General features: G+C 34.3%; 9 protein-coding genes and 1 pseudogene across 9 annotated transcripts; 8 read left to right on the forward strand and 2 right to left on the reverse strand.

Annotated features, from left to right (window-relative positions):
* Positions 1-3,912: 3,912 nt before the first annotated feature.
* LOC132549459 (uncharacterized) lies at positions 3,913-5,073 on the reverse strand. Its single transcript, XM_060213405.1, has one exon. It carries the CDS (start codon positions 5,071-5,073, stop codon positions 3,913-3,915), a length of 1,161 nt encoding a protein of 386 aa, XP_060069388.1.
* Positions 5,074-15,275: 10,202 nt separating this feature from the next.
* Positions 15,276-17,566, reverse strand: LOC132549580 (kelch-like protein 35). Its single transcript, XM_060213525.1, has 2 exons — positions 17,451-17,566; positions 15,276-16,903 (listed from the first exon to the last, which is right to left on the reverse strand). The coding sequence occupies exon 2, from the start codon at positions 16,775-16,777 to the stop codon at positions 15,596-15,598; it is 1,182 nt and encodes a 393-aa protein (XP_060069508.1). The 5' UTR covers positions 16,778-16,903; positions 17,451-17,566; the 3' UTR covers positions 15,276-15,595.
* Positions 17,567-46,814: 29,248 nt separating this feature from the next.
* Positions 46,815-48,608, forward strand: LOC132549671 (kelch-like protein 24a). The gene is made up of 2 exons (XM_060213625.1): positions 46,815-46,832; positions 47,207-48,608. The coding sequence occupies exon 2, from the start codon at positions 47,240-47,242 to the stop codon at positions 48,485-48,487; it is 1,248 nt and encodes a 415-aa protein (XP_060069608.1). The 5' UTR covers positions 46,815-46,832; positions 47,207-47,239; the 3' UTR covers positions 48,488-48,608.
* A 7,219-nt stretch (positions 48,609-55,827) lies between these two features.
* Positions 55,828-60,715, forward strand: LOC132549571 (ADP-ribose glycohydrolase OARD1-like). Its single transcript, XM_060213514.1, has 4 exons — positions 55,828-55,910; positions 56,261-56,333; positions 56,970-57,123; positions 58,673-60,715. Exons 1-4 carry the CDS (start codon positions 55,894-55,896, stop codon positions 58,957-58,959), a joined length of 531 nt encoding a protein of 176 aa, XP_060069497.1. The 5' UTR covers positions 55,828-55,893; the 3' UTR covers positions 58,960-60,715.
* A 1,492-nt stretch (positions 60,716-62,207) lies between these two features.
* LOC132549640 (retinol dehydrogenase 11-like) lies at positions 62,208-71,013 on the forward strand. The gene is made up of 8 exons (XM_060213592.1): positions 62,208-62,283; positions 65,431-65,516; positions 65,808-66,015; positions 66,669-66,703; positions 67,282-67,479; positions 68,229-68,382; positions 69,684-69,801; positions 70,259-71,013. Exons 1-8 carry the CDS (start codon positions 62,208-62,210, stop codon positions 70,380-70,382), a joined length of 999 nt encoding a protein of 332 aa, XP_060069575.1. The 3' UTR covers positions 70,383-71,013.
* Positions 71,014-74,947: 3,934 nt separating this feature from the next.
* On the forward strand, positions 74,948-81,162 carry LOC132549693 (sulfotransferase 4A1-like). The gene is made up of 5 exons (XM_060213646.1): positions 74,948-75,119; positions 79,162-79,473; positions 79,650-79,759; positions 80,351-80,537; positions 81,047-81,162. The coding sequence occupies exons 1-5, from the start codon at positions 74,948-74,950 to the stop codon at positions 81,160-81,162; spliced, it is 897 nt and encodes a 298-aa protein (XP_060069629.1).
* A 1,219-nt stretch (positions 81,163-82,381) lies between these two features.
* Positions 82,382-83,722, forward strand: LOC132549519 (sulfotransferase 1C2A-like). Its single transcript, XM_060213461.1, has 3 exons — positions 82,382-82,432; positions 82,912-83,098; positions 83,607-83,722. Exons 1-3 carry the CDS (start codon positions 82,382-82,384, stop codon positions 83,720-83,722), a joined length of 354 nt encoding a protein of 117 aa, XP_060069444.1.
* Positions 83,723-86,499: 2,777 nt separating this feature from the next.
* LOC132549528 (uncharacterized) lies at positions 86,500-87,411 on the forward strand. The gene has a single exon (XM_060213472.1). The coding sequence runs from the start codon at positions 86,500-86,502 to the stop codon at positions 87,409-87,411; it is 912 nt and encodes a 303-aa protein (XP_060069455.1).
* Positions 87,412-96,338: 8,927 nt separating this feature from the next.
* On the forward strand, positions 96,339-101,595 carry LOC132549712 (sulfotransferase 1C3-like; annotated as a pseudogene).
* Positions 101,596-105,285: 3,690 nt separating this feature from the next.
* Positions 105,286-109,929, forward strand: LOC132549702 (sulfotransferase 1C3-like). The gene is made up of 5 exons (XM_060213659.1): positions 105,286-105,463; positions 106,446-106,757; positions 106,915-107,024; positions 107,375-107,561; positions 109,814-109,929. Exons 1-5 carry the CDS (start codon positions 105,292-105,294, stop codon positions 109,927-109,929), a joined length of 897 nt encoding a protein of 298 aa, XP_060069642.1. The 5' UTR covers positions 105,286-105,291.
* Positions 109,930-144,179: the final 34,250 nt, after the last annotated feature.

Here is a 144,179-nt window from a genome sequence, read left to right on the forward strand (position 1 = left end):
CAGAGCTTAGAAACGCGAAACGATGTTGGCGTAGTTCAAGAGGGGCTTTACACTGATAATGAGAATGAACGTGATGAAATAAACGACAAATTCCATCTCCGTGTTCAGCAAGAATTGAAGTTTCTGTTGAAGACAGACAAAAAGATAGACAAAGATCGTCTTAAAGTACTGTCAACACCTAAAGGAGGATTTAAGCGGGAATTAAGATTTTCAAAATCTTTAATAAAAAGGGAGGTGAAGAATATGACAATAAAGAATACAGCAGAAATGTTATCTACAACAGAGACAGAGAACCGCAGGAAGATAGACAGTCGGGTCAATATGTTTCTGGCTATGTTGAATTCACAGGAAAACCATATACCCAACACGATGGTCCATATCCCTCTCAGAGAGGACATCATGCATGTGGATATATCCCACATAGAGCGGGTAGATTTAGATGTATTCCAGCAACACAAAATCAATACCAGGAGAGTTTTTTCTGAGTAAATCATGGGTGATTTGAATTTTATTAGCGCTTACGGCGGTAATTGTCATGATCTAATGCTATTTGCTATCAGTGAATTCAAACATCTTCAAATTGTGCTTCCCTTAACTTGGAGGAAAGGTTGTACTAATTGAACTGAATATCAGTTACGTAATTTCCACGTTTTCAACTATATATGCAGCTTTTGATTTATGAAAACAACATATATAATTGTGCGGGAACAAACGTCTTAGTGTATGCATTTATGCATATACAAAGACATACGATGAACACTAACATGCAACAGGTCGATGAGTTCGTGACAGGATATAATTAGGGTATATTTATAGAAAAAAAAGGTTTAATATCAAAGGCAGTGGATTGTTGGCGACAAATGGTTAAGGTAGAGAGTTAGAATTTATGTGATAGGACTTAATGACATATTTTGTTTGTTATATTATAAACAGATTGTATGATGATTGTTAAGTGTTTAACTAGCAGAATACAGATTTATATCATAACCAGACATTATGATTGTTACGTTTTTAACTAGCAGAATACAGATTTATATCATAACCAGACAGTATGATTGTTACGTTTTTAACTAGCAGAATACAGGTTTATATCATAACCAGACAGTATGATTGTTACGTTTTTAACTAGCAGAATACAGGTTTATATCATAACCAGACAGTATGATTGTTACGTTTTTAACTAGCAGAATACAGATTTATATCATAACCAGACAGTATGATTGTTACGTGTTAACGGTATGATGACATATGAGATGTTTAACTTTTGACAGCAAAATACAAAGATTTTTTATAATAATATGGTGACATGTTTTGGGTTTAACAAGAAACTGCACAATACAGACTTATATCTAAATAAGAATAAGTGATGAAGTGTAACGTGTTTAACTCGCGATACCATTGTACAGATTGATATCAAAGGCAAGGCAATGTATATAGGGCCATTCAATCACGCACACTATATAAATTTACATAAAATATTGACGTAGTTTGTGTACTTATATTACAGATCGTGTTTGTATACTAACGGTCACATCTATCCTAATGAAGTTGTCACAGTTTCAAAGACAGCGGGACAAAGGTCATAGGTTATGAAAACATGTGTGGGCTGTGTTGCGAATTCATTTATATCAGGAGATTTAAATATGAATTTTAAGTCACGTTGCTATAATGGAGTATAGTGTAAAACAATATTATTTTAAGATATCGACGATCATTCCTAATCAATTAAATGGATACAGAGTCACGCTATAAAATTAAAATTGAACGATAAAGATAAATGATTTAATTTGTTATAACATTTATCTATCTGGCTATAAAACGCCCTGATCTGTATACACTAAAGTGGTGGATAAGTAAGTACAAAGTTTTGATGTAACAGTTTATTTCAGAACTTTTACGAAGACTAAAGTTTAACTATCTCCCTTATTTCAGCTAAAACATTAAACTCGATATAACTAATCGTAGACAAACGAAACATTTGCATGGACACCGCACAAAGAAAACACTATCTGCTTCGTTGACGATATCTGCCAATTATTAATGTGTTAATGAAAGCAATGTAATGTTCTCAAATTACAACCGTGTTTAAAATAATAAAACCACAAAGGGTATACTTGCATTTAAAATGGATTTATTTTCAGTTACAAATTTGCCGTCTCCTTATTGGCATATATTTTATTGTTATTTTTGTAAAGAATATTTTGTTTGAGCCTTTTTAAACATGTTCACTTTAATAAGATATAAAGAAGACGGCAATGTACTCACGCATTTCAATCATGTAACAACTCGCGCGATGACTTTCAGATTCCGCCAGTTTAACTTCAAACGCATTTAGAAAGTAATATAAAAAAGGACGTGACTCAATTCAATTGACCAACAAACCAGAAAATTTAATTGATTTCTTTTATTCAATCTTCAACTTTTCCTATTTTCGAATATAATGATTGTTTACTTTGGATATTTAAACTTCCACAATCAGTTACAGTACGAACAAATAGGAATGTCACAACTGGCTGTGTATATCATAATGACACATACTTAATCTATGGTCCTTTGGATAAGATGATCGACAAAGTATTTACTCAACTTTATATTCACAGTACAAACATCGTTATGCGTGTTACCCTATACATATGTTCAAACATAGGTTGAATAGATAACTAATGATATTGTGATATACAAAGTCGTTTCCCTTTCTGCTATATTTCCTTAGCTAAATTTAAAAGCAAATCTTCATTTTATATTGTACGGTTTTCCGTTTAATTTTCAAAATTTAGAATACGAATTTGGCAATATTTATGTCTAATTTAGATACATCAATTTTCAGAGCAAAATGAAAAACTGTAATACAAACGTCACTTTTTCAAGACAATTGTGACTCCCATTATCAAACGTCAAAAACTAAATTCACCTGTAACAGAATAGATAGATTACATAGATTGTGTTAAAAAAACACCTGTATGACCGTATTTAGAAGGACTGTGATTGACTTTGTGGTAATGATCAATGCGTTACCCGTACGACATGGTGTTATATCATTACAAACATGCATTTTGACTGTAAAATCATCGAAGAAAACAAACCTGAAACCAACATGCTGTTTTTTTTTTAAAAAAAAGTATATTATGTTTTGTGTTTTCATGTATGGAAGCAGCAATACGTTTGTACTTTATCAGTATTTCACAACTCTTTCTAAATGTTTGCTTCTGCAGATCAAAATTCAATTAAAAGGAAAATTATAAGGCTTCTATCGGAATTATCATACCGACTTCTGAAAACCGCATTAACTCTAGAAAATGTCTTAAAATAATTGAAAAAAAACTTTTTCCATTTAAGAACAAGTCTACTATTCAATCATTGATTTTGAATAAATTGTACGAGAAGCTACAATTACAATGCAAATTTGATGCATTTAATTGTGTTCGCATGTATGATTTCAACACTAGCAACATCATCGGAAGTATAACACAACGTTGTAAAAAATCCCAGTTAAGCGAGATTCTTTCAAACATGAAAGTAATAGAATTCCATATGTTACAATAGCGATGCACGGAAGTTTTAATGGTTGAATGCCTATTTGATGTTGACATCATTGTCAAGTAACCATCTGATAACACCCCTAGGACGTGAAAAGAAAGCTTCGACGCCAATACAATAAGCCACTATTGATCAGATTCCTACAAACGAAACCGCCAAAGGTTAAAGCACACCGTCATTGTTGGATGCAGTAATGTAAACTTGTAGATTGAAAAATCCAGAGTTTTAAAAAAACACCATTTCATTTTAGTTGTTAGCTATTGAACTTTAATCCTCTTATTCTGAGCACGCCTCTGAGATTTCGATGGGAAAATATGAAAGCATTGAGGGTGCAAGTCTGCATGTATTTCCATCAACGCGTGGAAACATGTCTATTTACACTCGGAGTATACCAAGCTTTCTCTTAGCCTCCAGTACTATCATTGCCCTTCTATTTTCTATGTGCTGTCGTTTCGCTAACATTGCTTGAGCTATTCTAACATTCTCCAAGCCCTTCTTTATGTATTCTGGTAAAGGGTGCTTTTTGTTGAATGATTCTTGCGAGCTACAAAAACGACGTATTCTGTTTTGTATACCGTTGTCATGCGCTTTACACAAATATCCATTGCCATCTGAAGCACATTTACTTACTCCGATTTCACCGTTATGTAAAAGCTCCTTCATTTGTGGAATTTCTGAACAGTACTCGGTCTCCAAAAGGTGTATGAACGTTTTTACTTGTCGATCTGAGAAGATATACCGACTGTGATCATCCCGATAGGAGACCCCATCCTCCGACTCTAATTCTCCAATGTGATCTTCATATATCTTAATTACTTTCTTCATGTACTCGCACGTGCTGCATGTTTTTTCCCTTCGACGACGTAATTCAGCCTCCTCGTCGTCTTTCATATCCTTTGGCCGCTGCTGGAGAAAGGAGACATAAGCCGGGGACGACTTGGGTCTCTGCTTTAACGGTTTGTCAGGTATTACATCCTTGACAAGGTTTGGCTTTGGTGCTGAATTGTCGAAAACTCTTGCAGATTTTGCTCTGAACGATTGTGTTGATTGCGTCCATTGTTTTTCGCGAATTCTTTGTTCTCTTTGTACTCTTGACTTGTAATTTTCTAACTTGCACTCTTCTGTTCTATTGAGCTTCTGAGCCTTAAACTCACTTTCGGTCTGACAGAGTTGTTTCTTGTATCCGATGCAGTTGTTGGCGGGATATCCGTCCAAAGATATACCGGTCTCTGTAGTCATAACAGATAACGGTTTAGGAGGGTAGTTACCTCCAATGGCACGTATTTCTTCTTTCTGTTGACCATCAGCGTCCTTCCTTCTATTTTCCGACCTTACACTTGCATATATGGTAGACGTAGTGCTGAGAACTCTAAAATTTTTTGAAGTCGCGTATGTACTTAAATTGGAAATACTCCCTACATCACTGGATCCAGACATATGATGATCATTGTTGACACCTGCTGTTCTTGGCCGAAGAATAATTTCTTTTCTCGATTTATATTGACTTCGAACAATTTTCGCTCGATTAACTTCCATGTTTTTAAAGTATAGTCTGACCTGGAATTAATCACATTGACAGTTGATATCCAATAAATAGCAACTTGTAATGTTAAGTCACACTTCTTTCCTAATGACTAAATGTCATGTATACTTCTTAATATAATGTCTAGTCACGTGAGGTTTGATAAATAAGTAAATAACACTGTCTTATCTAACACAACATGATTAACGTGGTGTCAACAACATATAACAATCTGTTTCATTATTTTCCAATAGAATGACGAATGCAATTGTGAAAATGATATTCTTGGACTTGTCAGCAACATACACTATGCCCTGTTCTGCCGACAGCGTGACACTGTCCTGTCACAATGATCCCGCTAACGTCTGGGTTATGTAGCCTATTCCATGTCCATCAGTCATAAAACTGATAAATGATGGAAATATTTGACTTACAGATTTAACACTGAACGACGTGTTGGACACTCCGTGTCGATTATTTAGACAAGTGGGATTATGTCGTGCAAACACCTACAGGGATTTGTTTGCTTGCGTGAGGCGACTGGGTCTTATAGCCCTCGGTATGACAGCAACAATAACAAACACAAAATTTAATAATGGGAAAATCGGGCAGCTTAAAGGTATCCCATGTCTTACACTATGTAGCTATAGCATTCACGCTCTTTATTGATAGATCAATTATAGCTGTGAGAATAACCTGGAATTTAACACCAATATAGAAACTGAGAAAATATAAGTGTTGTCCAAGTATTTATTCATCCAGACTAATCCCTCTTACTTAAATAAACAGATGTGATTTATCTGTTATTTGATAAAAGCGTTACTCTGTGTGTCCTTTAACAAGAACCAAATAAAACCATAAAGGTAAAACTAATGTGTTTCAAAAAGTCATTATAGTATCCAGACAATGATTTTTATTCATGCAAGTTTAAATAATTGAAATATAATTCTCCATCTCTTAAACAGTACAAAATCAAATGCAAGTTATATACACACTGATGTATTTTGGCGTTTGGTTGATGCCAGGCATGGATAGGGTGTACGGCTTTGTGACATGCAAATCTCGTTACAATGGCTTCTGTTATCGGCGTTAATTTAGTGCTAAATAATGAACGTCTCATATAGGTAATCTGGGCAACTGCGATTGTAATTAAAACGGACATGTTCAGTGTATGTCTATATAAAACAAGTGAAATGAAAGTAATAATAATAAGATAGAGAAAATGGGGAATGTCTGCTAAAGATCACTAGATAGAAACACTATTATTGTTGGAAGGTATTTGTTTTATTATTTAACCGAATTTATATATATATATATATTCTTGTAAGCTTCAAGCACTATATTTGTTTACTGTACTAACGTGCAAGAGTTGGTATATGTAAGCATGCTCGGAAACCATCATTTATGACGTCACACACTGATGGGATATTTACGGAAATTGTGACTGTGATACGGTGAATAAATATGAACATCTTGATTGTTTCCATGTTGGCCCCTTTAAGACGAATAACAGCCCATTCAGACAAGTTAAACTTCGATGCAACTAGCAATTAAAATATTGCTCAAAGATTGTACAGAAGACACACAAGTTAATAACATTTTCAACACAAATTTAGATAAGATACAGTGTAGATGAATAAACAAATTAGATTACACCATAAAGTTGTTTCGTCCTTCTAGGACTCATCAGTGATCGTTAAATACCTTAATTATTATCTGAGTAACACACATCCTTTGAAAACATCCTGTTTTCGTTTTGTACTAAAGACACCATGTCCTTTACTCTATAAGGAAACAGAATAATTACTCTTTTGACCATGAAAAACTGTTCATCGTGTTAGTCATACACGTGAAGGGACAGATATACTTTTGATATACTACAAATTTAGAGCCAAGAAAAAAATCCTTTTTATAATCATATGTATCTTCACATCTGGGAAAGTTTCTAAATTTAACAGAGATGTGACTTGTCTGTAAATGCGATATCAACATTCACTTTATGCACTAGATGGGCAAGTTGTCAAACCTGCACAGCATATGTAAACGCAGAGCAGAATCATCACTTAAACATTCTTTGTCAAATTGACCGTGTTGATTGTGCATAAATTATAAAAAAATCACATGCATTAAGTCTGAATATCCATAGTATCACATCGGTAAACGCAACACCTTTCAATGCTTACATCATGTTCTGTCCTCATACGTTTATTCATACAAGTGGGAACAGTCTCTTTCGCAATATACATGTACACCCATTGATCGGTTTTAAAGTGATAGTCCGTGGAATTTTTTCTGGTTACTATTAGCGCAAATACATATATTTGTTGCTGTCCGACTCTTAAGAAAAGGTATAAAATTAGTTCAGCTTTTACGATACTCAATATTACTGCCGAGTGTGGCAGTTCAACAACGGCAACAATAAGGTTAAAAATAAACGTGAAAATCTACCTAATCATTAAGACTATTACAAAGAACACTCACCAGTTTACATAATCCTACATCACCAATGCAGTTTCACTCCTCGGTTCGGTTGATAGTTTAAAAGGACCACGGATGAAACCGGCGACAAACTTCAAAAGTAGAGCTGACATATATGCTTAGGTCAAAACCCTTTTATGATTTGGAATTATATGTATAGATATGAATTAAGTTTTCTCAGAAATAGTTTTTATACCCGGTGCCTTCCTTATATTCTTTTTCGTTCTCATCCTTATTTATCCTGATTTCATTTGTGAAGATATAGTATATACTTCTATATATTTTATTTATCCATTTTCTTAGTTTTGTTGATGTATACTCGGTATTCATGTTGTCTTTTATAGCAGCTGAAGCCAACAACACATTCTAGTGTGATAGATGGAGCATGTCCTACACATCAGTCATAAATATAAATATAAACTTTATTTATTTTACAACAATTGCGAAACAAGTTATGTCATCTTATACTGATCACTCTTGTTGGATTTAAGCGCGTGAGGGGTCTTATTGTAGGAGGACACCGGAGTACCCGGGGAAAACCCACGTGGTCGGGAAGGTAACCCCTTACCCTTTCACGTCCGTTCCGGGAATCGAACCCAGAAAGGCGAGTACGTTATCACTGCGCCACCCGACCACATCACTCAAAATGTTTTGTTTTCGAAATATTTAACAGTTTGCTTTGAAAATGCAGGGGTCTCGTTGGCATAGTGGTTAAGACGTCCAACCGTTTTTATCATTAACTGTCCACATCTGGGACGCATATCCTTGACCTACGTGGTACAGTGGTACTAGCTGCATGTCGAAGGTTTTTCTCCTGCTTTCTCCCACCACCCAAACCTTGCACGTCCTTAAATGACCTTGACCGTTAATCGGACATAAAGCAACAATTAAATAGATTGTAAAAAAGGCTGTTAATCTGATTGTATAAATATTTTATGATGTATGACTAGACCGCGTTTATTTCCTGTTTTCTTATTCTCAGACATTTTTGTACCGGAAAGTGTAAGGAGACTTCGACCATGGACTAACAAAACACTCATAAATTGCTCCTTTAAGTTGAAATTTAAGCACTAGAATACTTAGTATAATTCAACACGTGTATTGCATTAACGTACGACATATTGTCAGTAGTTATAATTTGTCTTTAACTCGTCACGTGGTCCTAAGTCACGAGACGAACTCATGGAAACACAATGATACCATTTAAGAATGAACAATTAAATTGGGTCATCAACATAGATAAATAGATAAATACAAACAGAATAAATCAAACACTTTTCTAAGTAAAGTGTACTCAGAATATTTGTATCTAAATCAATAGAGATGACTATATCATAGAACTGAGTGATATGTAAAAAATATCTGTAACAATGAAGCTAGACATGTTTGTCTGAATGCATGTCTCCATCTTTTATGAAACCAGGTGATTTATGAAATTTTCAAGTTGTTAACCCTGTGCAGACAAAGTAAACTATCGCCTTTAAAACAGTCTTAATTACATACATCACAAGTCAATGTATACAAACATGGCTCTAATAATTTCAGGTTCATGTTAGTACAGAACCAACGAATTCACAAGTGAAGAAATCGAATTTAGAGTGGAAATCCACACTTTACCCTGGGGATAAATGTTTTCGTTTTTTTTGCTCACTTACATCCTGTTATGATCTCATCAAAGTTGTTCAACCTGTCTTTGCTAAGAGGTGTTTGATTCCAAATCCTTTAGAATTTTAAAAGGATAGTTCTAAACAAATCGTGGAGACTTTCATTACATCTATGAGACTGTTATAAAATAACATTAAAGAGTTCTTCTAGTCATACTTGACACGAACATAGAAAATAAAACTAAACACAAAACACGATAGACAGAAATTCGACTAAATAGGAAAGGAAACACTTCCACATAGAAAACAATTGATAAAAATCTGGAAGGAAACCATGGGTTTGGATATCATTGTTATACAGTAATACAAAACAGCGGTACATAACGAGCTTTTAAATACATTTTTAAAGTACAGTTTATGTGTTGTATGAAGTACTTTCTATTCAATCATAACAGCATTATTTTTTGTCTTTTCGTTTTAATGAGATACATCAGGTTTGCACCTGGAGAGATTGGCGTTACTTCAGCAGCTGACATATAAATATCAAATATACACTTTTTACAATTTCTCCTCAAATCACACTGACATCTCTCTTCGACATCCAACAGTAGTGGGTTTTTTTCCATTGTATTGCTGTTCCATATCGACTAATTCATAAAGACAAAAGAAAATTAAAAAAAAAAAAAAAAAATACAAGATGTAATAGGAGGCTTCAATACACATGACGTCATCACGTTTGCTGTTGTGTTTTAAAATCTAAGCCGAATATAAGAAAAGTCTCTTGGGGGGTATAAGGTAAACGCCCTTTCATTGTTTTATTGAAATTTGTTAGTTTTAGACATTTGATATAGTGAACCCACCACTGATAGTAAGACAATTAATTTCTACCATGCTCACTAACACTCCTTAATTTTTTGCAGATTATTGCAAACATCAAACGCTGGTCTTCTATTGTGGTTTGCTTTTTCTATGTCACAAATCACAAATTTATCAATGTGTGTAAGAGTTGTCTTTCTTCTCAGATCGAGGCAAATGAAAAAGTGAAAAAAAAATCAACTCATATTGGGCTTTACGCAGTATTATATACATATCATTATGACAGACAATGACTTAAGACTATTGTGCTTATAATTTCATTTGTTCACACCAGACTACTAAAAGCGATATATAAAAATATCAGTAACATTTTGAATGAAGCTAGACATGTTTGTCGTATAGCATGTCTCCAACTATTATGAAACCAGGTGATGTATGAAATTTTTAGGTTGTTATACCTGTGCTACCAAAGTAAACTATCATCATTAGAACAGTCTTAATTACATACATCACAAGTCAATGTATACAAACATGGCTCTAATAATTTCAGGTTCATGTTAGTACACAATCAGCAAATTCACAAGTGAAGAAATTGATTTTAGAGTTAAAATCCACAATTTACCCTGGGGATAAATGTTTTCGATTTTTTAAAACTCACTTACATCCTGTTATGTTTTCATCAAAGATATCAAACATGTTCATTTCGAAATTAGTGTAGTCATTGGATTAAAATTCCTTCTGAATTTAAAAAGATTATTTTCAATCAAATAATTTTATTGTGATTATGCGACTGTCCTATCTGTTTAGTTTCTTGACATGATTAATCAAACATTTCTTTTATTCAGTACGGTATATAAAAATGAAATAATCAAGCCACGAGGAAGGGTTATGGACGTTTAACAGAAAAATGGCAAGGAGGCATAGAAGGACAACCTGGATTTGTGATAAAGAAATGCTAAACGGCAGTATATAATGAGGTTTTAAATACATTTGTAAAGCACGGTTTACGTATGTGTAAATGATTTGTTACCTAATCATACCACTAGGATTAATTCGTATTGTAGTATTGTTGAGTATCACTTAGGGGATGACGTGTAAATATATGATACAAACAGATCACAATTCTCCCTCAAAATTATATTTACCTCTTTCTTTCACAACCAACAGTAATTGTGTTTACAATGCATTGCTACTCAATGTAGACAAATCAAAGACAAAAACGAAAAGAAGACATATGATTTGTAATAGATAGTAGTTTGACTATGTAATGTCGACATCACCTTTTCTGTTGTTTAAGTCTAAAAGCATGATGCGAGGAAATGTCTATTGGGAATAGACTAAAAATTTATTCGTTGTTTTCGAGTGAAATGTATATGATATTTGTACAAATTTGTTACCTAGAGAATACTGTTGAAAATTAAAGAAAATTTTTAAAAAAATCCTTTTTCCTTGCCAGCTGAAATCCCGCTTTCTTTGTAGATTAATTTGAACAGTACGTATTAATTTGCTATTTGAAAGTCACAAATGAAAAATATCATTATCAACAATTATGATTTTAAACCATGTGTGTAAGAGTTATCTTTCTTCTCGGGGAGCGAAAAAAAATATTGAAATAAATCAATTCAGAGTCGACTTCACGCACTGCTATATACCTATCATTATGACAGATGCCAGACAAAGTGACTTCAGTTTGTTTTGTTCAAATCTATTCATAATATATGTTTACACCAGACTGCTTAAATATAACATAATGTACCGACCATGTGTGACTTTTCATTTGTACAATAGACAGTTTTTAATATCTGATAGACCGTATCCAGTGGCGAAATTTCTCTCATGATGGAAAAGAACCAGCTACAACAGACTGACAAATATCGAGATTTCAAAAGGATATTTGGGGGATTCACTCAAATATATTGACCTCAAAATTTTAAGAATTTGTCAAATACCCACACTAACCAATTATTGGCAAGTTCGCACGCCCTCCATTTTTACAAAGTCATCGCATTCTTGTTTAGGACATTTGTTATCACTGCGTTTACGATATGTAAAGCTGTTATCATGATCACTCCATGTTCATTGATACCATGCATATCATTTAGTGTTACATAATCATATTCTTTCTTGCTTGTTGATATTGCTGTCATTGTTTAGATTTGAATTATTTAAAATCTGGGTATGCTGCTAAGCCGTATTGACTATAAAAACACAATACTACAATGCATATAACATTATGTAAGAACGAAAAGATGGGGGGGGGGGGAGGGGTTTTTTGGTGGTTGGATTCACATTTTTGATTTATGAGCGTCATAAATGTTATCTTTCTATGCTGACGAGAAAATGCACCATTTCCTATCCTGCATTATGAATTACAATTCAGCTGTAAGCGTCAGTTATTGTTAAAACGTTTAACAGATGTCACCAGTTGTTTACCTAATCAACAGCTGATACTTCGTATCTGAGCATTGTGTTGTGTGTAGACGGGTATGATTGGTTAAATCATAACGGCTGTAAATCTAACTAGCGGTCCCACTCAAGCTTGGCGTAAGATGTTTGTAAATGCCACCACTACATTGTCTTATTGCAGGGACACATTCAACAACGCAGATGTATGAAGACGAGTTTTACTTTCAAATTGATTAAATAGTGTCGTTGTGAAGTTATTAATAGACACATTTGATTTTGATATGTGTGTTAAGGGTACGATATCTCTATTTCTATATTTCCCATGGTGTGACGTATATGTTTACATTTGTATCGTGCTACAGTAGAAGAGAGAACTAGGGCTTGTTAATCAAAATAAGGATATCTTACTTGTTGGTATGTGAGTTTATTTTTTCTAAATATGTAAGCGCTGTTTATCACAATGTGTACAGCACTTATCGTGGTAGTTCATGTGACCGAGCAAAATACTTGTCAGCATCAATATTTAGAGCAGGCCTCGTTTTTAAAAATTGGAAATCCACATACTCTGATTAGGTTAAAAATAGGAACACCGCACAAAACACTTATTGTTGAGTGGAAATTTTTTACTGTGCGGAAAAATTTTCTGAGTCTGTCCCGAATATGTGATAACAAGTATGGAAGGTTAAGAACAAAAACATTTTTGTTATGATCTACAATTTTTAACCTGGTATAATCTTATTTTTCTTTCACACTCCTATAATACTAACACCCGGTTAACTTTATGCTAAATGTTGCTCGTTAATACCTGACAGTTATACAAAGTATTGATAAAACTTTGGTCCTCAGTTTGTCAATAGCTGTATTTTTTATATTAACTATTCAGTTTGCAGGTTTTTTTTTTATAAGTTATCGGCGTAAATGGGAATAGTTAAATTCCCTTTAACTGAAAACAACAACAGAAATATTAGATAATTTATCATTATATGAACGTTTGTACCGGAACGGGTTATGCCCGTGAATACAGCTTATATCACACGTGCGGCGGCATTGAAATGCAGTAAGTATACAACACATAAGTAACGAATCTAAAATTCCTTTCTAATCTCCATTCAACATCAGAAAGCAAACGAACGGCCTCTCTTTGATATTGATGGACAGTGTGCTAGCGCTATAAATAGTAAGTGTACTATTTGGTGTTTCCGTTGAGGAGTGATACTCGAGCTTTGAAATTTGTCGGTATCCAGGATGTGGATCGCACCTGGATATTAAATTTTCTGATAAGAACCAGTTTATTATTTAGCTATAGAACTACACCTTACTGTGATTGTGACACTATATCACCTGTGAGAGGTCCTTGGACATTCAAATTCTTAGGAGACACTAAGCTACACATTTGAAGTACATGAAAAGTTACACGACACATCCGATATTGATAAATTTATACATACGAAAGTGTTTTATTAACGATTGCCTTTTCAAATGACCTTGAATGATGAAACTTGGTTAAAAATAAACCTGTTGGTAGAGAAGAGATCTCCAAAGCGGATGTTGGAGCTTATACATATCAAACTTGACAAGGAAAATTGATGTAGATTAAAGATTATTTCCTGTTACACATGATTGTGAGATATCAGAGTGAACATGGATCTAGTGTTCAAATCTCTAAGGGATGTAGCCTTCAATGCAGGTGACAAATTTATAATTATTTACTATAGAACTTAGGTAAATATCCTACAATGGATACTTTACATTAAACATGATATATTGTTGAATAACTGAAACTACATATTCAACATTATATACCAAAAAACCAAAACTATATATCTAACACTACATACCTCACAGATAAAACTATATATCTAACACTACATACCTCACAGCTAAAACTATATATCTAACACTACATACCTCACAACTAAAACTATATATCTAACACTACATGCCTCACAACTAAAACTATATATCTAACACTACATACCTCACAGCTAAAATTATATATCTAACACTACATACCTCACAGCTAAAACTATATATCTAACACTACATACCTCACAGCTAAACTATATATCTAACACTACATACCTCACAGCTAAAACTATATATCTAACACTACATACCTCACAACTAAACTAGATATCTAACACTACATGCCTCACAGCTAAAGCTATATACCTAACACTACATACCTCACAGCTAAAACTATATATCTAACACTACATACCTCACAGCTAAAACTATATATCTAACACTACGTACTTCACAGCTAAACTTTATATCTAACACTACATACCTCACAACTAAAACTATATATCTAACACTACGTACTTCACAACTTAAACTATATATCTAACACTACATACCTCACAGCTAAAACTATATATCTAACACTACATACCTCACAACTAAAACTATATATCTAACACTACATAACTCACAGCTAAAACTATATATCTAACACTACATACCTCACAGCTAAAACTATATATCTAACACTACATACCTCACAGCTAAACTATATATCTAACACTACATACCTCACAGCTAAACTATATATCTAACACTACATACCTCACAGCTAAAACTATATATCTAACACTACATACCTCACAACTAAAACTATATATCTAACACTACATACCTCACAGCTAAAACTATATATCTAACACTACATAACTCACAGCTAAAACTATATATCTAACACTACATACCTCACAGCTAAACTATATATCTAACACTACATACCTCACAGCTAAAACTATATATCTAACACTACATAACTCACAGCTAAAACTATATATCTAACACTACATGCCTCCCAAAATTATTTTGCAACTGATTTATGAGTGTACATATTCAATTGAATCAGTATTAAGTAATCAGAGGAAATATTGCATAAAAGCAGAAAATATGTATTTTTCAATCTTTTATTTTGTCACATATATAAAATACAGTGTTATATGTACTCAAACATTTATATACTTAGATAACCATATATGTACACAAATTGATTACAGTTTGCTTGGACTTAGAGAGAAGACAATTAAGAAAAATATATTGCACATGCTTAAAAGAAAATAAATGAGCACCAAAATAGAAGTCATATCAGAATAACAAAATAAATATGCTTAAGTTATTTTACAAAAGAGAAGATTAAAATTTTATCACAAAAAGTAAATATATATTATCACTGGATATATGCTGATCTACAACGAAAAGTTTCTTGTGCAAGTACTTAGCTGAAAAATGGAACAAGACCATAATCAGCCGGGATTTCTACTGAACACGTACCAAATACCGACAGTGGCGCACACAATTCTTTGTCTGACACGTGCCACGTGCAGTTTTCGGGCGAATACACATACACCGTTTTTAGAGCGTTATTGTCATTCTGAGATTTGCCACCAGCAAAGAAAACACCTTCTTTTTCCACAAACATTGCAAAGTTTGTACAACATACTGGCATTTGTGTACAGATAACATGTCTGTTTGATTCTGGATCATACGAAACAAGGCGCCCACTGCCACAAGTGACGAAGATCTTTCCGTTTCGCACGACCGCCTGGCCACCTGTTGTAGGAAAGGGGAGGCTGGCCAAAAGTTTGCATGTTTTTCTTGTGGGATCATATAGTTGAACAAGATTGGTTTCTTTTCCATTGTCTAAAATCCCCCCAAACACGTAGATCTGGTTATTGTGCTTAATTGCTGTAGCACTGTGGATCGCTATTTCTAGATTTCCCGCCATCTTCCAGGAATGACGTCTTGGAATGAATTCTTCGACCGAACGAATCGCTTCTCCTTTGCTGCATTTCCCTCCCAGTACATATAGTTTGTTCTGAACACATGTCATACAGTGTTGAGATCTACCCTTCACTAGACGTTTTGAACACTTCTTCCTTTTGTTCATCACAATGTCACAATGATACACGTCTCCTGAACCTTTCCCACCCCCAGAAATGTACATATGAGGTGCGTCATTGCCATGCTCTTGCAAGCAGCAAACTGCACATCCAGATCTTACACCGGAAAGTTCTGGTATCCGACAGGTTTTCTGAAAGTTCTTTCTACAATCATACAGGTGGAGATCAAGAGGACCAGACGATCGGTCTTCTCTATGTCCAGTAAACATTAACTGGTATCGGGAGGCCTCCTTGTTTGATCTCGGTTCTATGCTGAGTCGTCGGCACATACTGTTACTTCTGAGAAAGTTTTCACATTCCTGCTGTAATTTTTCATGGTGAAGCTGCCGTGATATGGCGAGAAATTGTTCAACGTTTGACGAGTTGATACATTCATTATCTTTGAAGCAACCCTCACAGAAATACGCAGCAAGGTTCTTCTTGGACTCAGGGTCGAGACTTTCATGAATTAGGTTTGGGTATATGCTGTTAGCAGAGCAAGGATTCTGGCACTGCATGGTGTGTATTATCCCAGTTCAATGCTGAAGTCTTGCGTTTTGAAGATTGTAACATAAAGCAAAACAATGTCTTCCTTGTGTGGTCACACCATACTATCTCTTCTTGTTGTTCTTCCTGTTTGTTTTCTGTAATGATTACGAACAAAGACATGTATTTAGCACATGGTTTCGTATACATCTTACCGGAAGCAGATAGTTAAGAGTAGGGAAGTTGTGGATGACATTAAGTGGTTTGTAACACAAGGGATATAGTTGTGCCATGTAAAGCGTGTCTGTCCAAGTGTTTAGAAAGGGTTTTCTATACAATACCTCATGTTGTATATAAACCATGTCCCCGCCAGTCGTAGTTAGGACACAAGGAAAGGTCGATACAATTGAATCATAAAGAATCATTTAAAGTAATTGTCCTTATGTGATTTGGATAAAAATGTGGTTGAGGATTTTCACAACAGATAATTGTACATGTAAGTGTAGAATGTTTAAGAAATATTTTCATTTACATCAGCAATATGCCATTTACATTCAGGATGTTCTACAATATAGTGGTGCTGTGTTCATATTTCTACATGAAGCAAGTACCCACACATATAGGCGGAAATGCTTTGTCCTCATTCGACCACGCGGTATCAAATTGATCAATATATGATTTTTTAGAACAGACAATAAGACTTACCTTTTACTAGCCGCAATATCCAGTGTGTGTAATGTTTCAACTCTTCTGCTGGTGAAGTAAATGATGAATATTTGATGCATTTAACCCATTGAATATTTTCAACAGGTAGCTTCACGTTTAAAAATCTTCCCGTGTAGATCAGTTTTATAGGTGGCGTTCGTCTATTTTTACGGTACAGCGGGATTTCCCTCTTTGTTACTATCAATGCTATTATTAGAAAGCATTTTGTCATGGCACGAGACCTAGATACCACACCGCCATCGTTACAACAAACATACTAGCAAGTACCTTGCTTTTCTACAGGTTACCCGCAGAACTCATGCGTGTATAAACTCGATAAGGGTGTTTATATACTCTGAATACTTTCGAGCTAACCCTGACACTGATGACCATGTCCCGATTTCAATAGTTCGTTCATGCAATGATCATTCATCTTAATGTTTTTCAAAATGATTCCTGTTTACTATAACAAAATGATTATCCAAAACTATTTTTCCATAAGTAAATCATATGGGATTTAAAAGATACATTTGTATATCAGGTGTGTACGTAAAGGTTGAACATACGTATAACACCGGCAGGCTGAAACGTATTGAGATTTACAAGGTGTAAGCTGATCATGTGTTAGACAAGTGGGTACAGATTAGAACTATACACAGTATTGTTAGGCTCCTCTTATTGTACACAAAAATGTATGTATTGATAATGAAACAGATATATATATAAACTTCAATACATATCAATGATAAACCTACATATGTCTTCTCATGTGGTCATGATAAAATAACAGAAGTAAAAATGCACTTAAATTTGAACACATCATGATGACAGAGTTTGGGCAATCTGTTTTCGTTATCTGTTATCTTAAACTGAGAATGTCTCTACTATAGTTTACTGAAACATGTAAATCAAACATGATATTTTTGTTAGTTTACAGTGCTTAAAAGTTGTAGGTGATGAAATTTAAAATTAAACCTAATTCGAAATTAGACATAAAGATTTGCTGAAAAAGTGACTTCATAACGACATCCCCAATCGTGTGACATATATCTAATAAAAGGCAATTATTCATGGCTTGTCTTGGAAATTTACAAACTACGTATGTTTAAGGATCACCAACGTTCTAACATCATGTGACAGAAGACTTGTACATAATTTATTCATGTAATGGTATATGATAAGTAAGTACTGATACAGTAACCTATTTGTAAATAAATTTAGTGTCACCTGCTTTCAAATGCCATATAAGTTACTGGTGGCCTGAGCGGTCAATATGTAAGTATATACTAAACAAACACAGACCCGGTTGCTTCTGGATTAGTTCGTGTAATTAGTGGTAAGCAAAACATTCGAATTGCTGCAACAGAAACAAACAAGGACTTAAAAAGCAAACTTTACACTTAAAATATCAATATTTATCTGTTTCAATAAATCTACGGCTGTGAAATGATAGAAAGTGTTTGCGATTAAATTTAATTTACATTTGAAGATTTTAACGAACCACCATTTATCTCTAAACAGCATTTGAAGAAATGGGAGATTGTAGCTAAGTTAGATATGAACACCGTCTCGAGTGCCTAAAATAACAAAGCAAAAGTATACAGGTGAATGCTATTATCAGAAATATCCGAGATATTGACACTTCTGCTATCATCTGTAATGAAAACACTGTGATGAGAATTCAATATGTTCCATCAAACATATATGCGCCGGATAATTTTGAAATATACATATTTCTTTTGATACAATAACCTAGTCAAGGGACATGGTAAGTCACTATGAATTGCTCTTTTAGCAAATATCTCCACAAAGTAAAGTATATCATCATAAATTTGTAGTTTTGGACAGAAGGTAAAGTATTGCACTGCAAGTAAGAAACTAGACAAGACACGTTATTAACATCATAATTGAAGTGAATCATACTCTTAGATCGTACACACGTTTACCTAAACACATTGAGTGAAGTAAATGTTGATCAGTAAGGAATGTGGTCATGCTTCAGCAGTCATTCGTCACAGGCCCGAGCACCTCATATAACTACGCATAATCTTGACTTAAGGTACTGACTTCAGCGCTCATTTAGAACCTAAACGTGATATCCAGCACGTATTCATAACAAAAATCTTCAAAACAGATTGAGATATTGCTGTATTTTTAAAAGGATAAATTATATTTTAACATTTGGTCCCGAAAGCATGAAATTGGGAATTACATACTAAAATAAATTTTACATTTATAGAAAGGCCTCTTTTTGTTTACAAGGGAACCCGTCGATATTCAGCTATAAAAAGAACCAAGTCAATTTCGTGTGTTATCATGTTCTGGTGTCTTTAAACACGCAGATCTGTATAATGCATTTAAGTATCAGCTACCTCCGGAAAAATTATAGAAGCGTATATTCCTAGGCTGTATTTTTCCATGATGGTTATTTGAGAGGGAATATACACATTTATAAATAGCATTTTGCGTAAGGCTATATCCAAATGTACAGGGAAGTGCGAAGTTCCTCAATCCGGGAAGTTTTTGATAATATGACTAATTGAAAATAACATAGATGCAATACTGGTTTTCTTTAATTAAAAACACTAAAAGATATACAAATGAACGCATGGGTTTCTTGACGCTTTAAAAGTTATTCGAGATAACAAATATTTTTATATTTTTGTAAACGCACATCACCTGTTCGATATAAACATATGAATAGCGTAATAACTCTCATCATTTGGCAGTATTTCTTGAACAATTTTGTCACTCTGAGAAATTTATATCTGAAACTACTTTTATTCGAGCAGCACATGCAATCCCTACTTTTTTTTACCTTGATATAATCTTTCCAGTTATTTGTCAATAGCTCGTTGTATTTATGTGACCTTCAATTAAATACATTCAATAAAGTACAAAATTATGTCAACTGAAAAGCAGGACATACGATCACTGAAAAGTATGAATAGGTGATAAAGAATGAATTCGTCAATAAAATATCTTAATAGAGAGAAAACTTTTACACAAAATATATATAAACGTTTCCAATTAGGAGCAATTAAGATGAAATCCGTTACCTTTCAAAACAAATACATTTGATGTAACCAATCATATTGGTTTTTTTGTAGAGATACGTTAGTATCTTTAAGGAAAATATATCGATCATTTAATTTTGTATCATATCAGATCAATTATCTATGTTGTTTTTTTGAAGTGTTAGATAATAGTGTGTATCTGATTTTTTACGTACTTACGTATCTATTACTGTTTTTGATTGTGATTTTGTTCTAGCACTCAGAAAAGTAAGTTACCTGTCTACAACGCTACAGAGAATGATTAATAGCAGCACAAGAAAGATGAATATGGCATAGTAGAAACAAAATGGACGAGTATGACTTCAGTGCCAAGAATATTATATAATATCATTCATACCAAAATATTAATATATTATCTATTCATTATATTTACTATTTAATAAACAATATGTTTCTAAATGACTAGTAAATTTCCATATGTATCTGGTTGATTTATGTACATTGCGAATAAACGAATGAACAAAATCATTGGGTTTTTAAAAAGTGTTTGGAAACTATGATTTTCTTTTGCGACAAGTTTTTTTTTCTTATCGTTGAAATATTTCGTATCTATCATTATAAGTACAAGAGGGAGAAAAACACTGATATACGGTTTGTAAATTTAGTATGAGAACTAAAACGTGTAGAAATTTACAAGCTTGTGTAAGCTTAGAGGACGGATCGCAGGTAACAAAAAACCAAACTGCTTGGTTCCTGAATGATGGTTATTTGCTGGAAGGTCACCTCCAATCTGGTTTCTTTCTCAGTGCAAGCTAAATGTATTTCGTCTGAAAACTGGTTATTGACTGTAAAATGCTATATACTTCATGAATAATATATACAATCGATGACAAAACATTTCAGTTCTATACTTTAAAGGAAATATATAGCTAACATGTGTATTGTGAGTGGAATGCAATGAATGGCAGGATTTTCTGTTAAAATGAATCGATATCTGGAGATAGTATAAAAGAATGGCTTGTTTGGGACGGTACAGCTGATCTGCAGAGGAAATCTACACCTTCTACCATTGCGACAGTAACGGTTAGTATCTTATTGACTAGAAAAATAGTCATGGAACATTTAATGTAGGTATCTAAAACAATATCAACATTTTATGTACTGTGTTGCCAGAGTATCCATTAAATTAATCACTGACGAAAGGTCGCTTACGAACATTATGGATATTATTGCCTCAATGTTTCAACAACTTAGGCCATACGGTTACTGTCGAGTCTCAGAAGGACGGAAACGCCGAAATATGCTTTTTCATGGTTTGTTATTCTAAATCAAATTCAAAATATCATAGTTGTTTCTTATTCATTTGTCTTTTATACACTTCTTAAAAATTGCTTAACAAACTCAGTTAAAAATAATCATTTATCTCTGTCCTGTAGATAGCCAAGGAAGCAAATTGTCAGAGGCCATGGCAATTTTTGTCATCAAGCACAAATCTGGTGGAAGATACATTCATCCACTGGGTGGTTCTCTTAACCCAAGTAATGACACTAAAATGATTGTCCACCAAGACATACACGCTAGCATGCATTTCGCATTTGACCAAACAAAAAACGGCTATGGTTATATCCGACACGTTGTAAGTGGAAAATATATCCGACCACTAGGTGGACATTTGAACCCTGGAGATAAAACTGACCTCGTTCTACATCAGGAACGTCATGCTGCAGCCTTGTTCTTCATCGATACCCATAATCATCATATTCGACACCTTGGTGGAAAATATATACATACCAAAGGAGGTCATCCCAACCCAAATAACTATAACCCATTGGTTCTGCGTGGGGGACGCCATGCTGCAATGGAATTTCTCATCGTTTCTCCATGTAATACTAATCAAGAGGTCAGTAAATATCATTTATATTTATTTCAACTGTTTTATTTGTCTATTTGACACCAGATGAAATATATATTTACGTGTGTAAATTCTAAGCGAACGAATATATACTGAGGTGCAAAAAGTAAGTATACATGCGAAAAATATATTTCTTTTCTAAATTGAGAGAAAGATCGGTATAATTTATAAACATGATATTCTTCACACAAAATGATATTCTGAAATGAAAACAAACGAAAAACAATCCAAGCGAAAAAAAATGTCTAACCGAATGTTGCTGTTTTTCTAACTTTGCACGTGCAGTGCACGGTATCGATGTGTATCGTGTTATCTGCACTTACATCTGTACTAGGGACGTACCCCGGCAATTCGCCATTGATAATTGACAAATACAGATATACCACGACACAAAGGAACAAAGAGACAGGACAGTTGGAATGTTCCTAGTCAACGTCAGACAAACTGACGTTGCCCGAACGTTCAATGTGACACGACTGACAATCATTAAATTGTGGAGAAAGTATAGTATTCACGGAACAAGAAAAGATCTTCCAAGAAGTGGTCGAGCGCGTAAAACGTCCGAGGACAGGTACATCAGCCTGTGTCATCTCAGAGATCGTTATTTGACGTCGACGTTGACGTCACGACGTTATTACTGGAATCGTGTCAGTCCATGGACAATTCGAAGACGGCTGAAATCTTTATCATTAAGAGCTCGGCGGCCATGTAAAGGTTTGGTTTTGTCACAACGTCATCGACGTCAACGTCTTCAGTGGGCTCGCCAACGTCAATTTCAACATCAAGGGGTAAGTGTTCTGGTGTTGAGAGGAATCAGACATAATGACCAAACAGATCTCATCACGATTCCGGGGAATCTTACAGCAGCAAGTTATTGCGCTTTGGTACTGAACCGAGAGGTTTTACCATATGTCAGACGTCATGGCTCAGACTTGACTTAATGCGTGACAACGCCACCCCGCACACTGCGCGGGCAATAGAAAACTTCCTGAGAACCAATAACATTAATGTTGCCGTGGCTATGAAAATCCCCGGATTTAAATCCGATAGAGCACATTTGGGATTTCTTAACCGCCGTGTACGTCGACGCCAAAACCCACCAACAACTTGAGCAGGCTCTCCACGAGGAATGGCAGATCATTCCTAGGAACACTATCCCACGGCATACCAGGTCCATGAGGAGAAGAATCAACGCTGTGATTACACGCGATATTAAATAGACCTTGAATTGGACGTTTCCATTAATGACCCCTCACCACATTGTTAAGTAACTGACATCAGTGTACCGAACGTTACTTAACGCTTCATATAGTATGATTAACCAATAAATTGAACTTTCAAAAGATACATAATAGGTATTTATTTTACAATTCTTCCTTAGAACGATGTTGTCCTAAACTCCAGTCTATACTTACTTTTTCACTTCAATATACCAGCAGTGTTTATAAGAGGTTTTTTTTCCCACTTCATTTTGTACCACCAAGTTTCATGATTGTAAAGTAATTGCTGAATCTGTTGAAGAAACCTAGTTAGAGTGACTATTATCTTAATTAAGATTTGGCGATCCCTTGATTCCAGTAAAAATACGGATGGTCAATAGCATCTTAAAAATGCTATTGAAGTCGACCTGCTGCTTCAGATGTTGAAATTTACCTTACACAATTGTCGAGCATTTTTCATTTTTTGCTGATTATGATCGTTTCCAGTCGAAGATCTCTGATTATGTGTTGTATCATTTCACTTTCCACGCCCCCTCATACACACATACAAATGTATGTAATATTATATTTGCGTACATTGTGATGATCTTATTCTATTTTCTGACAGAAGACTTTGCTGACACATTGTTCTTTTTTTGTTACACCTTACGGTTCATTAATTGTTTAAGATGTTTCAGTAACGCCATCTTCATCAGATTTCCATTTTTAAGATACCCAACCTACAATAATTTCTGCATACGGATATGAAAGATGAATCAAGCCACCCACTCATACATCACATAGCCACAATTCGCAGCCTTTTTTGTGCCCTTTGTAAATCTTGTTATTGAAATATATCTCTGTGTCTCGTATTCCAGCCATGTTTAATCTTTAAACTAAAATTATTGAAATTTTAAAACGAATGCTGTTTCGTAGGCACTTGATTTCGCCGATAGACTGTACTTATGAAATATGCTTATGTTAACCGTTAATTTCATCGTTGACATCCACGAAAATGACCAAAATGATCATCCACGAAAATCAAGGATTTGACAGTATAGGAATAAAAACGATGCATGAGTCACATTTAAGAGAAGCTTGGATGTAGCATATAGAGCCATAAAGTAATATACTAAACTAAGCTGAAGGGATACAAATACATTATTATCCGCATATCATCATCCATATACTGAATAAATGGAAATTCATTATGCATCAGTATGCCAATACATATAACTCTTTCGCATTCTCCTTTGTGTAGGTAATCCCGTAAGGACACACTTGCGCATGATGATGATTCAGGCGATGTACCCGATGCCACTACGAAAGGAATATTGAACCAAGCTTTCAAGATCTTCAATAGATTTGTTAGAAATAATAGTACACATCCTGATCTCTTTGTCCTGAGTATCATTGATATGAGCAAATCAGAGACTTGTTGCATTACAATGATTTATACTATTCAACAGAAGTTAATTAATCAACTGTTTTGAAATTATGTCTTACTGAGTTATGCTTATCATTTCTGGCCTTGATCGTTCTACAGGAGGAACTTAATATCTTAAAATCCTTTCGTTATATCTAAAGTAAGTATATTTTCTATCAATGACATTATGTACGTTGTTTGAAAAACCAAATTGTAGAACGAATAAAATGCTAGTTGAAGAGACAAATAATGAATGATATTTGGTATGGAAATATTCACAAGATTTATTTCATATTGATAAATCTCTAGCATCACTACAACCTATGCACACAGTGATAGGAAATTCGAAAATTCCTGTCTCTAAAATAATAATTTAATGTCAATATTTACATTTATTTTGTTGTTATTGATATTTACAATTTTATTGACTATGATCATTTAGAGACAGAACGGAACATGAAAGTAGTAGAAACGCATCACGCATGTATGCGGTGAGTTATTCCAGCAACGTAACCAGAAATCGTGGGTTCATTTTAAAACAAAACCTTTTCAGTCCTTACAATTAACTATTTTTAAACTGATTTATAAATAATTATACCAGCCTTGTACCTCCAGTTAATGTCAAATACTACAAGAAACAGCCCGATACTGTTCAGCCGGGCTATTCCGTCCGGTACCAAGCTGCTATTAGTATCACTGGTAATTGCATTTATATGTCGAAACGGAGAGGGAAAAAACACACAATGAATGGCATAAAAATAACAAACGGGTCTGATAAGGTGAATGAAGCAAATAGACTTGTTTTGTTTTGAAATGAGCCCATAATTGCAGGGTATTTGCGAGGATCATTGGTTAATTCACCGCAACCATGGTGAATGCATTTCTACCACTTTTATGAACAGTCAGTTCTGTCTCTTACTGTCTCTTAACTGAGCATAGTCTATAAAAATGTTAATGTCAGTAACAGCCTAATAAATGTGAATATTGACATTAAATATTAATTCAGAGACAGAAATTTTTGGTTTAAGAAATAGGATGAGAGGAACGGTTATACGGTGTTCGCAGAATGAAAAAAAGCAGATTAGAAGATATATTTCGATCTTTCCTGTTGTAATATGTACTCGTCTCGCTCTAAGGTCGCAATGCACTGCGCGCTAGACTCTTTCTGTGCTCACCGTAAAACGTGCTTGAATACTGTAAGATAATGTAGCTCAAATACATGTACAGTTTTTATTAGTACCAAAAGACTCGTCAAGTTGTCATTCCAGAACTAAGACGCCACTCCTTGAAATTCCAAAAAATCTATACATAATAACATCCTAATATCAAATATCACGTGAGACATGGTGTTCAATATTTTTGACTGAAGCAATTTCATTCTATGTATAAATGAATTCTGTCAGACTTGTTTCTCAAATCGAAATTCTGCTTATAACAATATTTTTTTTTTTCAAATGTAATCTTTCTCTTCAAATCTGCAAGCTTGTTTTATGATAATGATATATTTTGCATCATCCTGTTTTCAACGGTTATAATAAACTGTCTTATTTGTATGGAAATATTTTGTATGTGTTATGTGTTTTCCTTTCAATGTTTTTTAAAACCATCGTTCTAAATAATCTGATGTATTATCGCTATATCTGCAGTGGTTAGGAATATCCGCTTCAGTTCCAATATCACCCTAGTCACGATATATAACCTTATTCAACATCATGACTCCAGCATTATAATTAATTTAGTGTATTCGAAAGTTAAAATCAAATGAATGACCGAGCTTACAGTAAACACTGATTTCCATGTCGTATAGCGAGGGTTAGTAAACTAAAAAATTTTATTCATAATCGCCATTGCAATCCGATAAATGAAACAGATAGAAAATACCAACATGTAAACGAAATATCCACTTAAAAAAGACACACAAATCTGTGCCAAAATATAAAGGACGAAACACGGGGACTCCTGAAAAAACTTTAAGGAGAATAAAACCAGGAATTCGGGAAGGGCACCCTTTTGTGATTTTTGGTTAATCCTCGCAAAATATTGTCACGTTCCAAAATGCGATAAAGTTCAATACTATGCTACAAGGCATACAAACTCGTATCAAACATGTCCAGCTCCATGTTCCACAAAGAAATAAAATATCTGTCAGACATTATCATTAATGTTGCTTTTCAGTATTTTGCCTTTATAATACTCTTCCTCAACGTCTTTTTTTATCATTCCCTAGCCGCTGCAGGTCTCAAACACACCGATCTATTTCATATGTATCGCCCTCGACATTATATCCAATTTGCGTAAAGTCCCATAACAGGGATAGAGATCAGCATTTACATCGACATCGAATTTTGCAAAGTGCAACTTCTAAATGACATAAATGTGATACTAAATTTATTTTACCGGAAAAAGCATTGTTTAACCATTCAAAAAGTCCTGCCCATGTGATTGTCTTTCATGGTTCGATTGAAAAATAACGATTTCACCAAGAGATAAGGTGAGCTTACGGCAATATCTGCATGAAAATGAAGCAATTTGTGAGTTCATGGTTAAAATTATTCAGGTGTACACTGGGATATAGATCGTTGATGCATTTTGTGTATTGATAACACATATGATGGTCGTTGGGCATTCGGATAGAAAATCGCATTACTTTACAATGTTCCTGTTTTAAAAATTCACACCTAAATGTATTTGTTCGAAAGTTATGTAAATTCGAATTCTGTATTCCACACCATGATAACGAAAAATATTATTTCACATATGATTACGCAACTCTCATCAACCAATCACGAATTTTTTGAGTCGCAAACACCATGACGTCATCGATTAAGGCAAGTGTTACATTGTATACTTTCGTTAATACGTTAAGTTGCAGGGGTCAACATTAATCTACATTATAACGACAGCAAAACCTGTAAAATGTATGCAGTTATTATTTTATTGTTCGGTTCGGTATCATAGAGCCTGATTTGTCGGCAAGGGATAGTCAAACTCTTCACGCTTAAGTTTTTATGGTTCATATTTCACCCAAGGTGGATTATACTTATATTTAAATGTTGATATTGTTTGTGTTGAAAGAAAAAACTATGATGTATAATTGGCATTCAAAGTCGAGCATCCCCCGTTTCCCTTGCATACAATGACAATGTCATCTACACAAACTGGAAATAACCATAAACATATTTGGACAATTAGCATTAGCACCAATTTGTTGTTAGGAGCTCGCACAGTGAGCTTATGCAATTTGATAAATAACATCAATATATAAGTATGGCTTGGGGAAAGGACGAGGAGATCATTATGTGTAGTTTAAAAGCTAAATTCAGCAATCGGAATGCATATTTACAAGTGAATATGAATATAATAGAAGCTCTACAATGCAACAAGTGTTTTGTGTAACTTAAGACCAGAGTGTCAGAAAGACGTCTGCACGATCTAATATTCAGGTTCTGTCTGACCAAATAAAGGAACACTTCTCACGAAGAAAACTTTCATACCAGTGACCACATGACTCACACTCTCTCACACCAAGGTACAATGCATTACTGTAAAAAATGGTCTAAATAAGGGGCGAAGGCTTTGTCCGGTTTCACTTGAATTTATTCAAATTAAGATTGAGTCAACTCTACTATACAAAGAATAAAATACATGTATACATATATTTCCTATAGTCTTCAAACATGAATTCTACGGTGTATAAAGATATATATCTCATAAACCATTGAAATAAATTAATCTGATTCGAAAGTGATCATGGTGACTCTAATCATAGTATCCAAATATACAGATACAATATTAAATGTACAATTTAAATCAATTCCACATATATCAATCTTATTAATACAATAACTACCTACCCTGACAATGGGTCAAGGGTCCCTATAGTCTAGTACCAATCTATTACTCTGGACAATAAATTAGAGATTTGCACGGCATACGGCCTTGAATACTGTACATCTGTACCCGTAAAAAGTCAATTATCCACTAAAAACCCAGTCAATGACAAGCAAAGACCACCAGACAAGAATGAGACAATACCTGGACACATTTTTATGTATAATGTCACAAAGTTAAACTGGACATGCGCACACAACATATATACAGGCATAGCAGACGACGCAGAAAAACACGATGACCCGACGCACCAATAACGGCGGGACAGAATTAATAAAATCGACACTATTACATTACTCTTACAAAGACACTTTGCTTTACTTAGTAAATATATCTCGACCAGCGTTTGTTACGAATAGAACATGTATCGGGACTGGTTGCACAGGTAAGGCGGATACAAATAGATTGCCCTACCTGGTCAAAAGTATGGATACATGCATACATGTTAGCAACACATGTAAAAGAAATAGTCTTATACTTATAGAGACATGAACAAAATAAATACAATTATAGTAGAGAAACGCCTCATGGATTATCGATGACCAGTTATGACAAATTAGGGTTTACGTATAATATTCATTCATACTGCAGGTAAAATATCACAATCATTAAAACTTTTAAGCTAGAAGTGATTAAATGTAATTTGTTAAATCAGCATCACACATGTATTTGTCCTGAACATTTGTTCACATACTTCAAACAAGTTTCACATTGTCTTCGTTCTCGGTCGATATTATTATTGGTTATTGTACTGAAATCATGGGTTGACCTCATAATCATTGGTGCGTAATTAAGTGTGATGTTCGAGCAAATGCTAATATACTTTGTCTTTTCAATAGTTATCTGGAAATTTATAAGATAGATGTATGAAGGATACTTCCTGTTTCTTCCAATTTTCATTTCAATACACAAACGATTGATGCAGTTAATCTGCTACACCTAATTTTGCAATGGATATATGTATTATATATTATAGTATAAATACAATTTTAGTGTGTCTTTGTCCAGTTCCCCCCTTGATTGAAAACATGAAAGTGCCAAAAGATGTGTAGCGCTAAGAAGAGAAGTACAACGGTGTTTCACTTCTTTATTTTTCCAGAATTCATGTAATTATTACAGTCATTTCCTATTTCCTGTTGAGTAGGTTACGTTTTCTGAGGTCAAATGGAAATATCATTTTTGTTTTTCTTTTTTCATTCCTAACATTTGTATATGGTGACAGTTCAAATAGTCCTTCTATCACTTCATGAACACGTTGACTGTTCTTTGAACAAGAGCCGAAAGCTTCATTTGACGAATTTTGAAAATGTAACACAACGATATCAACTTGGGAAGTATATAATTAAATATGATGCAGGAAAACGCCGAGTAATAAAAATTAAAAGGGTGCCTCATACTAGGCTCTTAATGATTCATAAATATTGACTTAAACAACATTCACATAGCTTTCCTAGTCATATAATTTTATTTGTTTTACCTGTTTAATAAGAAATGATAGTTAATATTTGGAAAAATTGGGTCGTTAATCAATTTGTAATTTATCAATATGGATACATGTTGTAATACCACTTTCCATCATCCTACACTAAGGTTTATGGTATTGTGTAGGCAGAAAAACATCCAATAACTTGATCATTTTCTGTGGACATTATTACATTTCCTGAGTACAAAAAGAACTTGCTTGATGACGAAGGAAACCCCGCCCTATTCATCATGTAATCTTTCGGATGAAATACTTGTTAAACATCTTTCATTAAAAATATTAGGACTTCCTATTTATGATAAGAATACGGACCTTCCCCATTTATATTCGAATTCTAAATTCCACCAAAATCCATATAAACACCGTTTTATCGCTGGCTCAACTAGCTGCTCAAAACTAAGAATTACCATTCTAAGCACCATCAAATCTAGGTTGCAGTCGTATTGTGACACTGGTTACTGAAAAAGTAGAACAAATAGTATGGATTTTTAAAGAAATTAAAAAAAAAAACTTTTTAAAAAAATCACGAAAATATCATAGCATAAAAACATAATCAAACTCAAATTCCATAAAACTAGGCCAATATATGAACAAAATGATAGATTTACATCGAGAGACTCCTGAAAAAGTACAAGGAGAATAAGATCAAGTGTTCCGGAAGCATAAGCGTCTTTTGCTTCATCGACGACATCCGCCAAGTAAACCTTGGTCAATCCAAGTAAGTAATGCCACGTTCTCAAATGAGAACAAGGTATACAACAATGGAATTATTTAGCTTAAAGGCTGACTGTTTGTACTAGGTTGAATATGTTCCGTACTACATAGCTAAAGTCATGACATCCTAAATACATCTCCTGATAATAGTAATAACTGACTTAAGTGTTTAAAAGGTTGTATATTTATGGATGATGCAACAAGTCTATAAATAGGTTGGATTTCCAACAATATCGTGTAAGACAAAAATAACAACCTTATCGAGTGATTTTGTCAAAAACATTCTCAGAACAAAATGGGTTTAACTTTCGTTTTTAACAGCGGCGATAACTACATATGCTAAGGTTGTTATCCTTTTGAAAGGAATACCGATACTGCTTAGTCAATACAGTGAGTTCATTTATTCTATTTATAGATTGTCGAGGTTTGTACTATTATTCAATAAGTTTTCAAGTCAGCAGACAAAATCAGAATTTAAGAACGCACTAAAATAATAAAAAGAAATAAAATAAACGCTGTTTATTACGGATACAGCAAGATATTAAAAAATAACCTATACAATTTAAAGAGGGATTAGGTTTTATTCAGTATGGTTTTGTTACCGTAAAGCACAACTTTATTAGGAATGCCTTTAGAGAATGAGATAAGTAATTTCAGACCATTACAATGGTACGCGACTTTATAGTGTCTCTAGTGCCACTCCAAATACTTGACAACATATCAAAATTATATTTTCCATTACTGGAAAATGTTTGCTTCAAAATCAACTGTATCGTCCAAATAAAATGAGATACAATAATTGTACAATAATTTCACCAATTTTTGCACCTTACAGTCCTTTTCTGAGTCATAAGTCCTGTACATAATTAATATTTATTGATGTCGTTAGATATGTACCAGTGTCTTTTATGTCCTTTTAAAGCCGGATTCCCAAGCAAGTTACAAACGCCCTTAATATAATCAGCTAAATATTTATCAGGTGCATATACCATAAACTTTTATCCAACCTTCACTCAGTTGCTTGATGAATGCAAAAACAACATTATTAGTGTTCATAACATAATACACTCGACTGCAGCAAAATAGCTGCAAAATATGACTAATCGAACTGTGCCAACTTTACAAACTTTCATAATTTCGTTGAAATATGTTATAGTTGTTGTAAAAAAGCTGTTTAAAGTCTTAACGCACCTCTTAACATAACATAATCTAAGTTTGGTATATTTGATGTTAGTGTTGTCTGACGTTAGTGTATTGGACTTCTTTTATCTACAATCTGTACATGTAAATCTTAATACCACCGACAATTTACAATTAGTAGACTATATCAGCGAATGAAAGCCAGACATACATGTTACACAATGAAATTTCGTATATTATTTTTCACAGAATGAAACGAATTTGGATATTAAAGACGATCAATGGTTTCACCATTCTATTCTTCATTGATATAAGTAACAACCGTATACGACACCAGCAAATACATTCATCCCGAGGGAGGACATGTTTGTCCACCCAACAACACCCCAATGGTAACCCATGATGACTGCCATCAGATAATACTTGCAAAGAGTTATATTAGATATTGTCTATCTCAGATACTAGTAGTTGACGCGTTTGAAACACATGTCTTAGATATACTTTAACTTAAATAATGTTCTATTGTAAAAAGATTTTCGTTTTGGTTACTCATGCCAACAGGTTTTCAATATTCTGAACTGAAACTACATTTCAATTTCATTCTGTGCATAAATCGATTTTTTTTTCAAATCTGCCTAAATCAACATATATTGCAAATGTATTCTGTCTCTTCAAAGCTGCATGCTTGAGTTATGGTAATAATCAACCTTTTTTATTATTCTATTTTTAAAGGTAATGTAAAGGTAATCTATATGGAACAGTTTTGTGTATTTTCCTTACAGGTACTGTACATCGAGATGGTTTCCTTGGTTCAGAAATTACAGGTCTAAATAATCGTATGTGTTATTGCTTTATTTGCAGTGCTTAGGAATACCTGCTGAAATGAAACATTACCCTTGTCGCGGTCTGTGATCTTAATCTCAACATCAAAGCCAGTATATACAAGTAATCTTGTGTATTTAAAAGTTTTTTTTTAAAATTATGATAAAGTGAATAAAAAATGAATTAAAAAATGAATTATTTCTTTTCGACAGTTAAATCCATCAAATTGCATAACTGTGACAAAATAAGGCCAAAAGATAGAGAAACATGGGGGTTCCTGAAATAGTGCAAGACAAATAATTCCAATTGTTCAGGAAGGAAACATGGGAGCGTCTTCACTTTAATCGTTGACATCCGTCAACTGAAGTTTGTAAATTCATGTTACCATGTGAGAACCATGCAAATACTTAGAAGCCAACAGGCATATGTCACACAAAAATATATGTCAATGAAATAATTATGTCGTGAGAATAACTTCCCTATAATCTCCATCAACAGTCGTTACTTTTCTTATGAATGTTACTGTCAGTTATCGAAAGAAAAGACCCTAAATATAGAATCAATTGTGAAATATCACACCATATGCTGAGAATGGATGAATGTTGCTATCCAGTAATTGAAATCAATATACTTGGTGGAAAACTTTCCATGATGGTATATTTGTAGCAAACGTTTGAGATAAAGGCTGTAAGAGAGCATATCATGTCATTGATTTCCAATGATAATAGGTATATAGGATCGATGTGGCCTATAATTTGTTTTGTTATTTAGACAGGGCACCATCGATATATCAATATATAATAAAATGTTTTGATAAAATTTTCGATAACATTGTCAACTAGAAATTCGGCTTTTTCATGAGTTCATTTTCTTCTTATTTCTATCGATCATCGAAAAGCACATACATTTAATTTCACGTCCTGAGTTAACAGTCTCACAATAAAACTACTCCTGAGCTAGAAATACTTAGCGGAGTAGAAAGAACCTTTGTCAAAGGTTTGGTTGAACAACCTGACGAGCAAGCAATAAAACACGGCTGATATAAATGTTATTTCTTAAATTTCCCTATTGTGAATTTTGCACATCTGGATAGCAACATCTCCACATCCAAATATCATGGAGTTTACATGTCGCTGGTGTTTCGATATTCAAAATCCTGTTCGGAATTTCAAGATGTTCGATGAAACTACATGACAAACTCAAAATAAAGAGTTTCAAATGATGAAATTTTATGAAAAGTTTTACAGTCATCAGAGTGATATCACTGAGAAATATTCTGTTTCATTTGAAGCTGGACGTGTGTGATGCATGTTAGTTTGAATGGTTTTTTTTTTCATTGTTGTGCACCTTGTTCTTATTTGAGAACGTGACATTGTATGGACCAAGGTTTACATAGTTGATTAATCGATGAAGCTTACTTGGTCATGTTCTCCTTTCACTTTTTCAGGAGTCCTATTCCTGTTAATATATCTTTTACTCATATATGTATTTAATTTAGAGGTTGAAATATAGTTGTGTTTTTAAAGTCAAAACAATCTGATGTATCATTGACATTTTAGATTCAAGAGCCTCTCGTTTCCCTTCTGTACAATGGAAGTATCATCTACATGATTTTATTAGTGTATATACATTTATCCTGCACCCTACCGTCAAGGCGGCAGTAACACACCAGACCACTTAACCCAATTATATCATGTTTGTAAACATCACGTGTTTGTTTGTCATGTATTCTAATTTAAGTTGTCGCTGTATGTATTTGATGATGGAGGATTAATATAAAGCAACTGGAAATTTTGATCTAGCTAGAACTCAAGGATTATCAATGACCAGTTATGATAATGTAGAATGTAATGTATAATGTGTGATAGTAATGTCGGATCCATTTACACTGCGAGTAAAAAAATCCTTAGATTTACATGCATGTACAACTTGAAAGCGAAAGGTGATTAAATGTATTTGAATATACCTGCACCCCTAACACGTATTTGTTCTAACCAGTTGTTCAGATACATTTCATATAAGTGGTCTTCGTTGTCGGACGATATTAGTCTTGGCTGGTGAGAATAAATTATGGATTGACCGCATAAGCATGGGCGCAACTATACTTATGTAATGCAATGTGATGTGTGGGTTACTGGCGGCATAATCTGATAAAATATTTTACGTTATCGATAGTTAGATGGAAAGTGTATGAGATGGATGTATAGATACTCCATGTTTCTTTCATTTCAATACAAAAACGATTGATGCAAATCTGAAATAGATTGTTGGCAATCACAAGCTGAACTGTTTCTTAAAGTTTTACGGTCGACTTAGTGATTTCACTGCAAAATGTTTTTTTCGGGCGATATGATGCTGAATGTGCTTGATGCTTGTTAGGTTACCGATTGTTGTATACCTTGTTCTCATTTGAGAACGTGACACTATTTCTTGATTTGACCAAGGTTTAAATAACGGGTGTCGTCGATGAAGCAGAAAACGCTTACTCTTCCCAAACAAATGGTCTTATTCTCCTTGTACAGGAATCTCGGCGTAAATCTTTCTCTTGTTCATATTTTGTCCTAATTTAATAGAGTTTGCGTTTGGATTATGATAATGTCGACATGTTGGCATTTTCTTATGTGTTCAATAACTTGCTGGTGCCTCTTAGCCAACTTTCTCTTGTTTTAAAACACGAAAGTACCAAAATACGTGTCTACATATCAGAAGAGAAGTATTTGCATTCCTTATCTCTCCAATATTTAAACACTTAATCACAGTCATTTCCTTTTTTAATTGTGTAAAGTTACATTTCAGAGGTCAAATGGAATTTTGTTTTTGTTTTCTCGTTCCTAAAGTTGAAGCACATAAAAATGCATGAAATAAATTAAATAAAGTAAACGTATTACTACGGAAATGCTGACAAACTCTGTACTTCACGGATGCATCATAAACTTTTCGAAGTGAACAAACATGAATTCATCCAACTTCTAAAACATTCGACCGTATCACTTCCCGAGTGGTGTCAATAAGTGCTGATGCATGACAACCGATTAAATCATAGAAGAAATGTCGAATGGTTACGAAATCAATCAATTTAAAAATCTATTTTTTTTTCGAAAATAGAAAGTAGTGTTGTTCACTTTTAAGTTCTTAGGTATGTTCACATGCTGATTTAGATTTGCAGGAACTATACAAGCCCAGCAACCGCGGACCATTAATTACTAAGCTCGCAATCTACCCTGGAAAATATTTTCTTCGTGAAGTCTCTTAAATGAAATGAGGAATACAAATAGAAGGGCTGACCTTTATTGTCTGTGGATATGGTAGTATGACAGCAGTTGGCAACGGACATATTTTTATTGACATGCACTATAGAATATGATCGTTTCCAACTGCGTTCAAACTACAATGTATTGTGTATGCAGTCAAAATGAATGTAATTCCTTAATGAAATGCGGATCAGTGAAAAAAAAATCCACAAGATGTGTGTTAGTCGCGTATGAGAAGCAGCCTATTCTTCTCACTGTCCATGTATTGCAAAACATTATCAGACTATATCATAAAAACGTTTACTAAAACAAAGTGGAGCTGCATGTTTATACCAGTTAGAAAATGTTAGCCAAACTACGTAGCTGAAATAATGATATCTTGAATGCAGCTCGAAATGATAACAACCACTGGCTTAAGTGTTTAAGAGGTTGTATATTTATGTATAATCCAACAAGTCTCGGTTTCCTTCGTTGGTCCGGTATCTGTAGCATCGAATGACAAATTGAAATAACGACCTTGTCGCATATTGTCATAAACTGACTCAGAATGAAGTGGATTTAACTAAACCGGCATTTCGAAATTGCAAAACCACTTCTGCAAACGGTTGCGCGATAAATGCAATGAAACGATCAATTTCCATAATATAATTCACCCGACTGTTGCCAAATGCTTGCAAAATGTAACTCATCGAACTGCGCCGATTTTATCAACTTTCGTAATTTCAATGAAATATGATATGTTTATTTACGAAAATAATTTTAAAGTCCTTACGCACATCTTATAGACGTAAAGAACACGAATGAATTTCAAGACATAAAAGTATTTAAAAATACGAGTATTGGTCCTGTAGCACCACAATAAAGGTTGTATTGCAATTACCTATTATTATCATAAAACCACATGCGGATTTTTATGTGATTTGATATTTTGGAATGTTTTACTTGTGTACAGACGATGTATTATCGCACCACACACAGGAACATCCCACGTAATAACCCATCCTAGATTTTTCTATCTTACCCGATCTGTCTAGAACCCTTACGTGCGTTTCGCGGATTTTTTTCCCCGCATCGGCGTATTCATCCGCGTGTAGGCGTATATATGTAGAAATCGGTAAAAATTACTATCTACTTTATATAATTTGGTATATTTTATATTAGTGTTGTCTGACGTTACTGTATTGGTAAATGTTATAAATGGTCTGAATAATTGCGTTGTCGATAGATATGACTTTTACATGGAATATTCATGTATGAACTGACATATCCAAGGAAAACACTCCATGCAAAGAAAATGCAAAACTAGCACAACGCAAGTTTGACAAAATTCCGATTTTTTTTATCAATATGAATGAATTATTTGATAATAAAGTTCAGAAGAAGCTCTGTCATTCTCTCGTGAATAAAAGATTCAAAAATAAAATCTGTCGAGAGTGATAATTTTACAGGGAAGGAATAGATTACAAAATTAGAATCCAGCACTGGGAAAATTTTAACAAAATGCACTTAAAAAATCAACCATGCTAGAATCACAAATTTTAACTGCACTTAAAAAATGAATGATCTAAACTTATTGACTTGTTCTGCATGCCAAGAAATAAAGTGTTAAACCTGCTGTCATATACCCCTAGTTAATTGCAGTTCTAGTAAAATTAAGTATTCCCATCTAAGAAAAAATTCCATTTGAGGAAATTACCCCTTTGCATATTGCATTCTTCATTAATTTATTATAAATATTGATTTCACCTATTCATGCGGCTGATAAACTACATTTCCTTTTTTGCTAGATTTCATTATCATGTCAGTTTCATATGTAATACTTTTTAATGCTTTGCGGTTAGTCTGATATTAGAGTTTGGCCTAGTTTCATTTCCATTGACGCAAGTACTCACACGACTGAGCGGGTGACCCCTGTTGATGACTATTGGTTGTTTGGTAACTGCCGAGGGCACTTGTCAGGGTAAATACGTCATCACTGTAAAATAGTCCAGTAGGTCACAAGGACACAAAGGTCACATATAAAGAGCAAATAGTGTTGAAATGTATGAACCGCATCGGTGTTATTACAAACTCGCACGAACTTTTGAAAGTTGATCAAGAGATTTCTTACATGACAAATTACGGGATTTACGAAAACTTCGCGAATGGAGGAATGCATGCAAATTTACAAAATATTAAGCAATATTACTATGTGTTCATGGGAAACCATTCAGAAATTTAAATGATATGTTTCCAGTTTTACTGAAATATGGCAAGACTTGTAAATTACACGCTGAAAATTAAAGGAACAGAGGTACTCGATATATCGAACATTCCTCCTCAACTAAGACATAAATCCATATCGAATTAAAACGATTTCGATATGCAGTAATAACACTAAAATGCAAATGTGTCTTTCGGTTAAATTGCGTATCTGCTATGTCTATTTGTGGCTTCTTGGTCAAATATCTTGATATCCGTAGTGAAACGCTGCACAACATTAAGAAAATTGGCAAACAGTCTAAGAGGTATCCTGTTTTCTAACAATTAAATATTTAAGTCGGCTGTTCATTATATCGATCATTCACATGAAAAGCCCCTTGCTAAATTAAGAAACATATTTTAATATATCTTTATGAATTCCTAGTATATAGCAAAATAATGTTTACTTTCTGTGGCTATCAAAATATTAGACGATAAGCCTGCAAACGATTTTCTTGGCCTATGTAATGTCTGTTAAATTTCGGACTCATTCATTGTGACCTTCCCTTCCAGTGACTTGGTCAGGGTATAACGATAATTGTGCCTCTGTTACAGGATCCATACACTATGTGTCTTATACCAAAAAACAACCCATGAATCCCGCCTTCTCTGAAATATATATATCTTATATTAAACCCACTCTCCCTTATTCAATAACAAATTGTAATTTTATTTATATTTGGAGGTAAATCAATCGTGGTTTAAATATAAATATGACGCAATCCTGAATCTTAAGTGACCTGTTATCGAAGTGTTATAGTTCATATCGCGTTATCTCTCAGGTGAGGAGCCTGTTCTCCGAATAGAGTAGATAACCACACCCTCAGACGCAGAAAGTACAAGAATACAATGACAGTAAAGGTGACTACAAGTAGTATGAACATTTCTCATTATTAGCATGATCTTCTTTATGATCTTTATTTTTCTGTGGTGTTATTTTCTCAGTTACAAAAGACGAGTGTTTGTCCTATACACAGATAGGAAGTGTAATGTGAAACAAACGTGCCTTGAATGCATTGTTCTTCCATTATTTACAGTGCGAGAATAACACAACGAAATAAAATATCTAATTTTCAAAAAATAATATTTAACTAATTTAGACCGTAGTTCAAAAAGTTCCCAGTAAAAGAGTTCTAGTGCGGTATTGATTAATTATTTTATATACAAAAACTGAGAGAGCATTTGGATTTGGAGATTACGTTTTCCTCTGAAACGCACTACAATGATAACTTTAACATATCAATAAGTAATATCAAAAGTTTTCTCAATAATGGCACAAAGTAAACGTGAGAAAAGTTGTTATTGGTTAATACAAGTTAAGTTTAACGATGAATCAATAAATTATTTAACAGCCTACTTTGGCACCTTGAATATGGATTGTGAAAATCTTTCAGCTGGTTTATTAAGTGATATAATTTGTTCATGTATGACGTAGGTAAATATACGTAAATGGTGACCCAGTGTTAATCTAGGACACACACCTCCTAGCCATCAGTAGCTTATCGACTAAGGAAGCTGGTTAATGATATACGGGACTTAGTGATGAATTCAGTTGAACTTAAAACCCTTTCTATATTTAATGGAACTAGTTAAAATAATATATAAGAAGCTGTTAACATAGTCCTTTGTTATTTTTGTATATAAATGTATACTTAACTTTTGCGATAGTTATGAAAGCATTAAAGAAAATTAAGGAAACATTTATTTTTACCTATTGATCCTTAGAGCAACTTATTATAAATCCTTCAAACCCCATATTGTATCAACCATAGTTGTATTGTTTCCGCTGTCTATATATTTATATCTGTATATAAATAGATGTTCCCCTTATGCTGCATCTAAACTATTTTACGTCACATGGTCATTGATTTTACTGGTGGACTACCAGTCTCAAAGAAATATCGTAATTGTAACATTAAAATTTGATTGTACATGTTTAACGTTACATTCTAGTCATAATTTTTTGCTCATTTTACTTCGCTTTCTGTCTGCGAAGGTTTCTGAAATGCACAAGTCACTCGATGATTGAAATGGACAATCTGGCGATATGGATAAGTACATGATATATCAATGTATTTTTGCATCAAATAATTCATGCAAAAAACAGATAGGGTTGTTCTAATCAACTATTTATAAAATCTTACGCCAATGAATATCATTTTATCACATAGTCGGTCTGTTACACAGTGATATGGACCTTGGTGTTACGTAATGTGTTGAAAACGGCACAACAAAACGGCTGCCTATGCATGACTCGTAAAAGTAAAAACGTCTCGTTTCAAAAATTCTCATATGAGAGGTAAGCTGATTAAAGACCATATATGTATCTAATCCATTGCACACTTCGAACATCAAATCTTATTTCTTTTAAATCATTACCCATAGATCGATATTACACAATTGATTTTAATAAGTACTATCATAATTTACATTGTTGTGTCGACAATAGGACTACCAACACACAATCAAGTGTCGTTTACAACTGACATTTTGCAATTTATATTACAAATAACAGATAAATTGAAAACATTTCGAAAAAATCACCACCAAAATAATCGACTATAAAACTAGATTATTATCATGTGTAATTCACTTAGCCGCTGCACATTGAAAGGTCGATACAAAGTTATAAGGTAATGTGATTCACTACTTGGGAGGAATTTAAGAGATTAGATATTAACATCCGGTTGGTAGACGATGTCTATTTTCATCACTGGTGCAATAATTTGTTCCCATCCTATTATATCAAGGTCAAACTCACCCATATTGTGTATCCTGTTCTGGGTATGTTTATTTGTTTAAATATAATTTGGTCTCTTATGAACATTTCAAGTTCACTTCACCTAACGCTGGTGTTGTGTTTTAACAGATTTTATTCATAACTTTCAGCAGGTGTATTGTACGATTGAAAGTCCTGATCCACAACGTTAAACGTAAGAAGGCCATACTACCAAGTAGGCGGAATATGACTGTGTATTGTGCAAGAACTGTAAGGCAAAAAAATGCAAAGACATAACAACTCTCACTGATAATAAAAATATCAATAGGGATCCTGCTATACTATACTATATAAAAACCAATGAATGCCAATATTGCTTTACTTAATACTCTAGGTAATTACTTGTAATTTACGACATTACCTCAAAGTGACTATTTCCTGTCGAGACAAAATGTACAAGTGAATATCACCTTTCAACTCAAATTTAGAATTAGATACTGTGGAGTCAAGTAATTAATTCAAAAGTATCTTATATCTGGTGCGTTCCTCTAGGACACGTCAGTGATGTTATTGGCGACTAAATAAAGGGAGTGTTGAAGATACAATTTTTGTCAAAATAAATAGCAAAAACCTGGCTAGCGGATGACCTTAACCAAAAGGTCAATATATTTTATAAATTGAAATATTGAATGATTTCAAAAGAACGCCAGGAACGTGTATATTTTCTGAAATACGCTATTAAAAGTAGACTTACTTGGACAATGCAAGATTTACGGGTGTCGTCGATGAAGTGGAAGACGCTGACTAATCAGTAACACCGGGTCTTAAACCCTTGTACTTTTCCCGGAGACTCCGTGTAAACATTTCGTTTGTTCATATATTACATAATTTCACTGAATTGGAGTTTTGAATTATAATTCTGTTCACATGTGAAATAAAGAATGTTGAAAAACGCGAGTTATTTAATACATCATTACATCATACAATTAGGATCCCCATGTTATATCTATTAAGAATCATTCATAAGTAGTAACACACGGATCAATATCGATCTATTACATAATTCAAATAGTCAAGAATAGAAGTGAAGGTTACTCAATATAGACTAAAATTCTAAGACAACGGCCCCTTACAATGAGACTTATACAATTGTACCTAAATCTTTTTCATAAAAAAATGCATGATGATTGATGAAGAAATCAATCATACTGTGCTCGATAGGAGACCTTGTTAAAGGCCGGTTTAGCTTTTTGTAGCTAAATACAATTTAGTAACAACATTTTGTAGTTCTCAATATAATTATGTATAAAGTTCGTATTTAACATCCTCTATGCTCCAAGGTTACAATCACTTTCTGTAAATGTACTTCCTAATAGTTTTTGCGTTCGCTACAGTAAAATATTATATGGGTGTGTAGTTGTAGTTGCTTTATCAAACACAAAACTGAACCATGAAATCCTTCACATATTAGTAGAACTTACTGCTAAGAGATGGAATTGAGAAAAAAAAATTAACACCGTCCGTTTTTTAAAGCAAAGTAACCACACTGTGGTATATTAGCCAGATTTAAAAGATTGTGTGTGACACATATTTAGTGATAAACACATGATTTTAATCAAAGGATGGAAATAATCAAGAAATATTCGTTGTCGGTATAAACATTGTCAATGATGGTTTGGAACAAAATCTATTCTGCAGCATAGCGTTAGGTAAAACATAAACACCTTAGTTTTTTTAAATTGTTTTGTTTTGGGTTTTTTTACCGTAAAGACATTCTAGAAGGTGTCCTTGGGGAAAGAATAATTCTTTTGATAACATAAATAGCAAAAAGTAGATGAAATTTTCGCAGTTTTGCATATGGCAAACACAAAATCCACATACATTTGTCACTTTACAATACTATTCAGGTAGCGCAAGGCTTACAAAACCTAACCTGAATGGCAGGGTCACCTTGTGGCAAAATTTACATATATACTCGATGAAATTTCACAACCAAAAAAAAAACAGGAAGATAAATCTGATATTTTTGTTTCTAACCGTGATTTATCATGCACCTTTTAGAGAAATTGTGTTGTATCATTGTCAAGGTTACTATTTAAAATTATTATTTTGTTGGGTTTGCATTTTTTGTGACAAGTTACGATTCGTGTTAATTTGATACTCGGATAAAGTGTATAGCTCTATCTTACACATATCTTAAAAACTGAATCAAGGCCCGTGTGAGGACTGTTCACTTTCACACGTTAAAGATCCCTCGGTGGCTTTACGAAAAAGAGAAGGCGTGATGACGCCGGCCCAGGGGTAGATAGTGTCAGATTATACAATTATTTTAAGGCATATTAAACCGACTTCAAAGTTACCCGAACATAAACCAAATCTAGGTAGGCCCCAAGTCCTCGTTTCAGCTTCTGGACGTGTTCAACGGCTAGAGTTAGGATAAGGCATTGTTAGGTCCTTCAGATGTCTCCTAACACTAGCAAAATTAAACGTTCACCGCTACAGACGGTTCCATCCCTCCACGGGGGGTGCAGATCGCCCCATCATGTCGCCAGAACGCTAACGTTCGTCTGTGAGACGATACCCGACAATAGGAGGAGCCGAGGAGACGGAAAACCTGTCAACCACCCAACGATTCAAAACTTCAACTTATGATATATAAATATTTTACATTGAATTATGTCCTAGTTCTGGTCAAACATGTGGTATTACAATCCGACGGCGATGCACAATAATTACCTCAGCTATTCATAACAGTCTTTAATACATGTACATAATGCGATGCAGGGATATCACGTTTAGCTATCACTTTTACTGCACTTTTGACGGAGTGATGAAAGAATATTATACAGTGAAAAGAATGTTCGATTAATTAATGATATAACTTTTTCAGTTATTATTTTTTTGTTTTATTTTGATTCGGTTTTTATCACTTTATCATACTTTTAAAACATACGTTTTTAAGATATACCACGAAAAATATTTTACTTGTTAGGAAAATTAAAAACTCTCTTAAAATTTTATCTTTAAATTCTGAAAGTAAAAGTTTAGTAACAATGAACTTATAACTATTTAAAAACATTTCCCACACGATGTCGAAAGACAGAAAACATATATAGCAACATTCAGTTCGTAACAATTTGAATCGTTTTTAATTGAAAAAAAAATATATAAAATCCACTACACGACAATATCAAAATTCAGAATAAAGATTTTATTTAACTAGTCCTGTTGTTGAATGTTGTCTTATCTGTAAAAACTTTATCGATAACATAGTGTTTTTCCTTTTTCACGGAGAGTCAATAAAGGAAATTAAAGACCAAAATTTATCCCGCAAAACATCTTCAGTATCAACCATATCCGGTGCGATAGTCCAATATCCGACATAGTGCCTGCAGGTCGACGTTGGAGTATAATTATTACTGTTTGAATGCCACTTTAGGACACTGGTGATGTTCTAAAAACATGCTAAAGATGTTGAGCACTTAACATGGACTTTGTTGATTTAGTCTTATATCATCACCATGAATGTAAATAAATGTTTTATTTCGAATATAACTTCCGGGTTGCCTCTCGGTCACAGTATTTATATTGCAACAAGCGATTCACGTTTAACATCATACAAAACACTTGATTAAAAATGAATGTAGGAAGGCCGATTTTTGTAACTTTCAATATATAATAATATCAAATAACGTCATTTATTATAAATAACCAACGGTCACGGGCTTTATCTTCAACAATCCATTGTCAAAAAAATTAGATTTATTTGCCAGGGTCTTTTATGATAAAACATTACTATGCAAATGTTTTGAAAATCCCCAGTAACCTTATTGTCACCCGTATCTCTGTCTCATCGAATGTCTGCGGTTAGTTGATTAAGTTATGATGACGTATTAACATCGCCAATGACGTAGGTAGGCTAGAGAGACCTTCACCTTCAGACAATTAACACGGATTTTTCTAACGTTAGTGACCTAAGAGGCATATTTAGCTAGCAATGTGTACATTTTTTCTATGATATTCAGTAGGTCAAAATGTCAATTGGGAGGGGTCGAAAGACCTATGTGCTCATTCGCACCACGATTTACTATTTATCTGTTTTTTTATACATATATTGATCATTTTGAGGATGAGTAATGTCCATTTAGCGTCATCAGACGGTAAACCATGGTTACAAACAGTGATGTATCCACGTCAAATCCGGCACGATTTAAATCACTACACAGACACGTTAATGATATACTATCTTTAAAGTATATTTTGATAACAGAGATAATTGCATCAATATATAACCAACTTGATAACTCGTACATTTATAAATGTTTTCCATTATCTTCATCACCTAAAAATTCTGAAAGTTATCGTTTATAAAATGCTATGGAACACACACATTATTTCATATAACTCTGTGTTTCTTTCATGGTAAGTTACAAAGTTTTTCTTTTATTTTTCTAATAGTCGAGCTGACTTTTTTAGAATCTCCTTAATGCTTGTTGACGGGTATACCAAGTACACATGACGTACTTTACTGTAAATATTAATTAAAAATATAGAAAATATCTCCCCTTCTCGTTGAATGTTTGGTCAATATCGCAAATATATCTACTAAACAGAAATCTTACGCTTGCACATTTGAGGTATAACGTTACATCTATAGGACAGCTTGCGGTATTGAATTATATGTTATTTTGCTATTTTTCAGCTGAACTACATGCATGTTTAATTTTGGTCTGTTGTAACACACGAGATTTTGAATCCATTTGCATACACATCTACATATATACAGGTACTGTGATAAATAATTGATCAGGCTCCATGATCTAATTTGAATTCTCAAATATTTGTATTTTTGGGGGCGAGTTCTCATGATGTTTATAAAAATTATAGTAATAATAACTAGAGTTTGCACGAGCTAATTAAAGATATTTATTTTAAACTACGCAGCGTTTAATCTGAGAACTCTATATATATGTGTGTTTATTTTCTTGTCATAGCGATTCTAACACATACACATACGAATCAACGTCATTCATTCACTACACATACATAGGAATAGTCACACAGAAAGAGTCCAATCTACGTCACGGCAGTGATATCTTTAAGTCTAAAAATCCGATAGGAAATACGTCGATAAAAGTATTTCACCACCAGCGAACAATATGACATACAGCAGTGTAAACAATACCCATAGTGTATACACCTACAGTAACATTAAATAGTTCACGCTGCTTCGCTTCTACACCCATAAGTAAAAGTAAGATTGCGTCGGGTTATTCATGTTACATTAAATATTTTCATGTGACCATGGAAGTGACGCGTCATTGAACTTAACCTGGCCAGGGGATCCCGGTGTCTACTTCTAAAATTAGCTAACAGTCATGGTTCGGGAAATTCCCCATGTATGTTAAATATAGATTTCGGGACAGTATATATGAGGTCGATAACGAGAAAAGTCTACCATACGAGCAACTAATTGTTAACTATCAACATTGTTAGGAACCATAATTCAAGAAAATCAGTGTTTTATAGAAAACAGCAGACAGATTGACAAATTACAAAACGAAAAGGTAGGTACTATACATTTAGCAGAAATGTTTGATACCACTGTAGCTTTTGATAAATATTCCACTTGTAATGGTCTTTTTCTTTAAAATCTATTTATATTTACCTGTGGAAAAATGGAATTTGTGAATGTGTATATATTGTTAATGGTATCCATATGTTTGTATGTATGTTTGTTTTATATATCTATTTCAATCGATTATTTTTATCTTTGCAAATGAACAGCTTAACGCCACTGAGAAACATAGAATGCATAGTATCCTATATTTTATCCGAAAATAAAGACACAAAATAATTGTGGTTATTCCTGGTTTTCTTGACACACCGTTTACATAATATTAGTGACAGAAATTAAATTTATGTATTGTCGTTTATACAGGAAACAGAAAGAGAAGACTCAATAAAAGTCTCCATGACTAACCAGAGACACACAGACCTTCCAGGTTATACAACGCCCCAGTGTACCACTGTAAACCAACATCCCGGAATGATGGAGCGACAGTACTCACACCCTGCTAACAGTTCTGACCCTACTCGGGTTTACAAAACCCTCGATGCCGAATCCAGTAAGGCTTTAGCAACATTCTTCAGAGAAGGATGTTTTACGGATCGAGGTTGCATTAATTCCAAAAATGTGGACAGATTTTTAGCCATTTCGAGATCGCTTCATCACAAACAACTTCAAACAGAATGTGAAATATTTATTAGAAACAATAAGTTATGCCGGCGATTAAGTCTGGAGCCAAGACGTCAGAACGAAGCTGCCCGCTACCAGTTACTATTTACCAAAAATGAAACAGACAGGAGCTCTCTTGGCATTCACTTGTATGATTGTAGAAGCAATTTTCAGAAGACATGCCGGTTGCCTGAACTATCAGGTGTCGGGTCAGGATTTGCTGTGTGTTCTTTACAAAACAATAACCACGACGCGCCTCACGTGTATCTGTCAGGAGGAGGGAAAAATTCAAGAGACGTGTATCATTGTGACATTGTGATGAACAAAATAAAGAAGTGTTCAAAACGTCTAGTGAAGGGTAGATCTCACCACTGTATGACATGTGTTCAGAACAAACTATATGTGTTAGGAGGACAGTGTAACCAAGAAGAAACGACTCGAACAGTGGAAGAGTTCGACCCAAAACGCCATTCATGGAAAATAGTTGGAAACCTGGAAATTGGCGTTCATAGTGCCACAACTGTAGCCCATGAAAATAATATCTACGTGCTCGGCGGAATATCAGACAATGGGAAAGAGACAGCGGTTGTTCAAATGTTTGAGCCAAACACAAAATCATGTAAAATTTTAGCAAGCCTTCCATTCGCTGTATCAAGGGCACAGGCTGTTGTTTTTCAGAAGAACATTTTTGTCGCATGCAGTGATGGACGTCTCATCTCGTATGATCCAAAATCCCAACACGAGATCTGTACAAACATGCCTGTTTGCTGTTCAAACTTTGCAATGTTTGCCGAGAAAGAAGGTATCTTCTTTGCTGGCGGAAAAACACGCAACGAAGACAATGCTCTGAAAACTGTGTACGTGTATTCTCCAGAAAACTGCACGTGGCACGTGACTGATAAGGACCTTTCTGTGTCTCTGTCTTTGTACGGTTCCTGTTCCGTAGAAATCCCTTCAGAATATGGATTTGTTCCGTTTGGATGAAATGTTTTTAAACAAAATATTTAGAAATCAAGTAAATTGTGCAATATTGGTAACAAAAAAGATCTTACAAATTACGTGTTTCATGCATAATAATATATAAAAGTTACTAGGTGCGAGGAATATGTGCAATATATCGCTTTATCTATAACATGTATACTATATATATATTGTATTGACGGATATATTTATGTAATAACTGTTAAAAGCAATGAACAATATTAAAAAATTGAAATTTTCGTCTGATGTTGTATTTTTATGAATTAACGACATACATGTATTTAGGCGTAAACGACGACAGGAACATCGATATTTCCAAGGTACATATGTATACACATTGCTTGGTTTCAATTCATAAAACTCTATTATAGAATTCTCTGTAATTTTGTACATTGGTAGCATGTGTTATCATAACGTTATGCATAGTCAAGCGAGATATCCGGACTACTTATTTGGTATATCTAAAGAGCAAAATCAAAGCTGAGCATTTAAAAGATGAAAATAATAATATTAATGATAATAATAATGATAATAATAAAACAAAACTAAGTAGTCAGGTAAATCGTAAAATATCTCATTCGTTGCTGTCATTTTTAGGGAGCAGAATGCTGTTTTTATTTGAAGATGGAAAAAAATATTTTAGAAAGAGCTTGAAACCATGACCAACTTTGAAAATGCGTTGCATCGAATTGATTTGAACATATCTATTGCTGAGAAAACAAGCAAACAGATTGGGCACAAGTTATTACAACGTTATTTTAACCCTCTCCACAAATTATATAAGACAAACATAATGGCAAAAAACAAGAAACTAGGAAACACGAAATATGTTTCCTACAAGTTTCGTTTTAAAATGGTCTCCTTATTCCTAGAGGTAAAAATCTACCTCACTTATTATATAAAAATAAATCAAAATCTATTGTTGCATTTGATGAACAAATATATATTTCTAAATATCCCCGCGTTAAGGTCTACGGGAAAGTTATGGTTTCCACAAAGAAGGATATCGGGAGTATAATCTATATTGGCATACAGTGTATTTAGACTTTGAAATAGTATTCGCCTCTGCTGACCAAATCTTGCACAAGAACAAAGGCTAATATATAAAAAGATGACTGATCAGACTACTGTTAATGTTAAAATATTTTAACACAAAGCCTTAAAATACATACATTCATTATTCTGTAAACAAATTCCAAAACAGTATTTCTTGTCTTAGATTCAAACCTCATTTCTAAGTACTAGTTCTGGTTGTGCGATATTGCACCACCGGAAGTTTTCACGGGTTGTTGACCTACATTCACTCTTTGAATATTCATGAGGTATGGCCATGAGTAAGCGTTGTCAAGCCAATGAATTATTTTGTGGTGGTGTTACATCTCACTCCTACAGGATTGCGTCAGTAATGTGAAATACAGCTACATATGATATATATATATATATACAAGTGATTTAACTGGAGCGTGCAAGGGTTTTGCCCTTGTCGATAAACGTATTTAACAAAGTACAACAGACATATGGACACTTATGAAAATTGTAAAAAAAAAGCCTTCTCAATTCGTTTTAGTCAAAACGCGGAAGTTTTGAAATATCATTTAATGAAGAAAGAAGAAGTATAATTGAAATATAATCAAGATATCTAGAATATTTTATTTGACAAGGAAATTAATTTCAAAAATATCTTTTCTCATTAAGGATAAAATAGTGCCTTATGTGATAAGAACTCATTCTGTCTGAGATAATGGGTTCATTGCCAATTTAATAAACTGACTATGTACTGTCAAAATTTAGCTAAACCACAGTAAAACGATGTCCAATTCCAAATCACACAAAAACAAATGTTGAACATTTAATTGTTTCTTCCCTTTCAATTATTATATATCGAAATAAAAATTAAAAAACCCGTTTTACTTTATGTTTTTCAATATAGTTTTATATTTTACCATATTAAAACGATTTTAAAAAATCCATTTATCTTTTTATCCGCCGTTCCCATTTTTATTTTGTTGGAATTAATGTCTGGTCCATAAAATTTTATGGAAACAATATCTCATGGCCTTAAAATAGGTGTGTCCCTACTAATAACCGAATGTTATCACTTGACCTGGGACTAACGCGTGATCTTTGTATTCTTGTGACATGTTTATACGCCGTTTACACGTGGAAATCCCAAGAAACTTGTCCTATTTTTAGATATCATGATGATCTCATATAATTTCCGTAGATTCCAGGATTTACTTTTTGTAAGATTCCACATTACCCACAGAGTGAGATACCTGCTACGTAATTTGCATATAAAAAAGTGGTTTGGGTTTTCTAGATTTACATTTCATTCTCATTTGTGGGGCACGTCTGATAACAAGCGTGGAAAAGAAAGAAAGAAAAAAAGCTGCTCCATGACTATTTAAATGGATATGTCGGTATACGCCCGAGTCCTTGGCCTGTATTCACGAAACCGTTCTCATGCTCAAACTCAACTTTTGTGCTTATGCTCAAGTCTGCTCCAGTGAGAACGTACTCAAAATTCGTACTCATCAAACTTTCTGAGAACGTGCTCAAGAGTTGAGCACAGAATCTTTCGTGGATACGACTTGAGCACGAGAATAAAATAGGTGAGCACAAAACCTTGAGTCTGAGCATGAGAACGGTTTCGTGAATACGGACCTTGGTTCGATCTCTGTCTTGAATTAAGTGATAATTTGTAAATATGTAGTACCGATGACAACTTGATTCAGCTCAAAATATGGCTTATAGATGTAACCTCCAAATATTAAGGTTTTCCCGTTGACCGAGCATCAAATTAAAACATTAACAACCAGTGTCAAAATACTAACCCTTAACATGTAATTCTTCATTACTTCAATATTCCAATTTTCCTCGTCATCAGTCTGACGTCGTGGTATTCCTCATTTACGCATATCTAATTGATAAAAATATGAGATATGGTCAAAATGGTTATTATTCCACCAAACCCTTTCGTAAAATATCATTCTAAAACATAATGTCCAGATTAATAAATCTGATCATTTTATATCGATAAACGAGATTTTTATCTCCCTATTTAATGCCGAATAATCTTTAGCAATTAATAATTCATATTCGGAAGTAAAATCTTTTTAAATGCCTTTCATATGGATTCAAACGAGAGAACGTATGTCCTGTATCTTGAAACACACACACACGCACGCACACACACACACGCACACACGCACACACACACACTCTCTCTCTCTCTCTCTCTCTCTCTCTCTCTCTCTCTCTCTCTCTCTCTCTCTCTCTCTCTCTCTCTCTCTCACACACACACACGCATACATATACCAATAGTTACATAAATTTGTATTCCTGTGTATACATTCTCTCTCTCTCTATGTGTGTGTGTGTGTGTGTGTGTGTGTGTGTGTGTGTGTGTGTGTGTGTGTGTGTGTGAACTGAAACTTTCTCATGTAGAAAATTTGTAATCATAAAGTGGTTGACAGAAATGTATTTTGATTTCCGGTTAAGATATACTATATATATATATACATTTATAAATCTATTTTGCAAGTATACGTTGCTAAGAAATATATATATATTTTTCAGTTTACAGAATAGTTTCAATGGCTTGCTTGTATTTATACGCATACAGTGGTCGCATGGAAATGTCAACTGCTGTCTTCTGTCATCGCGTTTTCAATACACACCTGATGACAACGCCAACCATACCACAAGGTCAGATGGAGAGTCACAGGAATATACGTAAAGGTGTCACAACTAGATGACTGACCACCTTGATTACTACCCAGCGACGTTTTTTTTAAATGTTTTCCTTCATCAATATTACGTGGTTGCCATGGTAGCTTAAACAATACGTTGTAGATGTACACACATGCCTTCGTTAATATCATCCTGGCTACATCATGTGTACACGAGTGCACACTACTGTATACACATCACACTTGCAGGTGTCAGATTGTTCCGGGCTCCGAATGTTACACGGCGTGTCATCATATACATAGAACCTAAAATTAGCACGGAATCCTGTGTTAAGGAAAACCCGCGTTGCGTTAAATATAGAATTTTAAGAAGCCTCCGGAAACCAACGGAATTCTGTCTGTGTCGTGCGAGAAAGTATAATCCCTAGTACATTAATCAACTTCTCAGCCATAAAATCAGAACATTCCGCTTTTTAAATTGCCAAACAAAGTCCAGGAAAAGCATTCTGGTATTTCATACGGATGTAATGTAACTACGTTAGCACCTGTGTGTGTAAAAGTATCATGGACAGTCTTAAAATTTGTGACGTCACTGGAATTGAAAGTTTATATGATAGATAATATCAAAATATTGGCACCACACGACAAACACCAACACAACTATGTAAAAAAGTAAAGCTGACACCAGGTTGACCGGAAGTGTAAGTTAATTCCAGCACCACGTGGTCAGAAAAGTGATCTAAATGTATGATGATGTGTTGACACTTACAATGCATGTTTACTTTACAAAAGTAGTTAAAATAGACGATGCTTATATAATATATCAGTACTACATGTGGATATCGAATCTCTGCTGTATTATTTTCAACATCGATAAAGTACATGCACTCTATGAATAGTTTTCATTTTAATTTCCTACTTCGCGCGTTTTACCCGGGTATTCCGATGGCCAATCAAGGCCTTACATCCGAACTAATATGACCGGTTAATATAACTTGGAATAATTTGTATCGTGGTTGTTGAAAAAATAGATCAAGCTTGATTTAGAAAATGACTAGTTTCAATCGACTCGTTAAGTTTCTAGGGTAACAGTACACAGTTTCATAGTGTGGCCATGGTGGTATTTTCGTTCATTTGATCACCACATTTTAATCAAAATCTTAAAAATAAATCCTTGCTAAAATTTATCTTGTCATGTTGAAGTGGACAATATGGGTTTTCAATTTTTTTCAGAATAATATTTTAGCTTTGTATTGGAAATTACCAAAAAGTAGCTTTACAGGAAGTGAAATTTTCATAGTGTTTACACATGGTCATGTTGTGAAGGATTTATGAGTGGGAATTTGCTGAATTGTGAGTAGTTTGTTACGATGACACAGAGAGAGAGAGAGAGAGAGAGAGAGAGAGAGAGAGAGAGAGAGAGAGAGAGAGAGAGAGAGAGAGAGAGAGAGAGAGAGAGAGAGAGAGAGAGAGAGAGAGAGAGAGAGAGAGAGAGAGAGAGAGAGAGAGAGAGAGAGAGAGAGAGAGAGAGAGACAAAAAAAGGTAAGATATGAAGTACGGTCCTATTTTTATGTCAGTTATGTGTCCATCCTGTTCTAACGGCAGTAACAGGAACGATTTTCATTACAATTGATTTTTAACACTGGCAATCATATTAATCTTTGCCAACTGTATCTACGTTATCTGATCCAAAATGACCACAGCAAAGCTTTGTTGAAATAAAATATTAAAAAGGTAACAACTTGCCAGTGTCACTGCACTTTTGTTACAAATGACAAATTACATAGTAACACTAGGTATACATACTATCAAGATGTTTTCCATAATTATGACCCTTGGATTTAGTTAAGTTCAAGAAAGTTCTATCTGCTACTAATTACCACTTGATATTAGCTTTAGTCAACTAATACCTTGCTGTAGTTATCAACATCAAACAAAGCGCTGCTGCAAGATACAACCCAGAACTTAGAGGATAAGGCAATATTCCATCGACTAGCATAATATATATGGATGTGTCAAGACGTTGACTTCCTGTGTCGGATTTTCGTTAGGCTAACATAATTATCATTTAAAGAGAGGTAATTGATCCATTGCCAGATCAGAGACCGTAAATAAAATTGCCTTCTAGGGAATCACATAACCGCCAAACTCCTTTTTCAAACATGTGATACATTGTAAGATATGTTTCGTCTGTCTTATATCAACAAGCGTTTTTGGTGTATGTAATTACACACTACATGGGTCAAGTAATACTGGCATTATTTCAAGACCACGATGTATAATAACATGTTAAGCGATATTATTACGTAATGCGTGTACATTCATTCCCACCTCGCCTACTGCACGGCGTCATATTTATAACAGCGCAATATAGCCCCTTGAAATTTTATAAAAAAAATAGTGACAAGGATTATAATACATCTTTTCGGTGAAAGTACTCGTCACATTAAATATATGCTTATGAATCTTTACTGTGCAGTCTCATTGTGTTGTCCAAAATAATCTTTCATCTACATGAATTGTCCATAATCGTAGTTTCATCAAGAGGGAGGAATTTTACGTAAATTTGACGTTTACTTAAATTTGGCGTATCATCCACATCTTGAAATTTTAGACAATTTGATTCTTAACTGATAATAATGTTTACCGATTTTACATTCGGTAACGTTATATTACGATCCTACCTGTATCACTTCCACTGATGACCTCCGGATTCGTATTCATCGACCCGTTAAAAAAAAAAGTTTGAACAAAAGAAAAATACACAACTTTCTGTGCACGTGTTTATATCTTTGAGCGCCTGGAGATGCTTCGGCATGCTGGAATTAGTCAGATATCCGTTCTTAATTCCTCTGAACTTCCGTATTTTGTCTGAATAAATGTCTATATCAGAATTACTACATGTACCTTGAGTACTTCAATAGATCACCTGTTCATGTTTGTCTCTCAAATAAGTCTTTAAATCGTTTTAAAACCCATCAAAATAATTACTGGATTGTAGAAGAAGAAGAGGAAGAAGAAAAACAACTACCATAATAGTAGCAGCAGCAACAACGACAAGATAACAATCAATATCGACATCGTTATATTCATTCGGATAAAACCGGTAACCACATATTTTTCGTTTATTATGCCACATCATTATACTGCATGATAATTAGGTACCGACACACTGAAAGGCGTTATACATGTTCAATGGGTAAGTTACACGGTTGTTCCTAAACAAACAAAGAGTAAAAAAAAACAAGCCAAAAAACAAACAAACAAACAAACAAACAAACAAACAAAAACAAAACAAAACAAAACAAAAGAACAAGAAATACTTAGCCTACAGCAAGTAGTTCATAAATCTATCTCAAATTCCATTGATTGATTTCAAATATCTTATCGAACTTGAGCAAGACTAAGACGACTCGTGCTAGTTACCAGGGACGTAAGATACGTCCCTGTAGTTACCCATGGTTGTTTGACTCAATAAAACTTGACAAACAAACATCATGTTGGTGTATCGACATAATCTACAAGATTTCAATTATTTGGCCATAACGACAATCTATCAACATCGACGATATAAACAATAGCTTATATTTTATTCTCAGAATATTACAAACTAAAAGTGAAAGCGGAAGTGTTATACTGTGTGGCGGAAGTGGGTTAGATTGCAATAGACACATGCGAGTATTGCAAATGAGCTTGTAACCCGAATTGATCTGTGTATGTTACGGATATCGAGGTAAGAATCGAACACCAAGAAACGTCATTTTATGTTTCCCTGAAATCAAACAGGTAGGCAATGTATTGTTACCATAACTTCCACCACGAACTTTGATTCGAAGTCCGTGCTTTTTATTCTTCACATTGTACCATTACGATCTTATTACATGTCAAAAACAATGTATATTGTATTTTTAATTGTTTGAAAGAAAAATTAAGAAATGAACCCAATTTACTCAATATAGCCTGAGACGTATATATGTGATATATATGTCTCGGATATAGCTGTATAAAAAAAAAAACATATTATCAGACATGGACTAGGGGAAGCAACTCTTATTCACAATTGGTCGTTTTCTTTATTTTCAGGTCAAACATATTTTTCTGGTCAGTGTATAGTTTGACTAAGAACATGGCGACTGCATCTGTGTCTTCGGGCGTGGTATGTATTTATTTCTCTTTATTGACTTGTCATATTTCGGAACAAAGAAGAAAAATGTCAAATTACATTATTCGATGTTGATAAATTGTATTTTATATATATATAAAAATAGATTAAATGTGTGAGGTCAAGTGAATTTTTAAGTCTGTATATAATAAACAATAAACAAAAGTCAAATGCTTTTATAACCAATTGCAGTGTATTTACTTACATTAAATATATATGCACTTAATTTAAAATTTATACATGAATTATTGTCAACAATGATTATAAAAACCATTGATGATTAGAATCTTTGTTCTTTTAGGAGAGAAACAGAATTTCTGTTAGTTCATTGTCTATCTCCTTTGAAATGGATGTATTCAGAATTTAATGTGCTTGTCATAACATGTACATTGTACACATACAAAATGTACAATGTACATAATTCTTAGACCTGAAGTTATGTTACCCTGTATAGCAATGTAAAAATATAAAACTATGTATACATTGCTATGTGTGTCTGTACTGTATTGTAATGTCAGTGGTAGAACACCACTAGAGTTTATAATATTAACTAAAGGTTTTTTTTTGTATTTTAATTTATTGAACTTTTTTTACAGATTATAATTTAGTTATCTTCTTTCATCATTTCAGAATTTCAAGTTCAGGGTGGTGGAAGGAGATTTGTTTTCCTGTCCAGCCACAGATTCCTTAGCTCACTGTATCAGTGAAGATATTCGTATGGGCAGAGGAATTGCTGTCTTGTTCAAGAAAAAGTTTAAACGTGTGGATAAACTCAAGGCTATGAGTATGTTTAATTTCATTATTAAAAAAAAAAAAAAAAAAAAACTCACTGGAATTGAATGAAACAGATTTGAAGATTTTAGAGATATATGTAACTCATGAAACCATGTCTTATTATGAAATTGCTGAGATACACTGTACAAGGTTTTTCCCGATTGCCTGGTTTCTTTTTTGAAGTACATGTTTTATGAACTGACTCATGAGTGTCATGATAGCTCTACCATCTCTATAAAGTAACCTATAGTGGTGAAGAAACTGGATGTTAGCAGCTCCTTTTTGAAACCTTATCCCATTGTTAATGCGCTATCGTAATAACGGTTTAATAGTTGAGAGTTGTCCTGGGTAGCCCAAATTTCCTCTAGTCCCAACACCAGATGTCAGACATTTTGATAAACAGACATCTGGTAGAAATCTTCAGCTATATGTAAGTACCTTGTTTCCTCTTGTAAATGCAGCACTTCTCTTGAAATCTTAACGTAGTTTTCAACTGTAATTATGAAATTACTGACAGTCAGTGGTTCTCTTATCCCCCTTTCCCCCACGACATGACATTACACTTTTGACAGAATGTGAGGGCTACTAACCAATGGTGAATATGGTCTAATGTCGAATGATAGGGCAAATAGGAAACTTTGGCTACCGAAGAGCAAATAAGTTTACAACATGCACAAGTACGTTTTGTATCTTGTTTCAACACAATAATTTTATGTAAACTTGACCTATTTCACAACAATTGCAAAACAAGTTATTTCAAATTACATTAATCACTCTTGTCGACCGGGGTGTAAGTGCCTCAGGGGTCTTATTGTGGAAGGAAATCAGAGTAACCAAGGCAAACGATGTGGTTATGCAGGGGATGCCATACCTTTTCACACCCCTTCCAGGAATCAAACCCAAGACAGCTAGTATTTGTGAAAGGCACGTGCGAAAACCACTGCACCCTCTGACCACACAGTAGTTACCTTGTTTGTCTTTTCAATTAAAAAAAAATTGTTATTTCATAGATGCTTGATTTTATGGATAGGAACAGCAAAGTAAAGCTACCTGTACTTATTTCAACAACTTATGGACATGCTGGTATGAATTTGTCAATCGAGCGTGCCCATGAAATTAGTGAAAATTAATCCTCCTCAGAAATGAATAATTTTATTGTATAATGACCTACAAATGTTGGTGTTGTTGCTAGGTGACATTTATTCATCCATTTGTATCTATCTAAAGTATCAATTACACACAGTGTGTAGAATCAGTTCGTTTACTATGTTATCATGCAGAAAGGCTCTTAACACTGTATTGATTTGTTTAAATTGTAGAAGGTTGATGAACTCCCGGAAAATTACACATGTGATTCTGAACTTGTTAGATTCAAGATAAAATCTCTTATCTGGGAATATATACATTATATATAACTTCATTTTAATACATTGGTTGTCAAAATGATAGTTACTGTCATATTTTTTACACCATGTAATAGAAAGAGTTATTTTTATCTTTTACAGAAATACATTCAGGAGACCACATCATAATTGCATAGTTTTGTTGTCTATTTGCAGAAAAGAAGACAGGGGAATTAGCTGTTCTGAATGATGGAGGAAGATTTATATATTACCTGATAACGAAACCTAAAGCTAATGATAAACCAACCTATGATACACTGAAGTCTAGTCTGGTGGAGATGAAGAAACACTGTGTCAGGAACAATGTCACTTCACTGTCCATGCCTTGTATTGGTTGTGGTCTGGACTGCCTTAACTGGGAGGAGGTGTCTACAATGATATGCGAACTCTTTTATGACACAGAAATGACAATCACTGTTTATCAGTTACCTCGAAAATCTTAAATGTAAAAACAAGTTTTATATTTGAAACCGCTGTGTAGTGGATATCAACAAAACATATACCGGCTTCATTTCTACAGGCATTTCATTTGTTGAGGGTTTAATAATTTACCTACTCGCATTAGACACATACTATGTCGCAGTGTTACCAAGTAGACATTTCAAAAAAATATTATGTGACTGCTGAAAACTGCTTTTCAGCTACCAATCATATATATATTTCACCTACATAGTAATATCAGCATCAGCTATATTTATTTCAGGGGGATCGCTGTTTACTTCTCTTGGACCATCCTATATTCAAAGTCACAGGTCACAGAGGTCAAAGTTGTAAAATCTTTTGAACACCTTTCTTCAATGACCAAGACTTTAAATGTCAGTAATGCAAATTGCTGTGTATTGTAAAAGATATTGAATACCAAGTGAGTGACACAGGATCATTAGGCCTCCTGTTAACTATTACATCCAGGTTCTCAAATATTGCTATTGATTTGTAGATAGCAATGCCTTACGGTGTGCGGTCATCCAAGCATGACTACTCATCAGTTTAAACTTTAGTGTAAATTTAGGTGACCATCAATCAATATGAAGTTTTGTGTGGAGTAAGAATTCTTAGTACATTAGTGTGTACATTGTATATAATTTTGTTTTAACGAGGAGTTTAATTTCATGTTCTGAAATTTTTCAAAAGCTAGATGAATCAGCAATGATCAGTACGTGCATCTTCATTGTACTATCAAATGCTTTAACTTTTTCTCTGAAGTCTTTAGCTCTTTTCCATTAGCTGTTTAAGGAACAAACACACTGAAGTTATTAGTGGTATGATATGTTTACTTGTTTTGTGTTTCGACAAATATAAGACAAAGACAGCAATTGTGTTGTATACAAGTTATGTGAAATCTAGTGTGTTGTGTACAACATACAGTGTGTATGTGTACAAAATACAATGTGTATGTGTACAAGATACAATGTGTATGTGTACAAGATACAATGCGTTTGTGTACAAGATACAATGTGTATGTGTACAAGATACAATGCATTTGTGTACAAGATACAATGTGTTTGTGTACAAGATACAATATGTATGTGTACAAGATGATATGTGTATGTGTACAAGATACAATGTGTATGTGTACAAGATACAATGTGTTTGTGTACAAGATACAATGTGTTTGTGTACAAGATACAATGTGTTTGTGTACAAGATACAATGTGTATGTGTACAAGATACAATGCGTTTGTGTACAATGATACAATGTGTATGTGTACAAGATACAATGCGTTTGTGTACAAGATACAATGTGTATGTGTACAAGATGATATGTGAATGTGTACAAAATCTTTGACAATGGATGTATTGTGTACAGTTATATACATTTTGTATAACTGACATTGAAACTATGTATATGCACGGCACCTGTAGCTGATGTGTTTTATACCTAATGGTAAAATATTGATTTGGTTGTATACACAATAACTAACACTAGTTGTTTGTCAAATAGTATTAATCTTGTAACTTGTAAATTTTTCATTTGATAACATTTTAGTTTCATCAGCAGTGAACAGTGTTATTAAAACGTTTGAGAGATACAGACTCCAATGTATTAACATGCTATGGATTTTGCTTAATTAACCGGTAGAATTACACAAGATTTTTTTTTTGTATATGTTTGTTATTGGATGTGTTTATCAATCAATCGTCGTTGTCGGCGATGTGATAAAAAAATAGTTCTAATTTAATAAATAATGGAAGCATTTTGTCTATCTTTCTGTAGTAAAAATGTCAGCAAACATGGTAACACACGGTTTTTTCTTGAACATATGAACTGACAACACCAGACTTTCTCTGAAAGGTTTCTTTTTTTTTATCGACATTCTTTGACCACAAGAAACGGAATAACTATATATCTACATCGACTTGTAGATAAAAGCGCGACTCACAAGTGTTGATTTTTTTTATTAAACTTGACCTGTTGTGTTAATGCTGTCGACACATCGACATAAAGTTTTTAAAAAAAGTCTTATAAATGTTGCAAAATAACACGGCCTGTCACAACGATTATCTCAAAGAACTTAGTTTCGATAATACGACATATAAAGTGGATGACAATTACATGTCACAAGGACAATACATGGACAATGAAATAATGTCCTAAAGGACCACCTTCAACAATCTGCTGAACATTTTCTGAACAGGAAAACGTCTTCCGCCTGTCAACAACATACATTAATCTAGGTTAACCATAGTAATGTCACGTTCTCAAAAATAGATTCGCGTCAATATCATCGATCAAATTTACTGTAATTATTTATTCTAGTACTGTACAATAGAAATCGTCTTGGATACATTGTACTTTAAGGCTTATATATCATTTCTAAGGTAAAAATCTTTCGTAGATATCACATAATTGTACACTCAATTCTGCTATCCAGAGTCCCAATTATGTCAATTTATTTTTCGTGGTTTGTCTACAACGAAAACAACGAAGCTTCTATACAATGCACATTTTATTTTATTCATTATGTTGCTTTCCTATTTGTTTCTTGTGATTTCTACTTTGGTGGGAATGAAGGAGAATTAGCTCTGATTATATTAGTCCGCACGATACATTGTTTGAAGCCTGTTTCGTCGGCTTAGTAACAGTTGTGTGTTGAAATAATGCTGTTTGCACTGTATCGACCCCAAGAGTGTTTTATAAAGAAACGTTTAACAGAAAAAAAATATGCTCTGATGCATCACGGTTTTCTCGTTTTCGAATTTTTAAGATAGATTTCTAAATTTTATTTTGTGGAAACAAATATTCTGTTTTTGAGGCAAAGTCAACTTTAAAGTGATTTGATTCTAAATGAATAAATGCCAATGCAGACACTTGTTTGATTGATGGAAGGAGTAAATGAAATTTTATTTAAAATACTATTTTATTAACCTTGAAATAAAATGGCATAGTCCTTATGTTTTACCTCGCCAAAAAATGTTATATTGTGATAAAGTTGGCTTGTAAACGCATCGCAACTGGAGGTAATCTCCGACAGCTTCACTGAGATAAAGAATTTAATTGAAAAAAATTTTAATGGAGTAAATGTCCTATCAGCCACCGCCATAAAATTGTGAATATTTTATCAGTAGATCTAAGTGAGCAGGGAACGTTTGGCCATATCGTATATATACTGAACACACTGTACACACAGCGAGTCTAGCTGCAAGATAGTTGTTTGATCGTCAGGAGTGCAGCCCGGGGTACAGAATCGGTATGGGCAGTGACTATAGCTTTCCCATGGTGACCCTACCCCGGGACAGGATTGTAGTTGTGACGGGAGCTAATAGAGGTAGGTAAATATTTAATTATTTTTTCTTCCGATTGTGAATTAATTTTAGTTTACTGAAAAAATACTTCATTGGAAACAACTTTTGATAGAAAACGTGTGTATGGTGCTTTGTAGTACCCAGTGGTCACCGCTAATCAGCATGTCGTGAAATCTAATTGGGGAATATATGCTCTAACTCAAGTTTGTGGCCCACTATATTCATACGCTTCACAGTGGTTTACGTGTATAGATACCTCAAGGCAGCATTTTATCAGGTATAAGTTCAACTCGTCACTCTTTTTGTTTACTTTAATGCACAATGATTCGCACTCGCTGCATAATGTGTCTACAACCGTGATATATATACACACACGTATTCGACTGGTGTCATTGTCAACTCCCAGAGATATGTATACTGAAAGTGACCTACTTTATATTGAGCGTTGGACCGGGTGGCTCACATATGTACAAATGTCTGTATATAAATATAATTATAGGGTACATGTAAAAACCTCTTATTTGTTTTTTTAATACCAGTTGATCGCTCAACTCTGGATTAAGAAAGAAGTTAAAATGTACACCAGCATATTTATGTTACTGTGGTAACTAGGTCCTTTTTCTATCTAACAGCTAATGAGTCATTTAAGGTCATATGCAGCAGCCGTCAACTTTTCTCCTAAACATCGCTACCGGTTATAAACAACGAAGCGGATTTTCATCAAAACTTGGTCACAGAATTTTTTTTTGTAAATGGTGGTTCTCCGCTGCTGGAGGCCTGAGAGACAAGTCCCCAAAATGGGGAATTCATAAAGTAATTGAAAATCTTTCTTCTTTTGTACGCATCATGAGATTTTATCCAAATTCGGTCTGAAGTATCCTTGGGTGAAAATGACTCAGTTTTGTAGCAACGGCGGTTCTGACAACTGAAGTATACATAAGGGTCTCGGTTATTAAATCGGGTTTAATATGATATTGAATTATGTCATACGTCCCCTTAAACATGACTGCGTGTATGTATTGATCTGAATTACAACATGGGTTATTTGACATACAAAGAAAACAATCAGGGCAATATGCAAAAACCTACTACACCTATTAGCACTCATTTATGTACTGAATGTTAATATGTTTCATGCAAATTCATTTTGGAGGCAATAAAGAGAATAATTGATATGTTAAAACCTACTTCAGAACGAAAGAGAAACATTCCCCACCTCAATCGACTGCCAAGCTTATCGTCATACCATATGACAGATTGAAACGAGGGGGAGTAACTCTGGGAGATCAGAATGGAACAGAAATTATTCGGTCAATAATAGCCTAACCTGTAAGATTCAATAACTTCGATGTCTCTCTTAAGCCACCGGAAACGGAGGCTTTGCCATCGCCGAGCTATTTTATTTTCCACAAATGAACAAATGCGTTTTTTGCATAGGGAATAACACAGCTGTAACCGACATTACTACAAAAGTGTATTAAACAAATATTTAAGCAACTAAAATTGCCAGTGTACTATATCACTTTTATTCCATGTCCATATTATCTGTGAAACCTTGATCAGCTAATTCTTATCCGTTTCTAATTACTTCCTGTACGAAGGAGTTCATTTCTTAACTGTAACTACCGCACCAATATAAGACTTGTGCCTTTTATCACGGTTTCCTGTTTCGGTCTACATTCACATCCTGACTGCTCGTCTCTCGTTTTACACTTGTATGATAGATAATATACTTCTGCAGCTCTTACCAAGCCCTTATCTGAGCTTGAACCCACTTATAAAGTACTTTTCCACATAGTAGCATGTAAGCAATATGTCATATCAACGCTTGTACCACTATATGTTGATAAACTTAACAAAACTGACAGATAACTGATGGCCATGAAACATACAACACTGACAGATAACTGATGGCCATGAAACATACAACAATGATAGATAACTGGTCATGAAACATACAACACTGACAGATAACTGGTCATGAAACATACAAAACTGACAGATAACTGATGGCCATGAAACATACAACACTGACAGATAACTGATGGCCATGAAACATACAACACTGACAGATAACTGGTCATGAAACATACAACACTGACAGATAACTGATGGCCATGAAACATACAACAATGATAGATAACTGATGGCCATGAAACATACAACACTGACAGATAACTGATGACCATGAAACATACAACACTGACAGATAACTGATGGCCATGAAACATACAACACTGACAGATAACTGATGGTCATGAAACATACAACACTGACAGATAACTGATGGTCATGAAACATACAACACTGACAGATAACTGATGGTCATGAAACATACAACACTGACAGATAACTGATGGCCATGAAACATACAACACTGACAGATAACTGATGGTCATGAAACATACAACACTGACAGATAACTGATGGCCATGAAACATACAACACTGACAGATAACTGATGGTCATGAAACATACAACATGGTCATGACAGATAACTGATGGTCATGAAACATACAACACTGACAGATAACTGATGGTCATGAAACATACAACACTGACAGATAACTGATGGTCATGAAACATACAACACTGACAGATAACTGATGGTCATGAAACATACAACACTGACAGATAACTGATGGCCATGAAACATACAACACTGACAGATAACTGATGACCATGAAACATACAACACTGACAGATAACTGATGACCATGAAACATACAACACTGACAGATAACTGATGGTCATGAAACATACAACACTGACAGATAACTGATGACCATGAAACATACAACACTGACAGATAACTGATGGTCATGAAACATACAACACTGACAGATAACTGATGACCGTTAAACATACAACACTGACAGATAACTGATGGTCATGAAACATACAACACTGACAGATAACTGATGACCATGAAACATACAACACTGACAGATAACTGATGGTCAGGAAACTTATAAACATAAAACACTTAGAAAGAGCTGATGACTATGAAACGTAATTTCAATTCCATTGTCAATAAACGTCACGACACTTTATTTCAATCGTCTATATATCAAAGGATACAGTCTCCAAATTAAATGGTTCTGGTGGTTTTTTTTAACCGAAACGTTAAATAAATATTTACTGTTTTCGTGCATTCTACTTCTAATTAGGTCTTGGATACGAAACAGCCAAATGGATAGCCATGCTTGGGGCCACAGTTATTCTAGCTTGTCGATCTGTAGAAAACGGCAGAAAGGTAAGTTTTGTGCAAGATTTGTGCTTCGGGGTTTTGATACAGTTAGTTGGGATATATTCATTTTAACACTTTCGATGGCGATATAGCGACGCTGCCTTTTCTGTCGAAACCCCCATAAAACACAGGAAAAAATTTGTTTCCCTTCACTGTCGAAACTATCTTCATGGAATGTTTTTCCATTCTACACGCAAGCTGTTTTTAAATATAATCATTAACTTTGATACTAGATGCATTGCAGGGATAAATTTTAATAACAAGAAAAGAAATGATATACCTATGACGGGTTTTTAGGCTATGGTAAAAATGAACATGGAATTCCATGAGGAGAAGAAGAAAGGTACCAAAGGCCTGTGTGATTATGACGAGCTAGCCATGGACGTCATAGAACTTGATCTGTCGTCTCTAACCTCCACGAAAAAATTTATCGAAGAATATTGGGACTCTGGTCGAAATCTCCACGTTCTCATATGTAACGCGGGCGTGGCTATGTGTCCCCCAGGTAAATATAAGGAAAACCTGTTTAAATAGACCGACATTTATTCAGGTTAATTGAGTTTCGCCATCAGATAGTTTTATGATTTTCATAATCTTTGATATATGATGGAATTTTCTGTTTTGTAATCTAGTTTTATTCATTTCCATGCACAAATAAGATTTTCTAATGAAAGAACTGTATTAATCAATTAAGCAGTATTTCATTGATTCGATATCCACACACACACACACACACACACACACACACACACACACACACACACATACATTGTACTTGTATGTATATAACTTTCATTGTATTCTCCTATACCATCAAGTTAAACGTCATTCTACCTATTGTGTTTTTGATATACCACTTTTTCATGACCTACTTTTCTAACAGATTAATGTAGTATAATCACCGTCTGTTTTATATATTTTAGCTTCTGATCCTCATAGATTCGGTGTGGGAGATTTTCCTCAAAACTTTTTTTATGCACATTACTAACAATCTGATTTCTTAACATATTACTTGTTATCACAAAGCATTAAGCTAATTTCCTGTGATGTATGTACACATGTTTATGATAAATGATTTTATCTTAGGTGTTATTTGGCATTCTAATACAATACTGGCTCTTTCATTTTACTAATATTCAAATTCTTTCTTCGTAACAGAGATTACAGAGGACGGATACGAACTGCATTTTCAGGTCAGTAACAGACGAAATTTTTTTTATCAAATGCGTTTATTTAAGTGTAAAACCTTCATTGCAAAGGAAAGACATATATTGTTCACATATGAAACCAACTTGAAGATAACTGTCTGACGCGGTTGATTTGTTTTATTGTAATAGTAGTTAAAGTATATCTAAAATTATTTAAAACTATGACATAAAACAGATGTTAAATGTTGGAGTATATAACACATCAAATTATTTTCATTGCTACCAAGGCTTGTTCTGTCTGTGTTTTAAATAGTCATGTTAGGTTGAATTGTATGATCGCACAATTTTATATAACATGGACGGTATACATATTACATCGTAGAATTGGTAAATTATGTACCAAAGAATCACCATTGTGTCGCTATCAGTATATTAATTCTTTGACTATATCGTTTCGTTTAAAACATAAAATTTGAAATATAAATATGCGATACGATGTTGTTCTTCCTATACCATCGGCTTTGACAAAGGATATAGACGAGATTTACGATGTCATTAAATTAATATCCATATCTGTATGCATACTATTAAGACTTATTACATGTGTGAGGTGCGACTTGTAGGCCAACTACCTAGGGCATTTCCTGCTGTGTGCAGAGTTATTGCCCCTGATGGAAGCCAGCGGTGAAGACTGCAGGGTTATTCTGGTTTCAAGTTTCATGCATTTTAATTGTGGGTTCGACACCAAGAGAATTCAAGGGATATTTCCTTGTACACTTTACAACAGAATTATTCAGTACAGCAGGTCTAAACTTTACCAGGCAAGTACAAAATTCCGGAATTTTATTGATCTGATTTTCTAACTGCCGAAAATCATTCCGGAATGACTAAATTAATCTTCAACACATCATCACATCAGCTACATTACTGAATTTCAGTGATATTTGATTTCTGAATACTTGTATTTTATTGCATGTTTTGCTGTCCCTTATAGATTCAGTCATTTTTCTTAATGCATTTCATTTCACTGAACATATTCAATAAGTATTGGGTAACAGACAAAAGCCTTTATAATCAGTCTCCCTATGGTAGACAAATGATCTATATCATAATCATAATATTGCACATGAAGATAGCACGAAAATACGAATTACCTCCCCTTTATTAAGTTACAGAAAAACAATTCAAGCATGTCTGGTACGTTGAGCGATCACTTCGTCTCCAAAGAGTAAACAATAAAGTATAAGGAATTTTCATATTCTCAATACAATTTCTTCTTAAAAGCAAATGGTCACGGAAAAATATTTCATATATGTTGCAAATCAAAATGTAACCGAAGTCTTTTTTGCCGAAATAGCATGAAATAGCCCAGGTTTTTCTGGTCATATGCTTATAAGTGAGGAGTAATGTCTCCATTTTGGAAAAAAAAAGTCTCGGAAAAAAACAAACAAACAAACAAACAATATGTAAAGTACGTGGACGTTATTCTGTTTGGGACACCTTTGCATCTATACCTTGTGATTTCGATTTCATTAAAAGCAGTTTGATAAAGCTGTAACTATACATGCAGGTGATGCAGACATACACCATGCGACGCTTATTAGAGGGGAGTAATGTCTCTATCTGTAGTGTCAACCCAGGTTGGGTGTACACAGATATCAACAGGGGTCTTGGTGATTACGGCTTTCTCATGAACTGGTCATACGCTACGGTGGCCTGGGCAGGTAACAATCTATAATAAACTTACTTATTCTCAGTTTCTTTTTTTCACTGAAAAATTCCGTCATTTTAAAGGATAACGCGTACAAAAGATGCACACCTTAAATTATTAATAAGATAAATTTAGAAAATAAAAGGGTTGACTAAATGTAAACGAATGATAGGATCCACTAGGGGGATAAAAAACGGGGATATCAACAACTTTACTAAATGGTAACTGGACATGTTATCAATCCAAACTTAAAACATATATAAAACGATGGCAAAACATGGAGACAAGATAGATATACTCAGAGACCCATGAGAACAATCATAGAAATAAGACCTGGTAAACATCTTCAAAAACCTCAACGACAACTGGCATACACATTTTGTTTAAAACTTAGTAAGTAATGTCACGTTCCCAAATAAGAAAAAACAATCTTGATAACAACGAAACAACATTGAATACTTACGAGCATCTCCAAAACATCTTAATTGATATTGTTCTAGGAAATGGAATGCTTTCCAATATTTGCTACCATAAAACGTTCCGCAGGTTTCATCAACTTGCATATCCGTCGGTTGCCTTTTATGTATTCAAATGAGTACAAGTCCTCATTCATCAAAGTTCGATATTAAAACATGACATTACTATCTGGAAATGGGAAATTATAGTGAAATCGAAATCCTTACCTTTTATTACACAACTCAATTATTCAATTTAATTCGATAAGACTTTTTACAGTAAGTGAAAGTAAACACCCCATGTAGCCTTAATGTCTAGACTAATGCCGATGTCATATGAAAATGAAAGTTCCCATTATTTCTCTGTGAATAACAACACCTCATTATATATATCTCCACTAAGGTATTCCAGATTTGCAGTAACGACGATATAGGATAATCTACTGAACTTTGTTCATATCGACTGACAATTCTTTGTCCATTTTCTTACTGTCACCACTAATTACGTATGTAATCTAAATCCTTCTTTAACATTTAATTTGCCTTTAACATTGATATCATTGGTCCGTTTACAAGAAAATAAATCCTATTTCTGAGGTCACCATTTTAAAGTTTCGTATAACCTGGTAAACAATTCATGTGAATATTCACATGAAAAAAAAAGATAAAAAATTATCTGATATTCTGATAATGGAATGTGTTGATGTTCAAAATTGCTTTTTATATAAATATGTTTGATGTTTTGGGAAGGGGAACACGGTCTGCCATAAGAAGCATGATATATTCAGTATTTGAATATATGGCGATAGTAAAGAAATGTTAGTGCCTAGCCATTTTCTGATCTGTTGCGTCTCGTTAGGTTTCAAAACATCCTACCAAGGTGCCACTGTGACGATAAATGCCGCTGTGAACCCCGACAAACCAATTAGTCCTTATTACAGCAATAATTACCCGGCGCATCACAGCAGTACTTCAAAGTAAGTGACACAGTGTCAGAGTGATATCAAAGATTGTACAAAAGTCACACAAGTAATGAGAACCTTTTAATACAAATGTAAAGTGAGAAAAAGTATAGAAAATGAATTAAATTTCATCATACAGCAATTATTTCGGTATTATAGGAAGCGTCAGTGATGCTAGGTGCCTAAATGTTGAAGCCTATTAGGTGACTGAAGGAAATCAAAAGTGATCAAAAGACAAGTCAAAATATATAGGGAAGTGCATTAACCCATGATTAAATGAATTTTTTAATTGTTATGTGTCTGATGATTTGAAACCAACGTCGTTTACGTGTGTATTTAAATATCAAAATATAATATATGGAGCAAATGCAAATGAATTAGGTCACTGATTTTAACGAAACGATAACATTAATACTTTATACATGTAGTTAGTAAAATGCCGTTGCTGACATTTTCAACACCTGTTTTCCAGGAATGAAGATTATCAGAGACGTCTCTGGATCTACACTCTGGATTGTTTGAACCCATTCATGAAGTCCGAAACAAGGAAAAAGATGAAGACATTTACTGTAGCGATGGGCATGGAGGATACCTGATTTATTGAGATAAAGCAGCTTTAGAACTTTACGTATGTAACTTGTGCAGAATGTACTACTTTGTCTCCAAGCATGTGTAATACATCGAAATTGTCATTTGAAACTCGCGTTGAAATATATCTCACAAATTAGTTTCAAATGATATATTTGAGAGAATTTCAATAGAAGAAATGGATTTGCACATTTCCATATTTTTGAAATTCACTGCGTGACTAATGATGTAAATGCCAGACACTAAGTTGTACGTCTAAACAATCAAAGTCGACGGTAATCGTTAGGGATGTCAACAACATGAACTTGTGCCTAATATGATATGTATCTACTGCTGGAGATTATAAACTAATTCTTCTGGTGATCATTTGTTGCATGTTGAGGAACTCAGATCTAACCAGCCTGTGTATTCTTGAAAACACATAAAAACTACCAATTCCAACCAACTACCTGTCCATTCGATCAAGAACATATTAGCCATACATTATCAAGGACGTGGCAGATGAAGATACCCAAGACGAGTGAAGATTTTGCAATGTCTCCTACTCAAACCAGAAACTTAGAATACAACTCATGTAAAAAGGAAATTTCCGTGTCTTTTGTAACGGACAGGGAGGAAGGTTGTGACTTCACATTTGCTCTACTGTATCTAACACTAAAGTATTAAAATGTGTCATTCACTTGTGTTCTGGTTCTTTTGTACAATTAACGAGATTACAGGTGATATCCACAGCTGGTGGATTTGCATGTCACATTTCTATTTTTTGAAATACTACGCAAAAGCACCTTCCCGTCCACAGTTATTTCGATCACTTTGGTTTTTCTTCAGTTGCCACATAGGCGTCAAAAGCTAGGTCTTTAGTATCACTGATGGGTCCTAGACGGACGAAACAGCTGTATCATGCAGGTTGGTTTTTGGCTCTGGTGTAACTAACTCTGTTATCCACTTGCGTGTCTTTTGTACACTCGGTGGCTCTACTATATCTAATCCTAAATTTTTTTTAAAAGGTGATGTCTTATGTTCAATCTTCTGTATAAAGGCCTGATCATATTGGTCTGATGTAAGTAAAACCTGATATCCAATAATCCATTTGCCGTGCAAAAGATGCATTCATTTTAATACAAATGAAAGAAAAGGTACGGTATAGCCAAATATTGAATATAAGTGCATTATACAACGGTCGTTTTAGATCTCGTCAGTGATTCTATGAACCAAAATCGTCAAAAAGGCGACCGAGGAAATTTCAAAAGCTTTGCTAAGAGGCAATATTTCAAATGAAAAGTGCATATGTATATTCTGAACGGTGCAACTTTTTGTAATAATTGAATATGATACAATAACCAAATCAAATACTTTAGATAGGGATAGAGCAGGTTAGGATTTCATTGATCTGTCTTATAAAAAATCAGAAAAAAGGATCTACTTATGTTCTTACAGAAAGTGGAGGCCCTATTCCTCAGGATAAATCTCTTATCTTAATTCCAATGCTCTATCTTAAGAGCTACGCTCTTGTTTTACTCTTTGACTGTTTTCATTGGTTTAGAGTTTCGGATGTTTAAGTGTGACATTCTGGATGCTAGAAGATTACCGGAAACACCTTATTTGAGTCCACGATTCCCTATAGATAAAGGAGGCCTCACAGATTCCAAGTGTCGTATGAATTTGTGAACGTATATGTTAGGAATCTACAACTACACTTATCATGAATTTCAAAGGCAAATTCTATTCATGTCTCGTTTCTGTTTCCAAAATTTAACAAACAAAAACCGAAAAAAAAAACAATAAAAAACAAAAAAAAAAAAAAAAAAAAACCAAAAAACAAAAAACAAAAAAATGTCACCACCATTATATAAGCGGACAAAATAGAATGGTTATCATCCTCCCAGATGGAGTTCATGGTCCAACGTAAGCATGGAGAGTCTACTATATAACCACAACATGTCGGGACTAGATCTTGTGTGTACCTTAGGAACGTGCTTGGAAATACAGACGCATGCCACAAACAGCTGTACAGAAACAGATCGAGAAATATATCAAATTCAAAACATTGAGATATCAGTTTAGAAGAGTTCTAAGATTAAATATATCAAATTCAATACTTTAAAAGTATAGCACCTAAATTACATTTGAAATGAGGAGACAATTTCACAGCTTATATTAATTATGTACAACATACCAAAATATTCTTTTCCAAAAGAACGGATATGAATTGATACACCAGAACTTTACCTACATATACTCCAGTATAGTGTCATATATTTGTAGATACTTCCGAACAGCAACAGATGTATGTTACATGTAAGACTTTCCTTCTTAACATGTATTCCTTGGGTTAAGAAATCAAATAATTTTTTCCATGAGCCGAAATGTTTAACGTCACATTTGATGAAGTAATAAGTACGGACATGTTTTTATCGTCATCTTCAAATGGAGGCAAGAAAGATGCAATGATCAGCTTTAAAGTCAACGATCTCTTTACAAAAATTGGCTGCGATTTTATCGAGCACTGGTGTCCTAGAAGGAAATGTTCTACGCAATAAATATTGCTAGACCTGGCTGTGACGTCAAAGAATGCCTCATATGCCGGGAAATCCGTCCATCCTCCCTAGAATTCAAGATCATTTGCTCCGTGCACATATCCACAAGAATTTTAAAGAACATTTTGTATCAATGAGTCAAAGCTCAACTTAATCATTATGCAAAATATATCACTTTTCTATGGTAGAACAAAAAGGAGACCTAATTGATAAATCAGACGGACGAAAGACAATTGCGGATGGATACTCTTTTGGACAGACACTTCAGAAGAGTAATGTATACTCCTACGCGAAATCAGTATGTTGGTACATGTTTATGTATACTTTGCACCGTGTATTAGTTGCGTTCGTAAACCAATATGCGCATATTATATACAGAATATAGATCTATGTATGTTGTGAGTGATGACATAATATCATAAAAATCATTTATTTGATACAATTTTGTCTGTGTGTATAGATGTGTGTTTTGGTACAAATGGAATCGAAAGGTTCTATTTACAGCAATAAAGCACTGTAAGGAGTATTCTCGTTTAATGTGGAGTAGAGAAAGCAATCTTTGTCCAACTACAATAACTGAATACTTTTGACGTACTTGCGTTTACCGAAACGTGGCTAAACCCCTCAAACAGGTCGTCTAATGATCTTATCCACGGCCATTTTTATCCACCTTTTTGTCAAAGTAGACAAACACGTATAGGTGGCGGTGTCGCGGTCTATGTTCGGAAAAACATCATCGTCAAACAGCGTAAAGATCTAGACATAAGGAATGTTGAAAGTGTATGGCTAGAATTAAATTTGAAATCTCAGAAGCTGCGACTTGGCAGTGCTTCGCACTCGTGAAAAATACCAAAATATTAGCCACACAAGTGAACTATATATTTGTTATTATTGAAGACACTATTAAATATCCTATATATATCCATATTCTTTACTCTCTGCAATCTTCATTTGCGAGGTAATATAGGGAATAATAATAACTCATATTTAAGTTGTACGCTATAACATTTCAAACACATGATCAGTACTCGGATTGTAATCTTATTGTTGACATCAGCATTCTTTTTTTAGTTAGACAAGACCACTCTGTTAATATATCTATGGTAAAAACAGTTTAGGAGATGGTTTTACATAAGCTTCAAGCTTGTTACCAAATCCTCTTTTGAATTATATGTATATCCACGGACTTATATACATATGTGTATATAAGTCCGTGGTATATCTCAATGTTGAATATTGAATAAAATATTGTTTAACCTAAAGGTGTGTGTACTTTACTGTTTTTTTTTTTTATGAAAGTGTGATATGAAATAAAATTCGGATAATAAGATATTCTATATAACCTTGGACAGTGCATAGTGCACTTCTCGTTAAAAATGATAGTACACATAAGTATCAACGTCAACATAATATATACATCGTACATTTCTTTAACAATGCTTCTATGATCCGTCAGTATTGTTTTATTTACTGTAGGTGCATCGGTCAGTATAGATTCACACCAAGTATCAGTCGTAAACTGTACATATGCCTTTGAAATAGCATTGTATGTAGATGAACGAAATGTATAGAGTGATAAGCTTAGAAATAACAAAAAACACAATATTGGCCTTTCATATGAAATCCGTTATTTCGAAGTTATCAAATGAACTTTGATCAGAGAACTGAACTAAGTGTAATTTTCACCCAAAAAAGACACAACTAATTTTTTACTCGGATTTGTCAGAATTATCTCAATGTGTTGGAAAGTTACTATACTTGATATTCAGAGGCACACATAATAATTCATAATGTTTTATTTCACTGTTAAATATTCTGAACTGTGGCATACATTAAGGATATTTATATTTTCAAAACTAAATGACGCTGCATGATCTGTAGTTAAAAATCGTTTACCTGAAACGAGAAATCCGCGCATGCGCGACGCGTTATATCCGCAACAGCTACATATGCTTGAAAACCGAATGAATTATGCAGTCATATCATTAATCGTACAAACGGAGACATATCTTGACAAAATCTATCATCCATTGGAAATGGAATATGTTAGAAAGACTGATAACCAAGGGAACATCATAAGGTTCAAGCGATTCCAAGGACGATGTTTCAATAAAGACATTCCTGGCAATGTGGGAGATCAACTTGAAAAGGTAGCGAACCTCCAATGTAGGCCGGATGATGTGTTGCTTTGCACATATCCAAAATCAGGTAATAATTTTTAACTTGTTCTTTGATGTCGTAATTCTACGGAGCCCCTGAAGGGATATCATAGTTTTTCCCCTTAAATCCGAGGCCTCAGTTTAGCAATCCATGGCCACGGTTTAGTAATCCGTGGTCTCGGTTTACTAGTCCGTGGTCTTGGTTTAGTAATCCGTGGTCTCGGTTTACTAGTCCGTGGTCTTGGTTTAGTAATCCGTGGTCTCGGTTTACTAGTCCGTGGTCTTGGTTTAGTAATCCGTGGTCTCGGTTCAGTAATTCGTGGTCGCGGTTTAGTGGTTCTGTGGATTTGAGGTTCAGGTTCTGCAACCAAATCTGATATTTTACCAGAAAGAAAAGTGCCTTTGAATTGATTTGTTTAAAATCAGTTTTTGCATCTTACTGCAGATGTGTTGATATTTCTATAAAAGTTTATAATTTATTGCTGTCTTTTATTGTTTTATGTTGATGTTGATTATACCTGTATCATAGGATAAAGGCATTTTCCACACCCCGTCTCTAATTGTTCTTCAAACAAAATGCATCTCTATTTTTCCAGCATATTTCTTGTATGAAGCACAGCAGATAGTATCAATATGCATGGAATAAGAACAAAAAATAAGATAATTGGTAGTTATGTGTTATTGCATTTTTTTCTTGCTGTTCTTATCCCACACACTTCATTGCATTGATGAAGTGTTAATCACATGGAGCAGGCACGTCAATTCACGTCACAGATTTACACATATATGTGTATTCCTTCATCTACAGAAAACACCTCGTCTGGATCATGTTTCACCTAATTGGGACTATTGGACTTTAAAATGCAAGACACAAGCTGACTGTGTATTGTACCATTAATATGGCAAGCCATTTATAACATTTTATAGTTTTTAACAATACGGTACAATTCATTTCAAATTTATTTCACTGAAGCGGAATACACTTCACACCATAAATATATATATACGTGTTTAAATTGTATATTATTTCACTACATGGAAAAAATTACCTCAGTGGAAACAAAATCATTATACCCCTGAGGTGGGGTGGGATATACTGAAATTTTTTGGTCAGTCCTTCTGTAGATGTACCATAAGAGTCGGACGTTCTCTATGTGAAATATTGTTATTATACTACTTGAATTGTAGGATTTCTATATACATGTATAACAATAGAAAACCTGCTATTTAATTACAGTATAATAGCTATATTTCACACATAGAACGCCCGATTCCTGTGGCTGTACCGGCTACTCCCCCTAATTTCAACTACTTGATGGATTTTAACGAAACTTGCTGGCAATTAATGATCCATGCGCATAATCTATATCAGATTTGGTTATCGCCCCTCTTCCGAAAGTTATGCCCCATTGGGCACGCAAAGTTGTACCCGCTGTCCTCTTAAACTGCATGATAGATATTTCAACATGCGGAGGTAGTTCGGTTATCTCCCCTTTTTTCGTAAGTTGGTACACATTACGTAAATTGATCAGTAATTCTAAAAGACTGCTTTACTGTAAAATCATGCTCCTCCATAATAAAAATTTACCTCAGTATTAAAATAGTAGCTCCATATTACAGTTTACATCTCACTAGTTTAGATCATGTGGAGTAGCCACAAACCCGTGACAATGAAAGCTACAAAAGACGTCCAACTATACTGATAACTATCTTCTTTTGATAATTTAAAGACGTGTCGTGTTGCACACTTGTTGCCAAGTCCGTTAGGTAAACCATTATTTCAGTTAAATAAAACATGCCATTTATAGATTCTTTTGGTATTATATAAATTGTAAATATATATAAAAAAAAAGTTTTATAGTTTTTATGCTTTACGGCAAAAACCGAAAAACATTATTGAATAAACCGCTCTCACATCAAATCGGATTATTTAAACCGTGACGTCACAAGGGTATTATTTAAACCGTAACTTTCACGTGATTATTTAAATATGTGAAACAGACGTTTGATTATTTAATCCTGAGACCACGGATTATTTAAATTTGTGCGTATCAAGTGATATTATTTAAACTGAAACGGATTATTAACTAAAGCGAGACCAACAAACGTTATTTAATGTGTAGCGTATGGATGTATTTAAACGGTGTTTCACGGATTATTTAAACTGAGACCGGAAATATGCAAAGTTTACTGCATTTGTGCGGAGGAACAGAGGCCACGTATTTATAAATTGTACAATTGTTTAATAAAGGTTGTATTTAAACCGAGCCCACGGATTATTTAAACCGAGCCCACGGATTATTTAAACAGAGGCCACGGATTACTTATACCGAGGCCACAGATTACTTATACCGAGGCCACAGATTACTTATACAGAGGCCACGGATTACTTAACCGAGACCACGGATTGCCAAATAACATTTTTCCCTGATGTTTAGGTCGACTTGGTAATACAGGGACGTGCCGAGTGTGCATGCTAATACACAATATGCACATGTAGGTTATTTTCCGAAAGATCAAGTTATGTAACAACATTTCGCCACGATACCGCCAGACTTCTGTCGCCATATAAGATGAGAGTAGATTAGGAAGACAGCGTGTTAATACATAATTTAAATTCAAGTTAGTATTCAAATTACAATGACATGATCCATATATTGATTTTGGTTCAGTAATACTGCTGGTTCACTTGTGAGTTCATTTCTACCCAAGCTGTGCTGATTAGAATATTCATCAAAGCGATACGAATTATCAGCTGAATAAAAAATAACTCAAATTTCGTTCGATGAAACCGGTTTTTTTTTTTTATATATATATGAACACGTGATATTTCTAATATGGCCTGGTTGTTTCTCTTTATTAGTATTTCTTTTTTTTATTACCGATCAAAACAATTTTTTTTTTTATAAATACTTCTTTATCTAAGTAATCAAAATATTCAAAAGCAAGCCCACATCTTAATACGTCATGCATGTTCTATATTTTTTATGCCGACAAACTTAAGTCTCACGCGTACAAATATTCGTTTAATTCAAATCAAATAATGGAATTATTATACCATTAGTTGTAAAACGAGTCCAGAATATTCTTCTGAACACACGCTTGAATACAAATTGTCCCTTATTGTTTACTAGACCTGCGATAAGTTTATCGTTTACATTTTCCTGTCGGATCAAATATAGGTTATCTGCCAATATTTGGTAGAGCAAATAGTCGATAAATTAACGGTGCCGTATTTTCATAGTTTTGAAATGTTGGTATTTTCTTCTTGCTTTTTTAAAACAATTAACCGCTCTGTCACTCTCGATTATGGTAAGAGTGTTCAAAGCTCAGACGAAACTCTTTTTATTTATCTATTTATTTTCGTTCTGTTTTCATATCTTTTTCCCTAATCTATTTTTTTACCGTGAAACTGGTGAATACCAAGACATTTACCATAATCCTTTCCTAGCACAGAGTAATTTTTTTTTCACCCCGACCGTGTCACATGACCCGAATATACGGACACATGAAAAATGAACATTTCTTAGACAATGTGTCATTTTAAATAAAATAATATTGATAAATACTTGCAAATACCACTAGTGCGCTTGTGATGATAATAGTAATACAAACACGGAAAAATGAACGCGTACATGTCCATGTTTGGTCACAACACGCGCTAATTTCTAAAGCCTCAAAATCTAATATATCTCGGAACATTTTTAAGTTCTTTACGAGTTCTTGAAAGGATCAGTGTCAAGTTAACTGTCCGGCATCCTCATCAGTGTTTAGACTAAAGGTTTCCGGATTAGGACTCGATAACGGTATCATATTCCAAGGCTGACATAATGTTAACATACACGTGAGATGGATTTCTTGAGATTTTAATTTACTGTTTCATTATTCGCTGATTATCTTATTTCTAAAGTAAATCTTACACGAATATTATCACATTTGTATAAACAGTTTATTGTTATTTACATTTTCAATATTTATGTATCTTTCACTTCGGACAATTTTCCTTCCCAATCTTCAACATGTAACATGGTGCTTAAATCACTCCAACAAAACCGTTATAGACAGTAATAATACGATATCATATATTGAAGGTACACATTGGTTGTTTAACACGGCCAGGATGTTACAAATGGGAATTATTCAATATTCCGGAACTCCGGAGATGATTGAGCACCAGGATCTTAGAGTTATTGACAACATGAAATTTCCAAGGATGTTCCATACTCACTTGAATTATCAATTTATTCCTAAGATGGCAAAGGATGGACAACTTAAAATAATCTACTTGGTGCGAAATCCAAAGGACGTTGCCTGCTCCTCTCATATCTTCCAGAGTAAACTTCAAAATGCTAGTTACACTGGTAACTTCGACGGATTTCTCAACGCATTCCTATCGGAAGAATGTAAGTTTATCTTTAATCATACACAACGATGTACAAATACTTCAGACTCGACATTATTTGCCATCAATACCTTTTTTTGTCATTATTCATTACGATAAAAAGGTTCAAAATAAATAATTAGATAAAAAGCAAATAAATATGCTTATATATATAAATATATTTTATATGCTTTATAGTTTTAGGTTATGATGGGTCCTGGTTTACCCATACAAAGGAATGGAATACTGCGAGGCTGACTAATCCGGATCTTAAAATATTGTTTCTAAAATTTGAAGATATGAAAAAGGTAAAACAAACAAACAAAATTTCGTTATTATAAGAATACCAGCCAATCTGTCTTTATTGGAATGGGGAGTAAGGACGGATATTGGCATACTTCAGTTGGTGTCCTGATCAAAGTATGGAATGATTCACGAAGTTCAAGTGTTCCTAGTTTTAATTTTTGCAGTAAACATGGTGTGTTATTAATCAATCAGTCAAATATCGGATTTTCAATGTATTTAGCATTACCTGGTGTCCAGTGAAAAGATTGCTGCGCTAACAGGTACATAATGCTGAGTTACGAACGAAAACTCTGTAAGGAGATTGTCGTGTACTATAATGAGTAGCCTCCCTTGCCGTTACCCATCGACCATCAGTGCTAAAAGTATGCTTCAAATACATAAATCAAATTTCTTTTCAATATTATCTTTTGAAATAAAATCGTCATTTTTATATTGAATGGAGAGCAGTGAAATTGACACACGTAAAATAATTATTAATCATATGATTGACTGGTATGTAATATATTACTTTTAGAGTTGCATAGTTCCAGTCATGGCCATAACATTGTTTGAGACTTGTCGTGATCTTTAAAAATTATTTTTATTTTACGTAGAATCTCCATACGAATATTGTGCAGATAGCAAAGTTTTTAGAAGTCAACGACGAGGAAAGATTTTTGAAAAAGGTTGAAGAAGCTGTCGGATTTGAAAATCTTAAGAAAGAACATGCGACAAGACTTGGAGAGAGTGATAGATGGAAACACCTTGGAGATAACGGGAGAATGCCCATATATAGAAAAGGTAATTCATTAAAACGTATATTTTCCTACAATACCGTCCTTTTTGTGAATTGCTTGAAAAAGGTAATGACTCTTTCTGTCTGTCTGTCAGGCTGTCCGTCCGTCAGTCTGCTCTTACATGTCTGTCTGTCTGTGTCTGTCTGTCTCTCACGTTGTTTTTCATATACTTGTGATAAAAAAATCTCATAGTTCTTGGGATATGTTTGTGATTGTGAAACACCAAATTTCATTTGTTCTACGAATTTTCGTGTTGTTTTAGGGTACCGTATCAGTATGATATAAGAATAATAGAATCCTACATGGGTCTGTTCTCCTAACAGAAAGATCACGACCCAGTGTAAAAACCGGACGGTCCCTGCGAAGTATGGGAGAAACAGAAAAACGATAGTTAATTTTTTTTTTTTTTAAAAAATAAGAAAATAAATAAAAAGAAAATCTACATGTCAGTTGGTCAATATTTTCTACTTCTGACTTTTTTTCTTTCTTTTTTCTTTTTCTTTTGAAATTCAGGAATTGTTGGTGATTGGAAAACCAAATTCACTGTAGCACAGAATGAAAAATTTGATGAAGTCTTCGAGGAAAAGATGGAAGACATATCTGCCAGCCTTGACATTGTCTACGAGTGACTGACCATACAAATATGTAATACCGAGGAGACACAACTTTCTATATCGTTTTTATATCAAGATAACCTCGACCTTACTACCGATGAAGGGAAGGTGTGAACGACACACTTACTATAGTATTGAACAAAGTAGTGATACTATTGTATTGAAGTATTCAAATAATCGAGTCAAGTATACAACGACCTCTGTGATTGGTCGGGGGCGGAGTTTAGACAACCTGAATAGTTGATCTGACACCCAATTTGTTCCGGTAGGCGGAGTTAATGTACACTATCAGTTACATAACAATTACTAAGTAATCGCTGGAAAAATGTCCAACGACGGCAACAGTACGCAAAATTTTCTTCGACGAAATTATGTCCGATACGAACGATATGGGGAATCCTGTTTTTGTACAAGGCGATGTGGTTGTGATGGATAATTGTGGATTCCATCACCATAGACAGGGAGAGCGCATTTTAAGAAATATGCTGAAAGAATATGGCGTGTCCCTGGTTTTTCAGCCGCCTTATTCCCCGGAATACAACGTAACTGAATATGTATTCAATGTCATGAGACAGAGGCTTCGGGCAAATACCCGACTTGTGTCAGAATTTCTGGAACTTGCAGTAGTAAATGCTCTAGATATTCCGTCCAAATATATGGGACCACATGTTCCCCCCCCCCCCCCCCCCCCCCCCCCCCCCCCACTTTCAAAAAAAAAATAAATAAAACTAGTACAGAATGACTATATGACTATATTCACTGTTAAGATGTTATGAATTCTCCGGTCCCAGTGCTCTAACCTGTTGATATATATTTTGTACGTAAATTAGTTTAGTACTGAGTAACTTTCGTTTTCTCGTTGTACCATCGATGGAAAAGCAAGGTTTCATTGGGTGTAGAACGAAACAAATGGGACAACCCAATTAGGTCTGATCTGAAGCCACCTGTGACTTGGACTCTTCCAATTAACCTCTCGCGACAGTCGAGTGTTTGTAAAATGCCGATGTCTGCACAGTATTTTTTCACCTGGCTCCACCCACAATCGATCTAGACTTGGCTCTGCCAATCAGAGAGCTTGGTGCATAAATTTAAGGAATTCGATTGGTGAAGTACTTCAGTACAATACTATCAATACTTTGTTCAATACTACAGTACTTGAAACGAATGATTTTTAATGAAAAATGTTTCAAAATATCGTTATTATAAGAATACCAGCCAATCTGTCTTTATTGGAATGGGGAGTAAGGACGGATATTGGCATACTTCAGTTGGTGTCCTGATCAAAGTATGGAATGATTCACGAAGTTCAAGTGTTCCTAGTTTTAATTTTTGCAGTAAACATGGTGTGTTATTAATCAATCAGTCAAATATCGGATTTTCAATGTATTTAGCATTACCTGGTGTCCAGTGAAAAGATTGCTGCGCTAACAGGTACATAATGCTGAGTTACGAACGAAAACTCTGTAAGGAGATTGTCGTGTACTATAATGAGTAGCCTCCCTTGCCGTTACCCATCGACCATCAGTGCTAAAAGTATGCTTCAAATACATAAATCAAATTTCTTTTCAATATTATCTTTTGAAATAAAATCGTCATTTTTATATTGAATGGAGAGCAGTGAAATTGACACACGTAAAATAATTATTAATCATATGATTGACTGGTATGTAATATATTACTTTTAGAGTTGCATAGTTCCAGTCATGGCCATAACATTGTTTGAGACTTGTCGTGATCTTTAAAAATTATTTTTATTTTACGTAGAATCTCCATACGAATATTGTGCAGATAGCAAAGTTTTTAGAAGTCAACGACGAGGAAAGATTTTTGAAAAAGGTTGAAGAAGCTGTCGGATTTGAAAATCTTAAGAAAGAACATGCGACAAGACTTGGAGAGAGTGATAGATGGAAACACCTTGGAGATAACGGGAGAATGCCCATATATAGAAAAGGTAATTCATTAAAACGTATATTTTCCTACAATACCGTCCTTTTTGTGAATTGCTTGAAAAAGGTAATGACTCTTTCTGTCTGTCTGTCAGGCTGTCCGTCCGTCAGTCTGCTCTTACATGTCTGTCTGTCTGTGTCTGTCTGTCTCTCACGTTGTTTTTCATATACTTGTGATAAAAAAATCTCATAGTTCTTGGGATATGTTTGTGATTGTGAAACACCAAATTTCATTTGTTCTACGAATTTTCGTGTTGTTTTAGGGTACCGTATCAGTATGATATAAGAATAATAGAATCCTACATGGGTCTGTTCTCCTAACAGAAAGATCACGACCCAGTGTAAAAACCGGACGGTCCCTGCGAAGTATGGGAGAAACAGAAAAACGATAGTTAAATTTTTTTTTTTTAAAAAATAAGAAAATAAATAAAAAGAAAATCTACATGTCAGTTGGTCAATATTTTCTACTTCTGACTTTTTTTCTTTCTTTTTTCTTTTTCTTTTGAAATTCAGGAATTGTTGGTGATTGGAAAACCAAATTCACTGTAGCACAGAATGAAAAATTTGATGAAGTCTTCGAGGAAAAGATGGAAGACATATCTGCCAGCCTTGACATTGTCTACGAGTGACTGACCATACAAATATGTAATACCGAGGAGACACAACTTTCTATATCGTTTTTATATCAAGATAACCTCGACCTTACTACCGATGAAGGGAAGGTGTGAACGACACACTTACTATAGTATTGAACAAAGTAGTGATACTATTGTATTGAAGTATTCAAATAATCGAGTCAAGTATACAACGACCTCTGTGATTGGTCGGGGGCGGAGTTTAGACAACCTGAATAGTTGATCTGACACCCAATTTGTTCCGGTAGGCGGAGTTAATGTACACTATCAGTTACATAACAATTACTAAGTAATCGCTGGAAAAATGTCCAACGACGGCAACAGTACGCAAAATTTTCTTCGACGAAATTATGTCCGATACGAACGATATGGGGAATCCTGTTTTTGTACAAGGCGATGTGGTTGTGATGGATAATTGTGGATTCCATCACCATAGACAGGGAGAGCGCATTTTAAGAAATATGCTGAAAGAATATGGCGTGTCCCTGGTTTTTCAGCCGCCTTATTCCCCGGAATACAACGTAACTGAATATGTATTCAATGTCATGAGACAGAGGCTTCGGGCAAATACCCGACTTGTGTCAGAATTTCTGGAACTTGCAGTAGTAAATGCTCTAGATATTCCGTCCAAATATATGGGACCACAGAATCCCCCCCCCCCCCCCCCCCCACTTTCAAAAAAAAAATAAATAAAACTAGTACAGAATGACTATATGACTATATTCACTGTTAAGATGTTATGAATTCTCCGGTCCCAGTGCTCTAACCTGTTGATATATATTTTGTACGTAAATTAGTTTAGTACTGAGTAACTTTCGTTTTCTCGTTGTACCATCGATGGAAAAGCAAGGTTTCATTGGGTGTAGAACGAAACAAATGGGACAACCCAATTAGGTCTGATCTGAAGCCACCTGTGACTTGGACTCTTCCAATTAACCTCTCGCGACAGTCGAGTGTTTGTAAAATGCCGATGTCTGCACAGTATTTTTTCACCTGGCTCCACCCACAATCGATCTAGACTTGGCTCTGCCAATCAGAGAGCTTGGTGCATAAATTTAAGGAATTCGATTGGTGAAGTACTTCAGTACAATACTATCAATACTTTGTTCAATACTACAGTACTTGAAACGAATGATTTTTAATGAAAAATGTTTCAAAATATCGATATTAATGTTTGATAAAACAGCAAAATAAAGTAAATCAAGGACACGTTGATTTAATTGCTAAAAATTATTTTGGATCACGTTGAACTGTCTGTTCTCATTATATAATAATTATGTTTAACTTAACATCTCTGTTTTAAAGCAGAAACGTCTTAACGTGTCCTCAAACAACTCTGTCTTTTATCATTTAGTATTCATCTTTTGTGTTCTACTGTCCTCTCCTTCCTTTTAGTTTTTTACTTTTCAGTGAGAAAATATTTTAACTAAATTTGAAAAGAATTACAGATAGTTATATGGTATACGGAGAACTGTGAGTTTCTTATCTTGTAAATTTACGAAAGTCTGTATGATTAGTTTTTGGTCTAGAATCCTACGGAGAACTGGGAGTTTCTTGTCTTTTAAATTTATAAATGCCTGTATGATTAGTTTTTGGTCTAGAATCCTACAGTCAAACGGTAGTAAGTTCTCGTATATATTGTACAATACTTTATAAATAGAATTAACCACAGCTGTAATAAAAGTCCAGGGCCGACATGAGTAACATTCTATATGAATGTGGTCTAAGTTACATATAGGATATGCAAAGTACTGTGAATATGAGTGGTTAAAGTTTAACAGATTTTTAATGATCAGTACATTCACCAGTGGAAAAGTGATGTTTTAATTCCTCTAAGTCTGGATAATACGGGATATTTAAAAACAAATTAGAATATGAACAGCTTGATGACAGAGATCGGATTACAGTGTGTAAATTTAGAACAATTGATAATAAATATGTAACTGAAACAGGAGGTTGGAGCGATAAAAACGATAGAATTTGCACGTATTGTAACGACGGGAAGATTGGAGCCGACGTTCACTAAATATTAGAATGTACTAAATTTTCCAGTAAAAGACAGTCTTGTCTCGGAGAAAAGTATTGTACTAGAGCAAATGTAATTAAATTACAATCCTTAATTAACACTTAGGATATTGATCTATTGAAATATTTATGTAAATCTATCCGATTTATATATATATATATATATTCAATTGTTTGTCCTCCGTAAGTCTATAAGTACGCGCATATCTCCCTAAAATTGTGAACATCGTAGTTATATATGTGTTTTGGTTGATTCCCTGTGTTTAAAAATAAATTGTTAAACTGACCGTTACCTTGAGTCCGTCGGCCCGGTGTGTTCCCTTAACGCCAACTTTCTTAAAAACACATATGGCAGTTGGTGCTGTTTTTACCATTTCAGTCAACAAAATTGGGGTACCTCATGGGGGCTCTGGGGAACAGTTACTGTGGAGTAGTTACCTGTGACTTGATAATATTTAGCCATAAATGGGGATATTTTCAGATTTTGAATTGAGAATTAAATTGAAATGTTAGGAAAAAGGAAGATTTTTTAAATGCTATATTATTTAAATTTAAGGAGAAAAAAGAACTATTTGAAATTTATATTGTTCAATAAAAAAAAAATTATTTGAAAATTATATTATTTAACAATAGAAAAAAAACATTATAACTTATCACACTGAACACTCCAAGCCAACTGCACTCTGTATAAATACAGCGACTGCATCATACTTTATATTCATAGTGAAACACTCATATCAAGTAACATGGCAAACGCACAGCTGAATTTGAAGTTCGTAATTAACAAGAAAAGGGGCCAGAATTTAGCCTATAATGGTTTCATCTACAGAATCATACGCAGAAATGGTGAAAAATCTTGTCGAGGATCCCTCTCTGCCCTTAACAACATACCAGTTGCTTTTGGAAGACAGGAACACAACCATCCAGCAGATCATGCAGAAGTTGTGGCACAGCAGATCAGAAACAGCATCACCAAGAGATGTCTTGAAGAAGTCAGACCCATACCAGCAATATACGAAGAAGAACTCCGCAAGCTCCGAGATGAAGAATGGGATGAAAACTGCAAAGCGGTGGTACAGCGACTGCCTACCTTCAATACAGCCAAGTCGTCACTCTACAGAGCCCGCCGAAAGGAAACCCCAGCGCTACCAAAGACTCTTTCTGACATCAGACTGGAAGGGAAGTGGACAGAAACATCAACCGGAGACAGATTTCTTCTTTTTGACGACGGAGACCAGCAGAACCGAATTATAGCCTTCGCCACTACGGAGGACCTACGATATCTCTCAACTGCCGACACATTCTACTGTGATGGAACATTTTACACGTGCCCGAGCTTGTTTCATCAGATGTACAGCATCCATGTGGTTATTGAAGGAAGGATGACGCCAGTCGTATTTGCGCTACTACCAGGAAAGAGTCAAAGAATCTACACTCGACTGTTTACCCTATTCAAGGAACACATGACTCAACTGTACCTGCCTTTCGCCCCAACCCATGCATTCGCCGACTTTGAAGTAGCAGTACACAACGCCATTCGCCAGACATTTCCAGGAATCACCATGAAAGGCTGTTTTTTTCCATTTCACCCAGAGTGTATGGAAAAAAGCACAGACAACTGGACTGCAAACTCTATACCGGGACAACGAAGATGTTAGGACCCTTATCCGCCGTGCAGCTGTTCTACCACTGGTACCCATGGACTGCATAGAAGACGTGTGGTTACAGACACTAGAAGATCTAGAAGACGCTGAAGTACCACAGAACACAGCACCTTTCACAGACTATGTTATAGAGCAGTGGGTGGAAGGAGACAGACCGTTGTGGAATCACTTCCAAACAGATGGACCACGAACAACAAACAACCTAGAAGCCTGGCACGGCAAACTAAAGAAGAAGATGAAACACGCTCATCCGAATATATTTGCCATCATACAGACATTCAAGGAAATAGACAATGCCGACGTCATCAACAGAATGCAGAGAGAAGCTGGAGGAATCACCCGACCGCGTGCGAAGAAGTACTGCAACATTGACCCCCGCCTTACAACACTCAAAGAAAGATACGGAAACGGAACCATTGACCAGATGACCTACGCTGATTCAGCATCACAGCTACTTCATCTTGGATAAATAGACTCTGTGCTTTATGTGAATATTAATTAGTGCTACATACGTGTTTATGAACATTCTAATAATTAGTGCTGTTAGGTATTTAATTTATGAAAATAATGCTTGTATATCAAATTTTGAAAATTGAAAATCAATTAATAAAATCTAGTTTAGTATGTATATGTTGAATTTAGTGCTACATTATAAAACTAAAAATAAAAAAGTGATTTCTGTGCTTAATTTAAATGATAATATGCTTATTATTGTTTATTAATTGTAATCTTCATATGGTCTATCATTAATGTCATATTAATAAAATGTATTAAGTTTATATTATGTCTGAATTTCTTATTACTTACCTTAAAAACTATTACAGGTATTTATCGGATATATTTACCTGAGTTTACCTGTATACCACCCCAAGTACCCCTTCTTGGGGCCCCTCAATTATCTTGAACAATAGAAAAATAATCCCTTTGATATTCTGCAGAGTTGGCGTAAAGGGAAACAGCCGCTACAACAACATAACCCGTATCAATGATTTTCATGGTTGGATGACTGTAGGCATAAGACACGCACGTGCAAATACACTTGTCCAATAGGGCCGACGGTAGTGGTCGGCATTTTTTTGTGCACGGTACACACCGTGACCACTCAAGTGCATCACCAGTATTCAAGATTATTTTTTTTTCAAATTAATTTAAGCATAAGCATTCTAAGAAGTAAGTTGACTTACCTTGAAAACATTGCTGACGAATTTCACATAGCAAGTATCACGGATCTCATCTAGACAACAGTCAGTATCTCTGACAAAAACCTTTTGGTTTTAATAGTAATCCTTGCCGGAAAGATCACGAACATTCACAGGGTGGAGGTGTTGTTGTTTATATTTCAAATTTGATTTCTGCTCAGCTTCTTTTTTACCTAGAATTTTCGTTAGGTGAGACCGTTTATATTGATTTTTTTTCAATAGCTCCTCATATCTTCTTTGTACTGTATATAGACATAACGATTGCGTAAATCCATAGAGATTGCACTTGATGAAACTCCTCGTGTATTGATAGTTGATTATATAAACGTAGCTCTTCTAGGTGAAACTTGTCATAAACATGATATTATCCGCACATGCTTGTTATCTAAAGTTAGTGACCAACCTCCCCGGGTAGGCGATACACGTGTGCGTCTTTCCTTGACCCCGTGCTTGTGAGTGATACATGCATAGTTGTTTTTTTCCTAATGTTGTTAAAATCGACGTGAGTATGTCAGACCATGTGACGCTTCTATTGTTTAAATCAAAATAAATACATTTCTCACTGAAAGATTTAAACGAGTGATCTGATTTTTAAAAATAAAAATGTTAATTATCACAGGCAATAAGTTCGTAATTGTAACAGAGACCGTTACACAAGTCCCGTTACAAACCCACCATAAAAATAAAAAGTGCGTTGATTGGGTCCAATATTTAACGCAATGTGAGATATTTTCCACGTGCGTTGAGTTAGTCCAGTTTTTATCACGATTAGAAAAAAAAATCTCAATTTGTGTAATTATTTCGAAGTGGTTGCTACATAATATGTTATAACTCGTTTTAAAAAAAATCCAAAGTGAGTTGAGTGTTCCCATTATTAATAAATTTGAAGCCATATTTCAAAGTGCGTTGAATTTGCTCTCAAAATTAACGTAGTGTGATTTTATTTCAAAGTGCGTAATTTTTTTTTGCCCAAACGATCGGCCAAAGTAAACCTGATATCGCAAAATAATGCGAATACCTGGCCTTTGGTGTCTAGACTTTCGTTTTAAACATATTCTGTTTATATCAAATATATACAGTGAGATTGGGCACCAGTTATCAAACTGGTATTCAGCCCTTTTCCAATAATATTGATCAATATACACCAACACATGATGGACAGTTATATATAACCGGTAGTAGTTATGTATTATATAATGTCTGCAGTATATATGGATGTAGTCTTATTTAAACTTAATTATGTCTTATCAATTTTAATACTAGCACTGATACATTTATTTATATATATATATATCAGTGCTAGTATTTAAACTGATAAGAAATAATAATTAAGTTTAAACCGACTCCGGCGGCAATCACAATGAAACTTATCACTTTTCATACATCGAAATCTATCACATCCCGTACCGGCGTTTTCTTTCTCCGTGTCCTTTGTTTATCCGTCTTTTATAACGTAGATCACACACATTTGCCGCTAGAACTAGAAGACATTACAATTTCAAATCACTTCAAAATTTATACGTTACATATAGTTTGTTCTACTGAGCAGTCTTGAGACAGGAGAGAGAAAAATAGGTAAAACGAAAGAAAGAAAAAAGATGATTGCGAGGAAGAAACAAAATCTACTAGTATCTTTGATATACTGTTGAGTGGATTAGGCAAATAATTTCATTTTCTTGTTTTGATAACTCATGATTTCCAAATAGTAGAAGGTGCAAGTCCAACGGAATGAAATCATTTAGCTCACGACACAATTTTATACTTAATTTATTACAGACAAAAATGAAGTGAGAAGCATCTTCAGCATGATGTCGACACTGCCAATTTCCATAATTAATCAAATTAGCATGAAATAAGTCTTGATTTAGAGGGCTTGATCAAGTTCTGAATCTAACGTGCAAATTGGTATTTTTCTGTCACCAATTCGATAGTAGTAGGCAATTTGTATATCTCGAAGTTTAAGAAGGGAAATTTGAAAGGCCGAATATCATACTTGTTGTCGGATTTAATTTTCTAATTGGTCCCAATGTCGGATTGTGGAGGAAAAGAAGGACGATCTTGTGAGTTGTTAACGCTAATTCGGTATAGAATAATTGATGACGCTTCGAAGATTATAGATCTGCGGATGTCAATGTATCCGTTCGTCAGTTCGCCAACCCGTCCGTCTTATGTTTGTCTGGATGTCTTTATGTAAATGTTTGTCCGTCTGCGTATTCACCTGTCTCCATTTGCATGTATTGTGTGCCTTTATGTCCGTCTGTCCGTTAGACTATCTGTCTCTCAGTTCGTCTTCCTCCGACTGTGTCAACCTTTGTCTAGCTATTTGGCCCTCTGTTTCTCTCTCTGTCTCTCTTTCTCTCTGTCTCTCTATGTCTCTCTCTCTCTTAATTTCCACATATGACATCATTTGATATAAATTGCATTATTAAATTTTATTCGAAACTGGATACATACCGACTTTCTTCCACTGTCCGAGAATTTTTTTTTTGTATAAGCTGAAAACAAGTACCTGTCATGATTGCCTATTTATAGACCAATCTGAATTATATAACATTGACATTCATACTAAGGGGCCCAAGATCAAACATTATATCGACAGGATGCAATTTACAAATGATAAAAAGTTAAATAAACGAATAAAAGACAGAATCTTTTGTAATCAAGCATTTTCATATAGATAAACTTGTTGCACAGACAATAACGGACATTCATTAATAAATACCATGAAATAAAGACACGGTAAACATGTGTTCACAAGAAACCGATACAGTGTACAAAACCTCAGTATACCGTTCCGTACATAGCACGACCGCATTTATAGAAGCGATTAGGAATGGGCACAAACATTGTTGGGCATTGTATTTTGTAAATTGTGGTAATGAATTTCGGTCTTCACTTCCGTTTAACTGATTTTATTTCATTATTCTTAAATGCTATCATTGGGTATCACGGGAAAGGTAACGTATATACAACGTATGTGAAAGAGACCGGCAACACCTGAGCATAATATCATCACAACGCAGTAAAATGTTACAATGAACTTGTTAATTTTTCATTGAATGATATATGACTAACCAGTTATAATTTTTTTATTCCAAGATGAGCTTTTGTAACGATTATACATTATTCATAGAAAATGTGAAACCCATACTGCAGGCGTCATCTTACAGTGTAAAACAGGTTATCTGTCGTACGACATTCAACGTACACTTACAGAAAAAAAAAACTAGCGAATAGATACTTTGTTCCCTCATTAAAAGATCAGACTTGTGTAATGTATATTATTTGGTTGATTTTTAGTGTAAGAATAGGTGTGCAGAGCTTGTTAATATGGAGATATTTGCATTTTTAGCATTTTAGTATAATCAGTCATTAATATACTGACCACATCATCGTCATCTTTGTTTTTCTTGACACATGTTTTGCATTCCACACAAACACACATACAAAATATGTTCAATAGACGGAGTAAACTACATACTTAATAAGATTTCTAAATTTTCACTTCATCATGTGTAACGTAACGATAGCACAGTGATAAGTTCTCCGCTCTCGACTCCAAAGGTGCTTGGATTGAAACCTCAATTGACATTTTTTTAACTGAAAAAGGGAACTTACATGATATTGAAACTTTCACGACATTGTTTCTATTTTGCTTCGTTAGAGATCATTAAAAAATAACGAAACAATTAAATCGTTGATTGTTTGAGATGTGAAATTTTATCTTGATATAATGTTTTTAATTCTCACGTGGTTTCCAATCACTGAAACTTCAGGTTATCTCTTAAGCGTGCGAATTCTTTTTCTCATAAACAACAAAAAAGTTGTATGACATAGATATTTCTATATGGAACTCTCATTCTCTCAATACATTTATATCAATTATCAGTAAGAAAGAAATAATACCTGACAAATGTTTTTAGGTATGTGATTTACGTAATTAAAACATACTTCATTTCCGTTTGAGAAATCCTGTCAGATCTCTTCATTACGCATTTTAGATTAAAACGAAATACAGCTGAATGTAGATGCAGCAATCCATGTGAAGACTTTTATTACTATTTTTGTGTTTGTCCCCCTATACATTCATAATCGAAATCTATTAATAAGACAGTTACAACCTTTCTTTGAGAATTTAACTTGATTTACTCATATATGGCGATCAGAAATTAAGCAAAGATGATGATATCTCTTAATTGCAAAAACGTAAAATAGGGATTTGATTGAATGTGACCCTCTCTCTGTCGCTCACTCTCATAAGAAAAAGTCAAGGTTTTATGTACAATATATTAAATTTAATTTAGTTAAGCCATCTGCTACTATATATGTTTGTGTATTTATATAATAGGAAAGTGCGTTTATAAGGTTCTTATAACTTGTGCCCAATCCTTTGGCTTATTTTGGCGAGAAAATAACTTGAAATGCCACTTGGAAATAAATTATTCATCATAATGGTTCGATAAAGTCACAACAGTTCATTCACCTATGAGGTGCTATGTGCAAACAGCAGTTATCGTGGAAAGGTTTAGATAGAAATGGAATTATTTCTATGTGTCATTGGGACAAACAAGTAAGTAAGTATTGCAGCATATGTCAAATTATATCATTTCAGGGTTGTTGTCGTGCCAGGACCTCAACAGTGCGGTGTTGTCTTCTTATGTAACTGGAAGTCTTCCTATAAGCGACGTGTTGGGCATGAAGTGACGGTCAAATCCCCTAAAGGTCAGTTTGTCGTTTAACTTTACCGTCACACTGTACAGAGGTACTCTTTCTTTACAAAAGTATTTGCAGAAGTTGAAATAATTTAGTTTTCTATTTTTAGCAACACACTTTCCACAGCTACTCTATAACATTTGACCAGACATCGGTATTTTTTTTCTCTGTATCTGGCACTGGAGATTAAAATTACGGAAAGAACTTGTTCGGAATCGGGTTAATTCATATAAAATAATTTTCCATTTTGAGTTTACAAACGGAGACCTTGATAATATTGTGGTGTGAACGGATGTGAATTTATCAATTTTCATTATTAAACAGTTGTCTTCGTTCAAATCTCAATTTGCCATCATATACATCATAGTAAATTATTTGAGTTTTTTATCGCCCCTGATGAAATATCGTTACATCCACGTGGGCATATTATCGGCATGTTGTCAGGCGGTTGAGGAACATCTTACATTGTATCATACCGATGGCTTTCTTTAGATGTGCTGTTTGAATGAATTATCGCATCATGTATTTGTTTATGGTAACTTAGTAATTAAACCAACTAGTCAGTTATCGTTTTTAAATTAATGTTATAGTATATACACGTATATATATGACCACTGGATTTATTCAAAATATCAGCAAACCTCAGCATTCACAAAACTTTTTTATTAGCTTGAATGTAAAATTGAAACACTCTGTCAATTATCAGCTAGTGGCTAAAAGGACTAACTGTACACACTGGATTTGTATGAATGGTTAAGAAAATTGAAAGTCATTGTCAAATCGAAATAGTCAGCGGTAAATTCAAAGGAATAGTAACAAACATACGTCGAAGACAAAATTACAATATAGTATTATGTTTGATTGTGATTTTTTTCTTTTTAATGTTCTTTCTTTTCAGCCTTTGTTTTTGTTTGATTTTTCTTCTTCTATAAACGTGAGTTCAACAGCAATAGTAAAATCTAAGATTCCATGTGCGACATCTTGTGGGTTAGATAAAATGACCATTTTAATCCTTTAATGTGCACCAAAGGAATCATGAGGTCACAAAACGGATTATTGTACTTGCTTTGAATTTTCAAACGAAGTATAAGTCGGTGATTGATCAGTTTTTCACCCTAAAACCTGCTTGTTGAATGGCGCTGAAAGCAAAGTGATTGGGACCCTAGGAACATTGACATGCTCCAGTCTTCAATGGTTTTAACTACAATGCATGTATTTCTAAATTTGTATCGATAGTTGTGTATTTTGTATTGAAAGCTGTGTATTTTGTTGAAAGCTGTGCATTTTTGAAAGCTGTGCATTTCGTATTGAAAGCTGTGCATTTTGTATTGAAATCTGTGTATTTTGTATATTGAAAGCTGTGTATTTTGTATTGAAAGCTGTGTATTTTGTATTGAAAGCTGTGTATTTTGTATTGAAAGCTGTGTATTTTGTATAATCCCTCGAGTAAGAATTTGAATCGAATTCAGTTTTGCTATACAGATTGTTAAACAGGAACGTGTTGTTAGGTTGTGGTGCTTCAATTTAAATACTAAATACAAGTAGCCCCGCAGGCGATTTTAAGACCACGGTGTTCGGGTCTAAATCCCATTACTTGACATTGTCCATATCACGTGTCCATCAAGGAATGTAGTTTGACCAGCCGCACATTCGCCTGAAAATATTCCTTCACTCTGCTGTTTTTTCCCATTCATCCACGTCACCTCGTTCACAACCTTTCCTTGTATGTGTACTGGATCGTCACATGACTACTGGACACTGGCGAGGTCACATTCACCTATAATCCAGGTAAGTTCACATGGAACAGAGCATGTAGTAAAAATGTAATCTATTGATTTACATGAGGGTACATGTTGTTTTTAATAACAAATAACTGTTTTTTCACATCTTATCATAGAAAAATATCTACATACTTACATTGTATATAAGCGTTTAGAGTGATGACATAGTTTAATGTATTGGATAGACGTTTAGAGAAATAGAGCTAATACATTCGTGAAACATATGTTCATTTTTTTTGCCTTGCAAGATATGTTGACCATTATCAATGTTGAAAAAACTTTTCTGAAAGTATGGAAATCATGTCGTAACATTCACCGATAAAATCAGGTTTATATAAGATATATAAGATATTCCAATGCTACGTGATTTATAACCCAATGACATGTATCATACTGTAAATAAAACAAACTGTCTACCAACATCTCCATATTATGTAAAAGCTTTAAAATACTATCGAAGGCAATCATGATTGAACGAAAAAAATCGTAACTAAAACCACCACTTACAAAAATGAAAGGAACCTATTTAACCATGGCCAAAAATTTCTAATTCTATGTGAGTGCCTCTTTTGTACAGTCTTCAAACGTGCAGATGGCAAACACTACTGGTTACTTTTAGTCGTCATGGTTTGTCTAACTTGTATGCAAAGTTGAAATACATACACTTGATTTTGACCCTTTAAAAAAATAAAAAAAAAAAAATAAAAATAAAATAAATAGGTTAATTTTGCAATTTATTCATTATGGTGCACTTCCTTTCTAGATTTTGATATTTATTTTTGTGATTTTGGTTTTGTCCGAGAAGGACAAAGCAGACGTAAAACTTCTTTGTTTATATGAGCTTAAGCGAATTAATTAGTCATGTATGGACACCTTTTTATGATACTCGTTAGCTTTTCATAATCACTAATTAAATATCACTAATTGGGTATTTACATTGTTGTAATCCGACATACAGATTGTCTGTACCTTATTTAGCTATCTCGAATCTTCAATCTTATGGTCTAGTTATTCGACTTAACATGGCGTGAATAATTATTTTCTGCCTTTTAAATGTTTCATCTTCATGCCTTATACAAATTAATTCAAATCATAATTTATTAAATGATATACTACCATGAACAAACAAATAAATAACTCAAATGGTTTTACATTGATCATATATTGTTTTTAGCAGCCAAGTGTCTGACAAAATCCTCATCTGGTGACTATATACACAAAGATTGATATGGAACTTGTTGAGAAGGTTGACAAGCAAGGAAATACCATCATATTCAAGCGATGGCAGGGTCGAACATTCGATAGAGACACTCGTGGTAATGTTGGGGATCAGCTTAAAAAGATAGCGTCATTTAGGTGTAGAGCAGATGATGTGCTTCTTTGTACATTTCCAAGGTCAGGTAAGTTTTTAACCGACGATAAATTAGCACGAGTGTAAGTTGTGTTTACCTATCAATGTGATAACCGCCAATGACAAATTAATTGCACTAAATTAGGCAAGGAAAAATATGCAAGGTTTCTTGTAATGAAGATCAGTTAATCTTTTCTAAAATTTCTCCGGAAGTAAAAGCAATTTAATGTCTTTTTTATTATTCACTGTGTACTGTTGCCTCTTTTAACTCGACGACGACTTGGTATAGATAATACCTTATTACATAATACAAACCTACAGCATGATCACACAGGTTCCACAGGCAGTTAAATATTCGACACTTAAATATACTAAATAATGTTTGCCCCTTCTCACAGCTCATTGTCATAGCTCAAACTAACATTAAACTATTGACATCGATGTCGAGTCCTCAAACGCAGATATAAATGTGTAGATCTTTCTGAACTGTACGATACTAGATCAAATGTACAACGCCGACTGATCTATGGTAAAAAAGAAATTTTCATATTGTATAAATTTGCTTATTCACTTGTCAAAGGTTACGATCCGCCAACTTACCATAGCGAAGATGTACATTTGTTTTGAAAAGCAAAAAGAAGATACTGCTATGTCAAAGGATTCTAAATTAAAACTGAATTTTCAATAAAACTAGAGAAGATGTGATGAAATAAAATATTTATATGGAAAGTCCTGAAAATGATTAAAGGAATAAGGCCCGATGTTCCGGAAAGGTAAGCGTTTCTACTTCATCGACGTCATCCGCCATATAAAGTCAATCGAAGCAAAACTACATAATGTCAGGTTTTAAATGGAAAACATGGTAAACAACAACGGAACCGACAGGTATATTTATCAGTTCAAAACACTTCCAACTTCCTATCCACACTTCTTTATTAATAATTTTGTCACTGATATTTTTCACGGGAATTCAATGTTAACATTTGCTCGGTTGAATGTTATTTGCAATACTGTGAGAACAGAATTGTTGTTTCAGCCAATGTGTTGGAAGATCATGGATAACTTATAAAATGTGCTGTGTTGAATAGTCACGCAAAGTTATGTGTTTTTAGACAATTTTTGTCTTTAAAATTCTTTGTTTAAGCGATGAGTTCGTTAGCTGCATAATTCTTATTTGCTCAAATATATTTGTGCTAGTTACACACTACATCTATATTAGAACATTTAGAATATATATACAAATGGAAATGACATTCATTGCTTCCTTGATAGAAAAAAAGAAGAAAAAAAAAAAAAGGAAAAACAGTGACATATCATCGAGTTCGATGGAAACTTTAAATAATTGTTTTTGCAAAGTTTACACATCACTCGATAAAACATAACTATTACACATCAGACAATCAATCGTATTCTAGTGATAACAGTATGTTTGACTTGTTTGAAACACGTAACGTTGTGCCGTCGTTAGACATAGCTTGGCTTACAACACATTTCGTTTACATTTTACTTTCCTTCGTTGTAACTATGCAACAAACTACTTATATAGCAAATTGAAATTTAAGGTTTATTTTAATCCGTTGTAATCGAGTTATGTATATAAAGTTAAAAACTTGAAAACGCAAGCTGTAAAACATAAGAGCTTTAATTTCTTCTTCATATGTTTTACAAACATTTTAATTGTTATGTCATGAATACCAGTTCAATGGTAACGTCATATTGACACGTGAGATAATATAGTAACAGCTCTGATAATTTTAGGTAAGACTATTAAGTTTAGAGTTTAATGATTAAATGCTTATATAAAGTATTTTTCTTTCTCTTTCCTTGCGATATGACTGTCCGATAAAACTTTACAAAATGGAAATACGAAGGGTTTTGTATTTGAAAGTTCTTGTACCCAGATGTTTGCTTAACTTAATTTAATAAAACCGTGGTACAAGTATATGTTGTTTATGTAAAACTCCTTGCAACCTGGACATGTTATCACGTAAATTATCTTTTTGTTGTATAACACGACATATTGCAGGTTATGTTGAACTCATTTGTTTCAAAATTATAAGACTTCCTTTCCATCATATACTTGTATGTACCACAGCGCGGATTTTTACATTTTACGGCTTTGAATTCCTGTTGTTCTTGATACTTTGATATTTACAAGTTTGTGTTGTCTTTTGCCGTTAATTTGAATATAATGTGCCTTGTTAAATATTAATGTATTGTTTCTAAGAATTATTGCCATGACTTCCAATATGAATTTCCTTTCAAGACGATTGTTAATTTTTTCAATGCTTTTCTTTCCAATATTCAACCGCTTTTATTCCTAATTCTACACTTATGTTGGAGTATAGGTTGAAGACATCTAATATTATTAGCTGTGCATCCTTATCAGTACCTTCCGGTAGATGTCTGAGAAAGTCCATGTTATCCCGAGCATTGCTTTTCACTTCTGTACATACAGGTCTTAAAAGAATGTTTAAAAGATGACGTAATCTTTCTGTCAGTCCTCCTATTATATGTCTAAACATGAGATCTTCCGAATTTGAGCTTGTTATAAATTCTTTATTTTGGAGTTTTATCTGCGATTATTTGTGAAGTTTGAGTAATCCATCAAAAACAACTTTCTATGAATTCGAAATCGATAAAATAATCTTGTTCTTTTTCTCATATGTTACTTGAAGTATAATTATTGATCAAAATTTTAATCATTTGCATTGATATTTTATCTTGATTTCCATTCACCACTTTGTAAAATTCAGTATTTTCAAGAATATTTCTTATTTTTCTCTTACAGTAATCGCTGTCTATAGTCACTACTGCGTCTTCTTTATCGGCTTCTTTTATCATTACTACTTCATCTTTTGACAAAGATTGTATTGCTCTTTCTTGTTTTCTTGTGATGTTGCTTTTGATGGGTTACATAGGAATGTTTTACATTTTATTTTTATTTTCTTGTCATATTAACCTTGTTTAACCGGACTGAATTTTCTGTACTGTGTTCTTTCAAGGTACTCACTGGGTATACAATATGGCCAGGATGATTCAAACAAAAAATCTCCAGTACTCAGGAACACCAGAGATGATGGAATTCCAGGAAATGGAAATAATTGACGAAATGAAATCTCCAAGAATGTTCCATACACATCTGAGTTACCCATTCATCCCAGAGGAGGCAAAGAAAGGACAACTGAAAATAATCTACGTACTTCGGAACCCAAAAGACGCTGCGTGTTAGAATATGCAATTATCTTTTTTTTTTTTCTCGGTGTTTCTCTGAATGTCAAATCGCAAATTTTATTTTATATAAGTTATAGGATCGGGCGGATCGTGGTTTACTCACACTATGGAATGGAACAATGCAACGACGACAAATGAACATCTTAAGATACTGTTTCTTCGATATGAAGATCTAAAAAAGGTAAAGAAATTATCATAAATATGCTACAACCATTGGCGTTATTTGAATCTGCCTAACCAATCAAATTTCTGATTCAAAATTTTAACATCAATATCATGACGAATACAGATATATGGAACAGTACATGTATTAAAATATTAATGAATAAGAATTTAGAATCATATTTGAAATAATATTTAAACTGAAGATAGTTTTGTGTTAACTAACATTATTTCAAACAGGTAATATTCGCGGTGTTTATAATTTCACTGTATTCGCGGCCAATAACATGAAATTATGTGGAAATTGATTTCCAAGCAAACATTCCTACGGTGAATCAAATTATCACATTGATATATTTGACATATATGTGCGAAATTTCAGCTGATCATATTTCTACTAGTGCCAGAAAATTAAATAATTTGACTCTTTTCAATTCAAGCTTTGAATGTTAAATACAGCGCGGTCTGTTTCAGTGATAAAATCATAACCGAATTGAAATGGAAACTACACCGATTGTTTTATTTTTAAAAAAAAATTGACAAGCATAAAATTTCTTTTTCCTTTTTAGTTTGCCTTTTCATCGCTTGATCTTAATATTATTGGTTTTCAGATTGTTCAGTTAGGATTTCACTATTTTGCCTGTTTTAACAGAATCTCTACAAGAATATCGTGCGGATAGCAAAGTTTTTAGAAGTCGATCGCGAGGAAAGCTTCTTGAAAAAGGTAGAACAAGCTGTTGGATTTGACAATCTGAAGAAAGAACATACAACGAGTGCTGGTGAAAGTGAGTTATGGAGACATCTTGGAGACAACGGACGAATGCCAATATATAAGAAAGGTAAACACATATTGATATTATAAAGGATGGTTGGGTAGTGCAGGAGTAGATGGTTGGGTAGTGCAGTGGCAGATGGTTTGGTAGTGCAGGAGTACAAGCACTCGTCTTTCTTCAAGGCATTCTGGAGTTCGATTTCGTAATCAGAAATTGGAACCTTCATTAAATCTTATTACACTGAAATTAGGCTTTATATAGGTATCTCTGAAATATACACGTATGAAAATTATTCCATTGAAATATACATTTTAAAGTTAAAAAAAACACTTCATATATTTCATTCGCAATGCTTGACAGATACTTTTTGCCGTAAAGTGTATCAATTCGGGCACGGTATCGATTTGGGTAGCGTCACGTAACGTCCATAATTATCAACAAGTGTATAAAGACTTAAATATATATTATATATATATATATATTTGAGAAAGTGACACTTACTTGGATTGACCAAGGTCTACATGGCGGGTGTCGTCGATGAAGCAGAAGACGCTTACTCTTCCGGGACACTTGGTCTTATTCTCCATGTACTTTTTCAGGAGTCTCCTTGTAAATATTTCTTTTATCCAGATTTTGCCCTAGTGTTGTGTAATTTGAGTTTGGATGATTCTTATGTTGACATGTTGGTAATTTTTGATAGTTGTTTTAGTGTTACCTGTAGAATTAGAGCCAAGCTTCTCGCCATTGACATGATTATCAATTAGGTCACAGATATGAATCTAAATTTTGACGTGAACGTATTCGACCTCATACCTGTATATAATTTTTATCTTGTTATTTATAATACAGGGGTCATTGGAGAATGGAAGACCATGCTCACAGTGGCGCAGAACGAAAGATTTGATAAGGTCTACAAGGATAAGATGAGCGATCTGGCTGGTAACATCGACTTGGTTTACGAGTGAACTTCGAACTATACGCTTGAACGAAAGGAGTTGGCCATCCAAGGGAGTTTGGTTATTAATACTTTATGATAACCGATATAAATGTTATATATTTGTTTCAAACTTGTATCAAGTTTGTAATTAATAAAATGATTCACCGCTGTTTGAATGTTTTTTGTGCAATTATGTTGAGTAGATACCGAAGAAAAAGTACAATATTTTATATGTCATGGAAACAATGTCAAGCCATTGATCATTATGACAATGCTGAAGAATGTTGGAAGAACTTACCACCAACGTCGACAACTATACTATAAACCAGAAACTCGATAATTTCTTCTTTGATTTGGACGTATTTTTCACGAAATACGCGTCAGCATATTTCACAACCATGTATTTGTACCAGCGTTCACCTTTCTTGGAAAGGGGCTTTAATCAGTGCATGCCCCTTTTTGATAACCATTGTCATAAGCATTGATTAGGTAATACATACACTGCCTCTCAGGTTCAGATAACGTCATATAAAAAATCTGTAGATTTCTATTTGGTATACAAGAGAGAAAATGAAATCAGTGAATTCACGATTCGTCATCATCAGCCGTATGTATCGGCTTCTGTGCCGGAGTCCTCACAAAATTTTGAATTCTACTGTTCAATATATCAACATCAAAGTTATATCGTATAAAAGAAGTTTTAAAGCACAATATTGGCAAAGTTTTCCAATGATTCGAATAGTAAATAGTTTTACTGATATCACACAGCATGTATAAATTGACATTAATTTATAGGTAACCGGAGGAAAAGTAGTAATCTTCTTCTCTCTAAACAACACTGGAGGTTTGGGCAATTTCCTTTTGAAAAAAAGTAGTAACAGGCGCTTTTCCCTCGTGTATCTTTTGTACAATAATCCAATGGTATTATTTCACAGAAAATCTATCTGAATGTTTAAAATTTAGTGTATACAGTATCTATATAGATATATATTACTGGTCCAGAATCTATAACAAAGGCAATTTGTTTGGGAAAAATAGATTAATGTTTTATTTTATAGATTATCTTCCGCGGAACTTAATATTGACCTTCCAGCGAAGGTGTGCACGCAACGAAAACGACTTGTTAGGTATATTTTGTGTCAGAGAGTGGTTATGTACCTCCCTGAATACATGTAAAATACATCATACATCGTATCTCAAGGATAACAGCAGACACGACCGTTGAATATATTTTGTAGATATTTTTCACGACAGGTTTCTATGTACAATGATAAACAACCCTGGAATATTGAACATCTGGACCGAAATATCGATATCCAACGACACGATCTGGAATAATAATTAGGACAGAATAGTAAACAGAATGATTGCAAACTGACTTCCCATGTAAAAATTAAGAAACAAGCCTCTTTGATCAACAACATTGAGAGGTATTCTGTTGAATTATCCCCCAAACGCTTTTTTATTTGACATTCTCATCAGTGCCTAGAGTTGTATTTGATGTTGACAGGCTTTTCAACACTTGAGTCGTCTGTTTGGTTTCGATTCAACTCTTTGTATATTTATTCATTTATAATTTCGTTAAGGGTCACTTTGACGATTGTTTTAACGATATCGGCTCGTCCGTTTGAGAGGTACATGTATAATATTGTTTTGTAACCGCGGGTTTTACAAACGATGACACGTTTACACAGTTCAATTGTATACACATGTAGTTGCACATAAACTTAATGACGTGAATGATTATGAGTGATAAATTTCCTGTAATTTTCTAATACGAATGTCTTTCACGTGCTTTGACTGGTGGTGCGAAACTTTTTCAATAGTCAGGAGTTTGATATTTATCTGTACATAACGTTTTCAGAGTACAAAGAAATAATTATTGTACATGCCAAAACAGTAAACCCCTAAGTTATATACAATGTAGATATAGAGGGCCTTCGTTCTGTTTATTTATTGATTATAACAGGTTCTCGAAAGATACAAACAACATTTAACGCATAAAGGATCAACAGTAGGCCTACCGCAAGTCATTATTTTCATTCAGTTTCGTTATCGGCTGTCTGTAGGGGTTCATTTGGTTTCCATCGCTTCAATTATTATGAAAATTTCAGTTTGATTTTGTCTTTAAATTTACTGCTTTAATCGTTACTGAGAACATATATTAAAACATGACAAATATAACTGAATGCTTCTGATTTTGAGGTGTTGATAAGTGTATAAATGCGCATGGAATGCCATGATACAGTAATATACACTACAAAAATACATGAACGTTATACAATAATCGATGTTGGCATTTATGCTATTTACGCTCTTCAAATTCCATGCAATTCTTGAACTAAAAGTAATACTTAACTGTAGTTATTTTGTTTGTATAGCTATTCTAAGTATATAGGTTGTGTCTCATCTTAGAGAAGGTCAATCACATACCTACATATAGTCAAGTACTGGTGAATCTTACATTTCCAAACAAAGGGATAGAGAAAAATAATATCATTCTTCGCTGTCATACATCATTATATCAATAGTACACTACATGCGAATAACATTGTATACATATTTCACTTTAAAATAATTTTGAACAAATGTAAAATAACCGATCTCTTTCAGCAGTAAAAATACGCATATTCAGCAGACTATGTTAAATTGAGACGGAAGCAATTTCGCGGTCGTCTGTTTGCCGAGAAAGACCAAAATATCTTACACAAAAATCGTTACAGGGGAAAGCCCTTATGGTATTGAATCAAATGTTGCGTGTAAACGCCATAGGCCAACTATGCACGAATGTTGCCTTTAACAATATATATATTTCCAGGTAGAAATACATTATGAAGGAATAAGATTTAATCGTGTGGCCTCATCTACAAAATACATTGCACTGTAATTCAATTCGTGTTTTTTATGACCCATGTCAGCAGAAATGTCATCGAGCAGTGACTTTTGAAAAAATCATGTAGGTTAAAAAGGACGAACTTGACAAAGGAATGCTTTTTTGTGTTCCATTTTTCTGCAGTTAAATGGGCTAACGTTAATGTTATAAAACCTTGGAGACGAGTGACGGTAATAATGCCGCTTGCCATAATAATGTTTTTTCCGAGATACCCATCTGTTTTACTGGATGTTGGAAATGGGACACTTGTGTGAACTTTACCGATTACACAATTACTTGTGAGGCATTCCTTCACATTAATAATACAGTAATGCAATCTATCTGAAACACCGGTATTTAGGCATTGTCATCATACTACAACTTACTCAAACGACTGACTGCCCAATAAAGTATACCTCCTCCCACCTGCCATTGTTTTGCCTTCTATAAGGAGATTGGAGATTATCCAATATTATTGCTTTTAATAAATAATACAAAAATTGTGTAAACTAAAATAAAACTATATTATCTCTTAAGTAAAGCTATTATGGAAACCGTGTATTGATTGATTTAGATGTAAATTCTTTCGTCTACCAGTCAAGTCAACTAACCCATCAACAAACAATACTGTTTTATTGTTGTTCAATCAGATAAACCTCTTCATATTACGCGACGCATAGTGCGTTCTTTGCACCCAGGTGTTCTTATGTTACACAGGTACAGTCCCGCAATGAAACTTTTTTGTCATTTTTTGAAGTATCAGGAAGCCGGTATTATATAACCTTTTAGACGGGCATATTTTTTCAGAAACACCATATGTGAACAACGTTTTGCTTGATTATCTATTTCAAAATGGAACGTGTTGAGAAAGTCGACGACCTGGGAAATAGCATCGTCTTTAAGCGGTGGCGAGGACGAACCTTCGATAGAGACACCCGTGGAAATGTTGGGGATCAACTAAAAATGATAGAATCATTTAGGTGTCGACCAGATGATGTGCTTCTTTGCACATTTCCAAGATCAGGTAATACTTTTGTTTACATCGCTGTATAATCTAGTCAACCTAGACAAGTGACTGAGGGAAAAATGAAATTCTGCATGATTTCTTGTACATAAGTTGTTAGTGAGTTTATGGCATGTCAAGTGTAGCACTATTCAATATATATGTTATTCATATTAAATGTGTTATGATTGATATTGCATATTTTATCATTGTATTCCATAGTCTTCTTTTAGTTTATATTTTACCTTTCATATTATACATGTACAATTTCTAGAATTTGTACTGAGTCATCAAAGGATAGCACAGTGGTGACACATTTAATTTACACTAATTTACGACCCCTATCGACAGGCAAGCTTATCGCTATACCATCTACCATATTAAGTAATACAGTCCGCTAAAACTTCCGTGCGCACATCGTGCATACATCGTCCGCCTGTACGCACTTTACAGTGTTTAGCGCACAACTGACTTATATTAACGGATTGAAAATTGTGAGTTATGAAACAAGGCCCATGGTATAAGTCAAGGTCACTGATTATACCCTTATCATTTACAGGTCTCCAGATAACACTATTAAGAATATAGAATATATTTGTTAGAATAACTTTGAAAGTCCAGGTCACTTGGCCATACCCATGTTTTACCCATGAGGTAATAGCGAACATAGGCGTATTAGTTTTAGTAGATGATTTTGAAGGTAATATTTCATTCGACCTTTCTCGAAATACCACCGAACCCTTCCTTATTCAGTCTTGCTAGTACACATTTTCACATCCGCTGGAGTGCCGAGTGGGGTGCCTGGTATACGGCATCTCAAGTAATGTGCTGCTTTAAGAAAGCAATTTCTATTTTTTATCAATGCTGTTCTTGCAAAACATAATTATTGTTCATTTCATTTGTTTGAACGTATTGATACCATTTAATCACAATATTTGTATCCAATACAAGACTGCTTTATCACATTGGGTACTGACTTACTATATTTGAACGTATTTCAAAGGTACTCACTGGGTATACAATATGGCCAGGATGATACAAACAAAAAATCTCCAGTACTCAGGAACACCAGAGATGATGGAATTCCAGGATATGAAGATAATTGACGAAATGAAATCCCCAAGAATGTTCCATACACATCTGAGTTACCCATTCATCCCAGAGGAGGCAAAGAAAGGACAACTGAAAATAATCTACGTACTTCGGAACCCAAAAGACGCTGCGTGTTCATACTATACATTTCTGTCTAAAGTAGAAAATACCAGTTACAGTGGCAACATGGATGGATATCTGAATGCCTTTTTATCTGAAGAATGTAATTAATAAAACGCAAATACACATTATCTTTTGCGATAATTCACTATTACATTTCAATGAATAGTTTTTAAGCTAACAATGAATGATAATCTTTACAATGCATTTATTTCATCATTCTTCTTTCCGCTTTAGCAAATGACCATTTTTTTCTAAAGTTATAGGATCGGGCGGATCATGGTTTACTCACACTAAGGAATGGAATAATGCAATGACAACAAGTCAACATTTAAAGATACTGTTTCTTAAATATGAAGATCTCAAGAAGGTAAAGAAAATATAAAAGTATATATATATATATATATATATATATTAGTTTTTTTTAAACAAACAAATAATGATTCATATATAAAGTAAAGGTAAAAGTAACTTCATACCAATAAATCCGACTTGTCTTGAATCGTATCTTGAGATGTCAGCAATGAAATCAAATCATCATGGGTGTAAAAATGTTTGAAATTTGATGTTGATATGTCTGTTTCAAAGGTTAAATATCATGTCTAAATGGGAATGCAGACTACACACATGATGCCTTAAACTGAAATCGTTCTGTATATTAATGCCTGTTTGTTTATAGTCTTAGGACCTTAAAACTATAAGACACACATGCTTTTATAGAATCTCTACCAGAATATCCTTCGGATTGCTACATTTTTGGAAGTTGATCATGAGGAAAGCTTCTTGAAAAAGGTAGAACAAGCTGTTGGATTTGACAATCTGAAGAAAGAACATACAACGACTGCTGGTGAAAGTGAGTTATGGAGACATCTTGGAGACAACGGACGAATGCCTATATATAAGAAAGGTAGTATAGAAGATATTTAACTTTTAAGGCGATCTCCCTTTTTATCAAAAACATGGAAGCAAAAAAACAAAACGTTGAACAATGGTTTCATGACAAAATAAGTAATTAAATCAACGTTTGAACCTTATTTGAAAAAAAATATTTGTAATTTCGAATCCAATTAAATAATGCCGCGGTTACAAAAGAGAATAAGATTCCACATGCTTGGCAACTGTCATCAACATCACCTTACTTCATATCGCATAGGGGAATTGAATATTCCCAATGAAAATGGAGACGACCCTTAATGTGTCATCGTTTTAAGTCTAATTGTGGCAAATTAATTTGTTATTTGTCAACATCCTTAACAAAAGTAATGGTTGATGACTACTCGACAGCTATTAGGTCCAATGGTGAAAACACTGAAAATACTGTAAAAACAGCCGCTCGACCGTTTCCAAAGCTGTTTCCTGTGACACTTAAGATTTGTACTTATACTCTCGCGAACATCTGTCGAGAGTATACAGTAATACCCCCTCACGCTCGTACATACGTATCATTTCTTCTATCAGTTCAACTTCTAACCTTGTGTTGTCAAACGCACAGTCATTGTTACTATGAATGGAAATCAAGAGACATGTTCATGTCACCTCTCTACAGGATTCATTACTGAACCGATTGGTACAAAAATTCTCGCATGGTCACGAACATCGCGTCCTATACCAGTTTGACCTCAAACTGTTTATTGTCAAATACTAAGTCAATGTTAACAAAAATGTTCACGTCATTACCCTAAAGGCTCTATTGCTTCTCCGATTCGAGCCAAACTTCACACGTGTTCACAAAGTTTTAACCTTCGATAATAATTTTATACTCCCTCCCTTACGCGACGAAATTGTAGGGAGGAGGGGTATACTGGGTTCAGCTTGTCTGTCAGTAGGGGAAAACATGTCCATACAACTCCTCTTATACCTGTGAACCGATTTCAATGAAACTATACAACAACTTTTGGGTTCATTGTGCAGATTTGCATGCGGGATTTTTGTAGCAGAAATGTAAGTTGCTATGGTAATGTGGTAACAAGTTTTTATTTAATGGACATAACTCATCAATAATTTGATCAATTTCATTGAAACAATTTCTGTATTTTTCCAGCACCGTTTCTATGAAAACTTGATATGTGCTTCTGATTCTGATATTTTCCGACTGTGCTGAAAACATCCGATATCATTTGGTTGCTATAATAACCACATAATGCCCATGATTAAAACATATCTTTTCCGTGTTGTCTTAATGTTTTCGATAAAAAGAAAATGGTTCCCATTTGGTTGCCATGGTAAACAAATGATGGCCTCGTGGATGTACTAGTAACCGTAACCAACACCTGTACTGCAAAAGGTACAAATGCGAACTCTTACAAGAGGTGATGTTTGTGAACCCGTCTAGGTTTCCATATACTCTTACTTAGTCGCAGAAATTTGAATCGCGAAGGCATTTGTATCATGTGGGATGTCTTGATGACGTTTGTAATGAAATTTAACAGAATATTCTATCATTGTATTAATTTAATAGTGCTGATAGCACGTAAACCTTGATAACACCCTGCTTCATACTTACTATCCAATCAACAATTGCAGAATTGTGTGAATGAATATGATCATGGCATGGTGCCTTTCCATGCCGTCACAAACATATCATGCTTTACTCATGATTAAGAAAAACATTAATAAAAACAACATGATGTTATTATCCATATTCAAATGGAAAAGCAAATAAAAAATTTGCCACAAATATTTGAAAATATGATAACCACTACACAGATTAGGAGACGTAAACTAGCAGCAACGCAACTGATAATTGTTTTCCTACTGCAATGCTTGGTGTAAAACCCTTTCTGCCTACAGCCTTCCCCCATTTTAAGTCATGCACAAGCTTACTCATGCATAAATAAAGTCACTTGTTACACTACCTTTTAATGAGTCCAGCCTTTCTTATAGTTGTTTCATAAATCCTTATTTTATGTGTGCAATGAATAATGGAAGCAGCAATCTCTGTGGGAAATCTAATACTTCTAGTCTACTGAATAGGCTTCATTTAATTATCCTATTACCGAGTGTCAGTGGCCTCGTAATTATACCCTGACTGTAGAAACACAGTTAAGTAGCGTGATATAATGGTACACGATATCACAGATGGGTATATGTTAATGTCATTCAATACCAGTATAACAAAATTATATGTACATAATTTCTGTTTTGTTACTTCTAATACAGGGGTCATTGGAGAATGGAAGAACATGCTCACAGTAGCGCAGAACGAAAGATTTGATAAGGTCTACAAGGATAAGATGAGTGATCTGGCTGGTAACATCGACTTGGTTTACGAGTGAAATTCGAACTATACGATTGCAGGAAAAGGATTTAAACATCCATGTTTAAAACAAAGCTCTCCAAATATAGGAGCATGCTCTGAGATCAAGCTCAAGTATATTTGTTTTCAGCGTATTACTTATGTTTTAACCAGGAACATGAACAAATGAATACTTATTAAATGTTACATGATTTGAACTATCATTCAGTTATTAAAATTATATAATACTTCATAAAATTATTAAAACAATCACAGTTATATGTCACTTATGTATTTCCGACTTGTATCAGTTTTGTAGGTAATAAAACCAATCAGCATTGCATAGATGAATTAGATTTGTTATATGTTGCATTGGTTTTTTTGTGAAAAAGTGCAATATCTTGAATGCAATGTAAACAATGTTCAGCTATTAACCTGTAATCAGGAAAAATTAACGGCGCTATGACAGTATAATAGTTCCATAAGCAGGTTGTCGAAAATTATGGGGACGTGTAACGGTCGTCATAGTGATCTCACTGAGATTTTTCCTTGGTGCGATATGAAGATGGGCATGCTTGATGTTAGTTTGCATGTTGGTTCTCTTGTGTTATATATATACCTTGTTCACCTTATAAAACGTGACATTGCTTACTTGGATTGACCGAGATTTAAGACGGTTACTCTTCCGGAACATCTGGGTTTTTTTCCTCTCCTTATTCGTTTTCAGGAGTCTCCGTGTCAATCTTTTCTTGGTTCATATTTTGCCTTAAGGTTATTGAATTTGAGTTTGGATTATGGGTATACTTTTTTCTCGCTACTATTGAAAAGAAAGTTCTTACAGCCAATCAACAAAGGTGTTCTGTCAGTTTGGAAAAAAGGTATGACAGTGTACAATGTGAAAGAAAAACTCAAAAGTTCTTTATTGAAAACATATCAGGGAATTTGTTGAAATACCATGTGAATGATAATGAGTACCAGTGATATCACGCGAGGTCTGCCTTGTTTTAACTCGCCTGTTTTCCCCATAGACTTACTAATGATATAGACGGATTTCAATTTTGATCTAAGGACACATCAACTAGTTTACAGGAAAATTATACCTAGGAGCTACATCACTACGATTAATGGAAGCGAAGAACTTACTACATATAGAAATACCACTTGTTTTACACATCAGAATTAATCATATTTCTAAGCTTGATACATACTTTATGTAAAGAGGAAATCTATCAAATTAAAAAGCAAAATCTAGTACTGATGACAAGTATAAACGAGATATATTACGATTTCTATTCTGCTGTATAAAACCGTTTACAATAATGGGAGAAAATAAGTATATATGCCCATGTTTCAGTCATGTATTAAACGCATGCTTTATGCAAAGAAATATACATACTATGTAAACCAGTTTGATTTATAAAATATTTCAATATCATCCTAGATCTCATCACGTGTTGCTAATTAAATAAATTCTCGTCCATTTTCAAGCGAATAGCTTCAAGTCTGTTATGTTTGACAGTTCTATTACAAAGTAAATTTCTAATATTGTCCATGTTGCTTCAAAATATATCGATATTCTTTGACTAATTCATTTGTTGTTTTTAATATGCAATAAGTACCGTCATGGAGTAAGCCTGAGGCGTTGAAGACATAAAATATAGCCCCGCAAACGCGGGCATTACCCCACAGCCTTATGATAAAGTTGGGTGCAGGGCTGAGATTGAGAAGAACCTCAATAGGCTGTGTAGGTCCATAGGCCTAACGTGCCCAGCGAAAATGGTGATCGCTGGTGATGTCGTTCTTTAGATAATGAGCGCAATGCAAATTCAAGATGGTGGCCGTAACCGCCATATTGGATATCGGGCGACGACGAAAAACAATAGGGTTGTTAAGGTCCATAGACCCAACATGCCCAGCGAAAATGGTGATCGCCGGTGATGTCGTTCTAGAGATAATGTGCGGAATGCAAATTCAAGCCCATTCGGGCTGTGGGGTAAAAACTTTTGTTTAGATTGTTCACGTTCATTGTATTCATTTAATGGTAAATGGTAAAATCATCACTGTAACATGTGTTGTATTTTTTGTAAGTGCTGCCTACATTGTTTGCATGGCAGTATCTAAACGTTACTTAAAAGTGAAGAGGCTGTGTGGGTAGTTTGAGGCTCCTACAAGATATGCCAAACTCTGATAAAATATCGAATAATTTTCAGAGCAGTACGTGCGAGAAATAAATCTTTTACTGTAACTCAGCGAGATCGGGCTATCTCAGTCTCCAGCTAAGATCATGAAACATCCTAACCTGGCTAACGCCGCGGTTGGGATTATGCTACATGGTCTTAGCCCTCGACTGAGAAACCCTGCTCTCGCTCAGTTGTAGGTAACATATTGTATTTGTCTTAAATTATTTTTTGAGAAATGTAAAATAATTGTTTTGCTATTTTCTCGCTTTTTTTTTTTTTTTTTTTTTTCTGTGTGATCTCTAAGAACGATTATGACATAATACTATAAATGATAATGTTCATAGAATCTTTACATGAACATCCCGCGGATAGCACAGATTTTAGAAGTTGAGCAAGAGGAGACATTAGTATGATCACCGTATAGTGACTTTAAATGTATTTCACAAACACAATTAAACATATAACTGATAAACATACAAATGCAGCATTGCATTGTGCATATTTTAATAGGAAAGGTAATCCACAATTTGCTAAAGCATTTGAAAATATGATTGTCATTGTACAGTTTGGGATTGCCAAACTCGGCAAATAAGCCCACGTGTGAACATCTCGAGTTTCCCTACACAGGAGGGGTGACTTGACTTAAATGGCTAATTTATGATTCATGATTTTTCCTTCGTAGTAAAATAGGTTTTCCAAGGATACCCCGAAAATAGGATCGATCCTTGAAAACAAGTTCAATAAAATTTGTTTTCGACATATAATCTATTTTTCAACCAGGGTATTGGCAGAAGAACAAATGAGGCTATTTGGGATGTTTAATACGTTCAACCATGCGACATGCTTTGAAATCATAATATGCTATATAAAACAGTCATAAACGTGGACATTATATACCATAGAAGTATGTCTGATTTGTATCAAGTTTGAAATTAATAAAATCAGCTATCATTGCTTAGATGAATTAGATCTATTAATTTTACGTTGTATTGCTATCAGAGAAAAGATGCAGTATCTTTAATACCATGTTGAACTAGTAATCGTGATGATGCTGCTGAAATAATTATCAGTTATATTGCACACATCTAAAATTATCAGAGGAAATCTTTTTGACTGCTATTAATTCATAATGAAGTTACATATCTTTTCGTCTGTCATCAGGAAGAAACTTTCGAACATGCTATGATAAAGAAATGGTTCCAACAACAAATGATTAAATGACGCTTTCGTCATATATCACGTAATGTTACGTCTTCGTGTTTTACAGGTCCCTATACATTCAAACAGGCTTTATAATGTATAGGACTGTAAGAAATCATCACACATTTACAGCCTGGTGTAAGATATGACAAGACATGCACTGATACGCAAGACTAATAACCATCAATAAACATAGATAGATGCAACCATCGTGGGTTGTAAGCTTTGGTGTTTGTTTTCAAATGTATGAAGAAAATATCAACATATGAACATTATATATATCATTTTAATTACTATGACTGACATGTGATTATTTAGCTCAATGTGTCTTTGTTATAATCTTATTGTGACTTCATACTACAATGACAGTAAATAGGAAAGGAAATAACACTTCAACCCATTTTCCGACGACTCGGATGCAGATCTTTAAAAATAACTTTTAAGTTAAAACTTATGCATGTGATATAACACAAGTTCTTATGAGATATAAGTGGCAGGAAGCAGTTAAATTGGTCTTTTGCCAGAACAATGTTTAAGATATATATTTATAGCAGGTTGGGTTATGAAAAATACACCCTTACATGTATATATACTGGTAAACTACTATATGGTAACTGCAGCTATAACCGCGGAGAAATGGAAATTGTGTAAGATACAGAAAAAATAGTAATTTCCTTCCGACGATAAAAGTCGTTTACTCTGTCGAGGGCAATGAATACGTTTTCCAGAAATCCCCTTTTCCAAATTAGAATAAATGTCCCAAAATGAGATTATTACTATATGATGTCCAGATTATATCTCACGTGATATTGTAACGATGTCCAGATTATATCTCACGTGATATTGTAACGATATGATGTCCGATTATGTATCAAGTGATATTCTAACGATATGATGTCTGATTATGTATCAAGTGATATTCTAACTATATGATGCCCCGATTATGTCTCACGTGATATTCTAACTATATGATGTCCAATTATGTATCAATTGATATTCTAACTATATGATGTCCCGATTATATCTCAAGCGATATTCTATCTATATGATGTCCGATTATGTCTCACGTGATATTTTATATATATGATGTCCCGATTATATCTCAAGTGATATTCTAACTATATGATGTCCGAATATGTATCAAGTGGTATTCTAACTATATGATGTCCGATTATGTCTCACGTGATATTCTATCTATATGATGTCTCGATTATGTCTCACGTGATATTCTTACTATATGATGTCCCGATTATGTCTCACGTGATATTCTAACTATATGATGTCCGATTATGTATCAAGTGGTATTCTAACTATATGATGTCCGATTATGTCTCACGTGATATTCTATCTATATGATGTCTCGATTATGTCTCACGTGATATTCTTACTATATGATGTCCCGATTATGTCTCACGTGATATTCTAACTATATGATGTCCCATTTATGTCTCACGTGATATTCTATCTATATGATGTCCCGATTATGTATCAAGTGATATTCTATCAATATGATGTCTCGATTATGTATCAAGTGATATTCTATCTATATGATGTCCGATTATGTCTCACGTGATATTCTAACTATATGATGTCCCGTTTATGTCTCACGTGATATTCTAACTATATGATGTCCGATTATGTCTCACGTGATATTCTAACTATATGATGTCCCGTTTATGTCTCACGTGATATTCTATCTATATGATGTCCCGATTATGTATCAAGTGATATTCTATCAATATGATGTCTCGATTATGTATCAAGTGATATTCTATCTATATGATGTCCGATTATGTCTCACGTGATATTCTAACTATATGATGTCCCGTTTATGTCTCACGTGATATTCTAACTATATGATGTCCGATTATGTCTCACGTGATATTCTAACTATATGATGTCCCGTTTATGTCTCACGTGATATTCTATCTATATGATGTCCCGATTATGTATCAAGTGATATTCTATCAATATATCTATATGATGTCTATCTATATGATGTCGATTATGTATCAAGTGATATTCTAACTATATGATGTCCCGTTTATGTCTCACGTGATATTCTAACTATATGATGTCCGATTATGTCTCACGTGATATTCTAACTATGTGATGTCCGATTATGTCTCATGTGATATTCTAACTATATGATGTCCTGATTATGTATCAAGTGGTATTCTATCTATATGATGTCCGATTATATCTCAAGTGATATTCTAACTATATGATGTCCCGATTGTTCCTGCTGCCCATGTAGTGAAACTGGGACATGTCGGCTAGAGTTGTCACCCCTCAGGAGTGCCGTGGCATTCGGGAGTACTCGGGTGTTTTCGTGCCTCCGACGGGTGACTAGTAAGTCTCCGCCTGTCACTGAACAACACTACATATTTTCAACTTGTGTTTGATATTCTGTGTTACCGTGTATAGTTCTTGCGAGTATACTCCATATATTATCATGACCAATATTGTAAACCGCACTAATTTACTACACCCACAAGAAATGGTGGGATGAACGTTAGAATTCAAAACTTTTTTTTTTATCTTCATCGACGTATTAAGGACGTTTTAGTAGGCCATGTAGTATATGGAATTTATAATAATCGTCCAACAATTTTATACGCCATTCGCCTGTCGGCTCGTGGTATATAAATTTATTAGATTCATTCATAGACTCCATATTACACGAACAAGATTGTAAGTAATCTATGTTTACTAAAGAGATACTGAAAGGCCACATAAAAATAATCTTTGGAAAACAGAGCATTACATGTGTTTCTTTATAGGATTCAAATTGATTAAAACCGCACAGAAAAAAATAAGGTATGCAAATGCTTTTACTTTGCAGATCCACCGCTGGAAAAAAAAAACAAACAAAAAAAAAAAAAACGTTTACATAAGTAATATAATTTAAAGTCTACTAGGAAAGCCCATTGGTGCCAAATCAAATCTAAAAAAACGTATTGCAAAGGTACAAAATAATGATTGCAAATTATGCAAAAGTACAAAATAAGCGGTCGAGGGTCTCGGGTTGTGTAAGTTACAGTGACTTACTTTTGGTATACCACACACTCCGTCTCACAAGTTGAATCATACCCCAGGTATGAATTTCCATTGACTTTAACTGTAGTATAGGAGATACATTGTATCATGGTACATAATATACATTCCTAATATCATATTAATGCGACTGGCCTTTTAGTGTTTAATATAATGTACGTGTAACAATTATAGTACTATGAGAAAATCTGAAAAAACGTATATTTTCCGATTTTTCTAACATGTAGCTGGGCGTATAGGCCTAACAACCAGAGGCATCATGGGAGAGAGAGGACCTACGAACATATACGAATATTGGGCAAGTCTTTAATTCTATTAAATTCGCAAACTATGTGCAAACATGAAACATTTCCTTAGACGGGAAGACAACACCCATGCAGTTTGTAGTGTTTATATTCAATACATTTATGATATTCATTAACATGATAGTAATGTGTTTGCAGGTTTGTATATAATCAGTGCTTGAAGCTCCGTTCTGTTGTCATTATAGTGATTTTTCTGTGTTTAATCTACAGAAGATTGACCAGTTTTTTTTAGCATATGAAACACGGATCTTTCTTGATAAATAGGCCTAGTCGTAACTCACCATGTTTGAAATATTTTTCGCCAACAACACATGCTTTCGGTGCATTTTGTCTGGAATACTTATGTTGAACACAGATTGTCAACTGGTATCTACATTGCACAACGAATCTGTGATTTATGGATTTGAACGCCATTTGTTTGATGGCAGAGGCAATAACAAGTTTCTATATATTAAATGCCGTAAGATTCCACAATGATTTTCTGGACTTGCAGTGACTGGTTTCCTCTAGAGACATAAGCTAAAGAAAATGGCAGCTGGAAATTCTTTTCAGAAAAAACTTTCCTTTTGGCTTTCTTGGTTTCTTACCGGACATATATTTTTCAGAAGTCCCAGTCTATTGTTCTGAAAATAACCTTGATGTGACTGACATTGCAGTAAATGGCATGAACTTTTTGATATTTTTTCACCTGCAAAATATCAGTCTTGTATATTGTTTTGTCTTTATCCAGATACAGATTACATGTATGACAATAGTTGATCAAGCATAGACACAATTTAGACTACCAGGTAATTGTTAAAGATTTTATCGTTATTTCTCAAACAGTAAAAGCAGTGTCAGAATGATTAAATCATATGTACACAATGTTGTGAACTTTCAGGATTAGAAAAATACATGTATGCTATGTGAGTGATGCCTACAAATACCACCTGATTGAAAGTATATACTTAAAGGTATATATCATTTATATCTAGGCAGTACATTTAACTTATATTTAAAATTGCTAGAAATTTGTGTATTTGTGAACCATGCATATATTAAGGAGTTCACATCATAACTAACATCGATTATTTGATACCTTCATGAGGTATAATTTCATATTTTATTCATGTTAAAATCTATTCATTATAGTAAGTTCTTGAATGATCATGACAGGGACGCAGGGGACGATTAAATATAAATATTATGTCAATTCTCTGTTTATATTTATCATATAAGCATTATTTTAATACTGACAACTTATTACACACATGTATAATTTGTAGAGGGAAGAGGTAACAAATTAATTTCAGCACATACTCATTTGTCTTAAACACACTTTCAACAATTCAATAATTTCTATATATTCAAACAATGTATACAGAGCAATTCTTGATGTGATATCTTTCAGGTTTCTGATGCCACAGTATGGCATCAAATTTTGCCCTTGCACGTCTTCCTGGACTACCAGCAAAGGTGTTTTGGCCTGTGCAGGTACTAGAAGAACAGGATAGCCAGAGAAAGGTGTTCTGTAAAAGAGAGGATACATAGAATTCACATATATTTGTCATTATCCCCTAGTATGAATCCTCTTGAGATTGGCTGGTTGCCGTTTACTCTGTAGTGATACTCCGGTGATACAAAAGTATCACCGGAAAACAGCAACAACATACCATTTGTTGTAACACATAATCCATGCCATGACAATATAATCCAAGCAGCAAAGGACGCTATTCCCTTACTTCACAAAAGCGAAAAAATGCGGAATTTGATTCAAGCATCGGAAATTCTACAGAGAAAACGGCAACCGGCCAATCTCAAAAGGATTCTTACTAGAGCCAAATTTGATGATTCCGGACAACAAAGTTTTACTGTTTCCAAATGTGAAGACGCAAGATATGGAACATGCAATTACATACATGTCGGCGATAATCTGACTCTACAAAATGGAAAAACAATCAAACCAAACAATAATATAAACTGCAAAAGTAAGAATTTAATTTGTGTTAGCATGGTAACCTCAGCTCAGGGACTGCAGCTTGTTATTTGTTGTACATGTCTTATAAACAAAAAACAACAGGGAAAAGAAATGTTGTCAAATGGTCATTTATTAAATGACAGGAACATTTCAAATATAATCATAATATCAATCACTGTTGTTATATAATATATAGATCTGAATGACATTAACTTCAGTCTATATGTACAACAAAAAGATGGGGTACAAATTATCGGCACCGATGAGGGGCGCAAGATATCTATGCATGGAGGGATACATGATATGTAGAAAAATGCACCTCATCACCCCATCCGGAAAAACAATAAAACCAAACAAAGATCTAAACTGCAAAAGTAAGAATTTAATATATGTGATAGTCTGTCCAACCTGCCTGGAACACTACATCTGCCAAAGAGGAAATGCACTTAGTGAGTGAGTCCAGGTCCGCAAACAACAAATACGCACACTAGAGACACAGAAAATACCACTTTTATCACTTTTACAAAATGGACAAAAAATACTTGGTAAAGAAGAAATGTTTGTAAAAATATTTAAACCAACTCTGAATGCAAGTTGATGTTTTAAACAATATTTTACAGATATTTGATTGATAACGAAGCGCTCATAATGTTATCTCTATATACTGAAAACAATAACGTTATCTCCCCTTATTCTACTATGTATTATGTATGACGTCATAATGCCGGTTACTAAGACATCATAATAAATGAAGATGGCCGTTAGGCCTGAAAATGTTAGTGGAATACATTTGTCGTGTTGATTTGAATTTTTTCAACTATCTAATCGATACACAAAGCATCTTTAAGTTACATATATATATATATTTGACTATGTGATAAACAGCACTGTATAATCATGTCACATAGTCACCAAGGTTTTTTGGAAATGCTTTAATACAGTCGTGATCTAGCAAATATGATCAAGTCAATCAAAAAATCAACAGGTTATTGTCAAAATTTGATACAAGTTTGTATCGGCAATCTTCAGTTTGCTGACCTTTCTCAAATTGGAGATTTTGCGCGACGTTTTATTAAGCAAATACAGCATGTGCACAATATATGTACACAATACCACTAAGAGGGTTGAGGGAGGAGATTTTGATGGAATTTTATGAAAATAAACGGGAGATTCCACCGTATCCGGGGGATTTGTAACGGATGACTAATGTATATGATAACCGACAAAATTTAACCACCCCATTTTGTGTAAACTTTTGCGCCAAGATTTCAGGCTTCCAAAATATTCCAAAGTAGTGGACATACATTCAAGTAAGTTGTTGTGCTTTATACGTTTTGAAAATATGTATCAATTATTTGCTGTATTTTTCAGAATACCTGAAGAAACGACCGAAAACACTAAAAATGTATGTAAGTGATACCCAATAGATGATGTGCATAAAAAGGAAAATACCAGGAATGCAAAGGTTATATCCACCGTGCATTCATTATTTTTCATATTACTGTTCTCATGAATATATATATATATATATATACATGTGTGTGTGTTTGAAACAGTCTAAAGACAGTCACATACAATGTAATTTATTCTCTTGATTGATTTAAAGTATATATATGGATATATGGACTTTAGACCCTTGGACCAGATGAGCTATTGCCACATTGTGGCGATTTTCCATCTGTCGTCAAGTTCTTCAATCGACTTCTTCTACACTGTTGATTAGATTTGACCAAATTTGGCGGAAGCATCGTGAGGAATTGGGGATAAACAAATGCACAAATGGGGCGGCTGTCCTCCCTGGGGGCTGGATAGGGCCTAAAAGTTGGAATTCGGCTCTGTTGCTTTAAGCATCTTCTTTTCTGGGACTTAAAAAGGACATAAGTCAAATTTGCCTGGAAGCATGCATACAAGAGGAGGATTCAAAATTGTACAAATAGAGGGGGCTTTCCTCCCTGCTGAGGGGAATATGTACATACCAGATGAGCGATGCAGGCCAGGCCACTTGGCTCCATGTTCAGATGCTAGTGTTTGACATGGCTCAAGTTCAAATGATGCTTAAAGGGATATTCTGCCCAAGTTAGTATTTCATAAGGTGCCTTTGAGAAAATAGTGCAAACTCATCTACTCATATTCTTATGGAAATCACACAACTCCATTTACCCAAAAACTAGAATTTCTCTATTTATTTTAAAATAATTCCGTTTGGGTCTAGCTAGATTTGTTTACAAATGGTCACACTACCCTGATGACGTCAGAGCAGTTTTGTACTTGTGTTATACACTGTTAACAAACAAAAAATAACACCTACCAGGAAGACACGTTTTGGGCGAAAGAAAACGGTTTTTCTGCATCAAATCAAAAGAGGAGAAAGTAGACATGAACGAAACAATATCCGAACAGCACAACTAGGAAATAGCACGAAAGATGGCTGCAGTTTGTGAAAGAGAACAACCAGTGCAAAACAGTGCAATAAGCCTTCGAAATCAGAGCCCATTTCAGTACTCGGATTCAGTCCTTATTGTAGCCATAGTTTATGTAGTTATTGACAAATATGACAGGGATAACACATTTTACTGATATACTTGCCGTCTCACCTTTGCTTACATCCGACATCATGGTTTGGTTTTGTAGCCCCGCGTTCAAAATTATCGCTTGTTACATTTACACATTCTAATTTTATACTACTCTGCGGGTGTTTCCACCAATTTTGCCTGTCCTAAGTGACAACAGGAACGATATTTTAATGCATACAATAATTTGAATAGTCAAAACAGATACATTAAAAACAAATGGAACAACAAAAATTTTCTGACACGTGGGAGGGTTTATTCCTTTAGGTTTTAATTGATCTTCACTATTCTTCAGTAAATCTGTGTAATGAAAGTGGCCATGGTTATCTTATTCAGTATCATTAACTAAGATCACGTATATCTATTAGTTTTCTTGATAAAGTCCAATTAAGGTTTAATTCATTATTTTATAAGTTCACTTAAGTTACAAATGGTAAATGGTGGCTCAAAAATAGAAGAAGTTTTAAGACTGAAAATCATTTTTTTCACAATCATATGCATTTTCATTAGTTCAAATATACTAACGTACCCCTTGTTTTATCACAATTTTCTAGTGACAAAAGATTCCCACATCAATCGTTTTGGATGACCTACAGATAATATCGTATTACACGGGTTAAGATAAACTTGAGGCATTTAAACACATCTTGTGGTAATAAGAACTTATTTTATGCCTCAAATATGTGTGATAATTACTTTCAACCATGCACGTATATGGTTCGTTTCCGTCACTGTCAACAAGCGGTTTCCAGTCCTATAATGTGACTAATGCTTGTTAAAGATGTGTTAAGAGTCCCACACGAAAGCATAGCTACTGTCATAGTAGAATGGTTTTAAACCTCGATTTTGGTATCACACCATTAGAATATTTCACAGCGACATCATTCAGAACTGATAAGAGAACAGCTCGGAAATAAAATAATGATGAAAAACATGTCCCTTAGTGTTTGTTCAAACTATGCATGCCTTAAAATTTAATATTTGTACTGCCCCAGAATTTTAAACATTAACACCGTGATACATGAAAATTATTGACTAATAACTGTTCGTAATTGAACTTAATCATGGAGTCAACACATTTTTCAAAAAATTTCTATTGATAAATATTTTTCGACCGCGGTTTTAGAAAGACAAAACGGCGATATGGAGCAATTGATCATCCATAACACATTCTTTACTTATTACTATATAGGTACTGAAACGTGCTATAAATGTTTGGGTGTAGCATTCTTTGAATGGTTTGAAAATTTGATGATTTCCCATCACCTGACTTGTTTCAAAGATGCACACCTGTATCTAAACACTATAATAATGTCCGTTTTATAATCCGAATCAAAATGTGATATTTCCGATATTAGATATTGAATACTCTCTTTCGCCTATCCCCTAATCCTTTCAAGTATTTTATTTATTATTAATTTGAGTTTTATTTAATATCATGTTGTAATGTCGGTTTTTCCCTTATTGCTGTTGTCGTGTCAACCAATTTAATGACTCACAGATACGGCCGTCCATCATCCTCAGCTAAAATTCAAGGTTCCGGTTTGGTGTTGATGTGTATAACATCTTCCGATAAACACTTGTATTCCGTTATGTGCATTGTCGGATGTCATAAGAACTAATATAAAAGAGATATTGAAGCATACACAAGAAAAGGTGAGTACTGTGATTATTAATTATTTACTGTGAATGTCCTAGAACCGATTGTTTCACAACTGTGATGTAATTCGCTTTAATTAGGATGGCGGCTAAATTTCTATATTAACATTTTAATCAAAGGATGTCAAATTTGGTGTTTTATAGCATGTAGATCACATCACAGTGAAGTCTTACGAAATAGGTGAAAGGCTATCCTAAAATAAAAGTGGATCATCTTCAAGTAAAACAAATTGTCAATATTTAAAAAAATAAGTATGAATGTGGCCATTTCAATCCCCGAGCTATGGGAACTTTTCCTGATAAAACACGATAACACTATGGTTTTTGGACATTTGCAAATATTTTGTATTAACGTGTATAAAAGAAAATCAATTATGAGAGTCAGTGCAGCTCTTCTATACAAACTCTTATTGGGATCCTTAAATTTGGACCTTGTCATCACTGAAGATTTTGCTATCCTTACAAAAAAGAGTTAGGATTAATGCCATCGTTCTATGTCTAATGCATCTAAAACCTGAGGATGGTGTGGGAATAATATCCGGAAATGACTGACAAATTTCGCCACGTACTCCTGACAAGGAAGTTGAGACCCTGGTACAATATATACATTTGTATCCTTCTTTATGTACACTTTTCTGTATTGGATAAGCTGTAATATTTCCCTTTCTTCGTGTATATGGTAGTCCTATGGTCGTGACTGTATACACTGTCTATTTGTATGACACAATGCAATACTCGAATTTATGTAAACACTGAGCGAAGAGTGATAGTAAATTTATTTTTATGCTTTCCTGACGACTGACGGTTTGTTTTCACTAAAAAAGACACCTCTGTCTCTATAAAGATTTACATCATGTGATCAGGTCTCTTGTTCAGATTTAGGCCTACTTAGAATAGGAACAAAGCTGTTACACGCAAAGACTTCAATACGAAATCAAAACTCTGGTTGATCAGATTGATCAATGTTAATTTTCAAAATTTATTTTACACCTTCGAAAAAAATTTTCTTCATTTGGTAATATCGCAACAGTGTAATACTTCTTGAGATGTTTCAAGGATGTTGATCATTCGAAAATTGGACTTGAATCGACTTAAATTTATATGTCTAGTGTCGTCAATGAATGAGAAGTTACTTACCCTCTCGGATACTCGATTTTAGTAATTTCTGAAGTTAATCCAGTTAGTTAGAGCAACTTATGGAAGTTAGATAGAAAATAAAATATGGCAATTATAATGGTCGTTGTGGATGAAATACAAGTAAATTGCTTAGATAAACCAAGACAATAGAATTAAATTAGAAATGGTACTTAGTCAGTATGGGTATACAAAAATTGCTATATCATCATGATAGCTGATAGAAATGTAAAATGTTCTTTGATGTTGACGGGATTGTATTTTTCTGGATTTGTATATAGCGTCTACGGTAGCCTCTTTACATCATATAGCTTAATTCTGTTTTAGTTTGGTCGTGCTTCCGACTTTATTTTATATAGCTCTTCACCTGGTTACATTCCAATAAATGCCAAACGATCATGCTGACCTTGCGTTCCTACCCTTTTTGGTAATTGTCAAGGTGAGGCTGAAATTAGATATCATTATGTTTAAAGGAAAGTATACTTTGGTGGTTTAGTTAATTTTCGTGCACATAAGAATACCGATTTGGTAGCATATATAATTGCATTTTTTTAGCATTCAGTTATCATGAATTCCCGGGAAGAAAACTGTGATGCATAGCCTTATAAGAGTAAAATCCCTTGCAATAAACTACAGCGTTGAAAATTTGATACCAGACATCCGCTTTGTGTTGTGCTTTCGTGCTCCTTTTCATAAACTATGCATCTGAGACTGTTCTGTATGTCATTGGTGCTAACAAAAGAGGTTTTGAAGCCTATGTCAAACTGAGAACAGTTTTAACCTAACAAATTCTCTGTAGCTCATTGAAGCTTATCCACGGGATAAAGGGGAAACTGCATGTTTTAAAATCAATTTTCCGGTACCAGCTGTAAAGTTCAGACATTATTTACCAATACGTACTTTTACCTGGGACACCGTCTGTATTAATCACATGTGAACACTTAAACTACTGACAAAGTTTCAGAAAACGCCACGATTCATTCACCCCACTCATAGCATGACATCATATAAGGAAATGTGTGATATACACTTAACCACAATGAATAAAAACACGACGCAATTTGCGTAAAAATTTAAAGGGTGGGGTTCCACACGTTTTACCTGACAATATGTGATGGTTTGTAAATTATGACAGATATATCAAGAAAAAATATATCCCATTGATCTGATTTTATTTGCAGTAAATCCGTTAGATCTTTATTAAGTTATAGATTATTAAACTTGCATACCCATTCCTTCTCTCATTCTGTATTATGTCAGGGAGGAAATTATTTTTCTGTTTCGAAATAATTGCACTAAAACAGAAATAAGTCAACATTGAAAAAAAATGAAAGACAGAGAAAAGATGGCCAACAACACATATTTCTACAGTACTATTTTGTTTTCATATGGGACTGACTTTATCGGAGAGTTTATCAGAACGGGTCAGAAAGACCTTGCAAAGTCGTTTAATTTTACTTTCAAATATATTGATGACGTCTTGTCGTTAAGACGTTTTTCAAGAAACTTATTGACAAACTCCATCGTATATACCCACTAGAATTGAAAATCAACGACACAACTGACTCTTCTACATCAGTCGCTTATCTCGAGCTTTTCCTACAAAGTAACTAACCTGGACAGCTTTCAACCAGGCAGTTTGATACATGATAATTTCTATTTCCTGTTGTGAATTTTGCATTTCTGGATAGCAGCATCCCTCCAACCCCAACCCAGAGTGTTTACATTGTTAACGTGGAACGAGCGTCGGTCAGCGATCCGGGGAATGAACACCGAAAAGATTGATTGCAATGACAAATGTTTATTTACAATGATGACAATAAAGAGATTAAATAAAAAAAAACCCCTGTAATACCCACACGTCACACTCACTAATTCACTCATTCACAAACACAATTATTACAAGTTACAGTCTGTAGCTACACACACAACGACGAATGGGATCCTGGTACAGTTCCGGTGCCAGAGAGTCGCTAACCTGCAACCACGCTCAATCCAGAGCCAAGAGGTATAAACACATCAAGCAGCACCATGCTTGCTTGAAACGCCCAAATTGGCAAACTCACTAGTGTCCAAGACACGACAGGAAAGCTGGGTTGTACACACTAGTGTCCTTGACACGACAGCCATCCCAATAGTAGATATACTGTGACTCAGCCTCCACGCAAGTCGCTGACCCTGGCCTACGTAACAACCCAACACATGTATTCCATGCTGACCTTGACCCTGGCGAAGAGAACTTATCCGGTCGGTCCTGACGCTGGAGTCACAATGAGTTGGCACAGCTGACTGGTCCTGGCTTGATAGCTGAGAATCCTAGTCCGTTATGTGAAGCTACAATAATACATAGTGGAAAATAATGCTGTAGTCACACAGATTCACTCTCACCTGGCATACTAATTAACTAATAATTAATTATCAATAATATAAATATTCATTAATATATTGTAAATATACGTAAATCAATATAATAAAGATAAAGGGATAAGTGTGCGGCTCCAAATGGCTATAAAAACACGACTCAGCACAATTCATAGAAGTTGGCGTCTCACGGCTTCCATACTTTTTTACCCAGTGCGCGTACACACTCCAACTAACGCTATAGCTCTAGCTCAGAGCTTCCATAGAATTTTAAAACGGACAAGAACCCTATATTTATTAAATAATTCTACACACAACAATCTATTATGTTTATATTATCTAAATACACCAGAAATCAATAGGAAGTATGAAATTAAAATGATATAGCAGAAACACACCACAAAACAAGTGTACTACATGTATCAACAATAGTTACGCATGATTGGAGCGCACCGACACCTCGATTGCTTGACCCGATAGATTTGACGGCATGGATAAAATAATGCCAGAAAAAAAAACCATATGGAAACGGAAGAAAGAAACATAACTTACCACAGTCTGTCGTCTGTGCCTTGTTCACAATATCGGAAACAGCTATATTTACATATCGGCTACACGAACTCACAAAACTGTGGACCGTAAACAAGTGTCCATTCCGTGCACAACCGGTCAAGCCCGTGACGTATATCCGCCCAGTGGTGCGGACAATTAAGAGTCCTTACACCGCAAAACAAACTCAAATTAAAACTTACCATTTATAGACAAACTATACATGCTTACGTGACATACATGTCGCAATTGATTCAATATTCAAGGACCTGATTTTGTGCAAGGTGTCGTCAACTGATGCACAAACTCATAAAACTGGGTTTCAAAAGATGCAGATTACAATTGTGAGGATTTATGAATTCGGTCGCCGTAGGGATCATATTGAATTTGCCTGTTTGGTTCCGTTGTTCTATAACATTTCATTTTTCCATTGTAGTCAGAGGCCACAAATACTTCTAGATCACCTTTTGATGTAGCCTGAAGATGCAAATACCACTATATCAGTAAATATTATAGCAAGAAACCACACATATTCAATATCATTTCATAATGTGGCCAAAAGCCTCAAGTATTCTATATCACTTTATAATGTAGCAAGAGGTCATGAACATCTCTATCGTATTGCATACTGTAGTCAGTGTCCTCGACTGTCACTATTTGATTAATGATGTTGCCAGAATTCATAGCTTTTCCTAATTTATTTTATTCTATTGACAGCAGCCACAAGCATTTGTTTATCACTTAACCGCTATCTTTGAAGAAAAGTACATATAATTGACAATATCCACAAACATCTTGATCACATTTGACTTCGACTAGCTAGTTTTAAAATTTCATCAGAAAAAATCTTATCTACAGCTCAATTCTAATCGTGATTTTGATATTCTAGTGGCGAGTGCCAGTCTGTATTATCACAATGAAGAAAATCATAAACCTTGGGAAAACGGCACCACAATACAAAAAAAAAATCTGCATAATTTTGTCTTGAAGATGCTCAACTTTCTAATCATTACATGTACATCTCTGACACTTATTTATGGTATCTGTGGTATATAAATAACATGCCATTCAATTTCGGTGAAGTATGGACTACCGGCCAAACAATGAGTACTTTCCTTTGAGTCATCAAGTCATCACATAGTATATTATACATTGTTGTCCAATTCGACTTACTTTTTTGTATCTGTTTAACTGAAGGGATACTTTAAAAAAGAGGAATCTTAACTATACCTGTAAGTATGATGTAATTTCATATGAATTTGTTTTGCCGTCATGGACACCTGATGAGGTAAATATCACCATAGCCAGATTTGTACATTTACACGCTAGCTATTTATGATACATGCTTAAATAACAGGTATGCATAGAGAGTACGAGATCGTTGAACTGGTACATGGTGCATATCTACAGAAACTGTTCAGATCAGGACTTTCTGCAAAATGAGGAACAATTGTGCTGCATTCTCTATATGCTACCAATGAACAAAGCTGATCTCTTTCTCCTTTTCAGTAACTAGCGGGGGTATTTCACTGTATGTACATTGCCTTACAAAAGTAACAACAACAACAAACAGAATGCTTAGATATTGCGCGTTTAAGAAATGTTTTAATACAATGTTCGTTTTACGTAATTTGTGACCTTACATGGAATATCTATAAAGCCCTGTTTAACAAAAATATATTTAAAAAAGTCTAAAACATTGCAGACTTATTGATTGAAAAATTGAAAAAGAAATCTTGATTACACATGGATCTAATGTCACAGAGATATTTGGGTATATTGTAACTCTTACACTACAAACATTATAATGCTAGACTGAGCATACCCATTTTTCCATGAAATGTATCCTTAATATACGTCAATAAAAATTAACGTATAGATTACGCTGCTGTTAAATAAAATCTAGTTTGTTGCTAGAGTTGTCATTTGATCAACAGCTAGCGTGGTATCCTTTTGTCGATGATGATCACATATCTGTACACCATATGACGACATAGGGAAACATGTTACATGCTATAAAGAGCACGTGAGGTGAAGTGTATTGAAAATAGTGAATTCGTTTCCCGGCACGAAAAGTACTTCAGTTGCTTGAAGTATATATACTTGACATTATATCAACGAAAGTGCCTAAAATATAGTAGGAAGGCAGAGGTGTTGTTTACAAGCAAGTATATGATTTGGGTTCAGAAAAAGCTTTGTTCCTTGCCCAATTTCTATAGCATCCAGTAGAATATCCATATTCCACAGAACTGCTTATGGTGGAATTATCAACATTCATGAAAATTTAAACTTGATCGATCCTTGTAAGTGAAAAAGATTCGTGTAATTCTTAATTCGTTTTTATTTACATTTAGTGATTTGAGTTTCGTAACTCATTACGTTATATTGTGATTACAGAGAGGAGACACAAAAACCTAGTTCAGAAGCCCGTATCTGAAGCCAGAAGCACAAATGGTAAGTACCACAAGCAGATTTAGTAAACCATTCGAATGAAAATTATATTCTGAAGTGGCATGCAGTACAGCATATTCATAAATAGCATATTGTCATCAAGTGTCATTCATAATTTTCATAACTCAGCTAAGACTGTTTCTGTGCTAAACGCTTTCGTGCAAAGCGTGTTTCCACTTTGCGTGAGAGACTGTTTTCTATATTCTTAAATATCATGTCTTTATCATGGGATTCTAATTCAAATAAAATGAATATGAAAACTCCCTTTCTTCATGTTGTCCAAATAATTTATCACAACAATACACATTTGCTACAAATCAACAGATCATATAATATTACCTAAATGTCAGCAAATAGCTACTGTTAAAACTGGATTACTGCATTCGGTAAAACATTAAAGAGTGTCATTTTTGCAATGTGGCACCCTAAAGCTGAGAAATAACAAATGTTATAAAATAAAGATATTAAACAATGAAAATTCAAAGTGATATTCAGATTTAAATCTACATTATTTGTCCACGAAATAACATTTAAGCTCATCACAAATTAGCAGTGTCCTATGTTCATAAAGAAAACTGAATCACTGGAATCACATAAATCCTCAAAAAAGATCACGAACACATACATATATATAAGAAATAATCACCATACAAAAGCATAAAACATACGTACCTGAAAACATCACCACAAATACCATACTAAAGCATAAAACATACGTACCTGAAAACATCACCACAAATACCATACTAAAGCATAAAACATACGTACCTGAAAACATCACCACAAATACCATACAAACGCATCAGACATAAAATCCTGGAAACATCAACATGATTATCAGACAAAAAACCCATCAGATATAAATAAAAGACGAAACATCAGACATCGAAATCAGATGTAAACAGATAAAAGGACCAGACCTAAAATCATAAGAAAACAACAGACATAAATACTAGACATAGATAACTGACATAAAGATTTAAAAAAAACAACAAAAAAACCGCTAAACATAGACATCAGACATAAATTCCCGACTAAATTTTCTGATATAAGAAAAAAACACACAAGGCATAAATACCAGACATTGTTTCGTCATAATTTCAACACTGTTTCCGCCGATAGTGATTGATATATCTCGTTAATCAGAAACTTTCCCTCAACATTAGAAATTACAAAATAGGATTCTACCTCGACACATATAACAAATACCGAAAGAAACATCATAAATAACCTTTGACCACTAAAGGGATCATAAACAGAAGGTATCGGGGATATCTACTCGGATCATTTAAATAAAGAATCATTTGTTACCTCGATCCGGCTATATGGCTTACTACAAATATACCGAGGTGCTAGTTCGTTGTGATCTTGATAGCTGCCTATGATTCATCACTGCCTTACCACGATGAGACCCGATGCAAACTTTAACATTTCAAATAAGTCTTTCTTTAACAGCTAACCATTAACAATTTGTTTTCATTAATATTCCAGCGAGCGAAAACGAAATAAAGACAGGGGAAATCTCTCACAAAGGGATATGTAAAATATTTATAGAAACATCAACTTGAGGGAAATAAGTAGATACTTCTTCTGCAATTCAGAAAAAAGAGAGATATAATGAAAACAATCTTCAAGTACCCAATTCAAAAACACAAACACCATCGAGATAAATAATCCCTTCATAAAGTAAACTTTTATCATTCAAAAGAAAATGAACGAGACACTTCTCGATATCTTTAGAAAAGGTGTATTCGATTGACTCTATTATTTCCTTCATTTGTGGACCTTTCAATACTTAAGGAGCAGCACCAGATTCGTACCAAATGTTAATATAGATAGTATTTGGTAGGTAGTTTCTGATATGTATTGTACGAAAACCTATTCAGCCGTGGTCAACATTAACCTTTCGCCATTTGACATAGAAAGTGGGCTTTCAACATTTTTTGAGATGAAAAACATGTTGCAACATTTTGATGGATACACAGGCAGACAAAAGGATGTAATCTTAGATATATTACCATAATATCCCAAATTTTGAGCATGACGTTCAATGAGAAATAATTCTTATAACTGATGAGATTACTTTTTGCGACGTACAGCAACAGATATAAAAATGCTTCTAAAAAGGTATGCGTTTCCTTATTTTTCAATGGTACACTTACACGTATGTTGTATTTAATTTTGTGATATATATATTTTTCAGGACGAAAGTAAAGCTACCGTTCAGACAATGGAAGGTAAGTATAGTAATACACGTACACGTCAATGTTTAGTCTTCAAAATCTAGGTAAACAATAATAACAATAACATAATAATAACAATAATAAAACAAACGTACATATCGATTAATATTTTTTATGGAAAATGCTTCAATTGTCCACAAATCAAGAAAAAGCCATAAAATCTACGTATACACTTATAAACTGAAATTGAATTTCTAAATATTTATAAATGTTATATGTGAAAGACTTTACGTTGGTTATTATCAATGAAAACGCATGTTAAAATATATCTTGTTATTGTTGTATTAAAATAATATCTGAGTTTTGACAGTCACCAGATGTTACAGGTTTAACCCAGAGATATATATGAGCCAAACCTTAAGTAATTTAAACCCAAAAATACTATTATGCTAGAATGAATCATGACGTTAGGCGCAATATCATCAACATTACATTCATAAAGACATTTTCTCCAAATATGTAATCGTATTCTTCATACATGCACTACAAAAATGCCTTTACTCCGGGCATATTGCTTGTTAGAAAAACATGCTACAGGCCAAATATCCCTGGCAGTTTGGTTATTGAGAAGAAGTTGCTTACGACTTTCAACACATTTGATTCCTGTTACCTTGACAGCACATCTGGCCCTTCAGATCAGATGACCAAATAACAAACAAAACACATTTTCATCAAATTAAATTTGCTTTTATAAAACTCAATAATTGTATAAAATGGAATGTACAGCATATAGATGAAATCAATCGATGCATTTTTTTCAGAACTAAGAAGGGAAACTATTGAATACCCATGGACTCTTAACTGCATCATGTGCCATATCCGAATAAGGAAAGTACTGTACCTGAACTGCAATCATCTCGTGCTTTGTGAACAGTGTGATAAAGGCAGAAAGACATGTGCATACTGCAATACCAAAATACGTGCTTCTTATCCGCTTAAACTATGAAATAGACAAAAGCAATCAGTTGTTCCTGTTTAAAGTTGAATGACATTTAAAAAAAATGCTAAGTGTTATCAGTCCATGTTATTGTTCATGTGCTGAAGGATGTCAATTTTTAAAATATATAAATGATTAAATTATACGATATGTATCCTGGGATTCATAAAAAATTTAAGTAACTTAAAGCCTGCAACTGCCTCTTATTGTTTGCTAATTTTACATACTTAGCACGGAAAACTATTGCGAACAGCGTTCGTTTCCCCAGTGTGTACTCTTCAAAAGCATAGCCAAAGATATCATCGAAATTCTGCCCTACGTCCGATCGAAAGCTATTACACTTTTAAGACCGAAATTCATTATGAATATATAAACATTGTATTATCAAAGATGAACGATGAATGATTTTGGACTACGACGTCTTCATATCTAAATGTAAGACAATTGAACTACATTATTTACTCTACAGTCAAAGTAATTACAGAATAATGTTTGACTCATGAAATACACTGTTATAGAAATACACTGTCACGCATGGTTGATTAAAACTATCTTGAATTACCCAAGCGTATTTGATTACTCGACCATATTTGTTACTCGACCGCATTTGATTATTTGTGAATGTGAAGGCTGCCTTCTGTAACCAATAACATTTCTTGCATAAAGATGCTCAAAATTGACTGACAACTCATCTAGAAAACTTTGATTATTTTGTAATAATGCAGAATATACTTTCAGATAGTGTTTTGAAGGTATATGAAGGTATTGCAGATATGTACATTTCTATAATTATTCGTAAATAAATTCGAGATTTATACCCATATCAGTCATCTTTTTCTTGTAGTTGGCATAAAATACTTCATTGTGGGTCACTGTGAACATGTTCTACCAGTCATCGACAATTCCTATATCAGATGACAAAATTTCTTAAATTAACTGAATTATTGCCTTAATGCAATCTTTGTAACATCTATTGACATATGTTAATCTGTTTCTCAAAACATATTCTCATGTCAATACACTCAAAACATAGATATATTAATAACATTAATCAATACCAATGCTTTCGGTAATTCTGAGAAGTCCTTTGAAACTTAATTGTCGTTTTGAATACGTTGTTACATGGTATGCGTATGAAAATGTTTGATATACATTTTGTATAAGAAACAAAATGCTTAGAAAAACGTGGATATTTGAAGAAGTTGAACTGTATTGCTGAGCGATATATTGAAAAACTAACATGAACTCATTTGATACATTGCAGTAAATTTGTACCTTTCTTATAAATTGGCAACCTCCCGTTGTCTCATTTGTGTTTCCATAATTCGCGTTCATCGATAGACATTGCATAAGCATTTTTCCAATTTTTTAAATGCTACAGCAGCTTCCACCTTCTTCAGAAACTTCTAAGAAGTCTGCTATTCGTACTATGTTCTGATAAATGTTCCAGAAAGATAAACCATAGGTACCCCAAACGCTTTGAAAAGAATAAAGCAGATAACAGAGCAAACATTATCTTAACGTTTTCCATACGAATGCTTAACCATTTTTCTCCAAAAGCATAGTACTCATCTTTTCAATTTAAATATGATTTATTAATTAAATAAATGAATAAACACGCTTTAGATACAAGGTACAGACAATTCAACAAAACAGGTCCTTGCATAAGACACCAAAATGTTCATATTTACACAACATGAATACAAATATAGTACTGTGGATTCATTTATTTTCGTTGGGTTCAATTTTCGTTGTTTCTACAAATTAGACAGTTTCGTGGACTCATAAATTCGTGGATTTTTTATTCTGTGGGAAAAAAATAAAAACGTTAGAATTTTCTCTTTTTGCTTCCAGTCGAAATTTTTTCTGTTTGTATTAAGGCTAAGACAAGAATAAAAGAACGTTTTTTTTCAAGATGGCGTCCTGTGTTTTTATAACGCTGTTTACAACAGTCTCGCATTAATATCAAACCACAAATCAGTATATATCCTGGCGTGTAATCAATCGGTAATTATCAGAAACAATTGTTTTCAGTGGATAAACATTGTGTGCTGATCAGTCGGTGTACCGCAGTCATATGAAAACACCACGCGTATCGATTGGACCATGTGTGTAAACAGGTGTGTAAACAAGATCTGCATTATTAATAATTATTGTGAACCTGTAGTCGGATAGAAATACGGATCCAATCTTCAATCGACAGGATGGTCCGATCAAGCCTAGTGTCCACAGTGTCGCTAACGACTGCGATCCCATCATACTTAGCATCACAATGGGTACTTACCCTTTGTTATGTTTAATAATATATAATTATATATCGTTGACACCAATTTAGCGTATCCATGTCGAGCCTCAGACTACCCGACTCCCGACTAATTACGGGGCTTCTGTCATTACCGGTGGACGTTTCCGGTGTCGGCAAAGATTACTTGGTCAAATTTCAAAATTACTTTAGTAAGTAGTTCATATTTCGTTGTGTTTTTAAATTCGTGGATTTGCTCATCCACGAAAACAACGAAAATTGGACCCCCACGAAATAAAATGAATCCACAGTATATGTCCTTAAACGTATAACTACCTGACTAACCACCAGGACCCCCGGTAGATATTATCACCAATAGAAAATCCTATACTTGTACATACTACTACTCCGTAATCAAGAGATATATATTGTCTGATTAGGGACTCCCCTTATGTTTCCTATAGTTGTGTCTATAAATATCTTTGACGGAAATATCAAGTTTACAAGGAAATGTGAAATACTCTTATATCGCATCCATATTTAGGGGACGACCTATGTTATGTTAACTAAGCTAACTAAGTTAGAAATATTACTTCTCATGAGAACTTCAGTGATTAGTCGGGAGAGAATTCCATGTACAATCAATAACCTCTCATCATGTCCACTAAACGAAATAAGTGAAATACACAAATAAAGTCAGAAAATACAATAAAACACATATCTAATTATGTTAAGACTATATATCTAAGATAAGGTCAGGCTTACAGAACCCCATGCGGAAGAAGCTAGTAGTAGACGTGTGAGGTCTCAGTGAGAGGTCCAAGACGCCTCGCCTACAGTCTAGACGTTCCTAACGTCATAAAAAGACGTACACCTTGGGCAAAAGGGTTAGTATTTAGTTCCAGAAGCAATACTTTTTTCATGAGCATCATTTTAACGTTTCTCACAAGTAGCCAAAGTGTCTAAATGCACAAAAGCACATTTCAAGACTCCCGTAAGTCAACTTACAAAATGGTGGTTTTCAGAGTTCTCTTTGAGAATCGTGATGGGCTGATAAAACACAAAACTAGTAAGATATTTAGTATCATCTCACAGTCTCATATCAAATCATCGTCATTCAAACCTCCTGTACGAACAAATCTATGACCGAACAAATGACTAGTTACATTCAGTGATAGTTTTTAGTGTTTCAGTTAGGAGATATTTTTTCATGGAATCTTGTAATTGTTCATGGACCAACATAAAAACGGATATCCGGACACGTTTACATCTAAGTGAATTCCTGTATATATTGTAACTTATGACAAGCAGGTCACCGTTTTTGTACTCAATTCGATACTTAAGTTTCATTTTCCTGTTTTTAAAAGTCTTCTTTTTATGATTTTGATGTTTTGTTTGATATATTTTCCAACAAACAACTAACATGACCGTGGAATCTGTTTGTTTATTTTCAAGCAATGTTAAATTTGTCGACGGCTTAACTAAACAGCTACGAAATACTTTGCCAATATTGGTCATGGCCCGTCTTTACAAGAAATCACAAGGAAGGCATTGATCATGTACAAGTAATTAATTTTTGACGATATAATACACTCTATAACATCAGTTGGATATCGCGGTCTTTAGTTAAACGCAAGGAGAACGCCTTCCCGTTTCCGTAATTGACCGAGCAAACAGATAGTTAAAAACAAAATAACAGAAATGCTCAAGTTAACATTTCACTGTGATGTTATTGTGTAAATGTGGAGTAATTGATTTGACAGGAAGGTGTTTTTGTCGACGGAAAAAGCCTATCCTAACGCGATTACGCGTCATTCAACATCTTCCTTCCTTCGATAATGATACTGTTGGTGGACTTTCAGTCACATTTTAGCATTCATGTAACAGTTATATAATGCAGTTAAATTTATAATTTGACTCTGCTGTTCTTTTCACTTTTGTGTACAATCTTGCATATTGCAGGTGGTAGACTCTGCTAGTGGAATTTAGTCCCCGAAGTTTGCCGTAAACTGCATACCACGTGTTAATCCATTCGAGTTGTGGCACGGTTCTGAATATACGCTTGCACTTGACGCCATTCTAAAATTATCTGATATAGGAAAATTACGTAATTTACTTCATAATTGGAAGGCTACATCTTTCGCCTCCTAGGCTTCAAATTTAAGACCTTAAAAACAATATATATACACTGTATATAGATATCAAAACTGTCATACCACAATCGTCTCATTTTTAGCATCACTGACGAGTCCTAGAAGGATAAAACAGCTGCAGGATGCACTTTAACTCATTGTTTGGCTCTACTCTTACTCTAAATCATTACAAAATTCATGAGCATTGTCTTTCTAGATCGTTATGTACTAGGGATGTGTTGGAGCTGCTACGAGGTTCAGGGTTTTCTATGTACATGCCTTTCTATCCTCTGTCAGGTCAGACACAGCATGATACACTCACTACCAACGAGGACCGCCAGCGTACTAAGTCAAGATGGGTTGTGGAGAGCTACCATGGTCGACTGAAACAGTGGAAACTGTTCAGAGAACAACTCAGGTCAAACGACTTCGTTAGTGTCATAGAGGAACTGGTTAAAGTAGCTACTGCTTCCTTGAATGTTGTACGTGGACCAATTTATGTGTCCACACCAGAGAGGGACCGTCGTTTTCCAATTTCCAGTACTATATATGGAACATACCAGTTGAAAGTAGCACCAAGATATATTGCTAAGCATCTGACTCCTGCTGGAGACTTTGAAGTTTGAAAATCTTCTCCGAGGCCAAATCCATTCAAGGCACAAATCACGGTCAAAATACAATGTTTGGATTGCGTTTGACAGAAATTATCAAAATGACCCTGTCAAAGATTACTACTGTGTCTGTCCAGCGGGCAAGCGAACTGTTGGAATGTGTGTACATGTTGCGTGTTTTTTCTTGGGCCATGTTCAGCATCAAGATCACACGAAACCAGTCCATGCAGCACTCAAGTTCAAACAAGCAATCACTTGAGCAGTTCTGCTGTACTAAAACGCAATGTAATGTGCTGCAAACTGCAACTGATCTATCTCTTATTAGCTTCTCATAGTGCCACAAATTATAAATCGGAACTGACAAAGGATAAACCCGTCACTATTACTGTACACAATTTATCTAATAAGGTCACTTTATTGATTTGTATAAAGCTGTTAAATAAATCATCAAATTGTGACACTTGCACAACAATGCCTTTATTTATTTCAACAAATTTCATTTGTGTGATCGTGAATAGAGGTCAAGTTCAGCAATGTTAACCAAACTGAAACAAATTGACATGAACAACCAACTTGTCAAATAGCAAGACCTACAGACTTTTTGTTATTAAGCTCTCACTATTGAACGAAAATGAAAAAAAAAATCAGTGTTTCTTGTTTTTTTTTTTTTTAGCAAATGTGTAAAATGACAAATTTACCGGTTTTCATTTTTCCCAAGAATCCTTTTGAAAGATATCCTCTGTGGCCAAATTTTAAGCAAGTATGAAAAATAGACTAGTATGAAAATTGAAGTGTCCAAACAAGTACTTTTCTCAAAAGTAATCACTTTTACATGAATTTTTGCTGCAATTTTCAACAAGAAAGAAACGTTTCTCCTGAAATAGTGTGATATGAGGTATCACAATGTTGGCTGGTATAATGTGCACACATTAATGACATATTTTTATTGGAATTGAGTCATAATAATGCACTAGAAGGAATTACATAACAACTGCTTTAACACCCACCAAGGTATTAGTCAATGAGCTCTCATTTTATAAAAATTAAGCTTCTGATTCCATATCTGTTTTTGTTTTATATATATATTTCATATTATGAAATTCCAAGGAGGGCCGATGTTAAATTGCCATATCTGTTGACCCCCACCTTTATAAGTGTGTATTAACGGTTTCATATGTAACTTGGAGTATGTGTGCTCGCGCTCTGTAATTTTTCAAGGGCATGTAAAATGAAAAGGATATCCGGACACCATGCCACCTTATCTAACACACTCCGATCTACCACCGATATGGCTGGTGTCTGCGTACATAAGTATATTAGTAACCATTTCCGTTCTCCTTTTTTATGATTCTGGTGTTTGATCTGGACAAAAACCGGCGATAGCCACGAAATAATCCGTCTTTCTGTTCCCTAACTGAGGGAATCTCTAATCATCGTAAGAGTTTATCTGAATCTTAGTGCGGTGTGTGTATTTTTAACTAGCATTCTATTGGTAGGGATTCCGTGGCAGAGAATATAAGACTCTTTTCTATATGGGTATGTAGGATAGGGATATTCCACCCGAGGGGTCACAAAATGTGGTAAAACCCGAGGCTTGCCGAGGGTTTTTACCATATTTTGTGATCCCGAGGGTGGAATATCCCTATCCTACATACCCATATAGAAAAGAGTTTTTTCTCTCATTTCTAATCTCATATTATCAAATATTTGCTCTCACCTCGCGGTAGCCATCACTGGACGCCGCCATTTTTCAGATTTCTATTTTTTTCCTTGGGCCATATACATAAAAAATATGCTGAATTAGATTCTCCATCCCCGAATTTTGCGAACTATGTTTGCGGTCGAAAACATAATATGGACTTTGAATGTAAACATCCAACGTCAGTGTTTAACTGTTTTTTCTTCAAGCGGGCTGGGTCAAATACCCTGTCAAATATATCACCCAGAGACATGCGTACGCGTTCAAATATAGTGCCTTAAAACACGCAATAAAACAACACTTTTCTTTTTAATATTTACTATTGCTCAATGTATAATATATCATAAACACTTTTTACAACTTTGAACATGTTGGTCAAGTTATTAATACTACTTCACTGTCAATAGTAATCTTACAAATCTTACACATTTATGAATGGAATTCTTGGTTTGCTTGTGAGATGACGTCACTTACGTCACACATTTCGCGCCACACCGACAGGAGGAAAGTTAGTCATTGTCACTTTCAATCACAAGTGGACGACGGCGGAAAGGCCGAGTCCCAGGGTTGGTGATGTTGATATTTATAAAACAGTTTTGTTAATACGAGCCTGCAAACAATGACTCCAATCGACTATGCGTGTTTGTGGATGAAGCGGATGACGAGGACATAGTCGATGAGTGCGCGGGAAAAAACTATGAATTACTCCGCGCGCGAGGCTTTATTACACAGGCGCCTGTGTAATAAACGTCTATCATGACCATATGTTTATTGCCCTGGACTGGCCTATCTGACACAGGTGGAAATGAGAGAAAGGATTGTATTCGCTACCAAGACATATCTATATACACCGTTAGATACAGCCCGACGCTATTCCGATATAAACATTGTCAACAATTACATTGTTATTAACCTCAACAGTACATCCTGATCCTCAATAACACTTCCTAGCGCTGACATTGTTTTTGTTGTATCCCCATATGATAAACCGGTACCGTAAGACGATGAATCTGACACCTCAGTTTCCTTAATAATTATAACAGATTCAACAGTCTCAGGCTTGACATCCTCATATTTAATCTACAATGGAAAAAATATCAAATGGAAATTGTATCTCTCCTTATAATAAAGTGGTGTTGTAGTTAACTTTCAAACTTTTTACAAATAAAGTGACAGTTGTTAATTTGGTCGTACATTTCATTTCTTAAATTGACTCATAATATTCTCATCGCCTTTAACTGATATCACGGATCTCCTGAAATACTTTTGATGGAGACTGTTTTCCCCATCCAGTATGAATATCTGCTTTGGAAATGTTTATGACCTTACCTTGACTAGCTGTCGGTGCCAATTTCCAACTCCACAAATCTAGGGCATGAATGGGGAAATGTTCAGCTAAAAAAGAAAACAAATGCGTTGGTAGGTAATCTGATTCAAGTGTGCAATATTTCCAACAAATATTTTATAAATATAGCAACGGATTCTGGAATCACTTCTCCTCTTCCTGGCCCCAGTCACCCCACTATTATTGCAATTAACAACAAACTCATGAAAAACCAACACTGCCTTTTCAAACGGGTAAAAGAAAACGATATTGCAAAGTACCTGAAGATGATTGGTCCCTGAATGCAACTGATCTTAATAACATACCGCTTAAATGATATTATTAATGATTAATAGATAAATCTCATGCAGAGGGCTCTTTCCCTGAACAACTACAAATGGCCATAGCAACACCAATCCACAATAACGCACCCTTTTACATGAGCATTACCTAGTAAGTTTCTCAACATCCGTATCAAAACTTAGACGGTAAGAACAGTCGAATGACATTTTTCAGTTTTCCAATCAACCTAACCATCTATAACTGGAGAACGACGCGGAGCCATGGACAGAAATAATTTTGTTTGAGTCTTCTCCATGGATGTGTCAAAGGCATTCGACTTTCGCCCACACTTTTGTCTCCGAAGAGATGAAAGTTTATGGTCTATTAGAACAGCTTATAACAGTCATTTATAAGAAAAGGTTTTTAAGTTGATATTTTTGAAATCATACGAGTAAACTGTAAAAGGGTTAGCTTAACGCGTAACACTGGAGCACCTACTTTTCACTTTCAAATTGGCATGTGATCAGTACTATAAGGTTAAAAGTTATGCAAAAGACATCAAACTACACTATACGCAATTAATTTTTTTTCTGAAAATAATGATTTTTAGAAAAGGAAGTCTGAGATTAATTACCTAGTTTGAAATAAATCTGACCTTGAAGATATTCGGACACCCTATTGGTAAATGGACGGTTGAACAATAACAACAACAAAACTTTTCCAGGTATCACTGAAATATGTAGAAGTCAACATCGACCATCTTATATCTTATGTTTTAAACTCTCCAGGAAAGCATCACACTCGTAAATGCAGAAAGGCACTTGTCTGTTTCTCACATATTTTATCAAATGTTATTTTTCTATCTTTTAGTATGGAAATTCTGTTCCAAATGAAGGAATGTCCAATGTGTAAGAAAATTATAGAACTCAAAATTCATTTGTCAGGAATGTGATTCAGATTATGCGCCCATATCGGGTAAGTCACAGAAAAACATACTACATGTATTGGAACTTTAGAACTTATCCACGAATAACCTAAAAATTTGATTTACATGGATTAGCAAAATTTAATCAAATGATCATTATTCTTCCAAATATGGTAACATGCTAGTTACCCATGGTTTGAATTGAAAGGAACGACCGGAACAGCTTCTCATATCTCGCTTCAAAACTTCAAAACAAGACCTTAGTTCTGATTCGAGTAATCCAATTCATCGTGCCAGGTTTCAGACCTTCGTGAGAAGCTGCAACTGCCTTACCTGTAGATGTCCTTTGTACTTTGTAATGTCAAATATAGTTGTTTATTTGTATCGATTTATATTTTATATGTGTGAACCTAACATCAATTGAATGCGATTTTCTTGTTTTTAATTCAAACTTTAATATACAAGAGTTGTCGTCCATGGTACCGCAATGCACCCTGGGAAAAATTGATGAAACAGGTGATAAATGACTCTGCCTAGCAACAGCTCCAATATTTCCAGCTGTATAATACGTTCATCTGAACCGTACTTGACAGGTATATTGTGTAAGTTAATGCTTAAAACAATGCACGTGTGCTTTAATGTGCTTTGATCAGAAGGTAACAACAATTGGGAAATATTCATTTTGCGTGCATATTCTATTTATCGCCTAGGGAATTTCCGTGTTACTATCTTTGTCATTTTGTAATGGAATTCCCGTGTTACTATAGATGTAATCCATTTAATAAGCAGGAGTTGAAGCAATTGGTTTTAGTTGGAAGTCCCATTAAAATACATGTTAGTATTATGCAGACGTTTCAAGTTATGTAGTGGCAACACGGTTCAAGTAATATGTTTTTACCGTATCTAACTTTTAGAATCTGAGGCAATACTGCTCTATCGTACCAGCTCCACTCAAAACTCCTTATTCACCAACGTGGTACCACTACTACACTCGCCAAAATAATCTTTATACAATTTGGAAAGTTGACAAGGCAAGTTATGGACGAATATGCTTAACAAAGCACACCAAACCTGTTTGATAATACACGATGTGTGCGGTATATGCATAAATAATGAAGTAGTGTAAATGACATGAAAAAAAAATAATAAAACAAAAACACACAAAAATTTTTAAAAAAAATGAATAAATAAATAAAACAATCGTGTTCCCCGTTCTCCTTTAAATGCACTGAATTTGTAATAAGATGCATTAATCTAGATAAAGATAAATATATATTTATATCGTTACGTTACAATTATTGATATTTGCTTGTGTCCAATGATGACGGCATTTACATGAATTTTACAACACGGCTACAATAACATTCATAAGAGAAAAAACATTCACTAATGAATGCAGGATAACGACAGCTTTTACTGAAAAAAGAAAAAACAATAAAACCAAAGACGACATAATTATAGTTAAACATTAATTAAATGAAATTCCATGCCTGATTCACTTACTTCATAAATAGACATCCTAAATTTAAATTATGAAATCGCTGAATAGAGAAAATCAAGAAATTTGTTGATATTCAGTCAGGGGTGATTTTTTTCTTTTCAAAAAAGTTGATCAAATTTCAGACTTAAACGGGCATCCCATAAAAATGAAATCCGTCTCCAGTTGGAATAACACTCACTGCAGGTAATGAATTTGGTCTATGCTATTTACCTGAGTATGTGTGTATATTTAATCTTTGAAAAGGAACTCGAGACACCGTTACTTTTTTTTTAACTTTTCAAAATTTTATATATATCAAGATATAGAATGTTCTTGTAGACAATTTCATTTGATTAAGTCAAATCGATCATCTTGAAAATAATTTTCTTTTTACAGAACACAGTCTTATTAACTTTGATAACATATCGGTCTGTTATCCAATGAATTAGTACAATGTATCTTTTTTTCATGTGTTACTTGTGTAAACCATAAAAACTGGAAAACAAACCGATTTTAAAAAAATAACCTATCCTGAAAATGAGCCTTATTTTATTACATAAATAAACTTGTATTTGTTTACTATAAAAGTAAGTCGCGTCTTCTTTTCGAAATTTCAGGGTATACCCTGGAGCGTTTTCCATAGGCTACACCAATCAAAACTTGATTGTGGTTAGGATTGACGATATCATTTCAGTTCCATTGGAACTAAGTGGTTTACCTAATTTGAGGGGAACCAGAGACCTTTGTCAATATTTGTGACCAAAGTTAACTTTTTGTAACTTTTTGACCGGAAGCTGTTTGAGCTTCATGTGATGGCTTACACTTGGAAAACCACACTAATGCACATTCGTACTTGTGGGATGTGACGGTCATTCATCCATGACAAGTGTTTACTTTCATTAAATGTTCAGTGCTCACCGCGCTAATGCGTACTTTAGTGGATATATATTTGCCATATGCCTAGCCTACGTCAAAGTGTCTACTCTACCATG

The sequence above is a fragment of the Ylistrum balloti genome, unplaced genomic scaffold, assembly GCF_031769215.1.
Source record: "Ylistrum balloti isolate Yb309-2 unplaced genomic scaffold, AGI_CSIRO_Ybal_v1 Utg369620, whole genome shotgun sequence".
Taxonomy (NCBI): domain Eukaryota; kingdom Metazoa; phylum Mollusca; class Bivalvia; order Pectinida; family Pectinidae; genus Ylistrum; species Ylistrum balloti.

Bases quoted from the DNA above. Each gene is read 5' to 3' on its own strand.
- LOC132549702 (XM_060213659.1), top strand. From the start codon at position 105,292: ATGGAACGTGTTGAGAAAGTCGACGACCTGGGAAATAGCATCGTCTTT. The intron at 107,025-107,374 runs GTAAAGAAAATA...ATGCTTTTATAG, and splicing joins AATATGAAGATCTCAAGAAG to AATCTCTACCAGAATATCCT. The intron at 107,562-109,813 runs GTAGTATAGAAG...CTTCTAATACAG, and splicing joins AATGCCTATATATAAGAAAG to GGGTCATTGGAGAATGGAAG.
- LOC132549459 (XM_060213405.1), bottom strand. From the start codon at position 5,073: ATGGAAGTTAATCGAGCGAAAATTGTTCGAAGTCAATATAAATCGAGA.
- LOC132549671 (XM_060213625.1), top strand. From the start codon at position 47,240: ATGACTAACCAGAGACACACAGACCTTCCAGGTTATACAACGCCCCAG.
- LOC132549571 (XM_060213514.1), top strand. The intron at 56,334-56,969 runs GTATGTATTTAT...TCATCATTTCAG, and splicing joins CATCTGTGTCTTCGGGCGTG to AATTTCAAGTTCAGGGTGGT. The intron at 57,124-58,672 runs GTATGTTTAATT...GTCTATTTGCAG, and splicing joins GGATAAACTCAAGGCTATGA to AAAAGAAGACAGGGGAATTA.
- LOC132549519 (XM_060213461.1), top strand. From the start codon at position 82,382: ATGGGGAGTAAGGACGGATATTGGCATACTTCAGTTGGTGTCCTGATC. The intron at 82,433-82,911 runs GTATGGAATGAT...TATTTTACGTAG, and splicing joins CAGTTGGTGTCCTGATCAAA to AATCTCCATACGAATATTGT. The intron at 83,099-83,606 runs GTAATTCATTAA...TTTGAAATTCAG, and splicing joins AATGCCCATATATAGAAAAG to GAATTGTTGGTGATTGGAAA.
- LOC132549580 (XM_060213525.1), bottom strand. From the start codon at position 16,777: ATGCAGTGCCAGAATCCTTGCTCTGCTAACAGCATATACCCAAACCTA.
- LOC132549640 (XM_060213592.1), top strand. From the start codon at position 62,208: ATGGGCAGTGACTATAGCTTTCCCATGGTGACCCTACCCCGGGACAGG. The intron at 66,016-66,668 runs GTAAATATAAGG...TCTTCGTAACAG, and splicing joins CGTGGCTATGTGTCCCCCAG to AGATTACAGAGGACGGATAC. The intron at 68,383-69,683 runs GTAACAATCTAT...GCGTCTCGTTAG, and splicing joins CGCTACGGTGGCCTGGGCAG to GTTTCAAAACATCCTACCAA.
- LOC132549693 (XM_060213646.1), top strand. From the start codon at position 74,948: ATGGAATATGTTAGAAAGACTGATAACCAAGGGAACATCATAAGGTTC. The intron at 75,120-79,161 runs GTAATAATTTTT...CATATATTGAAG, and splicing joins TTGCACATATCCAAAATCAG to GTACACATTGGTTGTTTAAC. The intron at 80,538-81,046 runs GTAATTCATTAA...TTTGAAATTCAG, and splicing joins AATGCCCATATATAGAAAAG to GAATTGTTGGTGATTGGAAA.
- LOC132549528 (XM_060213472.1), top strand. From the start codon at position 86,500: ATGGCAAACGCACAGCTGAATTTGAAGTTCGTAATTAACAAGAAAAGG.